The sequence below is a fragment of the Psittacula echo genome (assembly GCF_963264785.1).
Source record: "Psittacula echo genome assembly, chromosome: 4".
NCBI lineage: Eukaryota > Metazoa > Chordata > Aves > Psittaciformes > Psittacidae > Psittacula > Psittacula echo.
In genome coordinates this window covers 13,333,208-13,477,386 of record NC_137738.1, presented here as the reverse complement: position 1 = coordinate 13,477,386, position 144,179 = coordinate 13,333,208, and the positions used below count along the sequence as shown (strand labels likewise).

The window sequence follows — 144,179 nt, the reverse complement described above, 5'->3', positions numbered from 1 at the left end:
CTAAACTAAATATCAAGTACGTGTGAGATTCAATACCTAATAACTTGGTTTTGTCCAAAAAAATACCTGTGTACATTTACCTTTGGTCAACAATTGGTTTTATCCAAACCAATGGCTGCAAGGCCATGACCAGTTACAAAGATGCTTCCTGTTATGAGAAGTTAACATGATCTGGTTATTTGTTGTAAAAAGGACATCATCTCCATCATTTTAATTCAAGGCATGCTTGTGACTTTCTGATTAACTAATAATTACAGAATTGAATTTGATTTATTTATTTTTCACCACTTCAGGGCTCATGAAAGTTGGAGCTCATGATTTGGATGAGCTTCAGAATTTAAAGTGAATTCTTTAAAGAGTACATGGATATTTATACATGTGTGCATTACACATTAGCAATGTCTGCAGCATAGCTATGAGCCCTGCTAAGAAATATAGCCAGATCTTTGGGAGGTATTATGTCTTTGGAGCTATACCAGTGTACAGCAACTGTGGGTGGAGGCCAAAGAATCCAGTGACCTCTGAAATGAATCTGGTAATGGTAACACAACTTGTGCTGCAACAAACCTTATTAAAAATAAACAAACAACCTCCTTGCCAGGTGCTGTTTGAAGCTGGAATGTTTTATCCATCTCAGCAGAGGCCAAAGACTGAATGAACTAAAACCTAATTCATAAATACAGGCTTTTAAAGTGTAGGCTGTGAAGCACCAGGATAGAAGAGACAGGGAAACTTCAGCTTGTGAGCAATGACAGGATGAGCTTCCAGAATTTCCTCTCAATTTGATAAAACTTTCACATCTGTGAATCAAGCAGCAATGGAATTTAATTCACACATGGATATGGAGGGAAAAAGGCAATTTAGCGGGATGGTTTTGCTGTTTGAACAAAGTAAGACAAAGAGCCATTAGTCCAGAATGTTGAAAGCTTCCCATAAATGACCCTTTCCATTCTTCATCCCAATTTAACTCTGGGCTGAAGCTGTGAAGCTGCATGGGAATATTTTATAAACTTAGCTGAGAGCATGATGTAGCTTTATATACATATTTATGCAGAACATCTTGTAGCGCTAAAATGACTTAGATACTAGTAATGCATCAGCTATGTAAGCAAATGTGGCTGCAGCTCTGTTTCAGTTAATAGCTGGCACAAACTTGATGCTGTCTTTGGGACAAAGGAATGTTGGCCAGGCCATCAGAAGGAGCATTATTCCCCAGCCTATTTCTAAAGGATTGATGAATTCCCAGCCTCCTTCTCGATGCTGGCAGCACAAGGGAAGGCAGGACCTGAATCACAGACTTGTCAGGAAGCCTACAGTGCAGGCTGCTGCAGGTTTTCACCCTGGCTATAGGCATTCCCACCTTCTGCCCCAACAAGCTTTAGGTATATGCTTAGTTATATGTATATTATTATATTAGTTATATGGATATATAACTAAATGTTACCTCATCTAGTTCCTGCCTAACAGCATTTTATAAACACTCCTTAATTTTACCTTTTAAGTACTTTTCAAGCAATAATGACAACTGTTGAAATGTTTGTGTTCCCATCTGAACGTGTGGACCACATCTTCGGTTTAGTGATGCTGCTAATCCAAAGCTTTCATTTTGTCAGCAGATTTGTAGCTGTACTCTTGCTTTATAATGAGAAATTTTGGATCATCTCTCTCCAGGGAAGAAAACCACAAGAGTTGTAGTTTCTGCAGTAGAAAAAAAACCTGGCTGAATTAACAATAATGCCACAAGATGGTGCTGGCCATTTTCTTGACAAAGGTCCTTGAAACTTCTAAGTTTGTTTCTCAAGAATCTTAGCTTTGTATTTGCTCTAACTAAACCTCTCCCCAGTTGAAGTTTACTCTGAGTCTGTGCTCACTCATTGCATGGGGATATCCAAATTGGCTGGCATTTGACCAGGGTTTCTGTCTTATACTCTTCTTAAAACATCATTGGTGTTGCTTTACAGCTGTGCATCTCAGATGATTTCAACCCAGAACAGCAAAGCTTTGACCCTACTATACAAAAGCTCTGCAGATTAACATTGTTTCCCAAGATGCTCTGTCAGTCACAGCAACCCAAGATGGTGACCTGACATGAAGAGGAAAAAATCATACAAGCAGAAGCTACACAATTTCATTCAATTCAATAAAAACTCTAGGAAAAAAGATCTCTTGGAAAAGAGATTAACTGCCTCTTCTGGGTTATAAAACACTCTTGAGCAAAAAGATCTGGTCATTACATTTTTTTCCACTAATGTCTCTCTAAAATTAATTTTTCAGCATTGTGAGGTTTTATGAACCATTTCTGACATTTCCAGGCCATGGCTGATAATTCTGTTAATGTTTCCTGAAGAAAAGTTTAGGAAAAATACAGAGAACATTGAAAAGTTTAGGTCAGATTCTCAGTGAGATCAATGGACCTACGAAGATTTACAGCTACTGCAGATTAGTCCTTTAAGTATAAAAACCATTTCATTCATGCCGTTATGAACATGATGGAGTTTGGATTTGGATCCTGAAAACAAATGCCCGGTATTTGATAATGGGAAGCACCCAAATCTGGTATTCAAATATCCTGAAGTCTGGAAGTGTTTACGTTCCCATCTGAGCTTGAGGAGCACATCCTATCTTTAATTTGTGCGTCTGTGCTCCACAGGATTTGCAGTCTCCTTTCCCACAGACAATACCTCCTACAGTCTCTTTTTCCAGCTGCACTGCTGACTTTGTAACCAGTCAACCCAGAACAACACATCAGACACAGACTTCTAATATTCATATAATTCATCAGCTGCATCTCTCCACTTGTTTATTTTCTTTACTGCTCAAGATGAGTGGTTTCAGTGGCAACAAGAGGAATGTGTCCAGCTCCCCTTTGCCTCCAGTTTGGAACATGGTACTCATCTACAGTCCTACACCTCTTCTGCTAGCACAGTTTTAGACCTCTTCAGTGTAATCTCCAAACTGCATGCCCTCCACAAAGGCATATGATGAAAGCAGAAAGGGTGGGACTTACTTTTATAGTCAGCATTGCTCCCAGACCTGTGCTAGCAATGCTGTGAAAGAGGAAAGGTTTAAATCTACTAGTCAACATTCACATAAAATATTGACCTTATTTTCTATATGTAAAATTAGAATGGTTTGTATTTATGAATAAAATTGTATATGGTGATCTCACTGTGCTTTAATAAGAATACATTATTTTCTCAGATTGAAAGATAGAGAAATTAGGACACAGAAAGTTCAAGAGAATCATAGAAAATTAACTGAGTCAAATGTCACATCTAAATTCCTGGATTCCTAATTGCCTGTCCCTTCCTTTTACAATTTACACACACTACATTATATCAAATGAGAATTACTTAGCATTTAAAAGACACAATCAACTGAAATATCAGCAGCTCACAGAGCAGTAATTCTGGGTCTGCTTTTAAATACAACTATCCAAATATTTTGCCATAGCTTCTCATTATTGATTTATTACTGCTTGGTCATTTTGCAGCAATTAATGTGACATTTTTGTTTTTAAAACCCCTATTATATTAATCAGTTAGAGTTATTACGACAAATGCTGATAATAATACAACAGTTTTTAAAATGTCATTATGGAAAATACTGTATTTTCCTAGGCATTTTATGCATGCATTGCAGGGTACGAGGCTGGCTTTCTTTCCTTTACCCTTCAGTGTGGCTGACAGTTTTTAGTCAAAAGAATTCTGTGTTTTTCTAAGCACATTCGAGTCTGGAACATTACTTGGGTTCTTAATGGGAGCGAAAAGCTTGGTGTTTGTGTAATATCTTCTGTTCCAACTCTCTGGTTCCTGGAAAAGGTGGTGGAATATTCGTACTCCACACCCTACGTGAATGATACTGTAGCCTTCTGACAAGTGTAAATTACAGAATAAAATCTGCATTCAAAGTCATTCATAGTCCTCTCACTGTCTGTCACTGCTGGTACACCTGCTTAGTTTGGGATTCCCTTGCTCTACCGGAGTCTAAGAAGACCTTAATGAAAATGAAACTCATGATTTAAAGCTTTGATCCTCTCACTAGTCTCTCCATTACATCACCCTTTCAACAACCTAGCCAAAGTCAATGGGAGGGGAAAAAGACATAGGATTTTGCATTGCAAAATGCTACTTAATTTATCATGACACTTGTTAGAATGTTGTTATTATTACGATACTTCCTAAACAGACATGACTGTAAGTAATGAAATGATGAAGAGCTAACACTTTGAAACTTCCTGCCTTGTCCTTGGGTTGTTTAGAAATATGGAGAAGACATGTTGTTTTGTGGTTTCCATGGGAATGACCAAACTAGCCACCATCCTGCTTGCCATGGCCCATGCCATCAGGCAAGGGAGGGCCAAGAGATGCAAAAAGAGACTTGCGTTTAGAGGTTGATTCTCTGTTGCCCTCAAATGTTTGGGTTGCTTACACCTATGCACATTTTGTGCTTCCCTGACAAATATAGGCAGGATATAGAGTCATTTCTGCTGCTGTACTTGGTGATTAGCATGATACTTACTTGGCTTGTTGTCCTGGTGCAGTTGTTTATGCACCTCTCTTGGGTAAAGCAGCTTATGAGTTTGCTCATTATGTACCATTCAGATGGAGCATACTCTGTGGAAAAGCATAGTAAGTACAAGGTTTGGATCTATAAGGCAACTTTCACAGAACTTTTGGTTAGAAACTGTCCCTAATTATATGGAACTATGGCTGAGGCTGTATAAATTCTGATGTGTGTGTATTAAAGGTGTAAGGGTAATACTTCATACTGCTGGGGGTATTATTGTTATTTCATATAGTGCACACCACCATAATACTGACTTAAAATTTGGCTTAGCAGGGTGTAATACATGACTTGGAGCAGTCATTGAAAACTCTTTGTGAATACTGTGGCAAAGGCTAATGTAAATAAAGGAAGATCAAAGTAAACTTTGAAGTAGGAATGGAGCCTGACATAGCCTTGCAAGACATACTGTAGTTAGGCATAACCCAACAAACTGGAAATATTTCATTTTCAATTTCCTGTCCAAGATACCAGCCTTAAGACTTACTTTTTCATTATTATTATACATTTTGGTTCTCACTGCTATTAGGTATAAGCTGTGCTGGCAACTTACAAGCTTTCCATAAAGATACAGACTATATTTCCTTTCTTGTAGACATTGTTGATAGCATTTTATCATACAGTAGAACAGTACAGTCTAGCAGCCCCACTAGAACATGACAAGTGCTGTCAGTGCCCCCACAAAACCACCATGCAGTAGAGAGCTCAGTGAAGGCCCAAGAGAGGGTGTTGGAATATAAGTGCATCAGTATACTTGGCAGTCTCCTTTCATCCACCTCCATTTTCCCATTTTCCTCTTTGTGTAGAATCTCTCACACAAGCTACAGTGCTGGAAGCAGCTGTGCCAAGTCCTATTTTCCAGACCTTTCGAATATAATTAGAACAGGCTTATCTCATGGTTACAGCCATATATGTCTGTACAGGCTCTTGAGGGAAGCAGCAGCTTTCACTCATAACCACACAGGTCTTAACAATTCTCCATCTCAAATGCTGGAGGCTCCATGGGGCTTTTTCCCTGCCTTTCATCCCACAGAAGAAGGTGAATGAGCTTCAGCTGCAAAAAAATCTGCATCGACTGCAAGTCCACTACATCTCTTACAGTCTCACACCTAAGGGCCATCAGATTTCCCATTAAAGTGTTTTCTCACTAACGTGCAATGCAGCTAGTCGACCACTGGGCTATAGCAATGAGCCAGAGAGAAAGCAGAATCACTCTTGGTGAGTTGTGTCTACTGGAGGCAAGCCTTAGCAAGCAACTCCAGATCCTAACATCCAGAGCCCTTGTGCATTCACATCCTTCAGGGTAATGGACATCTTTTATTGCTGCATGATAGACAAAATTTAAGTGACTTTGATTTATTGCTTGGCAAGCTGTTAATAATGACTTCTGATCATTATCTCTTCTGCATGGAGAGCGCTGGCTACACTCCCCTCCTTTGGTGGTGTGAAAGTGGCAGAGATGTCCCGTTCTCTTCATTCTTGGAATCCCTGAAGGACATAGTGCTGGGCATGGCTGCTCTGTACTGAGCCAGGCGACAAACTGCGGTCTAGCAGCCACTTACCTGCAGCCCTCCTGGCTGCCCTCCCAGCTGAGAGCAGAAGCAACAAGGTAACAGAAAACTCTTTTACATTCTCACATCACTCGGCTGCAGCCAGCAAAACAGCTGGAAATACAGATTTCCATTTTGAATAGCTCTTGAATGTAATGTGAGGACAATCACCATGAGAAAAGCTACGGGTCTAAGTGATGCCCAATAGATCAGCTATAGCATTTCCAAGCAGACCTAGCCCCTTGTGGAGATCAAAGTAAATCCCAGAGTATTTTATTCTCGCTATAATCCTAAATAACAACAAATCTGGATCCACTGTATAATATTTAATTACTCCTCCCTTACTTTTTGTCTTCCCTGTGTCAAAGAACATCATAAGCTTTAACAGACAAGCACTCAGAAATAAGGAAATACTCAAACGCTGGCTGTTCTGTTCATGTGGAGGAGTGGCTATCCCCTAACATGCCATGTACCACTAACTAGATGAAATTGCATTGCCTGCTGTCTTCTAGAGAAAGAAACTGTGTCCAACTGAGCAGTGTCAGGGCCTGCACTCAAAATGCTGATTGCTAGGTCAGTGTTTTCATTATTACAGGTTCTTGGTGGAAACATAAACCACGAGAGCTCAGAGCTCCCATGCTTTGTACAGCTCAGCAGAATGTAGACTATTCAGTTTGGATGTATTTTATGAACACTGAGCTTTCACTTCACGCAGAGATAGCTTTTGACATTGTTGGCACTTAAGTAACAATTACAGCCCCTGTTATCCAGTGTATTCAAAAAAAAAAAAAAAAAGAAAAGCCTTTTCTTTTTTTCTTTTTCAAAGGCATCTCCTTTTGCAGTGTGAGGTGTTTCTGTATCATCTCTCTGCCTTAAGGGGTGTGGTGTATCACTGCTCGTAGGAAATCAGGCTCTGGGGATGCAGCTGTGTTGCCAGAAAGTCTGCACACTATAGACGTATCTTTTGTGAGTTGCCAGTAAGTTGTGGCTGTGACTATACCCTTAAGGGTTCCCAAAAGATTTTGGAATGTAGGTGTATCTCTGTGCTTCCAGAAAGCTTGTGGCTGTGGATGCCTTTGTCTATAGGGCTGAAAAGTTGTGGGCTGCTGATATACCAGTATGTGCTATAATAAAGCCTATGTGCAGTAGGTGCATCCCTCGCTCCTGCTAGAGGCCTTCAGGCTATTCCAGAGCCATTTGTCTCCACAGCATTTGAGACACACGCTGCTCTATATGCCCTAGCACATCTGCATCGTAATAAAGTTTTAGGCGTGATAAAACATTTGTGCCAAATTACTCACTCTATTAACATATGCACCATCCCTCTCAGGAGCTCAAGATGATTTAAAATCGCTAATTAAGCTTCCTACACCAGAAATGAGTGAGGATTATGATGCCCATTTTACAGATGCATGTTTCCATGTTCCCTGGAAGCCTGGTGGTGTACATAAAACCCCCATGTACCTATTTTGGGTCCCTAGCTAGCTCTTAACCAGATATAATGCTAATCTGGACAGCAGCTGAACCTAGCACTCTGCAGCAAGTAAAAAATCTTGAAGCTGAGGGCAAAGGGAGCTTAGCTGTCATCTATACAGCATGCATAGAAAATACCACATGCATTCATCCTCCTGCTTTCAGGAACTGCAACTTTTGATTCAAGGACAACCTCAATAGCTCTTTCTGCATAGCCTGAGCATCTCAGCAGACCCAACTACCAACTTCATATGACTTTGATGCACAGTACTATGTGCATTCTCAACCAAGTGAATTATCCTGCAGGACACTGTGCAAATACATAGAAGGTTGCCATCCAAATCTTTCTATCTGTGCCTGCTGTAGATTTTCCCCTGAACAGTTAATGGGATCTAAGTATGCAGTCTAGACAATGCTTTCCCTTTTTTTTTTGTTTCTCAGGCTAACAAGAAGACAGTGTGAAAAGATGCTGAACCCAGATAGATGTATAACAGACTAGAATTTTCAGAAGATTATGGGGATTCCACTTTTTACGTTCACTTATTAGGTTCCACATTGGTTTGTCCTCTGCATGGAAAGAAATACTGATCTGTAAGAAATGGAAAGAAATACTGTTACATTCAGTAGTAACATAAAGCTGACTGTACTTTTCTGCTGAATACTCAAAAAAATTATAGACCCTGATATGTGTTTAGCCAAGAAATGCATCTGATCATGTGCCCAGATGAAAAATCAGGCTCCAAATACCCATCTGGATTCAGAAATGAACTCAGCACCTCAGGCTCATCCCCAATGGAAAGAATGACACACACAAACGTGACTTCATGGTCATAAGGCCTTGAAAATGTACATCCAAATTGTTTGCAACAATATACATTTGATCAGTTTTTGGAAGCCGTTAAAAATAAACAGCCAAATGATGCAGCAGTGGAGAGTGTCTGCAGGGAAAAGGTGCTTTGTGCCAGTAAGTTGAGGATGTTACCCTTGGCTCAGAAGTCTGCATTATATTTTGGCCATACACTCAGACTTGAATCATGCGGATCCTGCAAAGATGTAAGAGAAGCAGAAGATGTTGCTTGCTTCCTTAAGCTCAACTCCCACATTTTAAAAGCTGTATTGAATGTTACACACAGCATATGCTTTTCTACCTGTTTTTCTTCCCTTGCAATTAATATAGAAAAGCAGCCCTAGAATTGGGTGAATATTGCAAGAAGTTTTTGCATAAACATTTCCTGGTTTGAACGCTTAAGTGAAGATGCTCCAGGCATAGCTGTTAAGTGTGCAACTGCACTAAACCTGACAAGCTGGTGAAGCCCAGGAGGTGGTTGTTGAAGAAAAAGTGAGCAATGATTTTGGTATTACTCATGATGAGTGCGGGCTCTACTTCATTTCCACCACCAAAGGTCCAGATAAACTCTGCTATCCCACTGGTTAGCTTTTCTTTGAATGGATTTCTACCCATTTTGTATTTCCACTTTGGAAGGGCTCCAGTAAATGTATTTACTGGTACATGATAACAATGGCATTGTATGGAAATATCGCAAAAGGATTTGTCAAAGACTTGAGGTTTGTATTGCTGCCTCGAGGATTTACATTGTAAAGGTATTTCCAAGAGCAGCCTTCCTCCCGCAAGACAGCAGAGTGATACTTTGTGAGCTGTGTGTCGCAAAGGCAGCAAACCTCCCAGTGAGCCATGGATACTCCTCATCTTGCACGGACACGTGTTCAGCCCAATGGAGGGGACCCTCAGCTCCACCTTCAGTTACTTTAACAAACAAGTCTACTTCTACCTCCCTGAACCTATGGAGGAAAGCTGACACCAGTCCCAGACATGTTCCAGCTCTCTCCTGAGGCTGCTGTGTATGACCTGCCACTTGGGCTGAGGGCCAAGATAACAGGTAAATGCCAGATCTTAATGCTATTTCCTCAGGCAACAAGCAGTCAGTACAGAGTAAAATGGGTTGAGAAGGCTGGGGCTGAACTGGAAGTGGTTTGGAGATTTTTTTGACCCACAGAATAGGCAAGATTCTCTAAAAAGGGATAAGGACTTAGTATCAGGCAGGAAACTATTTCACCACTATTCCAATTCACCCATGGGACATGGTAAGGAATAACACGGGGAGAGGACTGGGGAGGAAATAGCTTGGAGGATCCTGTGTGTCTTCCAGGCAGGAAACACCACCAGGTGATGGCTGGAGAAGCTTGGACTCACTCTTCCTTCCCAGACCTGCTGCTCCATCTGTTCTGGCAGTTTCCAAGCACTGTCAGTGACATATCGGTTCTCGCAGCTGTGTTGGTGGTGCATGAATCCTTCTCCTTAGAATATTTCTAATCAGCTACAATTTTGATGTGCTGCCAATATTTTATGTGTCAGCAATTCCTCCAGGAGTGAGGAAATAGTAAGTTTTCAATCATTTCTATTGTGGCAATACCTGAAGAGAAATTCAGAGAAGAAAACTAAGGTACTTTTTTGTGCTGATCACTTTCTTCCTGTCAGATTTCAAAGCATGAGGCAAATAATAAAGATGTTGGAGCTTCTCGGAAGTGGAAGGAACCTTTCATCACATGTAGTCTTAGCCCAGCAGCAGGGATCACAGGGATCGCTGTAAAGCTGGCAGGTAAATTTGGCCCGTGTGGATGAAACAGAATAATAGAAGGTGATGAAGGAAACTCAGCTCTAGGTAAACAAAATAAAGACGCAAAGCCCTCAAAGTAAAACCCCCTTTTGTGAGAAGAATCATCTCTTACAATGGTGATCTTAATCTTCTCCTCCTCCTGTCCCGGGAAGGTGTCTGTGGCAAGACCTGAGGAGCTGCTCTATTTCTGTGACACCCTCCTGCCTGCAGATAAAGTTCACGAGGAGCTGAGAGTGCATCAGAATTTTATTAGCAATTTTCTATTGCATCATACCAGACAACCACCAACATGAAAACTAACGTTAGCTGAGCTGGTGTGACACAGGGTTTGTTCTAACTGAAAAGTATGTCTAAACCAATTCCATCAACACTTTTTGTCGTGTATGAGACATATAATGATTAATGTGGAGAGTCTTCATCAAGAAGGGCCATTCCACACCCTCATCCACGTATTATCAATTCCCACCTATAGAAAACATGTCTGGGCAAGACTCAACTATATTTGCTCGGTGAGATGTTTTCTCAGGAAAATAATGAGATTATTCATCCAGAGATTAGGGAGCTTGATTTAACCTCTCCTTTGAAGGACAGACTCTATAATGACACAATGCTCTCCTGGCAATACCACACAGCTATATTTTCCATGTTGGACTCAGACCTGATCCTCCTGACTCAGGTATATGGGTTGTACCCACTGCTTTCCATTGGGAAGGATAGGATGTGTAATAACTTCTAAAGACTGCATAAAATAGAGTCCTGGGCTTTTAAAAAATATATTTAATTGATTATTATTTTTTCCTTAAACTGAATAATTAGGCATAATCACCACTGCAGATGCATGAAAACACTTCTTACCAGGAAATAAGCTGTATGTTGTAGAAATGCTTCAGTATTACAGCTGGTTGCTATTCATTTGTTTCTTCTACTCTTCCAATGATGCTGATGTAGTTCAAGCATTTTCATCTGGACAAAGGTTTCAGTTTTTGATGGCTAGTTCACTGAAGCTCCTATTGCGTGTTTGTAAATTCTGGTTTAGACATGTATAAACATTTGTTTCCTGGATGCATCAGTTAACTCTGCCCAAGCTGTAGCATGGAGATATTTTTACAGCGAGAAGATAGCTATTTTCACATGATGTGATGTTTATTTTGACAATTCTCCTTGTGCTCTTCCCCAGCTCCTCACTCGAGGGCACCTTCACTACTGTTTGCTGCACAGGTGATTGATGTCCAAACACAAAAAGCAGGGCAGTAAGCTTTCATTTTAAACCCCATCTAAGGACAGATGGAATTTTATAGAAGCAAGCACAGATTTGTTAACTTTTTTCTCCCCTTAATTGACTATAATTTGTCATTTTGTTTGTTTGTTTGTTGAGGATTGTTACTCGAGAACAGCAAACGAATAAAATGCAGTATGTTTGGAAGCAGAATGACTGCCAATGAGATAAAACAAAAAAAGGGCTGCAATGAATCAGTCATCTGATGTTCACAGGAAAAATGTGGGATGTACAGTAGGAAGGGAAAGTATAGAATAGAAAGAGTTGCTGCAGCATGCCCTGTTCTCCTGCTGTGCCTGTGTTACTGGAAGATGGAGGTTGGATCTTAACCAGCATGGCTGTTCCTATGTAAGAAAGAAGCTGCTTCGTGAGTATTTCACAGTAGGAAAGGGAACAGGAGAGTTCACAGCTTCCATCGAGGGCATCACCGGAAGAAAATGTCGAGAAAGAAAAAATACAGATTACCTCTGGGTATTTTTATGCATGGCATGGGTTGACGGAGAGCAGAAAACCTTGCAGAAAGCCAAGTGAAAGTCATTAGTGACTGTTACAATGGGGAGACTGTAGGGCAGGAAGAAAAATGTATTCTTTTTTAATTACACTGTAGACTTTTTCCCGTGGGTTCTCCCTTGGTTGGAGTATTAATGCTTCATACTTAATTAGCTCTTCCCTCCTTCAAAGCAATTTTATGATATTAATTAATACAGCATCGTTAACCTATTAATCCTGCCAACTGGCTTGAGGTATTGCACAAATGGTTAAAAACAATCAGCAACTGAAACAGAGCCATAATTTATCAAGGCTTTTTTAACTTGAAATAGGCTGCTCAGCCCTATAAACTCAGCGACTCCAGGATCCCTGTCTGTGGGAGATCTGACGCAGGAATGCTAAAGGCCATGTAGAAATGCAGGTCCTGAACCTGAGATACTGTCTCAGGTAAAGCCTTATGTCCTGATCCAAGATGCCTTTTTAAGTCATACTTAGCTCTCAGGATGTGAAATGTCTCATGGAAATTGAAAGAATTAAGAAGTAAGTGGTGCATCGAAACCCCAGTGATGGTGAATCCCTGCTGTCAAGATTCATTTTGGAGGAAGTTCACATGGATGTGGAGCTACAGCATCCAGGCCACTTAGGCTGGCAGATGCCAAGATGCTTTCAGATTTTTGAAACCAACCTGCACAGGTCATTATAAATGGCTTCAGGGAAGATGTAGGAGACGGTATAGCAGGAGGAAGAGTTGGTTTCGAGACAAGCAGTAATTTAATGTTCTGCAGAGGGTCATCTGTAAAATACAGAGTACTGAGGTCAAAGTTATCGCTTGTACAAGCTGTACTCAACTTAACCATGTACTTAACATGGTACTACAGATTGGCACCTCATGAGCTGCTATTTACTCTTTTTAAAAGAAATAGAGAAAGGTGAATAAAGTGAATATAAATAAAAGGGCATAGAGGCCTGGTGGAGAGCAGAGTGGGGCCAGCACAGAACTTGAGACTGCCACAGAAAGGTCAGAGGAGTTAGCTCTAATGGCTGGATGCATGGGCTGGGCACACCCTGCAATCACACCCCCCGGCTGACAGTGAACAAAAGATCAAAAGCTCTCTGGAAGCTTTTGACCATGCACACACAAGAGCAAAGCTCTCCTTTTAAAACAAAGCCCAGGAGAAAGGGATAGCTGTGGCCATTGCATCAGCATGTTTTCATCACACAAAATTGGAGGCACACTCCTACCCCACTGAATGTTACCTGCCATCTTACAGAAATGTGGGGGAAGTCTCCCTCCTGTAAAGAAGGGACCAATCCTTCACCATCTACTGAAGTTCCCAGATATATTTTATATATGAGGCAAACTCAGAGTTCTCCCTTCTTAATCCTTCCTTCCTCCCAGGTGAGGATAAACCACAGAAAACGTGGCAGTTACTTGGATGGGTCAGTTCCAGGTGGAATTTTATTTGGAAGAAAAGCACGATTTTGACAGAATACAGGCAGCATTATTTCTTGTAGTATTAGGCAATCAACTGTAATGCATTGCAGCCCAGCTTTAACAGAGAAGCTTCACAGTCATATTATAAACAGGAACATTAGCAGTTTTATCATCTTGTTCCAGGTAATCATCTTGTTCCATATAATTATTAGCTTTCGCTTCTTGGATGAAGTAATCTTTGCAAATCTGTTCCTATTTAATTAGCCACATTCCCTACTGACTGCCACAGGCATCTCCTGTGCAGGTGTAGTCTTGAAGCTGTAAACTCATTTTCAGAAGCGATTCCAAGAAGGAGCTGCTCAGGCTGGAATTTGCAGCAGAAACCCTCTTCTGAATCGGTCTTACCATTTAAGACAAGATGATCTGCTCCAAGGGTGTGTAACAAGCTCAGTTCTGAGCAGGCAGCCAATCAAGCAATGAGACCTGGTCAGAGGTAGGTTTTCTTACTGCTGCTTTGTGCTCAGTGCTTAGAAAGCTTGGTCCTAGCTTCCACTGAAGTTACTTGGAGTTTAGGTGTACTTAGCATCATCCAAAAGTAGGTCCTAATTAACTGATCAAAAGGCAGGACTCCAAATGAATAATGGCCTGGGGATGGGCTTTGTATTCCCACTGACTGAGGTGTAAGTCCTGCAATTATATACACATGTTCATACCCTGCCCTTGGTTCATGATGTTCAGCTCCACACAGTCCCAAGCTTTAATGCCAAAAGGATGTGCATTAAAGCTGACAGCAGCATGTGGCCACTCCCAGGATTTCAGTCTGCTTCCTGACTGGCTGGGGATATTTTTTAGGGAAAGGATGGTGGCAGCTGTGATTGTCATGGAAAGAATTGGCCAGGGAAATGAATAAAAGGGAAAAAACCTGGTGCTTTTATATTCCACTATAAACTACAAATCAGTCTCTAAGTACCTCCGTCACACTACAAGGTAGGGCAAGATCAAAACAGGGTGATTGTGCTGTAGACTTTTTGGCTAATGGCAGCAAAGAAAGAAAGTTTCCAGCCTTCTTTCATTTACAAACCACAACTATGTCAACCTGCCTAGGACACAAAGACTACACAAGTTTACAACATCTCCATTAGAAAGCAAAAAAAAGGCATATACTGAGTTCTACTAGCCATGGTAATCCAGTAGTCTCCAGAGTTCAATGAAGTGAGGGACTTTGAGGAGGGAAAAAGGAAGAGAAATGCTCTAATAAGGCCAAACCCCTTGGGGAAATCCTGCTGGTGATGGCGGTCTCCCAGCATCAAACACCTTCTCCAGGAGTTTTCCATTTGTTACAACTGTGCCTACACTGGAGCATCCATATCTTGCTTTTAGAAAGAGGAAAGTTCAATATTTAACTGCCACACCTGAATTTTAGATGATGTCTGACTTAAAGAAAGTAATTGTCATCTTCTAAGAAATACAAATCGTTTTAAAAAACTAAGGTTGGAACTTCCAAAAGAGCCAATGAGGTGTTTGCCTCAGAGCACAGACTTCAGAGAATCAGAAACTACCCGTTTTAACTGTTCAGTTTATCTGGTAAGTTTTAAAAAATACACCTCTGTAGTCTTGTCTTGGAGTTTCACATGGGGCTTTGGAAATCAGCTCCCAGCTTCTCTCTCCTGGTACAGCTCTTTTAGGAGCACGCATTTCCCCTGACATTGGTCCAGCTTTTTCTCTCCATAGTGTTACACTATGTGCTTTGGGTAGTGGCAAATTTAGCTCTAATCTTTTTGTCTCCAGAAGCAGATGATTTTATCTAGGTGCTGTAAGAAGAGACTTTGGGGATCCTCTGGAAGGGAGAGACTGGTAGGTCCAATTCTGCTATGTGTTCACAGTTAGAATGAATAGCCTAAGGTAAAGGGAATCCTCCTCTGCTCCAGAAGGTTTATTCCCCTGGCCCCAGGCCATAGCAATAAAGAAGTCCTTTGAAATTATTCCCCAGTCCACAATAACCTTTGTAAATTCCACATCAGGAAGGGATTTGGCAGAGTTATAGCCACTGGTGTCGCCATTATTCTAGTTTTGACCCTCATCCAAAGCATGTTTGTATTGCAGAAGACAGAGTGAATTTTCCCTGAATGCCTGTGCACAGCATGGATGGGGAAAGCTGTGAAGGGTCTCTGTCACCTCTTTGCTCTCTCTCCTCCTTGCTGCTGCGCTGGGCTGGGTAACTGTAAGGGTAAAAGCCAGTCTTCTTGTGATGGTATCATAATTATTAGTAGCACTGGATGATATTCCAAAATTACATCAAGCTGACTACAACATATAATAAGTTATTAAGAGGATTAAACTGAATTTAAACTGTTTCTCACGGTCAATATCCATTGCCTGTGTACTGGCATCTGAAACTGAGGAGAGGAGTCATTGTCAGTCAGAGACTTTCATTTCAACTGAAGGAATTTCACAGATGCAAAGCCACCAGTTTCAGGAGGGATGCTCTTGGTTTGAATGAGTCTAAAAGGGATGAGAAGCAGGCTCCTAATATCTATATATTAACCTTTTGCTTGGCTACTCACCACTGTTCCTTATCCCTGCCATAAAGACATTTATGCTGATGTGATTTCTAGATGTAGTTAAATGGTGGCTTACTTAAGGGATTTTGTTGGGGGGTAATTGATACTGTATTGCTCTGTGCCTGCAGTTGGTGTAACTGAAGGCTCAGTAGGGCCCTATTCTACTCTTTCTACATACTGTCTTTGATATACACCTCATAGTGTCTGAGCACTTCAAAAGCACTCAGGGTTTCAGCCTCACACTGGCCTTGTGCAATGGATGATATCCCATTTTACAGGGGATTACATATTCACACTGCCAATCTTTAAGCTTCTAGCTTGGCACATAGGAGCCTTAGGCTCCTTATAGAGTCGGTTAAGTCTCCAGCCACCTAAATTAGGTATTCTGAATTATCACAAAGAGATTAAACCCCTGACTTTCAAGCATGGCTTCTAATTAGGGGATATGCCATTTCTGATTGTTTTGGGAGAATCCTGACTTTGATTTACACATGGTAAAAACTGCAGGTCCCATAGACTTCATATGGAGTTGGAGGCATTAAAGGCCAGGCCTCCAACTGGGCAAACAAAACCAATCACAACAAAAATCATAAGTCAGCTATGAAACAAGCCCTACAGCCTTCTGCAAAGGAGGGTTGGCATAACTTGTAGGGGATTGTTCCCCTACATTTTGAGCCCAAATGCCTTAACAACACTACTTTTTCCTCTTAATGAGAGAAGTTACGGGAAAGTCTAGAAGCTATGGGTCAAGCGAAGGGTTTCATATGGTTTTTTTAAGCAATTATGCAAACCTCAGGAGAAGAACGTATGGCAGATATGGACAAGTACTTGTTTGTCTGGAAGGTTACTGGCTTTTTAAAAAAGGACAAAATCATTTATTGTTTGTCTTCTTCCTACATATATATCACTTGTTTGTAACAGCAAAGTTATGAATAAGCATGTTATTTCTCAATCTGTAATTGCTGATTTTTTTTTTGTAAATGTACTTGTGGTTGCCCTGTCTGTCTCTAAGAAGTGCAGAGTTTTATTGATCCTTATGGAGTTGTTAACTATGTAGCACTGATTTAGTCTTTTACTTTATTTTTCCTCCTTTTTTCTTTATATTTTAATATTAATATTGTTCATATTTTCACTTGCTTTCCCAGTAGATCTGCCTGCCTGCTTAACATTCCATTCTGCCTTGCATACGGTGAAATATATTTCTCAAATATGATAAGCTACAAAATGTGCTGCATCATGCGAGTAATGTACCTCACATATATTCACTGCATATACTTGATGCACCAAGCATCAAGCACTGCTGGAAACTTGCACAGTCTAAAAGGAATTTCTTATAATGAAATAATGAGCAGAAAGTTAAATTTTAAGGCTATGATCTGACTTGTGTACTCGGAATGCAAGGAGAACTGAGCCCTGACTGGCAATGCAAGTGAAAAACCGTCAAAAGTGAGAAAGTAAAAGCTATGCAATGTGCTGGGACAAAATGAAGTTGAGAAAATTGATCTTTTATTTTTTTGTCCTATTCTCTTCCAGTTACTTTATTCTCCCAGTTACTGTATTCTCAGACATTGCTATAAAGAATGGAAGGATAAAAATAGACAGAATCATGGCATTTTCTTAAGACGCAGAATTACTAATGGAAAGCAAAATAATAATGTTCATATTAAGCTGTATGAAGCACCTCTTGACATAAACCAAAAACAAAACCAGTGGGGAATTCTGAAGTTGCCAGCCTGAAATACTTGATATTGTATTAACAAAAGCCTTTTGAAAAGACTTGTACAAATCCTCAGTAAGTCCCTGTATCTTAGGTAATCCAGAGTTGGCTAACTGAATGATAAAAATGCAAACTTTCATATTTGGGGTTAAAGATTAAAAAAATCTCCCAATGAGCCTCAAGTTTTCTTGTGAATCTGGTCCAACTTCCTAAATCTCTCCGCTTCCTGACCAAGCAGAAAACTACATGGGTTATGAGTCCAGGGACAGAAGATGTCACAAGCACTAAATCAGTAGGTTTATTCTCTGTATTATCTGCCTTCAAAGAAATAATTTTAAACTGAGTTGTCCTTTCTCTCTCCCTTTCCTTCTTTTTGATGTTGAAAAGCAGCCTGAGAAAATTCAGCCTCTAAATATTGCCTTGCTTTCTTTTCACCTTATATAATCCGGGTGAGGGACTTTTTACAAGGGCATATAGTGACAGGATAAGGGGTAAGAGGTTTAAACTGACAGAGGGGAGGTTTAGATTAGACGTTAGGAAGAAATTCTTCCCTGTGAGGGTGCTGAGGCACTGGCACAGGGTGCCCAGAGAAGCTGTGGCTGCCCCATCCCTGACAGTGTCCAAGGCCAGGTTGGATGGGGCTTGGAGCAACCGGCTCTAGTGGAAGGTGTCCCTGCCCATGGCAGGGGATTGGAATTGAATGGGCTTTAAGGTCCTCTCCAACCCAAATCATCTATGATTCTGATCCAGTTCTGGGTCTCCACTGGTTTTGCATGAGCATTTGTTGGCATCCTTGAAGAATGTGTATCAATAATTCTCATGCACTGGTTAAAATCACAATGACGAGGTGAAGGGAAAGACATGCTCAGTGCTAGATAGCTTTGTGACAGAGGCTTCCTTCCTCCAGCATGTTAATTAATCTAAAATTCAACCAGTTAAGTGCTTTTTAGGAGAATAAATGAATGGAAACACAGAGCCATCATTCCCTCACTCCTTGTAAGCTAGCACCACTGACTGAATGCTGATGTCATGCCATCAAATGATGTAAGAGTAAGTACAATCAGTCAGCTTGTTTATTCTGGGGCTACATCTAGGCCTGAGTTAGGACAGAAAGAGAGCACATTATGTGTATACACAAATCACAAAGAATTGAAAAGAAAGAGAATAAACCTATCTTTTCATGTTTGTTTTTTATTTCTACATGACAGGTCATTTTCAGCTGTTACTCCGTGAGCGGCACAGTAACCTGTACTGCATGCTCACCTTCAGATGGATTTGGACATTCTGAAGAAGGCTGTGCTGCTTGTGTCTGTCACCACTTGTTGGTGTAACTTTTTAATTAAAAACTGACAAGACCAAGAAGACTGACTATGCAGTTGTCAGTGATTGATTTACAAGAAGTTTCTTGAAAGATCTCTGTGTATGGGGGTTCTTTGTTATTCAAAAAGCACGCAAGCCACGGACATGTTCTCAGAATCTGAGAAGGTATTAGTCATGACAGAGCAAGAATATTTATTTGAAGTGCTCAGGAAATTTGGCACGATAGGTCCCATTTTAAAATCAATCCATTTTCTCAGCCTTGGGGGCACAAAGTGAGGTGCAGAGGAGATATCTGACATCATCCTGTTGTCTGACAAATCAGATGACTAGAAATGTTGTTCGAACAAAACATTGGGATGGGCAAATGATTCATAGCACTATCCAGGGAATGATCTATGTGGAGTCTCTGGAATGTAAAGTCAGTCAGTAGTATTTTTAAGAGACTGACATGTTGCTCACCTCTAGCAGTAACTGCTTATATTTATGTATTTGTTTTAATTTCTTCTGTTAAAATTGACTGCACGATGCTGTTGGAAGAGGTCAACAACACTTGAAAATGATGTTTTTATGGTACATATTTCTGTGGTGGTTTGCTCAGCTTCCTACTTAACCTCTTCCACTGTATTAATCATCTGGCCAAGGATAATTGCTGCAATATTTTTTGTTCCCATACGTCTATATGCTCATCAGATTACTTCGTCATAATCAGAGTTCATTTTTGCAGAAGGGATTGAAATGTCCCCTTTATGGAAACTAAAATGAAATTAGGTGTTCCTTTGTACTGGTATACTATTGCTTCCAGCTTGAGAATGCAAAGCAGGCCCCTGTTGTAGACAAGGTTGGATGACATGGTGGTAGAAACCTCATTATCAGCCCACGCCACATTCCCTGTAACTTACACAGTGGAGCTGTATCACTGGTTTTAAGGGAAAGTGTAATGTATGCAGGTCGTTTGTGATTTGAACAAAACAGCAAAGTTTTGCCTTTTGGATTGGAATAGATGCATGATTGCATTGCTTTAAGTCTTCAGAAAACATTGTGCATGTGAATAGCTGTATATAAGACTACAGAATCTGTCTTTTCACACAGAGGCAGGGACCAAGTTAGTAGAAACATGCTAATATTCAGTCTGAAGAAATCAGAACTAGTTGATTGGACTAGATGATCTTTTGAGGTCGCTTCCAATCTCTAGCATACTGTGATACTGTGATACTGTGACTATAAAATTTCAGCGTGTAGCTAGTGACTGTCACAAGCAGTGAAATGAAATGATAGACTACAGGCCTGAAATGGTTCTAAGGAGCACAGCTGAATGATCTCATGATATCTTACAGCATGAAATCAATTTTCAGAGGTAAAATGAGATCTAACAGAGCAGCAAGCAGATGTGTCGTGCAAGGTTTGTAAGTCATACCATCAGGAATGACTTAGCAAAAGAAATCAAATCTTAAGGGTCTTGAAGAATTTCCACACTTAGAACCACATCCTCCATACCTTTACATCCTACAACTGTTGCTACAGCTCAGTCACTGCCACCTCACAGCAAGCAGCCCCATGGTGTGTAAGTGTTGGCACTGTGGTTAGGGCTGGTACTTTCCAAGCTTCCCAGGCTAGGTTTAAATTAGGAGCAAGAGGATGTGGGGTCAGCACTTCATATAGGGCTAGTTTTGGGGACTCCGGGTTGGAATATTATGTGTGAATTTGCTATTATTTGGTATTTTAAAGAAGAGTAACTATCAGCACTGTAGCAGCTATGCCATGGTGTGCTTTTTCTGAGAAAGAGAAGGTTTTACTGGCGCTGACACAGACCTCTGCAGTTTCTCTCAAAAGAACCACCAGAACGCAGACACCTTTAGTGAACACTTTCAAGACAAATAGGCAAAAACAAATGCACTGCACTTGCCACTCTACCAAGGCAGAGCTAGAGAGCTCCAGGTGAATTACCGAAGGACAAGCTGGACCACCTTTTTCCAAGTGTTGGAGGCAGAGACCCTAAATTTTATGTGGTGGTTATCTATTCAAAAAGCACCCAAGGCTGCAGCGCAGGCACAGCCAAACAAACAGCATGAAACCCACTGCAAGCTCCTTTGATCTTGTGTATGCATTGTGATTCTATCAGGAGATTTATGAGAGCAGCCAGCAACACTGCAAAAACAACAGGACTGAAGATTGCACAAGAGGCCAGCACAGAGAAGAACACTGAAGCCACTGGGCCACCCTCACAACAAAAGTCCTTTCTCTTGCACAAGACCCTTGCAAGGGTTTTTCTGATTCCTGTACAAAGAGAACAGGGGGTACAACAGAACTGCTAACCTGCTGGCTGATTTAATCTATTTACATGAGCCAACACAGCCCCCCCAGCTAATTGCCCCCTCTTTTGACATATTCAAAGCATCTCATTTTCGCTACATGAAGACCTACAGCAAGTGAAAGCAATTTGGATTACACTTTACTGCCTTGTCTGGACACTTGAGTGTGAATTAGAGATGGGGTAGTGTTAAGGGAGTTATGCTGCATTTAGCATGAGGACTGATATTAAGAAAGTATAATTTAAAATCCCTTACTATTTTTTAATTCTGCCTTAGACTTTTTGATGCCACAGCTCCCTCAAAGCTGTAAGTAGTGCACACAGACGGATGGCCAACATGTAGTTCAGAAAGAAAAAGGAGCAAGAGAGGGATCTGTTCCAGCAACTACTGGATCTAATCCAACAGAAGGCCCTAACACACTTCCCAGAGGATCCTCAGAGGACCGAAATGGAGCTCATTGCCCTGAAAAGAGCACTGACACAGGCACTGCAGGGGAGGAATGTCATGAATTAACTTCTTTTGTGATCAGCTCTAACGACTGCATCCCAGAGTACTGCACTCTGGAGAAGATACACCATTCAGGGGTAACTGGAGGGCCCTCCCGCAGCATGCAGTGTGCAGTACCACTCCCAGAAGATGGATGAGAACAAATGCATTACCTATATTGGTTATTCTTAACCTGTGGTTTACAGATCTCCAGCACTTTTCCAGTGGAAGTCCTGCTTTGTATTGAATTAATTTACACCATCTGCTTGCTTTGTTACTTACTTACCTAACTACCAAAAGGTCAGTTCACCAGGGGCTTGTTAGTCCATAAACAATGTGCTACTTACATTTTTACATTTATTTTATGTTATTTATTGCAAAATAAACTTATTCTGATAGCATTCAGAGTGGTGCTGCACAAAGCAGAGCTGTTGCAGAGAAGTGCTCTGCTGAAGTTCTTGCTCAGTTTCTTCATAATCAATACCTAGAGAAGAAGCAGGGACATTAATTTCCAGGCCCCCAGCCCATATGCTTCATGGTGGTCATCCTATAGGGTACCACCAGAGAAATCACTGGGTGCAGAATGAAGCAGCAGGCCATCACATCAGGGGTTGTCTTCCCACAACACCACGCCATTGAGTCAAACAAGCTACGTCAACGCAGTGGTCAACAAGGAGGATATTATAAATCATCATGGCTTGGGTATACTTAGGTGCCACATAATTTAAGGAGGCTTGAGCAAAATAACAAGACACAAAATCTAAGTGTAAATGCATAATCATCAGGGAAAATAATGTGATCTTAGTTCTACAGAGGTGACCTCTGCCTTGTGCACTTCCAGAGCAGACTATAAGCCAACCTAGCAGTTATCCTGCAAACCATCCTCCCATTAGAAAGAACCGTAGAATCACAGAATGGCTAGGGTTGGAATATACATTAAGCTGTAGCCCATGGAAAATGTTTTGGGAGTCTTTTGGCTGAGATCCAGCCTGGACTCAGCCGAGCACCTGTGGGAGTGCTGGGCTCCTCATTGCAAGCATTGTCTTTGGGCTGACAGCATCACAGCTGTGAAAAAGGACACCGAGGAGCCTTGGCAGAACACTCCACATTACTCAGTTGGTGCAAAATATTGGTGTAACATATGATAGGCCCATGGCAGGGGGGTTGGAACTAGATGATCTTAAGGTCCTTTCCAACCCTAACTATTCTATGATTCTATGATGTTTTGGATAACTGAGTTATCACTAAAACTCTATAAATGTGATGATATTCCTCCACTGCCTGGGGCTCACAGAAACATCTGTTTATCAGATATGAATGCAAGGGGCTGCTGGATCACACTCCAGGATTTTTTCATGCTGTCCTACTAGAGGCTGCCTTAAGAAAAACAGAAATTGAAAAGGAAATTCCTGAATAAAGGCAAAAAGTTCATACCATATATGGCTAGGAATATTTGAGGAAGACATCCTGATTTAAAAAAAAAAAAAGATTATAGCTATATATAAGATTATTGCCAATTTGTTCTGATGAACACTTTTGGCACATCTCATTTGATGGTGTCCAGTACTCCTCAAGCACTTAAAAGAACTTATGCAGAGACAATTAAAACAGATGGAATCTGTCTTGTGACTCCACTGGGATTTGGAATTAAAGTGCCAGAATGTTATCAGTGTTTTATCACTTTATGCACTTCCTAGTGGTCTTTCTGTCTCTTGGATTTGAAGATCACACCCCTTGAATAGATCACAGGAAATCCAGGCAGGGAAACCTTTATAAATATATAGTAAGGCAAATGGATAGATCCAGTAGAATAAAAGCATAATAAGATGATATAATTACTGTATGGTCAGAATCAGAGTTCTGTTTTTGTAGTTGACCTTTAAACTGCAAGAGGTGACATTCTTGCCCCACTGAAACCAGTGGGATTTGTGCCATTGACTTCAAGACAGCTAGGATTTTAACTCATTTATTTAGCTATGAAAACAAGCCAAAATCCCAAATCTTCCTTGAACTCTGACTAACTGGAAATCCAGTTTCAAACTTCAGAGCCCATGTTCAGCTCTGTATGTAACAGACTCAAAGCAGAGGCTGCCATCTTGAGAAATACATCCGTAAGTGACCTAGTCACACTGACAACTTTGGGGAAAAGAAAATCACAGGCAAAAAAATCTGGTTTTCATGTTGGTCTTGCTACTGCAGCTAACTGTTTGATTCAGTGTGCCTTTCCAGCTCCCTCCAATCCAAATGTCTTTTCCCCCTTTTTCTTGAAGGAAAGCATTTGTAGCACCAAAACCTATTGCTAAAAATTTGCCTGTTAATGTCCTGAACTAATCAAGAGATTTTTACTAGCAAAAAGGAAAAGATGATTTATGACCATATTTAGAAGATAATCAGGTTCACAATAATTTGTATGGTATATGGGAGTTCCCTGTGGAGAATTTTCTCATGTCTGAGTCCCATTTAATAGAAGAAAGAAATTTCTTTGTTGATGACTCTGTAACACAGAGGAACTTGGGGTTCAAAGACCACATTTATAATATGATATGCGTGACTATTTGCAAGTGTAATAGCCAATTGTACATAAAGAAAGGGCTGTGTTTCCTCATCAGAAGTATACAATAAAGTAATGACACACAGAGTATGTGCCCACTGGCTGCAAATTCCTTTCTAGAGGGAATCTGGAAGGACCCTGGTTTCTGGAAGAAATCCCGAAGTGCAATAATTAGTAGGCTTAATAATTTCATAGTCCTCTCTCTGTTTCATCATTTATCTGTATTCTCATGTCCACATTCATTGTATATTGATCTCAGCGGACTTCAAACTCAAATGAAGAGCTGAGAGTAGTAGAATGAGACACTACTACAGGGAACTGAGGAAAAAATATGCTGCAGTCAGAAATTAATGATGGATCTGGGAGCTTGCCTTCCTCTATTTCCTTCTCCTGTATCCTATACAAGGGACATTTTACATCTCCCTTGAGCAGACATTAACAGCATGGAGAATCTCTGCCTCAGAGTAAACCACTATGTGGAAAAATAAGTCAGAGCTGGCTTGGAAGACGGTCAAAGTGGTAGAAGGCAGCTGCACACTGCACAAACTTGTCCATCTTTCTAAGTGACCACCCGCAGAAGCGACAGTACAAGGAGCCATCTGAAAGTTGGGGTGCATCCTGGATATGTTCCTGGCTGAGAATATTGAAAAATACAGACAACTAGGGAGGAGAAGATTTGCAGAAGGCTCTTTGCCTGATTTGCTGATCAAAGTTAGGAAACCTTGTCATAGTCAGGGCCCAACAGCAACATCCTGAAAACATTTAAGAACAATATATTTCCGTTAAATTTACAACATGTTTTAAGACAGCTATCCACACTCTGTTGCCCATCAGCAGCATGAGAATATCAATATCCTTTCCCACACGCACAAGAGTAAAGACAACTTTCACCTAATGTCAGCCCTTCAGTTTTTTAGCAGTCATATGTTTCTGTTTAGTCTTCCTCTGGATTTTGTTAAAAACACAGTGGCGCAAGTGCTCCACTAAATATTTATCCTGTACTATACATTTTGATAAAGTATTTTGCAAACAGGGAAACACAAGTGAGATTTTAATGAAAGGACAAAGCTATATCCTAGATCATTTACCTGGATCAAGAAGAAATGTCACGCTGCATGTGTATGTGTTACCATGAGATAACACACGCCTTCTGGGAATTAGGAAACACTTTGCCTTGCTCATGCCTTCAGCAGACTGGTGGGAATTATCTCATGGTAATAAGTAACCAAAATGTCCAATTCCTACAACAAAAAAGCAAAGAGAAAATAAACAATAACTTCATTGTTATGAAAGATCACATTCCTTCCCACTGACAAAAATGTTAGTAGTTGAAAATGCCTTGGGAATGTAGCTGAATTAACTATATGCCTGCACCTAGTGTATCTACTGCGTGCAGTTTATTATGCATACAGGTATAAACATACATTGATAGGTACTATTTCCAGATGTGAATAGACACTTGAAAAAAAAGGTTATGCCTATACTTAATAAATTATGCCCATATATTTAACTTTATAACTGCTTTATAACATGAGTTACCCTTTAATTAGAATTTGGAATTGCTTTGAACATGTGGCACTATTGCACCTTTTTCAATGCTGTAAATGTTAATGCTGCAAGAGGAAAATAGAACTTTTACTACAAGGATTTATGTACAGGTTCATAACTCAGTTTCAGAAATGAAACGTCTGACTAATTTTGAAAATAATCAAATAGGCATATTTTAAAGGATTATATCAACTGAATTGTTTCTATAAATGGCAATTAGGTGGGGTTTTTTTCACACTTTTAGAAAGAAGCAGCTTAAATTCCAGCGAAGAATATCTTTTGATCCCCAAATTTCTTGGTTTATAAGTACTTGGTATTGAACCTTCTCTTGATTGGAGCAAACTGCAGGATTATGACACATCATGATGCGCTTCCCTGCATACTTAAGTTTTGAGCTTACTGTGGACTTATATGCCTGAAATGTGGCACAGACAGGAAGGCACATGGCTGTCTCATTATTTTTGTCATCTCAGGGCAAAATTCCACCATTCTCAGCCTTGGGTTGTTTAGGAATTTGGTAGAAGCCAAAAAAAAAAAAAAAAATGAAAAGAAGAAAAGATAAAAGTAAAGGAGGATGTTAATATTTGACTTCAGGATTAGGAGGATTTTATGTTAATTATTGATTTGTGTCCTTTAATGTATGTATGTGATGTGTTCCTTGAGAATGACAGGATAGCTATAGATTACTAACAACCTTTCCCTAGACTAACATTAAGCAAAATATTAACAACAAAAATTGCATTCCTTTAGTCTTCTTATTGGTAAGAGATCAAAGAACAAATTTGCAGCTCCATAAACATGGGCCTCAAGACACATTCCTCATAGCAAGGTGCAGGAATCAGCCTCATTTTCCATTTGCAGGATCTAGCCTTTGGTGCTGGTTATTATTTGATAAAGGACTAACAGAAACATATTGCAGCCAGTGGCTCGCTCATGAACTATGCGTTAGGATGATTGCTTAGAATACCAGCTGCCTATAGTTCGGTCTGACTTGTCAGATGGTGAAGAGAAGGATGGGATAGGATGGGATAGGATGGGATGGGATGGGGTGGGATGGGATAGGATGGGATGGGATGGGATGGGATGGGATGGGATGAAGAAGGTTTGGAAAGCTACTGCTAGGTGATGGTACCAGTAGCTGTGCTATTAGGAGGTAGGGATCAGCCACTCAGGCTTGGACAACCCATCCTGCCTGTGCCCTCCCTGTCAGCCTGCCCCTCTCCCAGGGATGCCTGCTGCTGTGGGCCTCTCCTAAAGCTCCCCAGTTGCAGGGGATATGATAACTGTCATGAGAAAGGTGCCCAGGTGCCATGGTAAAAGGCTATATAAGTACCAGAGATATGATCATATTCTTTTTCATCTTGTGAAGGAATTCCCATATTCACTGATGACATTGTTCTGAATCTGTATTAAGGGCTCAATCAGTACATTTCTCTAGCCATTCATTAGTGTTTTTCTTAATGCTGGTCACAATAAATGACTCTACAGTGAGTATATGATTGTAAAACATTAGTCAACTTTGTCAGACCAGCTTCCCTAAATGGAACAAGCATTTTCTTGGCTTTGTTCCTTGGTATTCCATTCTCGCTCTGCTATTTGCTATGCCCATTTAGTGCATAATTTGAATTTTAGACTGCTCTTCCATTTCTCCTCCACATCTTGGCATGCTACGTACTGGTAATAATAGTAACCAAGATCCATATTCTAAGCTTGTTAACAGAAGAATAAATCTGAAGCTTCTGTGTTGGCTTTACCAGAGGTGTAGAGAGCTTGCAAGGACCATGATCTTAACACTGAGGTTGCATATATGCATGGCTTTTAGCACAGATCATGTTGTAACATCAAGGCTTTTGTTTGTATGAATCCTTAAACAAACTAGGCTCCTGATCTCTCTCACAGTATTAAAAAAAAGGAGTCTTATAAATAATAAGTACTTGTAGTTATGTAACTTGCACATGTAATTAGTAACACAATTTCAATGAAAGTGGAACCTATCACCATTCACTATTTTGATAGTATTACTATGCATTAACATTTGCTTTGGCCCATAAGATGGGTCACATGAAGAACTGTCTGCATTAACAATGATGAGGACCAGATTGTCTGTTGTCTAGCCCCAGTGGGGTCAACAAAGAGGAGCTGTCTTACAGCCCCAAGGATTATGTCCTTGGCAGCTCCACCATGAGCCTCACTGAGAGTCAGATCTACTTCCTAGTGTGTATTCTCTAGGAGGTAAATAAAATGAATAGCTAACTAGGAATGAAAATTAGGGAAAGAAAGAATACTGCCACAAATGTGTTGCTCACTTTCAGTGATTCAAGTTTACTGTTTGTGCTACATCAAAACAAATCTTTGCAATTACATTTTTCTTGGGGGAAGGGAGGTGTTTTTTTTTTCTGAACTCCTACACCCTGGTTAAAAGCTTAAAGGAGGCTGAGTTGTGCAAGGCTGTGTTGAGACTGATTAGGCAGGAAAGCACGCTGTGACACTCCCATCTGTGTGAAAGAAGAATAGACCAGCTCCTGAAGTTCGTCCTTGCCAGATCCTGATCTTCCTCCCACTTGCTCATGTCAGCAGCCCTGACGCAGGAGCAGGAGGCGCATCCAGTCCTTACTCAGCAGCAACTGCTATGGAAATCAGAGGGAAGGGTGCATGCTCAGCTGCTTTTTATCCATCAGGATTTGAACTACTGTGAGTTCTGCTTCTAGTAAGATCTCAATAAAAACTGACCAGAAGGCCTTAAGTTTTGATCTGGTAGGTTTTCAATGTATTTCTACAGGGCAAATATTGGCAATAGAGGAGCAGTGCCAAAAGTAAGGCTCAAGATACAAATCTAACCTGAAAATGTTGTATATATATTTCAGTCTTGCAACTGAAATACACTTCAGCGTCCTCAAAGATAGACTTGAAAACCATACTAGAAAATGTTTTGGTACTCCGGTGAGATCTTCTGACCCATATTTCATTGCAACTATATCAGATCTCTGTAAAAAATGGAACTATTATCTTAAGTAAACTTACTAAACTTATTCTTAGATAGCTTTTTAGTGTTCCTAAAAGATGCTGGACTTTACAGTCTTTTAGCTATATATACTTAATTCTATCATCACCATCACCAACATTGCTTAGCTGAGTTTTGCATAGGTTATCCCAGAATAACAACTGGCATTTTCTTCTACCCCTGTAAGTGCTGGCATTCTCACAGAGAATTTTCACTGGCTCTAAACTAAGTTGATGAGTTACAGAGAGGAAAAACTTTTCCTCTAGCAGCAGGAGCATACCAGGCGTCAGATAGGAACAACCGGCCACGATTAACCCCTGACAGATCTGAGCAGAGACCTAGAGATCAGAAGCAGCATATCACCTAACACTGTGAAATACAAACATAATCCATAACCTTTATTCAATAGTGTTGTGTTTCATCCCACTGCAGATACGTCGATAACATGCTGTGGGCAAAGATAAAAACACCATGTCTAATACTATGCATTTATATAATGCATAATAATGCTTAGCATACGTATAGCACTGTTCATCCTCAAAACACTTCAAAGCATTTAAGCCTAATAAAAGCTGTGACGTAGATAAACATGTTGCTTCTATTTAATTTTATTATTATTATTTTATTTTTTAATGTATACTTTTCCACTAAAACTTATGTGTAAGTGCATCACATCAAGGAACGATAGATCTATGGCCAAATTCTGATCAAATTACTTTGGTGAAACTATTAATTATCTTTGAAGCCAATGGAAAACTTCCAGCAGTATAACCAAAATCGGAATCCGGATCCTATTCCTACATGCCATGAAGCTGAGCTGTTACTGAATAGCTTGGTACATCTAAAAATAAACACTTTGGTTTATTTTTAGCTCATTCTGGAAATTGGGTTGACATTGTTTCTTACTTCTCCGGCTAACTTAAAAAGTAAAATCCGACAACATGCTTCTTTTCTTGGTTGCTGTGTTCTACCTGTTTCCAGGCACTCTCCTTCCACAAGCTTGCAAAGCACAGTGATGTGGTTTTGCAAGGCAACGGTACTGGTGGCAGACTACAGCCCTGTGTGGTCATTTATCACATCTCAGGGGTGGCCAGGTAACTCAGAGTAAGGTCCTCTTTCCTCTCCCTGTGCCTGACTTTGGATGTTAAGTTTTGTGTAGTCATTTACTCAATGCAAAGTAAACACTGCTGCCTATCATTCTCATCCGGTTGTTTTATACCCGCTTAGGACTCTTTTAAAAGAGATCTCTAGAATCCATCATCTTTTAAATCCACCACTGAAGCTATTGCAGCCAAGGTTATTGCCAGCTCCGCGGCTGTTACAGGAGGTCCAGATGGCCTTTCTTTGTTCCTGATAACCTCAGAGAAGGTGGGAGGGATTTCAGCTTAGTTTTCAGTCTGCTGTAAGACCTGGTCAGTTCAACTCACGGCAGTAAGCAGTTATTAGCCATTTTGCTCTGCATGGAATTTCTGGACACGATAAAATTTCCTTTCTTTTGTGGGACTAGTATGTTCATTTGAACAGGCCATTGTGGTTTAACTGTTAAGAAGTCCAGGAATGCCTGTGTCAGTTCTTCCGTTCCAACATTTTATTCTATCCTGTCATTTTGTCAATTATCTTTGAGGTTATTCTGCCAGTTCAGTGCAGTCAGCAGAAAACAAAACAGGAAGACTGCTTTTTTTTTTGGGGGGGGGAGGTGGTGAGGTGGGGGAAAAGTACCCAACATCCCAAGCCATTTTAAGCCTCTAAAGTCGTAGAATGACTCAGTAAAATATGAAACCCAGTGCACTCAACAAGGTATCTTAACCAAGTTAGATACTCTAAAAATATGAAATAAAAGTTGTCTTAAATAAGTTAAAAAAATATTCACTCACAGGGACACACACATGCTTAAATATTGCAGTTGAGAGTTTAGCTCAAATCTTTCTTTCCTTGGCTACATTAAAATAGGGTAAAGACTACTAGAACTGACCCCGGAGGATTACATAGGGTCTCTGTGACAGTTAAAAACTTTCCTGAAACAGAATCATATATTGGATTAATGCATATCAAACCCTGAAATTATTCCTGGATCAAAAGCTGTTCTAGTTTGAATAGGAATATGCAATGCTGCTGCAGGATAGCTTTGCACCTTTCTGCATCAACAAACTCTTGTTGTGCTACTGGGGAATATACATCTTTGGAGAAAACAGATCCTGCCAGGGACAGCAGCTCCATTTAGCAGAGTTTCTGTTTCCACAGAAACCACACCACTGAAGTCTGCAGAGGGCAGATGTGGAGTGAGAACATCTGTGACCACTTAGGTTAATTGCCTTTTCCAACTCTTCCCCCACTTCTGAGCTCTGATGGCCCTCTGAAGATCAATGGCAGATCATCAGGCATCTTGTTGCAGGCTTTCTGCCATCCTGCCCCATCTCCTGGGGTTATCTAAAGCTGGTTTTAAATCTGTATCCAGAGAGTCCCAAAGGACTACTTATGGAGAGTCTGCTGTCTCCTTTGTCCCTGTCTTCCTCTCTGTTCCTGAACAGACCATTTAGTCCCTCTGCTCCTCAGATCTACAGCTGAGCAACACCTAGGGAAGCTTCCCAACTTCACAGTCCTACTGCAGTGGTGCATTATGTCTTTTGTGATAGCTCAGATTCAGCTGTGATAGGAATCATGTAAGTGCGTGCTTTAGATAGCTATTTTACTCTTTAACATGCTTTCATAATGAATAAATATTTTCAGATAAAAGGGACACCAAGATATTGCATTATGTTACAGATATTTCCAATGTGCTACACTCTGTTTTCATTGTTATTACTCTGATACATAATTTCATCTAAGAAAGTTATTATTTCAAAAAAAATGAGTATCAAAAAGGATATTGTCAGTGCTGATGCATGAAAATGATTCAAGCCTTACCTTCTCTGCCAAAATACTTAAGCTAAACTCAAGCTACTTGTTTTTTAAAAACAAGTTTGAAACCCCTATCGAAAGCCACAACAGTCAAAAAAAAAGACTGCAGCAAATGAAAACTAGGGCTGAAATTCATGCAGTTGCCATTGCCCCAGGTTTCATTGTGGTTCTACCTCAGTGCTATAGTGGCTTGCTAGTTTCCTTTTTGAAACTCTTCAGATGTGGGAAGAAGTTGGCTGTGGCTGTAGAGACTGGGGGCATCAAAAGAAAGATGAGATATCAAAGCTGAAGGAAACAATCAAAACTAGTTATTTTTAGCCATGATTATTAAGAGCCAGTACAGAGATCTTTGGCAATGTAAGACCAATTTATAGCACCCTTCTGGTTTTCTTCAGGCCATTAGAGGCATGCCCAGGGACAGAAAAAATGTCCTTACTAGCTTCTTCAGACCACTGGCAACCCACGTTTTAGAAGTGTCTTCCTTCTGCCAAACAGATTCGCTGATACCATTTTAGAGGCCTTGGGGATGTGTGAGAAAGCTCTGTAACTAAGGAGTTGTACTATGATTTTACTATCCTCCTCCCAGAGATCCAGGCTGATCAGTGACAAATGCTGCTTTATTGACTGTTTTCATATGAAGTTACATGGACTTTCTTACAGCAGGTCTTCATAGTGGCATCGAAGTTACAGAAATCTTCAGTTACCCAGAAAATGTGAAGACAAACTTAACTACATTTAGGGCCAGTTTTCAGTACAACTCATCTTGAGACAAATTCTGGCCTCTTAAATGTATTGATAACAGTATAAAATATATGATAACAGTAGTCACAAGAGGTATGCGTTCTTATTAAAATAAATAAATAAAAAAAGAAGCTCATTTCTTTAGAGGTTTAATGTATTTGAGGCAAATTATACATTATTGATATTTTCACCAAGACTGTACTTCCAAATGATTCTTACGGCAAAATCAGAATCTTGACTGTAACTAATACATATTTACAAAGTCTACATAGTCCAAGAGTACATATTCAGAGTACATGTAATTTTGTCCTGTGTCCCCCATGAAAGTAAATAATTCATGGAGCCCTGTATCTGTACTTTGTGATGACTTCAGGAGTCCTTAATACTACTGCAGTATTACTATATGCAGCTGCAGGTATATTATTTTTATTCACTTGCCAGGTCTTTTGTTTCATTTTCCACAATATAGTATATTCCTTGTGCAATGAAACTCATTAAAGACCAAGATTTTGCTCTATTTTATTCACATTTCAGTGCTCATCTACTCCTGCATTATTTCTAAACCTCTCACCCTTTCGCTGTTCAGAATTAGATTTGAAAATTGTGGGAAAAGTTTTTGTTCAATTTAGTGTCTGAAATCGCTAATACAGTTGTGGATGGGATTCACTTACTGTTAAGGTGGTGGAACATCCACTCTTCAGAGCTGAAGTTCATGCCAGTCATTAAGTTAACTACAGACCATCTGAGGTGGGTCCAGAAGGAGTGTTGGAGCTGGGAAGCCAACCTTCTGCCAGCCAGGAGAGACTGGGGTTTCTGTGCCTGTGCTCGGCTGGCTGTGCTGCTCCCATCCAGCACATCCTTGCAAACAAAAAGGAAAGCGGGCCTAAGCACCAGACAGCTGGCTTCGTGGAGGAGGCGCATGGGCTTGGCTTCTGCAAGGCACAAAGCAACAAGTATGTTCTGTGTTATGGGAAGCTGCAGCTGACTCAGTGCTGGAGCTTCCCTTTGGAGGGACAAGTGCCTACAGAGTTGACTGACACCTTAGTTTCCTCACTAAACGAAGTTGTCTAGTCATAAATAAACATGTCAATTCTGGCAAGAATGCAGAGAATGAGTGCATTTCAGAATAATAATGCTGTATGAGCTCAAGTCTTGTGCTTTGCATCCTCTCTTTCTGCCTCAACAACCAGCCAGGAACAAAACAACCAGGCACTTGCCCAGGCTTGAGAAGAGGCCTGTGCAGGTTTCTCAGAGCTCAGAGTAAAACATCACAACTACTACCCAGAGCTGACTGTTGACATGAATCTGTTCTTTTCACTTCTGATGTGATGAGCCAAGGCTTCCTCTAGCCCCTTAAAACAGGGATCTCAAGCAAAACACTTGTTTCTGTTTTGTCTCTTTGGAGAGCAGCTAGGGGACAATGGGACCATCTTTGTGGTCACTTTCTAGTCCATACATCTCGTCGGTCATTGTGCCTGCAGTTTCTCACTCAGGGGAGATGAGAGGCTGGTGGTAATAACCAAACACAATTAAACCAAGCTATTAAATGAATGAGTGACCTTATTAACATGAAAGAAGATCATAACAGTAACAACCATGGCCAAAACAACTGCAAAACAGATCTTTAGATAACAAGAATTACTACATTACTCTGTTTTAAATTTCATGATGAACAAACATTTTCCTATGAATTAGTGACCACAACACATCCATATCTAAGGCAGGAAGTCTTCCTAGGCTTTCCCTTGGTCAGTGGTGCCATTAAACACATTTAGAAGACATTTGAGTCTCCTTATCCAAACACATGCGCATACACAGATCCATCCCGCAACGGGCTTGTGTCAGCAGGAGTTTTCACCAAGCAAGGGTTGCAGTGAGGCCCCAGGCAGAGCCCTAGACACAGCCTTGGTCTTATTTGGGATAAAAGTGAATGCACTTTGATGAGCTAAGCAACCAAACTGGGTGAATATCCAGTTTAGAATCACAGAATCAACTAGGTTGAAAAAGACCTTTAAGATGACCAAGTCTACTCCAGGACTGCCAAGCCCATCTAAACCATGTCACTGAGGGCAAAGGGATCTCCCCTCAAGATCTCCCCTTATGGCTGCCGCTCATGATATCCACTCACATCCATCTCTCACCTGCTCCTCACAGTGGCCCACACTGAATAGCTGCCGCCTCTACCCCCCATGGCCACCCCTCACATCCCATGGCTGCCCCCCCTTTCCCCTAATGATTTTCCCTCATGGCTGCCCTTCCTCTCCCCTCATGATCTCTGCTCACAATGGCCCCTCACCCCTCATTGACGCTCTTCCTCTCTTCTCACAATCTCCTCTCATGGCTGCCCCTTCTTTCCCCTCACAATCTCCCCTCATGGCCCCCCTTCATCTTGCCTCACAACACCCCCTCACAGCCACCCCTCCTTTTCCTCCATGATCTTCCCTCATGGCTGCCCTTCCTCTCCCCTCATGATCTCCTCTCATGACTGACTTTCAACCCTCATGGTCTCCCCTCATGGCCACCACTCCTTTCCCCTCATGATCTTCCCTCATGCCGCCCCTCCTCTTTTGTCATGATCTCCCCTCATGGCCACCCTTCTTTCCACTCACGATCTCCCTTCATGTTCACCTCTCCTTTCCCCCCATGATCTTCCCTCATGGATGCCCTTCCTCTCCCCTCACAAGCTCCCCTTATGGCCACCCCTCCTTTCACCTCACAATCTCCCCTCATGACTGCTCCTTGTTTTCGCTCATGATCTTCCCTCATGTCTGCCCCTCCTCTCCTCTCAGGATCTTCCCTCATGGATGCCCTTCCTCTCCCCTCACGATCTCCCCTCTTGACAGCCCCTCACCCCTCATGGCCATCCCTCCTATCTCATCCTGATCTTCCCTCATGGATGTTCCTCCTCTCCCCACATGATCTTCCCTCACGGCTGCCCTTCCTCTTCCTTTATGATCTCCTCTTACAATCACCCTTCACCCCTCATGGTCTCCCCTCATGGTCTCCCCTCATGGTCACCCCTCTTTTCCCCTCACAATCTTCCCTCATGGCTGCCCGTCCTCTCCATGATCTCCCCTCACCCCTGAAGGCCATACGTCCTCTCCCCTCACGGCTTCCCCTTCTTTCCCCTCATGATCTCCTCTCATGACCGCCCTTCACTTCTCATGGCCACACGTCATCTCCCCTCATGGTGGTCAACAAACTAGTTATGGCTAGACCATAGCTGTTCACCCCGAGTAAACAAATCTTGGGTTACTTTATTTCCAGGAAAATGAAGGCCCCTGAAGATTCCCTTGCAGTCAGTAACGCCAGGTCTGTGAGGAGAGGGCTGGGTCCTTGCAAGGACTTGGGAGGCTTTGTGCTGAGGACTCGCTGGGAACTTCTGTCATTCCAGCCACACAAATCATGCACTCTCAGAGCAACACGATGCTGAATGCGCAAAGAGCGAGTCCAGTCACACTGCTTGTACAACATGGGGATGTTCTCTGCCTGTGCCTGCACCAGCTACAGAGGAAGAGCTGTTTTCCCAAACAGCTGGAAAACTCCACTGTCAGGGGCACTAACGCAGAGCTAGCTCAGCCAGAACTAAATACACTCTAGCTCATTTACCTATAAATATACCTATAAATATAGGTGCATACATACATATTACCTATAAATATAGGTAATAATAACAGCCTATGCCCTTTCACAAGCACATGCAATCCATCATAGTACTTTCCATGAGGAAGGTCTTTCAGAACAATGACTGTGTTCACAGCATTTATGGTGTTTATAGCCTCAGCTACAAAACCCCATCAATGTACTGCAATGGAAATTCAGGCACATTGTTTTTGTTGCGGTTTGGTGGAGGGAAGGTTGTTTTTTTATTATTACTTTTAGAATTTGGAGGGGGGTTAATGTCATGTAAACACCAGTAACATCTCAAAGACAAAAAATGCCTGTATGGTTCTAATTTTAAGTACATGAGGTCATTGGTTAAGCATTTGAGTACTGTGTGCGGGTTGGACCTAAGCGGGTAGATGCATCGCAGTTTTGCTGATCCCGTTTCAGCTTCAAAGCGGGTAAAGCAGGCTGGCTCAGGCACACCAATGATTTACACAGACGCTGACACAGGGGTTTAGGAGCCTCCAGAAAGTCTGTGACTTGTGAACTCGGAGCTGTGCCGGAGGCGGGTACAGCCGCCCCACCGCCCTTCCTAAGGCCGACCCCTGGTAATGGACAGTCTCCGTGACGAGCCCCTCGCCAAGCTGCACCGGACACCAGCACCCCTGTGGGCCTGGTCCCGCACCCCTCACGCTGGGGGCTCCGCAGGGATCTGAGCCCCGAGCTCCGCTGGCCTTCTCCCCGGGCACCGTATCGCCCCGTCTCCTCTTTCTCCTTCACGAACCAGCACACCTGCCCCGACCCGAATCCTCTCGGACCCGCGCCCGGCGCGCCCTCCCGGCCAGTCCCGATCCTGGCTGTGCCCGACGCGGCACCACCCGCCACAGCTCCCACGGCGGGAGAGACAGTGGTGCCGGCAGAAGTCACCCGCCCTCCCGTGTTTGCCGCTCCCGCCCGCACGGCCCGGCGCTTCCTGCGGCGAGGGGCGGTGGAGCCTGGCCGGCGGGGCCGGGCCCAGCGAGGCGGGGCGGGGGCAGGGAGGACAAGGGGAGGGGAGAGACGGGGCAGGGGGCGCGGGGTAGCGGCGGTAGGAGGAGGAGTCGGTGTCGCCGCCGGATGCTGCGAGGAGGTGTCGCGGCCCCCCTGCGCTGCCGGCCGCTCACCTGAGCGGGCAGGAGGAGGAGGAGCCGTCGGCCGAGCTGCGCGAAGCCTGGCGGCGGCGAGGCGGGCGAGAGCGCAGAGGGTCGGCAGGGCGGGTGAGACCATGGCGCCGGGCGCCTAGCGGGGCCGGCAGCGCGGCAGGAGGCTCGCGTCCCGCCGTGTGCTCCCGGGCGCCGGCGGGAGCAGCCGGCGGCCTCCGCCGCGGCCTAAAGAGAGCGGGCGGCCTTCCTCTCAGCGCGCCGGGCGCGGCGCCGCGGCCCACAAGATGTCCACTCGGACGCCGCTGCCCACCGTCAACGAGCGGGACACGGAGAACGTGAGTGTCGGGCCGGGCCTTACCCCGCCGCGCCCCTTCCCCCGCCCGACGCGCCCTCCGCAGCCGCCTCTCCCCGGCACCTGGCGGAGGCCCGGCCCTGCCTGTCCTGTCCTGCCGCCCAGGCCGGGTGCCCGGGGGGTGGGAGGGCCGCAGCCGTCCCCTCGCCTGGCGGGCCGGGCGCTCCGCAGCGCCGGGCCGGCTCCACCGCCTGCCCGCGCCTTAGGCTCCTCCATGCGGCGCTGCCGGGGCGGGTCCGGCGCGCTGGGATCCACGTCGCCCCAGCCCGACCGCGGCCCCGGGCCTCCTGCAGGGTCGGCGGGAAGCCCCCGTTCCGCACCGAGACTGGGCAATCTTTTCCAGGCGTTGTTGGGCTGGGCCGGGCTGCCCTTATATGTACTTTGCGACTGTAAGCGCACACAGGCGATTTGCTTCGGTGCCTCTCCGCGGAGAGGCCTGTGGCCCCGCGGGCTGTATGCCGGGCTCCGCTGCCTTCACTCGTCCCCCACTGCGTGTACCCCTACACCGGGGCCGGGGTTCCCACTGGTGCGCTTCCTAACTGCCTGGCGCTCGGTCCTGTCTCGCCTTCTGAGATTCAACCGTACTTATCCTTTGTTTGATTTGCACCTCGAAGGTGGTCCCCAGTGTAGCTGTTGCGGTACTCCTTCCTCTGTTCTGCTTTGTGTTGCAGTTGAGAGAGGCTGTTGTCGTGTCCTTGGTACCTCCCGGGCTGATTGTATCTTCCTTTGTGCACTGTTTAAACATATTTGCGCTCTTCCTCTGCTCCGCCCGGACTTCATGTAGCAGAAGCATAGGGTTGTGGTGGTCTTCCAGCAGAAAATAACCAGCCTTGGTTATGATAGGCAGTGTACCTGCGAAATCTTAAAATCCTGGACCATGTTTGGTCCTGTCCATTGGTGGTGATTATTTAAATAGGCAGTAGTATGGGAGGTGTGAAACTTCCATCTTAGCAGAGGAGACCAATATTAAAGAGGTATGTTTGGAATGTGGGCTAGATATCATTAGTTACATTCGAGAAGGTGACAGAAGGTGCAAGAGTCGTACAAAATTTACTGCATGCAGTCACACCCAACTTTGACTTGAGTGGAAAGTGATCAGTAAGAAACGAAGGAAGGTGGCCTGGTGGGTTGAAATTGGTTGAAGAAGATGCTTGCTTGTATTGCATCAATGTGTAGAGGTCCTGGCCCACAGTAGGAGCTAATAATGTTTGTTATTGTTACTGTGCAAGCCAAAGCAGCAGTGTCTGCTAAATAGGTTATTGAATTATGTGAAGTGAAAAGTGAATATGAGAAGAGGGTTTGGAAGACAAAGGTAACAGAAATGAGATAATATAGTTAAAGAAGTGAAACCCTAGCTTCCTGTCTTGTTATAATGAGCTTTTTAGTATCAGTTGCTCAGTGGAAGCTGAATTGACATAGCAGTATCAGCCTGGTTACTAGTTAAAGCAAGTAAATGCATTTGGTCTGTCCTTACACTTCATGGACTGATGAGTCCTGTATTACTGTCAGAATGAAAGCAAGTCCTTGAGATTAAAATGAAAGTTTAGATTTAATTAAAAGACAAAGTGAGTTTGAGACTCATGAGTCTCCATTTTAATGTATATAGGAATGTAGATGAGAGAGAGATGACAGGAAGAAATATTCATGCATCTATCCAGTAATATAGTACATAAGATTTGCAAGGTACATTTACACAAGGCAAATGGAAATCATTCCCAAATGCCATCAACTTCTATAGAATAAAAACTCCAATTAAAGTGAGTAGTTGATTTAGAAAATAATATGCTACATTTGAATATTCTATTTTGACACCTAGAGATGAGTAAGGAGTATTTTTTTATTGTTATTATTTCAGAGAGTGCATTATCAACCTGCCCCCTAAACCAGCAAACCAGGTTCGTACAACAGACTACAACACATATCAACATACTCAGAATTGCACATTTGCTCCTGAAAATCTTGGTATAAGTCTGTAACCTAACACTAAGGACTATAATCCTCCAGTGGGATAAACAGTAAAAAGCTGTTCGGGAGTAAGTTCCCAAATCTGCACAAAATAATCCAAGTGCTGTTGTTAGTATAGCATCAGCTGGGGTTTGGAGCAGTGACCTCAGGGAGGTTGTTGCTTCTGCCCGTTAGGGAGCCTCAGGAATTCCTCTTTGCTACCCGTGATCTCCCTTACGTAAGACCTTTTGCTGAAGTGGCACTTGTGGGATGGAGGAGGAGGTCTGTTGCTGACTTCCAAACAGCAGCATTCTGTGATTTAAAATGGATTGTGTCAGACTGAGGTGAGACTCTTCATTTACTTTGCATGTGCTTCCTCCTGCTCGTAGGCACTAATGAACTAGAGAAGTGTTTATGCCGATGGGTCTTGATGCACAAAGTTTAGCTAGTAAATGTCAGTGACTGAGGTGGTAAGAAGTTGCAGCTAAAGGAAAGAGTGAGCAGTTAAAGAGCAGCATGAGTGGTTTTGACCTGGTAAATAACTTCGTCTTTGTAGTGCATATTTCCAGTTCCTGAGTACATATATTAGCGAAGCTCTCATGAGTTCTGCAGCTAATGGTGATCTTCAAGATCTCCATCTTGTACGCATGGCCATCTCAGCAATGTAGCTTCATTGTGTGTCTCTCAAGGGACAGACTGTATCTCTATATGCTGAAGAGAGCTGATTGATGGTTCTGAGTACAAACCTACATATATGTCCAGCTGTGGTTTGCATGTGGTGTGAGGCATGAAATCACAGGGAAATACCCTCCCAGTGCCACCCCCTGTCTCTTGGCTGCTGCTTTTGGTGCTCTTTAAAGTACAAAAGAAATAAAATGTCAATGTATGCTTTTCTCAGTGAGTATGCAAGTGTGTGTTCTTTCATTTGGAAAAAATAAGATATAATAATTGGATATAGCCCCTATCATAAGAATATATGTTTCTCGAGGAATTATGGGAGTTCTTGAAAGGATGGGTGAAAACTGTGCATATTTCCATAATTCTTTGTGCCTTTTATCCCACAGCACGCTTTGAAAATGGTCTAGAAAGGAATTAAGATCATGCAGCAGATTACTTGATAAGGTCTTACCAGAAAGCTGGTGTGAAAGGCCCAGGGACCACCAAGGGACAAGCAACAGGTGGAGGGAAGCAGTGAAACAGTCTATGTGTGTGGAACAGACAGGTCTGGTTACGGCAATTCACACCCTCTTTGTGTCTTTTACTCTTTGCTGTTATTTACATCTCCTGGTGCTATGTTTAACCTCTCTAGCAGATGTCTATCAGTATTTTCATTTGGGAATTTTTTTCTCTTTCATAAAAGCTATGCTTAAAGAAACAAAATAGAGTATGAGTGTCAAACACTCCTATTGAATGGTTTATTGGGAAACTTGGTGAAATTAATGGGTGGAAGCAGTATGACAAAGATTATTTTCATGCCTGTTACCTGATTTCATTTTTTCAAGAGAGAGATAAGAGTAGTATTCAAAATACTAATTTTCCTGTGTTTTGATTTTGCACAAGTAACTATTAACAGCTTTCTCTTGATACATTTTACATAGGTTGTGGTAGGTAATGTTTCGTTGCATTCAAACACTTGCTAGTTAGTGGTTTGGTTTAGTTTGGGTGAACTGAGCTTTCCATCTCTGCCTAAGCTGGAGGAGGAGAGGGACAGGAATCAAAAGTTTTGAGCTAGAGTAGCTTCTTTGTTTTCATTGAGTTGATACTCATTGAGGAAAGATGGGCTTTTGTATTTTTGCCCTTTATATTGTATTGGTTTGTATCAAGTCATTAAACTGGGGAATGATTTTCCTGAATTAAGGCAAAAGAAAATATGTCAGGAATGTGTTCTCTTAAGTGTTTTTTGGGAGCTGTGTATAAGAAAAGACTCATTCAGTGATCAGCTGTGTACTAGTTACTTTAATAAAATTAATAAAAATGATAATGCTGTAGTTTTGCTTTTTCTGATATGAGGCTCTCCGAGTCTACCATCAGAATACTTCTACAGGAAGTGCAACTTAATCTTTTGAAAGGTATTACTATTATTTGTGAAGGTATTATTATTTATGTTGCAGTGTCACACGTAGCTAAACTTTAAGGTATTATTTTGCTTTGTACTTTTCAGACACATTGAATTTTACTAATTGTGCTGGAGAGATCTTGCATGTCTCCAGTGGAAGAAGGAACAAACAAGGCAGGAGTGCCAGTAGGTAACACTGGCCAGAGTCTAGGAGGAATGTGGGAATTGTGGTTTGCCTTAACTTAACTAGTGCCATATGAAAATGATGAAGAGATGTCATGGCAGAGGGATTTTTAAGGAAGGACAATGCAGAGACCTATGCTTGTGGGATTTGCTTCATTATCATACAAATAATTATAATTTTGACATGTACACCCATTTTCAGGTTAGTGAAGGAAGGCTGATGTCTGATGCCATCCAAAGCTTTCTGAGGGAGAGGCTACTAGGCAGCTGCATTTCAAAGAGGAAAATAACCCAACAGGGCAGGAGATAAGAGAATGGTCAGGTTGGGATAATAATGATTATACCAAATTTTTTTTCTTTTTTTTTTTCTTTTTTTTTTTTTCCTCCCTTCTGGATTTGCTTTTGCACATTAAGAACACATGGTTTTGATTTGGACAGAGGGGCGTGGGAGAAAGTATCTGACAAGAATTCTTTCGTTCAGTGCCTTAAGCAGAAGAATGGCCTAGTTTCCAAGCCTTATGGGTTCAAGAGTACAGCTGTATCTTTCTTATCCACAGGAGATGGGCTTTAGCAAAGTGGAGAATGCCTGTGTTTTCTTCCTTGTAAGATCATTTTCTTTGGTCATGAATAACACCATGAGGTCATAGGGGTTTTTGGAGTGGTAAGGGCAGGGTATGTTCTCCTAATCTTATTTTGAAGGCTTGTGTTTTTTCTATGCAAACTTTTTTTGTCGTTTGGTTTGTTTCCATTCAAGTCTTGAGCAAGCTCCTATGTTGTAGGGAAAAACACGTTTAGCCAGAGCATTATGCAGAGAGACAGCAAGGTTCCTTTTGTCATGAATTATATTATCCATTTTGAAGCCTTTGTGTGAATCTGAGAGTTGTGGGACAGGTGATCTAGATGTTTAGTTTCATTTTCCTTTCATAAAGAGAAGTATTTTGGAACGAATGAGGGCAAAATGTAGCTTCATGGTTCAATGTTCTTTTTACGCATCATAAAAGAGTATATAGTGTTAAAAGTTCAGGATGAATTAATGCAGTTTGATTGTACTACTTGTTTCACACTTCATGGGGTTTTTCAGGTTCACAGGTAAACATCAAGTTGGATTGTTTGTGGTTGGTGTTCTGAAAACTGCACTTACATGGTCAGTGGAGTTAAACGCTGAACTAGAACAAAGACATTATGTTCCATGAAGCCTTGTTCTCAGTGGGCTCTACTGTTATAGGGTCACGAGGACTTACTGTTTATAATAGTATAGCTCCATTTTCAAACTCTGCGCTTGAAATTTTCTAATCCTCACTAAAGGCAGGATTTTTTCCCCCATGGCACCTGATTATATTTGGAAATTAGTGTTTCTACTGTAATTGTGGTAAGTTTTTATCATCACAATTGCTGTTGTTCAGCAGACAGACCTCCTGCTAACTTCTAATCGATACCAGTAGTTTTAACACAGAAAAAGTAGTGACTTTATTTTTCTTTTAAGTGCAAGTACAGTGATTTCTATAAAATTAAGTTCTCCATCAGTGATTTGTATTTGCACTTGCAGAGGTTTTTTTCTTGTTCTCAGAATATAGTATGGACCTAGCCTTAATAGCTTACTGATGTTAAACACTTTTCCAGTAGAGCAGATTCATTGACAAACTATTGTATAAGGAGAGATGATTTTACTATTAATGTGGAGCTAGAAAACACTGATCCAGCTAAAGCCCTGAGACAGATTTCTTACTAATTGGCCTACTAACAGCTTGTGAGCTTGAGCTTTCCAAACACTGTGCTATTGGAAAGAAAGCACTTCAGCATCTCAGTTTAGATACTGTCTTTTAGTAGCTTCAACCTTTCTTTTTAAATATACCTTTATGCTCTGTGCTGCCTTACAGAATAGATATACTACTTGTAAGTTAAGCAACTTACAAGTGGTAAGTTACTTGCATGACATGTTTCAAACTTAGCTTGTTTGTGTTCTGGTCATGACATGATCTGTTAGATTTTTTTGTTGTTGGAAACACAATGCTTGCTTTTTGTGTGGGTGCTTTTTTTGTTGTTGTTAGTTGTTTTTTTAGTCTTTCTGGAATTTCAGAATCACCAAACAACATTTTTTTTTTTTATGACTTCACCATTTTTTCTCGGTCTTCATTCTTGAATGTTTACTCCCCTCTAGGTAGTGGTAAATTAAGAATAAATATTCTCTGCAGTCAAATGTTTCTGAAAACAAGTATGAAACCAGGAAAATACCATTGAAACATTCACATCATTCAGTGTAATGAATTATAATGCAACTGAATCTATTTTAATAATTAGCTCTTTCTCCACATCGACTACCAAGCCTGTTTGTTAACATGTTTCTACTTTTCTTACATTCAGAATTAATTCATAAGTGTGTGTGTTCTTTCTGCTTATTGCTAAACTGAGCTTTAAATTGAGCCAGTTGAATTTCAGCTGAGAGAGATTATTTCTCCTTTTTTGTTTTTGTTTTTCTGTGAATAACATAGTGAAACAGTAAAATCAAAGGGTTGCTGAGATCTGAAGGACAGTTTAAGACTTCATAGCTGTACGTGATGATTCAGTTTAGACAGTTTTGCTGAGCATCCTATTGAATCTAATGTTAAAAATCCAAGATGGTCCTTGTTCTTAAGGCAGTTTTCCATGTGCTTGTTTCATCTTATTTTTGTCTGAGTAGTGACCAGGCACACGATAGCTATCATAGTAAGATAGTGTAAAACAGAAGCATTGAAAAGTACTCTCTGAGCTTACCATAATCCTGCATCTTTTGGGACTGAGATGGCAGCTGTAAAAAAAGTTCAGTTGTTTGGGTTTGTTTGGGATTTTTTTCAGATGTCAGGGATTTCTGTATGCTTTTAAGGAAAACACCAACTTATGCAGAAAGACCTATGTTCACAGTTGTAGTAGGGCATCTGCACAGTTAAATTCAGCTGGGCTACAATTAACCTTTATGGCAGTGAACTGAATGTGCTCATAGAGCAGTGCCATGGCTTAGGCTGCAGTGATTGGTCAGCAGAGTGTATTTATGTAAAACCCAAAAGTGCAGGTTGTCTGTGTGTCTGTATAGAACGGAGAATCATTATGTTATTTGAAAATTCTTCATCTTATCAAGACAGCTGATAGACAGTCACTTTACATCACTTAAATCATTGTGGAAGGTAGACTTTCTTCTGCTGGAACGAATGCAGTGTCTGCATGTTTCTTAGTTCTCGTATTCTGTGTTGTTGTGTATGGATGCAGGAAAATAATTTTCCTTTTATCTTGCTGTTCCTATGTTTGTGGGACACTTTAGGTGTAGGCTGTGAGTGTCACCTTGAGAAGTGGTCTGCACTCCACTTGTTTAGTTACCATTAACATGACTTAAGATCAAGATGACTTTTGTAAAGACTCCTGAGATTTAAGTGCTCAGAACCAAGGACTCATGGCTCTTTGTCTGCAAACTATTTCAAGTTTGCAACATTTTATAAAAATGTAAGATACGTTATCAAAACCTACGTTCATAATAGAGTAATATAATGTGGTTTTTTTTTGGGAAAAAAGATTATTTTTCTTCACACTTGCATTCTTCAAAAGACTGGCAATATCAGAAAGAGGACTCGGTTACAGTAAGCTTTAGCCAGTTTCGTTCTCGTAATTTCCAAGCTGCGTACCAAATCTAAAGAAGCACTTGCAAAAAAACCCAGCAATCCTAGAAGAGCAGTAAAACAGTCTTTAAATTGTTCAGTTATTTTGAATGCCTGGTGAGCGTAATCCCTGATAGGTGTTCATAGTCCTAATGATTTCTCAGGTAAGGATTGATAAACATAGTTAATTTATACTGAGGAGAGAATAAAACACATTCATGACTTCAGATCAGTGTCTGCGTTGTTCACCATGACCCTAGTAGGGTAATAACCTTGTTTTATGTTTAAACATGTGGCCTGTAGAATTCACAGAAGTAGGAGAATGTTAATCAGAGCAGAGAATGATATCCAAACTTATATATTTGAATTTGGTAAGAACCTTTGTTCTGTTGTGTTGCACAATGTGTTTTAGACATACGTATCTGCAATGTAGATAGCTTGAATAATAAGACACAACTTTATTTCACCTCTGATGAAAGCACTTGTGTAGTAAGTACATTGATGTTCACATAGCTGAACATACAGAGTTACTGGATAGCCTATGGCAGTCTTTTGCAAGAGCAGATACTGATAATATTAGTGGTAACAAAGTCTAATTGGTTTTGTATTATAAAGTAATAGTAGCACATGATAACTTTTAAAATCTCAAGCAGAGACAAAATTAGGCAAGGTTGTTAGAGAGAAGTGATATCTTTCATTAGCCAGATGTGGTTGAAGAAAATAGATTAGATTTGGGTAGATTAGGCCCTAGCAGGGCTTGCTGTAAAGGCTTCTGCCCCAGGCTAACCTTGTGGTAAAACCTGTAGTGCCTCTGCTCCACTGTACTTCTGGAGGAGGACCCACGCCTTACTCATGATGCAGTAAAACACGCACCATCTTGTAAATGGAGACCCAGCCTTAGTCACTATGATAGAGTGCTATTTTCAGCTCTCTTGGAAGCTTTTCTCCTGACTTCCTCCTGTCCCCACTGTGGGTTTTTATCTTTTCCATCTCAACCCAATACTTAAGAAGAAAGTAGAAGAAAAATAACGTAAAACATCTTCTACTTGTCTCCAAGCACTCCCCTTTTTCAGAGGGGAAGTGGTCATTTATTTGTAATCTTAAAGGTCATCACAGACCATTTTTTCTTATTTAGTCCCTTGAATATTTGACTAATTTCATTTTAAACCTGGTGATAGTCTGTAACCTGCCATCACAGCAGCTTATTCCTTACATGCTTCCCAATATCTGTCTCTCTGAGGTTCCATTTACCCACATTCAGTAAGTTGCTGGCCGTTTAATATGCCTAATTTACTATCTTATCACACCCTTGCCCCCATCACCTTGTTTTCTCACATTTTGCTTTCTAATGTGCTTTCGTGCTTGAGCTGGGGAACTTGTTGCCAACTTACTTACACTTCTCACTCTTTCTGGGATCTTTTCCAGTTTTGCTCATTTAATGACGTAAGCAAAACCAATACAAAGCTTTACTAGAACTACATAGCTGTTGCTCCTGCTTATCCTTCAAGTAATATTCTTCTGTATGAATCCCAAGGAGCATTTTAGTATGGGAATAATCTGGACTGGGACTGAAGAAATGCTTTGCTATGGGTGGGTTGGTGGGAGTTTTTTCTGGTTTTGGGGCTTTTATTGAAATTATTAGCAAAAAGGACTACTACAACTTTAAACACTCACCAGTCAGATTTAGTTTTCCTCACTCTGCATTGCCTTCCCTCCCCCCTAGTAAAGTTACTGTACTTTCTTCTCTCAGATAACAACCGAGAGTAAGCAAAGCTTTATAATGACTACTTAGAAAGAACATGCAATTTTATAATATTCTTTGTAGAGAGAGATATTCTTCATAAACTCAGTAGATACATGAGAAATGTAATGCGTGAGAATTGCTGAGTTAGGGAAGCAAAGTGTAGGGCATACTGCAGTACGTGTAGCAGCAGTGTAAATTACTTGTGCTTAAAGAGTAAATATCTGGAATTCCTTTTCAAGAGTGCATGCTTGACTTCAGTTGTATATGAGTACCTTTCTAATTCTTAGGTGCTTCTGTCATTACTTAAAATAAGCAGAGGCACAGCTCAAAAATTCAGAGAATCTCATGCATTAAGAAGAGTCTGATTTCTGCCTTCTTACCTTCGCTTGTTAAATGCTACGTTGAGCTCTTACAGAGGATATGGTTGTTTTCCACAAATGCATTACGCATGTAATGTATTTACTCATATCTCTATTCCAGATAATATTATCGATTGAAGGTAATAGAATTGTTTAAAGCATTTGGGGTTTTTATTTGGTAATTTTTCCAACAGTAATCAGATTTCTTCCCCCTTGCAATTATTACAGCAAGGACTGTATAGCAGAGAATGTCATTACTTGGTGAACGACTGAAGTAGTATTTTCTCCTTAAGATTAGACTCTAGGAAGAATAACAATTGTAATCATTCAATACAATGAGATGTATACAGAAAATATTAATACTACTGTCTCTGAGTAGTCTTTACTGGGCATACGTGTGTATAACAGCTTTTCAGATTTGCTTTTCTTAATTTGATATTAATTTAACAAGGCTGGCTGCTTTTTAAAGTTCTTTCTTCCAGTGATGGATGTAAGATGCACATGAACAAAGAAAATTTATGAAAGCACTTCACAATGAAACTCTTGCTCCATCTACTGCATAGTCCAGAGAAATCTTATCTACATGAAGTTGGTATGAGCAGTAAGGGTCGATGTAATATAGATGCTGGAATTAGTCAGTGGAAAACATAATTATTGTTAGAGGATATATGCCTGCAGCAGTGTTCCTAAACAGGCAAAGGGAAATCTAATCCTCAACCTCTTGTAAAGCAAAGCAGACTGATAAACTGCATTTAAAGGTCCTTCTTTATTTTAAGAAAGCTATTCTTGCTTATCCAGTAATTGCAGAAGGATAATGCTCATATCAAAATAAAATTCGATGTTTTCTAAATGCTACAAGATAAAACCTTGATTATTATTATAATTTCTGCCATTGTTGGGTGGTTGGCTGCGGGGTTTTGTGTGACCTTTTGTAAAACTTTATATTTTGGTATTGTGCACAAGCTTTTTCACATTAAATTCACATTTTTTTACACATCAAATCCATTTCCTAGTGGTGCGTAATATTTTGTTTCAATAGAATTCATTTCAAAGTCAGTGGTGTCAAGCCTTCTTGGGCTAGCAGGGAAGTAAAAGTGTTAGAAAATGAATAGATTCTTTGTTAGCTGCTTGGTGAAACAAGAAACAAAAAAGATGCAATAGCTTTTGTACCCTGGGATTGGAAGGGTTCTAGTAAATTTGGTAAATTAAGGAGGAAGATTACAGCTGGAGACTGTGATAATTCAGGAATCACAACAATTGCAGAAGGGGATGTGTGATTATCTCCCCTACAGTGCTGTGGCTTTCCTCATCTCTTAAGAGGCAAGGAGCTTCTTAGGGCTGTGAGAGACAGGCTAATGGTTGAGAGAACATAACATTGCTATCTGACCCACCCTAAGACTTGGAATAATTCAGTAATATCCATTTGAAATCTGTATAAGGATGACTTTTCTTTAAGTTTTTCTGGATGTATTCCCAGTTGCTGATAGGGAGATTGATAGTCCCTGTCACCTGCTGACAGCGTCCCATGACTTCTGTAATTTCCTGACTCTCACTTCCTTTAGGCTAAATCAAATTAATTCCTGTTTTAATATGAGATAGTGACTGATTAGGTAAGCCACCACAGTTGGGGATTTCCAGACTGTAAGGCTTGTTGCTGTATTGATGTCTAGCTCACGACAGAGCCAGGAGTTGCCACTGGTAATAGTGGGCACCATTGCTGCTACTGGTTATTTGATGTAGATCACCATCTAGATAAAGAAGTCTAGAAGTGCTTGACTTTGACAGCTTGCAGTACTGTCTAAAGGCCATAGCTGGAGGTCTGGGATTCCTCACCCACTGACTGTCAAGGGTGCAAGAGAGAAAGATTCTTTGGCTTGTATCCTTAAGTTTCACCTACAGATATATATATACATGTATTGCTTCTTCCACATTTTCTTACCTTTTTACTTTAATGGGATAGGTAAATCCAGCATCTGTTGTTTTTAATATTTTCTTTGCATCCTGTGATGTTTTCTCTTTCCCTTCTGTTGCTGACTTACGTAACATGGGCTATTCAATTTACATTCATTCTTTTTCTGTGCTTGGCTTTTACATCTCAGCTATAATCACACCTGAGTTCTGTTTACAGTTTGAATTCAGTACACTGACAGGTATCTCTGGTGTATGTGTGATTGTCAGTATTCATTATCTACCATATTACTTTGTCTGCCACTTTAAAGGATATAAAGAAATGCGTTCTTTTTTATTAGATGTATTAATGCAAAATCCGTGAGGAATACTGCTGCTGTTTGCTTTTTCTTCTTCTATTTGGTTTCCTAGTTGCATATATTTCTGAAGTGCTAGATTATGGTAGTTTGTGATCATAAATAATTGAAGCCCAAAGGTTAAAATAGGTGGCTGCATGAGTTTAGAAACAAGGGTCCTCAAGGAGATTGAGCTCTGTGTAGAGCGTACTCTTTGATCATAAGATACAAGCTGGTCCAAGGGACGTGCAGTGTTTGCACAGCTTAAAGTTAAGCATAAATCTGTGCAAGGCTGGGGAATACATTTGCTAAGTTGAAATGTGGTGTAGCATTATCCACATAAAGGTAAATAGTTACTACAGCCCAACTGAGGGCATTTTATTTGATCTGTTAATTAACACATGAAAAACAGGGCAGAGAGCACTCAGCAAAAGACTGTCTTCATTTTGCTTTGCGTTTTTTATTTGCGTTCAGTGTCCCACTACACCCGCTGGCTTGGATACATTGTCATAATCATCCTCTGTGTGTAAAACATGGTTGATAGTTTCAGAACACCAGCTAAGTTTAGTGGTGTCCTTGTAACCTTATGTGCAGCTCCTACCAGGAGATCAGACTCTGCCAGACTGTTCTGGATAAACAAAACCGTTGTAACTGAATGCTGCTTGAGTGCAGGCTCATTGCTAAAGGTGTCCTACGCTGTCGAAGGTGCTTCTTGCTCTTAGGAAAGTGGCCAAAATACATGTTACTACTCAAAGTCAACCTTTGTATCAATGCTTATGAAAAGTAATGTCTGCAGAATGCGGCGTCTGATGGTATCCTGGCTTAAATATTAAAACTGCATCTCCTTGGCAAATGTGTTCCAGTAAACACTCTGCACTTCTAAGGCAAGACTTGTTAATGAAATCAGAAGGCCTTGCTGCAGATACGTGTATCAGAAAATGTTATTAAGCCTCAAAGTTGAAGAAAGTAAGCTAGTATGCTTCAGTGCAAGAGGCCATGAAGTTGCTGTCCAGGTCAGGAGGGATTCCCTGCCACTCCCTGAGGACTGCAGCTGCTGTGGAAGGGTAGGAGATAAGCCTTGTGAATCTGCTGTAGGTCTGTGCAATTTTTCCCTCTTCTAATTCTCAAAATTACCTGGTTGCCCATTGTATTGTAGGAAGGGAAATATTAGATGAATCTCCATACCCCTTAGACTTCCAAGTTCCTTAAAAGGTACATGTCAAAAGAATATTGGAAAATCCTGCTGAATATTGGGTAACTTCATTTGAAATGTAACTTGACGTGATCCTCAGGCATCCCGGAGTCCTGTGGTACCCTACAGTTTTTTTTCTAGGACATGTATGTATCAATTAGTATGTATTGCTATCAGCTTGGATATTTTAATTGGTCATCTCATCACTTTTTAGAAGCGGGCTTTACTTCAGGAAGTTAATAAGACCTTGAGGTAAAATAGTCTTCAAGTAAGATGGTGATCTGTCTTGATGGATTCATCATTGGATCCATTGGATAAATCCAGTAATGGGGATGCTAAGGCTTCAGAAACACTGGTAGAAGACTAACTTACTTTTCTCTTCTATGTAGCATGAATGTTAAGGGTGCTTTGCTTATGCATGTCACTTCTTTAAGCTCATGTTACATGCTCCGTCTCACACACCAAGTGCAGGGAAACAATACAAATAAGCAAATCTGCTTATTTGTTTGTGGGATTTCTTTTTTTATTTGTTTTAGTTGGTTTGTTTTGGTTTCATTTGATTTTTTTTTTTTTCCTCCGTTGTTTGCTTTTTTTTTTTTTTTTTTTTTTTAACCTTGTTTGGAATGGGAATAAGTATCTCCCAGCTGCAGTTTCACCACTGGTGTTAACATGGAGCTGATGTGGCCCCCTCTTCCCAAGGATGGATATTCCCCTTCTTGCATCTGCACTGATGCTTGGGATGCTGGGGGTACATGTACTTGCGGAGCTCGCAGTTACCCTGGCAGGAGAGTTGCTGGGTTTTGCCTGGTGTGGCTTCCTGTGTTGGCTCTCTGTCCTGCTGCCTCAGTGATAGTGTGGTTGTGACATGGTGCAGGCATGTAAACAGCGTTGGATCAGCTTTAGCAGCCATTATGCCACTTGTGGACACTTCTGGAGTTGTTTTAGATATGCTGTGGGCAAGGAAGAAATTCAGGTTTCATAAACTTGGAGAGAAAGAATGAGTTGGGGTTCAGAGCCTGGTCCAAATTAGCTGCTGTATGCTTGCTTTCTGTGGGAGAAAACTCATCTGGCCCAGAAGATGGGTTGTTTGATCCTGAGTGTCAGAGACAATTAGGTATCTAATGTGGTCATTCTTCTGAAATAAACCTTGCGTCTTGCTGCTGTTCTCATCTGGAGGCAAGCTTCAGGTTTCCAAACTGTAGTCTCCAGGCTACATAAACAGCCTTTTTCCCTCAGTTTTGAAGTTTGATATTAAACCAGTTTCCACTTCCTGTACTACTGCAAATGTTTGAGAAGCTCCATGTGCTTGATCCTGAACCCGTATGTTGTTTCTTGTCTCTCTTCTCCTGCCTTTCATCAGGCCAGTTGAAAAATGACCTGGCTGCATCAGTTGTAAGTGCAATAAAAACTCCTGCCAGTTTCCTTTTGCCAGAAGTTTCGCTTTCTGGGTGTGTTCCTGTTCTTGTTTGGTTGGTTCTCTTAATGATCAACATCAGCATTTCATTGTCTTTTTGTTTTACTGAGGGGTTTTGAGCAAACTGTGAGTGCCCTGGCATTCAGCAGCAGTACCCCGTAGCTGCCTGCATCTCTGGGTGCAGGGTTAAACTGATCACATCCTAAGGAAAGTGCAAGAAATGTAGAAAGAACTCTGTCTGCAGGAAGGGTCTCTCTCTGTTTAAATATGTCCAGGAGACTGCAGCAGTAATTGCCTTTCTCCTTCCTTCCCCTTCCCATAAGTGCTTTTCTTCAAAAACATGGGTTGTGTTAGATTTCATGGGTGAGGGACATTAACCGTTTTACTTTGACAAGATAGGAAATTTTGCTTGATGGGGCTGACTGTAGCTTCTAGTACTACACCAAATTACAAATAAAAATGAGTAAATATAAGAGGATTTCAGGAAAAAAACTCTTTCCCCCACTTCCCTGGCTTCTACCTGTGGTTTACAGCAGTAGCTTTTAGCTGGCTTGTCTTTAATTCTCACTGGGGCGCTGGGGAGGGCTCAGTTTTGCCATAGCAATTAATGGTATAGGCCGACTGTCCTAAATTAGCCCTGGAAAATGTTGTTTGTGTGTTTGAGATGAGTCAGGAAGGAAAGTGCCAGGTTGGAATAACTGTGCCAGTTCTCAGTGAAGCGGAACAAAGGCAGGAAGGTCCTGTTCTGCTGCACCTGCACGCCTGGCTGGGCCCAGGGCTTCAGGCCCAGGGAGAGGAGGAAGCATGTTGGCTGAGTGCAGGTTACAAGACCTGATTTAATGCTATGAAGGTATTTGTTGTTCTGAAGTGTTTTGGCTGACTTCTCAGAGGAGGACCAGTGCAATTATTATATTTTAATCCTTTAAATAAAAAGAGTCTGTGACTCCATGTAACAACGAACTCCACCCTTCCCATATGAGGTTACTGCTGTGTTAGAAAAGAAGAGAAACTGGGAGCAAGCTTACTATAACATGGGCAGGATTTATGACAAGTTAGTGTCACCGTATGAAGATTACAAGTATTGTGAACCTTGTGTATGAACTTCTGAAGCTCAGCTGTGTGTGGCATTGTGCTGGTCATGGGCTCTGTTTTCTATCTTAGATTGCTGCAAGCATGGAGCTGTAAACATCACATCCTGTGTAGTTTGTGATTAGAAAAACAATTCTGTCTTGAAGTTGGCAAACTTCTTTCTGCTATGTCTCACAAAGCTGTGTTGAGCACTTAAAAACAAACAAAAAACCCCAAACAAAACAAAAAACCCCACCAAAACTTTTAAGGGGCTTAGGAACTATAGTAACAAGCACAGGATAAGATTTATTCAGTGCTCAGCATAACTTTAACTGTCACCAACATATGTATGCTTTTAAAAGGCATCTTTGTTGTAAATTGACATTAAGGGGTTATATTTCACCTTGCAATAGAAATGGTTCCCTGTTGGCTTTGAAGTTGGTTTTTTGAAACACAAAATATTACAGTTGGAAAGAAGAGAAAGGAATAGAAAAAAAGAGCAAGCGGAAGTTATTGTGTTTAGTGTCTCACTTAATATCTATTGAACTCCATGCTTATAGTTTGGCTTTTTCAAGTTGTTTTTTTTTTTTCAGAGTTATAGGATCAGTTAATGAAATGTTCCCATATGCTTGACTGAGGCCAGCTGTATACAAAATCATTTTTTCTTATTGCTGACAGCTTCAAGCTCTTTAAAAGTCCATGGCTGGAATTTCTACATATTATGTAAATCTGATACAAACTAAAAGATGCACGTGTATGTGTTTGATTCTTTTCTTTTGCACTTCTGGAAAGCGTCTGTGATCAGGCTCAAACTATGGCTACATGTTCCAGACAAATGTCCCAGATTTGTCCGATTCTCTTCTGTCTGTGCCATTTATTGACCTTAGTATCTGATTTAAAAATCGCTATATACTTTTTTTCTCCCCCTCACTGTGTGTGTTTATTGGGTTTTTTTGATCAGAGTCCTGCGTATAATCCTGTTGCAGTGGAGTAGGTTGATTGCTTTGGGTTTGGGATTTATTTTTCTGAATGACACAGTTTCTCTCATGCATTCCCAATCTAGTATACATTTCATAATTTCTTATCAACAGTTAAAAGAATCAGGGCGTATACATTTAGTCTTAATTGTCGTGTCTCCCCCCAGCACTTTTTCATGTGTCTGAGATACAAAAAATCAGAGTAGATAATGCTCTTTTAATGTTCTGATTGAGATCAGAGGTGCTTTAGTAAGTGTAGTATGATGCAACAAGGTACATGTGGCCGGAATGAGCTGTGGTTTTGTGCAGATGGGAGGTTTACCTGGAAGAGGGGTGAATCCCCTTCTGCACAGGCGGATGGATCAGGTACTATCATCTCATGCAGTTCAGAGTTACACCATGCTTCATACCTGTAAATCTGGACCTCTGAGTGCTCTTGATGTATGATGTAGAAGAAGCTGATATGAATGTTTTTGTTAGTTTCTACCTTGAAGTTTACCAAGATCTTTCTTCTTGTTTAGTTTTAGTTTAATTGTTACATTAGCAAAAGACTTGCTTGTGGTGGCTTACTAGAAGCAAGAGAGCAAGCAGTTGCAGAGGGCAATCAGTTAAAACATGAAAACATCCAGGACTTTACTTCTCTTTCTTCCTTTTCCTTCCCCTGAATTCTGAATCAAAGCTGTTGTAGATGAGCTTTTTAGAAAGACAATCTTCTAAAGCCGTCAGACTCCCTCTGTCTGGCATAGCTATTTTGATTACCTTGCAGAATATGACAGCTGTTGCAAATGCTCGTGTGTATTGCACATGCTTGAAAATGTTGGGAGTTATGAATGTAAAAATTGCTTGGAAGAAATTTAAGTTCAGAACAGGAGATAATAGAGGAAGTGTGGTGATGTGCCTTTCTAGCACAGTGTGTGCATACTTTGCTTCCATGGACTGGCTATACCAAGGAATTTGCCTTGCAGTAATTCAAGAAGGGGAAAATTCAGGACGAAGATGTTTGTTTAATCGAGTGTGGTGTATTTGCAGGCAGATCGATGTGTGGAAGTTATCTATTACTCAGAAAGACCATAGAGGCCATCAGTTTTACTTGATTGAGAAAGGACTGTGGTTTGGTGGCCAGAATAGTTCTGGGAGCATTTTAAGAGTAAGCTGTAAGAGCAGTTTATATATTTGATGATGTAAGTTTATAGTGTATAATCTGTGAGAATACTACTCCAGTGGCAAGCTGAGTGGCTAAAGGATGCTGAATAAGCAGAGTAATGGAGTACATACTTTGTATCTACTTGGTGGGGTTAGTTCTTTGGTGCTTCCTCAGAGGTAATGTGTCTGGGCATCGGGTCATCTTGCTTTTGCAAAGCTGCCTTGGGTAAACATGGAAAACGATAGCTTCGAGCCTTGGAGAAGCAGTGGATCAAGTTAACTCTTGCAATTTTAGTACCTTTGGCTTTGTTATAACTCTAATGGAATGTGTCAGAAACAAACCTAGTTAGGCGTAAGAAGTGTTAATTGAGCTCTTTTCAGTATCAATCTTAAGTTGAATGGTAAAGTTACTTTTCTGAGGTGTCAGAAAAGGTGGTGGATTCTGTTTTGTGTGGATTTTTCCTGTTGTATTGGGTTTTATTTTTTAAATACCTGATTAATATGTAGAATATTAAATGGCTGTTCTAATACACCGTTTCAGCCCTAAACATTTGTTACTGCTGCACCTTTATTGTTTAAAATTGCATTTTATATTAAGAAACATATAACTTTTTTGTACTGATTTCCAGACATTTTATTTAACACTGACATAAACTGAACATACAGCAATGGTGTATGTGATGTACTAGTAAGGTAGTGTTTTCTGCTGAAAAAAGATAGAGAAATACTGGAATCCCTAACTAAAATCCCATGTGGTTAGCTGGAATTGTTTGAGATGACAGTGAGCTCCAGGGAGAGCAGTGGTTTTTACAGCCTGCTTTTTTCCAGCACCCTGTAAAACTTCTCAGATTTTAGAGATTGTTCTTCTGCAATGGCGTAATCAAATAGCCACATAGTAGCTGATGTATAATGAATGAACCTATTGTAATGGACCAGAAAGATCTTTAAACTATGTAGCCTGTCTTTCTAGACAATGTGGATATTACGTGCTTCTGTGGAATTCAGCTTTAGCATTGTTTGGAAATCGTCTCTGAGATACCATTATTTGACTGACCTTTGTTGTTGTTGTTGTTGTTTTCCAACATCTTAACCTTGATATGTTTCGATGTTGTCGAATGCTTATTTCTAGAAGTTGCTGAGTTTCTAGTTTGAATTCCTCTGTACTTTCCAACAATAGCAAGCTGTTGATGTGCAAAAGAAGGCCGATTGCAAGACTTAAGAAGAATAATTTGAATTTCATGCAGTTATGTTCAAATACAGAAGTTTGTGAGCCATATATATGTATATAAACTAAGAAACTTGACCTTTTTTATGCATGTTTTCTGTCATCCTTGGGCATAGCTGAGGAGAATGGTTGACTCTAAAGATAAGCTAAGAGAGAATAATAAAGAAACTGTCCAGAGGGGCTTAGTTTTTCTGTCACAGGAAGGCCAAAATCATCATGACCATGAACTTTGTTACTTTCCCCACAGACACACACTTCAGATTTGTTTCTGCATTATATTGTCATTTATGCTTTCAATAACAATAGCTATAGCTGCTTTCCTTGTTAAATCTGCGTTAAAATTATCTCTCCTGTGAAGCCACCATACGTTTTGCCTGGGGCATTGGTTTTGCTTGGCTATCCAACTGTTTATCTAAAAGATCCCTTTGAGCTGGAAGTAGGCTAATCCTGTGAAGCATATGAAATTGGCAATTGATACTGGGGTTTCTAATGCTTCTGGTAGGCATTATAATTCAAGTAGTGAAAACCTAATTATGTGCATAAACAGGCTCAAAGTCTTCCAAAACTTGCTTGTGTAGCAAAGTACTGTAGCTCTGGACAGGTTCTAGGTACAACTAATATTCGTTACTGGCACCATATAAATACTGATCTGGCGGGTGCTGTAGGATCACAGACTGGTTTGGGGTGGGAGGAACCTTAAAGCTCATCTAGTTCCAACCCTCTGCCATAGGCAGGGACACCTTCCACTAGACCAAGTTGCTCCAAGCCCCATCCAACCTGGCCTTGAACACTGCCAGGGATGGGGCAGCCACAGCTTCTCTGGGCACCCTGTGCCAGTGCCTCAGCACCCTCATAGTGGAGAACTTCTTCTTAATGTCTAATCTAAATCTCACATAAATTTCTTAGGCAAGATTTTTTTGGGCTGTGGTTTATCACATGTAGGACTAATTTTGAAATAATATTTCAAAGCCTCTTTGCCTGGCTCTATCCTTCTGATCCTCTCTTTCCAAGACCAGAAAAGTATTTTAATTATGTGCTTCTAAAGGATAAATATTACTGCTAGTGTGTTACTTCATGGTTGAATAAATTTGTCTGATACACAGAATCTAAACATGGTTTAGATTGCTTGGTTCTGGGGTAGCTTGCAAAACAGTTTAGAAGTGGGGTAAAGTAGTATTTTGCAGAGAGACTCTGGTAATGAAAAGACAAACAGAGAATTATCTTTAGGACCATTCTCCTGGCTGTAGTGAATAATTAATAATGCTTTAGGTGATGTAAGCAGAGCTGTGCTGCATTTGGGAAGAACATTCTGGTTGTGGTATACTCCTTGTTTTTTCCGGTTCTGTGGCAGCTGTTTGCTAGTTTTTCCAATTCTGCTAGTGCTTATGTCCTGAAATAGTCCCTCTGAGGCAAGTGGAATTATCTGTGAGCAATGGTGTTTACAGGAGGGGATTGACTTTAGCGTATAATAAAAACACACTGGAGCTAGAAGCACTCTTTACATTTTGCTTGTAGAAGAAAACGATTATTTGCATGAGGGATGATGGATGAAATCAGCATAGACCCACATTAGATTTGGTATTGGAAGAAACCAAGTAAAGCCTCCCACTGCCTTCTGACTTCTTTCAGCTTAATGTCAAAGATCTAGAAACCTTTGGTCTGTAAAGAAAGTCTCAGAGCTCTAAAGGTACAGGTTCAAAGATACAGGTTCCCACTTCTTGACTGAAGCAGTGAATAGTGAGAAAATATTGAGGTGTCTTTTGAGTTTTGTTGATGCTTTCCGCTTAGGGGGAGCTGGGTGAATTAGGAGTAAGCATGCTTTTCTGTTCTTGAAACCTAAAGGCATGTTGTTGTTGAAACCTGAAAACTGGTCTGCAAAGACCTTGTTTCTACCTACAGTATTTGCCTGCCTTAAAATCCTTACCTTAAGAGAGCAGAGGCTGAATTTTACCTGTTACATTTGTACCCAGTAAGTTAGAAAACAATTTGAAATACTGAAACACTTAACACCCATTTGACATTTTCTGTTACTTTGGTTTCTCCTTGGAACACTTTCAAGCCCCATCTGTATGTTGCCCCTTAGATACTTGGAAGTTAAAGGGTACAGAAGCCCTGCAGATTTCAGTGACTAACACTTAATGTGGGATGATGTGTTGGTATGCATTAAAAATAACGTCCTTTTAGTTCTTCAGACTTTTTAAGATTTAAAATTATATTTATGAGATATCATGGAGTTTTTTAAGAATGGATTATTATTTTTAACCAAAGATGTAGAATGTTCGTTATTTGAATGAGAACTTCCTTGCCTTACAGAAAGATGCAGACAGGTTTGGGGAGCAAAGCTTACTTGAATAAATACTTCTGTCATAATGTTATTTGAAGAAAGTTAAGAATAAAATAATTGGGTGAAATCTTATTTCCAAATATGCCAAAGTACAAATATTTAGTTTGTTTTGAGAAGACTAAATTTGGTTAGGATTAGTCAAGTTTGTAATATAGTAGTGTAGTGTGTAGTTTGGCACAGTTTCATATTAAAGTCTGTAATGGTTTCTTGATTACTACCTAGGTGTTTCTAGTTTTATTCTGGGGGCTGGTGAAAATCTGTCTGTAGGCCTTTCCTGAGATATAGTCCAAAGGCAGCACATTCTGCTTAGGCTGCATCCAAAGTTATCATATATATATTATAAAAGTAAACAAATTACTCCCCTCTACACCTTTCTGCGCTTTTAGTCTATTTTGCTGCAACTGTCTAAAATCCAAGTAGCTAAATTCCAAACTATTTTATCTGCCTTTCAGCATACATCGGTGGATGGATACACTGAACCACACGTCCAGCCTATCAAGTCAAGTAGCAGACAAAACATCCCCAGGTGTAGAAACTCCATTACATCTACCAATGAAGAGCATCCTCACATTGGAAATTATCGCTTACTGAAAACAATAGGAAAAGGAAATTTTGCCAAAGTGAAACTGGCCAGGCATGTGCTTACTGGAAGAGAGGTAAGCCTTTCAAGAAAAAAGGGCTAAACATGTTTTTTATGTTCTCTTTGGCTATCTTTATAGGTATTTCTGCCATTCTTTTACCTTTCTCTTCCGAATAGAAAAAGCTTTTTTTTTATTTTTTTTTTTTTTTCATCATAAAGGAAGATGCAGAGGGGCTGTTTCAGGGTATAGAAAAAATTACCTGAGGTGTCCAAGTCTTCTCCCTCTAACCTTTCACCTCTCTTTGTAAAATGTAACTTCTTGATGAAGAGATCAAAAAGCTTGTGCTTCAAGGAGTATTTTGGGGTTGGGAGGGGGTCTGTTCAACCCCAAACCAAAACCAAAGAGAAATCTGTTGATAGATAGATTTCATTCATATTGATCTATCTATTGATAGATAGATCAATCTTTGTTATTGACATATATTGGTAGACAGATCTTGTGTTTGGAGGACCTGGTTTTGCAGTGGACAAGATAACATTGTTCTGTCCAAACACTAACAGAAGTATAACACTTGATTCCTTGGTGGTACCGTATTGTGGCAAAGTTCTGAGCTCCTGCTGATAAATCTTCATAGGTGATGTAATGCATAAAAGCAGACATATACGCGTGTCTTACAGGTATATCTATGATTTTGCTCGCAAAGGCGCAATATATTTTTGTGCAAACATTTTTCTGAGTTTAATAATTTGTTTTGTTTTGTTTTTCCCCCAGGTTGCTGTGAAAATAATAGATAAAACCCAGCTAAATCCTACTAGTCTGCAAAAGGTAAGAATATACCATAACATCTGAAATTCTATGAACAGTTGAACTGTGATCTTTTGTGTATTTGACAAAAATATTTGGTCCATTTGTCTTGCTAAACAAACATCTTTGTGTACGTATGACCTTGGGAAACAGTCTTTGCTATAAGGTGTGTGGGCAAGTTGTCTAAGGGCAGTTACTCTGTGTGTTTCCTATCTAAGCATTGCTTCTTTGTTCTTCCTTCCTCCTTCAGCTTTATTCTTTGCTGACAGTAAATTTTGTATCTAATTAGGTACACAAGTAGTTTGTCTACCTAATAAACCAAGACGTAATGCTGTAAATGAGTTTTTTCTTTGTTTTTTCTGTGATATAGTAATTGTGTATAGAATTGCCAGAATGACTGAACATAATCGGAACATTCTTGCTTGTTTGTGCCTGTAGACAGAAATTCAGAAGTCCTTCGTAACTGTTGTGATAAGTGTTTTAACAAAACCCTGTGTGCTTTGGGTTGCTAGTATTTGAGCTAGTGAAGAGGGACCCACAGAAGCAGTACATGACAGAGCATAGTGGGGAAATCATGTGCTGTTCACATAGCTTGTTTCCTACCTAGCTTGGTATTTACACTAGGAGAGCTGTGTGAGTTTGTCTTGTTGTTGAGCAATGAGAGGGTAAAAATGTTAAAATATTCTGGAAAACTAAGCATGAAAAACTTAACTTCTGGGATAATTGCTGTAATGACAAGTAAGTTGTATGTCACACAATAATATTGAATAATAAATCATTCCAGGTATAAATGAAACTTTCATAGCCTATAAAAGATGATGTCGCACTACACAAAATACTTTTGTGGTAGGATATTGCTGCTGTTACTTGGTTGTTGAGTGGGAAGCTGATAGCAAGAGAAACATTTTTAGGTCTAGTTAGAAGCAGCTTATAGCAGAACTAAGTTAAATTTAGTGATTTAACCACAATTCCATTCTTCAGTAACTTCTAAAAATATTTATCCCATCTTCTGTTTACACTGGAAAGTGTGAAGTTTTCCTTTGTAGCATCTTGCTTGAAATTGATTGTAGAAAAAAAGTAGGTTTTGTTTTGAAGCTCTAAATGTCTTCAGCTTTGCAATTTTCTGAGAATTTTGAGTGAGTATTGATTCCCTGAAAGCTTTTAAGTAAGCTTAAGCACAGCTTTTGCACAGTCACTCAAGCAACTGTTGGTTTTTAAAGCAAATAAGGGTGGGAGGGTGGTTTATCAGCATGGTTAGATTTACTTCTGTTTCAGGCCTTCAATCACTATTGATTATTATAAATCAAACAAGACAAGTATGACATCATCTTAGGTACAGGGTTATTCACAAAAGCATCCCCTTTCCTTTTACTGTAGTATAAAGGATAGCAAGAGCAAGTAATTGCTACTGACCTAATTAAGTAAAATGATGTGGGGCATCGTAGCTTCTCATGTACCATTCTGTTTTGTAAACAGAAATATTTAAGCACATACTTAGGTTGCTGACAGTATTATATAAGCTGGGTCTGTAGTTAGTCATGAGTATGAAAGCAGAGCAAGTCTTCAGTTTGTTCTTAGCCATTCTCCAGTGTTCTTTATGGCATATAGGATGGTGTCATGGTTTAGCCCCAGATGACAATTAAGCACCATGCAGCTGCTCACTCGCTCCCTCCGGCAGGATGGGGGAGAGAATCAGAAGAGTAAAAGTGGGAACTCATGGGTTGAGATAAAGACAATTTAGTGGGTAAAACAAAGCAAAACAAGGAATTCATTCACCATTTCGTATTGGCAGGCAGGTATTGAGCCAACTCCAGGAAAGCAGGGCTGTATCACGCTTTACGGTTACTTGGGGAGCCAAACGCCATCACTCTGAATGTCCTCCCTGCCTCTTTCTTCCCCCAGCTTTATATGCTGAGAATAGTGCCATATTGTCTGGGATATCCTTTGGGTCAGTTGAGGTCAGCTGTCGCAGCTGTGTCCCTTCCAGCTCCTTGTTCACCTCCAGCCTACTCGCTGGTGGGGTGGTGTGAGAGGCAGAATCAGCCTTGATTCTGTGTAAGCACTGCTCAGCAGCAACTAAAACATCCCTGTGTTATCAACACTGTTTTCAGCACAAACCCAAAACACAGCACCATGCCAGCTACTGTGAAGAAAGCTAACTATCCCAGCCAAAACTAGCACATATGGACAGGGTACTTCACAGATATAGTTACTCTAATTTAAACCATTAAATGTCAGGAGATGATTGCACAAGTAAGCTGACATTGTGGATTTTTAATTCCACATCCTTGTACCTGCAGTGTGTTAGTCTGAAGTTACTTCTTGCTTCAGAACCTCTGCCTTCTTAAATAGATAAACAATGTTGAATTAAAGGCACTGCCTTTGTTTTCAATTTGTTCAGTATGTAGTTCCCATCTTACTGGGTTAGCACCTGTTTAGAAGACAGAGCTGGCTTTTTTATGAACTTGCTGTCTTGATAGTAACATATTGTACTGACTTAGCTTTTCCACTGTCATGATTGTAATTTATTCCCAAATATAAGTATTTGGGTTTCATCATAACTATAGAGTTTATATCAAAATAGCTGTTCTATTTTCTGCATGTCTGCTACATCTTCTTGTACTGGCTCAACTTAGGGAGGTTTCTGAAATAGCCTTCTGTTGCTCTTCTGCAAACTGCTAATGGAGCAGAAGGGGCTTTTTTCTTAATAGGCTTGATTAGCAAATGGCAGTTCAGATTTTCCCTTTTTAAGGGTCAGCATGCTTCGTTTTATTATTTAAACAGATCTAAAGCCTCAAACTTGGGTTCTTTCTTTCCTTAACAACAGAAGATGGGAAACAATTTCAGTACATTACCTACTGAAAGCTATGCTTTTTTAAAACATCCATTCTCAGTAATGATTTAGAAACTAGAGAAGCATTCCAGCACATCTTTCAAAGCAAGAAAAAGCCTTGGTTAACTGAAGGTTTTTTTAGTTTGAGTGTAGTGACTTAAAATAGTGCATCTTCAATGTAGATGTCAGCCTGACAGCAAGTAGAAGTGTTAGCAATGGAAGATCTTTGTACTTGCTGCAGCTTGCCCTGAAAAATGAAACTGGAAAAGCAGGATTCAAGTTTTCAAGCACTGTGCCTTTTCCATGTGTACAAGTTATACGAATTGAGTATGGTGCTGGCTGTCCTCTGTTATGAGTGAAGCTATTGATGCTACAACCCTTTTACAAAAAGGAGATGCTTGTCCAGGAGCTTTGCTGAATGGTAGCACATTGTTAAGAATGGAGAGCAGCCCTATAGATGTGGGGTGGGTTATGGAGCAGGAAGTCAGGGAGTACTTACACCTTCTGAGAGAGCAGTACCCTGCTGCTCAAGAAAGTAGAGGTGTGCATGAAACCTGAATTATATTCTTGTATAATCCTGCAGCTTGCCTCATCACGAAAGCAGAACTAAGCTCTCTGATGTGTCTAGATTTCTATAAAATTAATAAACTTGGCTTTGTAGGAAAGAACTATGGTCTTGTTGCTTTAATACATCTATTCTTTTGCATATAGAGGTATCCTGGGTGTTACTGAAGGGTGTAGTGGCTATTGTTTAAAGGTATCTCTATTTGTTAAATACATAGTTATTGACATAAATAGTGTTAATGACCAACATGCTTCTGCAAAGGGAAAGGGGAGGGCTGGGTATTTATCCCAAAGTAGTGCTTCACAGAATGCAAATCTGAATGTAAAAACAATGTACTGAAATACTGGAATACTGTTAATGCTTTTATTCAAGTGTCATCCAGTTGTCAGAGATTTTCTAGATTGTTTCTCTCATATTTATAGTGGTCTATATTTTAATTCTGCTTATGAGAGAAAATTGGATGAGGGAACATTGGCATCTTCTTAATTTGTATAAATGCACATTTACACTGGACCAAGTAAAATCCTGGATATACACCAGGACTCCAGAGAACAGTTCATTTGCCCCATTTCCATCCCACTCCCCCCTGCTGTTTTGAGCATCTGTATTGAAAAAAGAGTCCCTGCTCTTTCCTCTTTGAGAGCCCCTTACACATCCCCTTGGGCCACATGGGCCATCAGCTATACAAGGTGTAATGGGGCTTGTTTATGGTCTGTATGCAGTGCTTTCCATAATTTCACTTTTCAGCCTTTCAAACAAATTTCTTTCTTCCTGGGTTGGAAGTATCTGTCATGCCAAGCAGCTTTCACAAAGCTGCTTGTCTTAATTACGTCACGGTATATTGAAATACGTTAGTTATATCTGCCTAATTTGCAAGATGCCTACTCCTGAATTGCTTCTAAAAAAGGTCTGAAAACATCAGTTTCCAGGTGTATAACTGCTGGAACTTGTCAGAGCTGATAAAAACTGCAAAATACAAACTCTCAGAGTAAAATGGATCTCCCCATGAAGAAGACAGCCTTGTGTGCTGTAGTTTCAGTAGTAGGCAGGCAGTTGGGAGAGGAGTTTTCCAGGGAATACAACCACTTAAAGTTTTTAATCTTTTCTCTGAGCAAGCCATTTAGTTAGCAGGTACCTGCAGGGAGGTTCCAAGATTTCAACTATTCCTTCAGTTCTTACTCTGCTGATTTCTCTCCCTGCTCTCGTGTTTGCAGGGAGGCTGTTGCCATCCTGACTGTAAAATAAACCTGCCAGTTTCCCTTCATCTTATGCTTGACACTATTTGTGTGGATGAGCATCACCTTAGAGCACTTAATCTGCTTTGGCCTTGCCCAGTTCTTGCTCTAAGCATGCAAATGCATTTCAACCAAGATTAAAAGTGCCTTTAAGTCAAAATCCCCAAACAAACTAAGAAGCCCACCACAGAGCCACTGATCAGCAAGAAAATACCCAATTTGACCTTGTGACTTTGCCTTCATCTAGAATTTGCCTTCAAATAGCTGCTTGCTTTCAAAAGGTTGAGACTATTTACTCCCTGCGGACTAACTAGTCATGGTGGCTCATACCTGGACTATATACTGCTTGTATATGAACACACGCTTCAGTTTTCTGAAAAATGCCTATTCAACAGGATATATAATACAAGATGTTGTTAAAAAACGTACTGGTGTGAATATAGGATAAACCTAAGCCCACACTTTGTATCTTAGTGATGTCTTTTATTCAAAACCAGGGCAACTAGGTGTTTCATTTCATATAACAAAGTATCTGCATGAAGCTAGAGGTCTTGAGGAAAATAGACTTTTTGTCCTTTTCCTAGTACGCTTTTTCCTTTATGTAAAAAAAAAAAAATAAAAATTACATACTATGTGGAACAGAATTCATGCCACTGAAATAAATTCAGATCTTAAACCAATTAATCAGCTTTGAAATCCTGTAAGAGTATTGCATAGAACAATTCCCATCCCGCTTCTTTTTTTACAATTACTGTGTGATTCCCATTACATGTAAAATTATTTCTTTGATCTTTTTTCTAGATCGGAAATTATTTTATTTATAGCAGTCTATATTTTAATTCTGCTTATGAAGACATGTTTTCATTGCTGTAACTTTTATACCAGCATTAATACTGTTAAGTTATGAAATATCTTTCTGACATTCTGGCAGGAATTGTTGTTTTCCATATACCTGCTTCGAGGCTCTCCTGAAGCTGTACCCTTGCTTGGTTTAGGTTTATTAGCTTCTGACTAATTAATACTGATTTAGCTGGGAAATGTGTTCTTGTGCAGCAAATTCAGTTATAAAACCAAAAAATGCACAAAGAACAGTCTGGTAGGATGTATTTTCATGGGAATAACTGACTTCATGAGGAAACAAGAATATTTGCCAAAGTTTAATTCTAGTATTTTAATTCATAGTATTACATACCCATGTGTTACATTTTAAACACAAGCAAACTGCATCATACTGATCATGTTGTCAGAGGAATGTTTTTATAGTCCTTGCTTCCTTCTAAAATTGTTTAAATGGCAACTGTAAAGCAAGTGGATTGTAACTAGCTTGAAATACTTAATGTCAATATAGAACTGCAATAATATTGATCAAAAGCTGAATTTCAAAAAGATGTTGCCCTTTAGAATAAATGTAGAATTTTACAAATGTTATGACTAAATAGCTTTGTCTAAGCAAAAGAATTTCAATTTCTCTTAACTTGTAGCCTCAGCCATCATAAAATAGAAACTGTGAAGTGCTGCTCTTTGAGGAGGTGTCCGGTCTGTGGCTTGCCTCGTAATACCCTTTTGCAAAGGTAGCATCTGAACAAATGGGACTCATTTTGAAAATGGAGGCAGAGGTGTCCTCTGAGACATCAGAGAAGCAAAACAGCAACAACACACTTCTGCACTGAGCCAAGTTGCTCTATAAGGAGGTCTGTACTGCTAAGACACCTCCAAAACGTCTTCAGCATTACGCTGAAGCCAGTGAGCTTTTCTTCATTTCAACATCCTACTGCAATCCAATGCAGTACTAAGCATGCAGCACAGAAAATAGAATTGACAGTAGGGTTATGCTGTTCACTTGAAGTAAAACAGTGCAAACATCAGTATTGACAGCCTTAAGTACAGAGTAATGGAATTGTATAGTCATTTTGGATTCCTTCTTTCTTTTGACCCCCTAGGTCAGTCTTGCTTCACCTCTTATTTAATCAGTAAACTCATGAAATTTAAGAGCTAAGACCTCATTTCTGGTTAAAAAATGTCATCAACCCACTGTTGCCTAAAGTGTGTACAGGTAGGGATGTAAGTTTGTCCTGTTGTTTTCAATTATGTGACTCAAGATTATAAAGCAATCATAAACCTTCAGGCCTTGCCAGGGGGAGAAAGAGGACATTGGTGTTTATGACCCAGTGTAAAATCTGGTAGTTGGGAGAAAAGAACTCACCTGTTTCTCCTCTGTGGAGCAGCAGGACTGGGGAAAGTCAGGATTCATGGTATCTAATTCCATTTCAACATCTGTGTGTTCAACTTTCCTGTAGTTCCAACTACACCTTGTATTTGCACCCGCTGTTACGTATGTATTCAGAGTAGTTAGGTGAGCTGGCCAGTCACCAAAGAAAATAGAACAAAGAGACAACAAAAAGTTGTGTGAATAATCTGTTAGTTTTGGTCAATGCTGAAACTCCAGAAGGGGCTATAAAACTTACCTATGTCTGTTTGTATAAAGCCTAAAATTTAGTCTGGTTTTGATATGTAGTTGGTAGTGGCTATTTTCATATAGTGTATAAGATATAGATTATGTTTTCTGGAGTTCACTGTGCTATATTCATATTTTATGCTAATGCTAGTTTCTGTGGTTTATGCTGCTCCTTTTTTGGCAGCTAACATTGCGTATCTTGTGTAACTTCTCTCTAATAAACACACTCCTAAGAAAATTGTCTTGCTTCCGTGACAGTTGTTTCGAGAAGTACGAATAATGAAGATACTGAATCATCCCAATATTGGTAGGTGCCTTGCATTTCTGCAAACTTTTTTCTATTGTACTGTTTACATTTTACTCTCTTTGGCTTTATTTGAATATACTTTACTGCTATGCTGTTAAACTTTTTTGAGATAATAGGACAGTGAGCATTCAGTAAATGCGTCATTGTCTCACCTCCTTTACTCACTCTGCTTGAAACAAGAGTGGTGCTCTGAGGAGAGAAACTGCTCAGTCCAGGAAAGCCTTAACATAGGAGATGCTGAGTGCTCACACTGGTCTGTTGAGGATCCCAGCTCCTGTTTTCTGTTGAAATTATTCTTGAGGCCAAAAAGCATGAATTTTTTTAAGTGAAAGTAGCAAAACTCCATTAGCTCAGTCTAGGAGAGACTCCTGCTGACTAATATTTCCATAAAATTGGAATTACAAAGTATGTAATTTTCCCTTTCTGCTTTAGTTCTTTCACGTACCCCACAGCTTCAGGGCCCTACTTTGTGATGACAATTCTTCTGGCTGAGGAGGGCTGGACAGTCTTGTTCCAGAGACAGTTAATGGTCCTGAATCGGCCAGAGGGCTTGTTGCATACAAGGTATGGACGAGGTGTACAAGTTATTACATGCTAGGCACTCCCTCTCATCCCTTAAATTGTTTGTTGCTTTTCCAGCATTCTTAGCTTCTGCTGGTTTTTGTTTTCTTGGGGGTGGTGGGGAGGGTGTGTTTGTTTTAAATGAATGGTTACTATTACAATCTGAGGAAAGTCTTTCAGACCTAGTATTTCTGGTATCCACTTGGTCAGAATCTCAAATTTCTAACTGGGAGCAGTTTACGAGCGAAACAGGGAAGGTTTGTATGATCTTAAAGACGCCCATGTCAAATTGAACACTAATTTCAGCATGAACTCGTTTGTACAGTGTGCATAAACTTCTCAGAAAATTGTGAATTAATATGCTTTGTTATCAACTGTGATTTAGAAATTAATTCTGCTTTTTCCCCCCCCTCAAAAGAATGCTAACCTAAAGGATATAAAGCTTTACTATGGTTTAGTGTTATCACTGGCCATAAATTATACTCACTTCATGAGTATAATTTTTTGTTTGTGCTGTGCTTTTGCTCCCTGCTGCAATCTCTCTCTCATTCATTTTTCTTGCAGTAAAATTATTTGAAGTTATTGAAACTGAAAAGACATTGTATTTGGTAATGGAATATGCCAGTGGGGGTAAGTGGATTCTTAATTCTGCTTTAAGGATAAACTGAAATATGGAAAGCCATGTCGGTTGCATGCCTAGAAATGATATAAAAACTTCATGGTTAATGGGTTATTCTAATCTGGCCTTCACAGCACTCCTAACAGACCTCTCAGGGCAGACTTTCTTGCTTGCATCACGTTCTGTAAAGTAACCTGTTAGGTTTGTGTTTAAGGGTAGTCACCATTCTGAGGCTTCTGCTGGAATTTCAAGCGATAACCTGGTGCTGAATATGGCGAAAACTTGACTCTATCTGCTATATTTAGGCAAGCATTGCTGCCTTGTATGATCTTGAAAACGTGTGCCAAAGCGCTTGGAGAGGGGGAGGTCCAGGGATAGGAATAAGCAACACAGGAAGGAGAGCAGCAGGATTGTAAAGAGTGAGAGGGATAATGGGTGCCTGCTTGAGAAGCTGCTTAGCAGCTGAATGGGAATGTTTGAATGTGGGAAGGGAATCCAGCATACGATGACCAGCTAGGAAAGGCTGCTTAACAGACAGTGCAAAGATTAGGATCTGAAAGGCATTTGAGCAGCTTTATTAGAGAGCAGGAAGGGAAAACCAGAAGTAATATAGATAGTGTTAAGTGAAACCACTAGAGATATGCAAAACAAATCTGATACATAAGAAGCTGCCTATTTCTCAGCGTCTTATATGCATTATGAATAATTTTTATTATTTAAAGTCTCTGGTTTGTTTCATGATGGTTCTTTAAGTAAATTTATTTTTAAATTTGAAGAAGCCTTAGTATGAAGGGTTCAATTTTTATATTTCTTGACTATTGATGTCTGGAAAGTGAAATTCAGTTCAAACAGTCAAAGGGTATTTTTTCCTGGCTGCTTCTATTTCCTTTCCCTTCAAGAAGCAGGTGTGTGGGATGTTGTTTTCAAGCATGATTTGATTGTGCATGACAGTCAAAAATAAAACCTGTGCAGTAGAACTGATGTTTTGTCCATGTTGTGGTTAGGAGAAGTGTTCGACTACCTAGTTGCACATGGAAGAATGAAAGAGAAAGAGGCTCGTGCAAAATTCAGGCAGGTATGAAATTAAAATTCACTCTCTCTTTTGTTTCTATCTATGGTATTTTTGGATAGACATGAATGTGAGCCTACTTCTTTTACTTTAAAAGAATATTCGTTGTTGTGATAATGTTTATTAAAGCTGGAGTGGAAAAAAATCCCCAAAGAGAAAAGTATCTGCTTCCTACGTACTGTCTAAAAATAGTAAGACTGTTTTGCATTCTTTTTTAGTGGATGTTCCTAAGAGCCCCATTTTTTGTTGTGAGTCATTTGAGGGTTGTGATCCTTTTCTGAATATGTTAGAATTTAACAGATGTTCTATCTAGAGATGTTGATATGATGACATGTATTGCTTTGTCATGTCATACCGTTTTCTAGCAGGTTTTTATACTGTTATTACAAGCTTTCTCATCTTTTTTTCTTACCCTGTTTTTGGTGATTTTATTGTGAAAAGCTTTGATTAGATTAAAATTTGGAATTTTTCATAATGAAGGTATATAATTAACATGTAAAGACACTGCTTTTAATTTGCTGTTTCAGACTTGGGTTTTGTCATATATATGTGAAAGATACATATGGACATGTTGAGTGAACTGTTCTGTTAGGGATGAATTGCAGAGCTATGCTGCAGATATTTCAGAAGATAAAATCTGAGTTGGTGCATCTGGCTATTGGGTTGGGGGGGTGGAATAATTTCCTTTTATAGTTACTGCTATTGGGAGATCTGCATTTAAAATAGATGTTTCTCCTATTACCTCAAGGAATATGTATTAAACTTTTTCTTTAATAAGAAAATGAGCTGCTTTTAGGAACTTTTTAGGTTTAGTGTTTGAGCTTTAATGAAACTTACATGAATATGTTCTAAAATTAAAGCTTTGTATATTAATATGTTCTGCTGAGTCATATCAGAAGCCAAAATTATATACTAGATTATATACAAATGCTGAGATGGAAATTAAGTATTTCACTGATCATCTTGGTGTTTCAGATTGTGTCTGCTGTGCAGTACTGTCATCAGAAGTGCATAGTTCATCGTGATCTTAAGGTAGGCTGTTACTTTTCATTTTGCTGGTTGACAGTCTAGAGTTATTTTCATTCTATATACTTGGCCTTGCCACTGTGAATGCCTCAAACATGTGAATGAGGTAAATATCACTTTTTCTCTATTTTCTGAAGCACAAAAATAATGTAGCTTGCCTGTTGGAACAGGGGAGAGACAAGAATAGAATGTGTTACTTTCATTCCAGTTTTAGCTTTAAGGAAAAGACATGCTTTCCAAAGAGTTATACCTGCTGGCCTGCAGATGCGTACACACTGAAGCTGCAGAAGTTCAGTGATACCTGTCAGCACTGAAACATTTTCAGTTAAAATATATTGCATAAACGTATAAGCATATATATAAAACAATCTCATCTTAGTGATTCATAAGGAATATGTTCGGGTTTTAATCCATTTGAACTTCTGTTTTATACTCTCATGTCTTATCAGACAGAAAAATAAATCTAAACAGAAATTAGTTGAGCTTCTTTTTTTTTTTTTTTTTTTGATGCTTTCTTGTATTCTGTCTGAATAAACGTCCTAGACCATGTTAAAGAGTTCAGCAATTACTGGTACAACCTAAGCCTTCAGTATGAAGTTGTCTTCATGCCAAGTTTAGATATCACGGGACTTGGACACAGTATCTTCACCTGTTTAAAAGTTGGCTAGTGCTCTTTGTATGCTTACAAAGAAAACACTGATGTAGTTTCTTTTTTACTAAGGTATCTGAAATGTTGAATAAGCTGAACTTTAATAATTCTTAAGTGTTTGTTTTACCAATATCTTTTGTCTTCAGGGGTTTGTTGGTTTTTTTTTTTTTTTGCTAGTATCTTTTGTATTAACTTCCTTATAATACACTGCAGCATGCTGTTGACCTCTTTCTCACAAATCTGTTCCCTAATACCTGTCGATCTGCCAGCTTCTATATGTGCATATGGTACTGGATAAGACATCTTTTTCTGCTGAGTCCTCCCTGCCCCAGGACCATTGTCATCTGATGATGGAGGTGCCGAGCCAGCACTCTGAAGTAGAATGCAAGGAAGGAAAAGGCTGGATCTCATTGAAATCTTGATACAAAAAAATTCCTCCCCGTCTTGCATGATGGTTTGGAGCCTGTGAATGTTTTGTCAGGCTCCCTGGGGCTTACAGCAGCCACTGTTGAGCTTTCCAGAAGGCTGCACCCTTTTCCAGATGGGACCCATTGGCTTGGCTGGACAAGCCGCTTTCAGTGGTTGACTCAGCCCTATAGTTTGCTGGGAGTAGGGAGCCAGCCATCTCCTTGTGATTATCTGGCACTGGCTTGCTCAGCCCAGCTGTAGTATTGAGTCCTACTGCATTGACCCCTGTGATTAGTTACCATTCTACATCTCACTCTTTCTCCCAAAGCCCATCACAGCCTCCACCTAACATTCATTTCTTAGTTCCATAGGATGCATACAGCTCACTGCATTGCTCACAGGACTATCCAAAACTGCTTTGCGGGGTTTATGCAGGATCCCTTTCACCATCTGTCACAAGTACTCTGCTGCTGATCTCCTTCCTATTTGCGAGACAGGCAGGCAGGCTTCAAAATAATTTCTTTGCCTTTCTCTCTCTGACTTCCCTTTGATGGAGTTATGCTAGACTCATTTGAAAAGTTCAGTGTTAGGTGTGATTGAGAGCCAGTCAATGAAAAATACATTCCCCAAAGAAAAAAGAGATAAATGCATGGCTTTGAGGAGGTGTTCTCACTTTGTCTTTTCTTTTCAAACGTTATGTGTCATCTCTGTCTCACTTAAAACTCTTCTCATGGAGCTGCAGAGGAGGAAGAAGCAAGTTTAGAGTTGCATCTGAATTTTCATCTGCTTCTGTTGACTTTCACCGTAGTACCAGCATGCTGACCAATAGACATTGTTAGCACTGCAAGGCAGAGATTTTTGCTAAGTCTTTTTGGCTTTGATAACAGAAAGGATAAACTCTATCAAATGTAAGTTACTAAACTAGGAAGACATACAAAAAAATACGCAAGTTTGTCCAGAAGAGGGGGGAGTGCAAGGCGTATGGATGCTTAAACCATCTCCTTTTCATTTTCTGTGTTTATAAACAGCTTGCATAGAAATGGCTATAACCAATTCCAGCTTTGCTCGTCTGGTGATGCACAAACTTTATCTTACTTTTTCAGTGACTTAATACTTTTTGCTCTGAACGTGTAACAAACAAGAGCATAGTCTTTCTATTTGGCATGTTAAGAAAGGATGGGTTTTGATGTTTTTGAAGTGAGGAACCTAAAAGCATAGGGTGCTTGGTAGCAGAGTACTGTTGAACTAGAAGGACTATTGTAATTGCAGAGCAGCTGCGCTGACAGTAATGTTTTCACCACAAGGAAAATGAAGTCTTTGTTCAGTAATGTAGAAGGATGTCAAATCTGGAAAATAGATACCTCTGTGAGTCTGTCTGCAGGCACATCAGCTGGAACCAGCTGAGATTACAGGTCATGAATTGGGAAAATAAAATATTTTCTGGGGTAGTTAATTTATATAAGCAAGCTATATTTTACTCCTGGTAAAGGCTAAATTCTGTTGTGCAACTTTGGCTTGATATCCTGGTTATTGTTTCCTGTTCTGTTCACTGAATGCAAGTGAAATTACTAAACACAAAACCAACAGACAAACCAACCCAAACAAAATCATGTTTACCCTAACAAATTGATTGCTGCTTCTCTTCATCCTGAACTTTTCTGAGCATAGCAGTTGATGAGAGATGTTTGTGTTTGCTATAAAACTGATGTTTGGCAATTAGTTGAATGCTGTGCTCTGGCTGATGTCTGTCCTCCTTTTGAGAAAGGATTCCTGCACTGCTCAGTGCTGCTAATGTGCAGATCAGGCACTGGGACCCAGTTAGATGAGCAAACATTGCCCAGTTCTGCTGCACTCGTTGCTTAGCATCCTTGCATTTTGAGAATGCACTGTATGGGGTGTTTTTCAGTAATGTATTCTTATTTATCTAATCTTGCTCTTTTAATTTTCTGACATAGCTGTGATACTAAGTATAAGGTATTTTTTATTGACTCTCCAGGTTCCTGAGTACTTGCATCTATGTATATGTGATGCATTGCACTTACCTGATGATTGCTGCACAGGCATGAATATTCTTAGCTGTATAAAACATGTATTTTTTTCATACGCAATGTAATTCTTGAGTGTTAAACACCTTTGGTGGTGGCATTACTAAAGAAAGCACCAGTAATAAAGGGGAGAGAATTTTTTGGTACAGAATGCTGAGATACAGTGCATAGCTTGAAGTATGTCATCGTGTGAGCAGAACAGATCTTCTTTTGAAGCCTTAAATCCCTTCTAGCATTTACCCCACCGAGATGGTAAATGATGTCTGGGATTAGACTTACGCTTCTTAGCGTCAAAAGGTGGCATGAACCTGTCAAAAGTTGAAACTGCTGTCCTGAGATGTCTGGATATTTCAGTCTAAACCTGAACTGAGTTGGTTCTTCCAGACAAGAAAATCTTCACAGCTGATTCACTAGCTGACTTTCTATTCTGTTTAGCTGCTTTAATGGTAATATTTCTTTGAGTAAACATCGTTGATTTCCAGTCTTTGTAATGTATTCAAGGGAGATTTGTTTCTTTTATTCTGCAAGAAAGAAAAAGATGTTGAACTACTTAAAAACAAATATTTGCATTTATTGATAAATACTACTCTGTAATATATTGATCTTATTCTGATACGTGAATTGTTCTTTTCCTCTCATTTTTCTCTTAGGCAGAAAACCTTCTACTTGATGCAGACATGAACATTAAAATTGCAGACTTTGGTTTTAGTAATGAATTTACAGTTGGTAATAAACTGGACACGTTTTGTGGAAGCCCGCCTTATGCAGCTCCAGAACTTTTCCAAGGAAAGAAATATGATGGTCCTGAAGTGGATGTGTGGAGCCTTGGGGTGATTTTGTACACACTAGTAAGCGGATCGTTGCCATTTGATGGTCAGAATCTAAAGGTACAGTTGCAGTATGAAAGCTTGGCTTTCAATCTCCTTAAATCTTGTGTGTGATTAGTAGGCTCACCTTTTAAAACTCTATTTTAAAGGAACTGAGGGAGCGAGTGCTGAGGGGGAAGTACCGCATCCCATTCTATATGTCCACAGACTGTGAAAATCTGCTTAAGAAGCTACTAGTACTGAATCCAATAAAACGAGGCAGCTTGGAAGTAAGTAATCTCATCTTGGGGAAAAAAAGGGGGCTCAGATTAAGAAAGAATAAAATACAGTAATTGCTTAAGACTGTTTTTCACAATAGGTACTTTCTTTGCATTTTAAGGACCCAAAAATTTTGTTTAAAAAAGAGTGAGAGAGGAAATGTCCCCAAAACATCTTGAAAATATACAGTGTTAATGGATGAAAATCTAACCTTAATTGCAACCAATTAAAGACTATAACTGAAGAGTATTTCAAAATGCAAACTGCTCCCACTTGTTTCAGTCGGGTAATGGAGGTAGTTCAAAATGGGGGCAAGCAGGACAAGAGTGTAAATATTTTATTCTTGGGAGTTTTTCAGAAGACCAAAACCAGCAGCAGGCAGTTCCATCAGCCATTTTGACTTAATTTACCATATCCAGCATGATTTTTTAAAAGGGATAGATAAAAGAGTAACTGTGATTGAAAACTATGTGGGTGTTTTTGTTTGTTTTAGTGCCATAATACAGACAAACACTTAAGAATACAATGAATGATAAGTTAGTGATTGCCAGTAATTTCTGTGCAGCCTTTTCTTTCCCCCTTCTGGTACTTCTGTTGCTGAGTAGCCAGAAAATTAACATGTATTAATACTGTGTCCCTCAGCTAAAAGCTGTTTTGAGGATTTCTGCTGAGTTATGATTTTGGGTGGTGGTGGTAGTAAATTAGGCTTTGTAATATGGCTACAAGGTTCAGTGTTTTTAAGGAGCTCTTTCATTCAAGATTGCTATACTGGCATGCACTTACTGGATAACTCTGGAGCTGCTGTTTAGCAAATATTTTGTGTAGCGTTCACTCTAAATGCTGTCCTGTTCTGTTTTGTGAATTGTTTAACCAAGATAGACTCTTGAAAATACCATCTACTTAGCACAGAGATGAAAGTGGAGTGGAAGATAAATAGAATGGTTTTAAAGTAGTATTTGTGAGTTAATCACCAGTGATTTCATTTTGTCTTTCTCTGCCTGCTTGTGCAGCAGTGGATGGTGTTCCAGAGAATAAATCCCATTTAAGTAGTTTTTTGTTTGTAATGGCATGACTTACACTTTCTGATATGGATGCTACCTGGGTTAAGGTAGCAAACATTTAATGAGCTGTGTCTGCATACAACTTGATCTCAAGGTGATGCTGGTTTGTGTCTTGTTATAAATAACTGTAGCTTTAGTAAAACCTGTGCTGAAGAGAATAGTGAATGGTGGCTTCTTTATTGATACTCATTAATTATTATGTATTTACTACTGTCTAGAGGACATAATGATAAAAGCGTAGTGACTTGAAGATGGTGAAAGATTGTGCTTTTCTGTGTCATGTTTTAAGGTTTAGGAAAAACATTTTATTGAACTTTCCTCTGGATTTTGAGTGGTTTCTCTTGAGATCTAATTTCGCTTTCATTCTAGATACTGTAGTGTTATCCAGTTCTCCTAAAATTCCTTCCTCTCCCTAGAGAGATATGTTGGATAGCTGTCTTGCTGGAAGAGCGTAGTCTGACTATACGGAAGGGAGCAAGAAAATGTTATTGTGTGACAGGGGGTCTCGAGCTATGGATCAGTACCAAAATACTGATGATAACGGGTATTGATCAGTTTGCTAATCTGAGGGAGAGAGACATCACAAATGCTCTTAAAATATGGATGTTCCTGAAACCACACGTATGTTGATTTAGAAAGCCGTGGTTTGTACTTTGGAAAGAAATTACTATTTCTTCTGTTTCTAAAAATACATATTTATTATGCAAGCGCATATTTACTGGTAGATTCTAAAAGTGGAAAGACAGTCTCATCTTAGGTGGGAGGGTTTTTGTCTGTGCTTTGTCTTTTAATTATTTGTTCAGTCCCAGCCATCCACCCGCTCAGTTCCCATGCATGTTTTTCCCTCACCATTCAATAGAATGTTTGTCAGTGACATGAGCATCAAAGCTGAGGCTGACACGGGATCAGCACCATATGGGTTAGGCTTAGCACTTTTCCTCTGGTAAGGACCAGGCAAGTGTTTATTGAAATGGTTCATCTAGACATGTTCATGGTTGCAGCAGAGAGAAAACATTTTAGAAGCAAGAGAATGTTCTTGTAAAATCTTCACAGGAAGAGATGGGAAAAACGCATTGTCAGAAAATGTGGGATTTCTCTTAACTGTCAGGATTTCAAAGAATTCATTCTCCTCCCAGTCTTCAGTTCTTTCAAAGCAACACTGTGCAATTCCCACAGAGCAGATTTATGCTTACAAAGAGTAATAAAACAAATAATTTTGAGACAGACATGTCTTGAGCCAGATTATGTTTAAATTGTTTTCCTGAAAGTTGAGGGAAACCTCATCAGTAATACCTAATTGGTTGAAAACTCGGTTTTTAAGAAATACAGTTTGGGTCAGATCTTCACCTTGACCAAGACTGCTGCTCTTGAATCAGCCGAATGAAAGCACAGCGAACTTACACAGGTTTAGTACTGATCCTGGAACTGAATCATTTGTGTCACTTCAAAATGCTTGAGTTTAAAAGCCTGTTTTAAGAGTTGTACAATAACTCAATGTGCCTATGAGATCATGTATTTAAAAGATAGAAGCTAGCAGAAGTTTACGTATTTAACAAATGGAAAACCTAGAGCAGGCTACATTGAACTGATCCACCTACTGAAGAGACAGGAAAAACCGTAAGTGGGAATTTTTGGGTTTGCCTGTTCAAGAAGGATTGAGAAACGGAAATAGGATTTGAGCAGTGTGATTTGTGTCATCCAAACACATTATTATGCTTAAACTTTACATTTAATTAACAGTGTCTTTAAAAAAAAAATGTAATTGCAGATACCACATACTATTCTTTGGGGAGTCTATCATGTTACTGCAAGGCTACAAATACATAACCAAACGCTATTGCAAAAGAAGCTCGTGCTCTCTATGCCAGAGGTACAATAAAGCAATACATGTACACAATCCCTTCCCTTTTATCTCCCGCTTCAAAAGCCAAAAAATCAATCCTGTGGCAGAACTTTGAACAAATCTGTAAGTCTTACTGTCAGCCAAATGTTAACTGGCCCAAGTACAGAGTTCTGTATTGTTCTTGTAAGGATACAGCTATTTGTGCCTGTAATTTGGCAGCAGCACTACATACAAAGAATCTGGTTATATCAATGGAAACTTGAGTCTTTTGCTCTTTGTGAGAAATAACTTAATTCTGTATTTGCAAAGCATATTTGGAGCTTGTGGGAAACTTGATTTGTTTCACTTTCCTGTCAACCTAGTGAGCAATATTAGAGAATGTCCCTAAAGAGGCGTGTGTGCCTGTTGCTGTAGGAAGGAGACTGATTTTAGCTGTTTTGTATCTGTAAGGAGAGATTGCAGTGGTGGTTAGGATTCCAGCTGATCAGTCTGGCAGGCTTATAAACAAATCCAAGCTACAGCAGAGGAAATTTTCCAAAGAACGCAGAAGGAAATATCTGCACGGCACAGAGAGAGTTAAGAGGCATTTCTCGCTTCTGCCAAACTGTGGACATATTTAGGTCAAGTGTAGGGAGAAAGATCCATAGAATAAAGTGACCAGTTGGCATCACAATCTTGAAATGAAAGACTGTAGGAAGCATTGACATGCTCCTGAAATATTCCATAGTTTCTAAACACTTCCTTTGTTATTATTTGAAGGAGTTACTTATTGTGATACAGTTGATATTGTAGTAACATCTAGGGATTTTAACCAGGATTAGAGCATGAGTGTCAGGCACTCAGCAAGGTGAGATTCAGAGATGGTGGAAGTGAAGGGTACAAATGGAAATTTTTTGTGTGATGAACTGCAGGTTCTTTCCTCTTGGTAGTTTTTCTGGTATTTTGAGTGGGTAGGTATTGTAAAGGATAAATAATAGGGGAGGTGAACTAATGGAGACTAAAGGATGTGGAAGATAAAAGAAGAAACTGTAAGATGGGGAGGAGAAAGGTGTGAGTAAAAGAGCAGAATTCTGTTCATTATGAATTTTAAGGGTTGTTTTCCCCCAGACCAGCTCGCCCAGATTTCCCTAGGCATGGGTAAATGGCATATTGACATAAAGTTCATTTCTTTCCCTAGCAAATTATGAAGGATCGGTGGATGAATGTTGGCCATGAAGAAGAAGAACTAAAGCCATATACTGAGCCTGAACCAGATTTTAATGACACTAAGAGAATAGGTAAGACTTTTACAAGGATGTTGCATCTGATGTATGTAGGCAATTTTATCTTGTAGATCCGACTAAGCTCTTACCAAATTTGGCATGCAATCTCATCCTACAAGTAAAGTGTTTTTATTTAAATGAGAAATTTCATTACAGTGCCCTCCTTATAACTACTGTTGTGACTTCCTAGAGCTGGCATAAATCTACAAGCATAGCAAAAGACAAATAAGATTACAGAATTCAGCATGCAGAAGGAAATGAGCAACAGTTTTTATCTGGCATGGTCAGAGAAAGATGCTATGTTGTTCCTGTAGCTGTTTATAGTTTCTATTTGCCAGTGTTGTCATTGAATAACATTTCATGTTGAATAACATTGAACTCTGTTGAATAGCATAGTTGAGAGTTTTCAAAAAGAGCATAATGATGAAAGGAGGGGAGTTGCAGTCTTTTTGATTTTGCTCAGCAGAGATGATGCTGGTTGAGTTGAATCCCAGTTAAGTGTTAAGTTATAAGGGGGTTTGCTACTTTCATTGTTATTTAGTTGTCAGGAAACCCAAGCACTTATTCTGATAAGGCATCTAGTTCTTCTTACTTTTAGACATAATGGTCACAATGGGCTTTTCAAGAGAAGAAATCCATGAATCTTTAGTAAACCAAAAGTACGATGAAGTCATGGCTACTTACCTACTTCTAGGTAGAAAACCACCTGAAGTAAGTGCTACCTAATTTATATCTGCTTTTGCCTTTATATCTGGCTGAATTGAATATTCTGGTGTTTAATGTTTTACTAAACTATTTTGCAACATCTTCAGTTAAAAAAATTGATTGATAACTTGATAATGTCTTTCCCTTTTCATATATTCTTGGATATGTTGTTAGTTCCCATATGAAGAAATAGACTGAATATAGTATCTTCGCATTTGCTTGTAAATCTGTTGAATTGCTTTGTTAAAAAGCTAGCTGTTAATCTGAAGTGGCATGACTTCTAAGTGCTGAGCCTTCTTCCTGTCATGTGCATTTACAGTTAAAATCTGAAATAGTTACTTTCACTAGAGCAATTATTCCTCAAGCTTCTAAGATGTAACATCATTTATTTCTCAGAAATGAGCCTTTCTCACTTATACTATTTTATAGTGTATTTTATTATTTAATAAATAACTGCATGATAGCCGTTAATATATTTGTAATAGGAAATATTTTGACTGTTTTGGAACTAGAGGGATCTTTTAGGACCATAGGGATTTTCATGAAATCAAATCAAGACCAAGGCTTTCTTTTTGAAGGAAATTTTTTCCTGCTGCTTCATTAGCCTTCCTTCATTTCCAAGACCGTGTAGATCCGCTATGTGCATCGTTGAGTGCATTTTCCCACAACATCTCTGAACCAGAATTCCCTTGTGATGGCAGAGAATGGAGGGAATCTGTCTAACATGATTTTGACTTAAACTGCTTCAAAGAGGATATTTGTCTTTTCCACTGCTTGCTCTTACAACTTAGGCTTCTTAGATACCAACAAACCAGTGGCTGAATTATATGCCTTCTAAAGATGTGTTGAAGGACTGTAAGGAATCCTTGAATCAGTAGTACTTTCTTTTTTAGCACTTCTGACTCACTCTGCATTTTGAAATTGTTCTGAAGCTAGAAATATGTTTTAAGCTTAAAAAAAGAGTTGAGGGAGCCACTCTTTCTTTGGCTTAGGTTTTAAAATAGCACAGTTTTGTAACTGTGGAATCTGCTAATTTTATTTTCAGCATTCATTAACTTCTTAGCTTTAGCTCTGTTTTTAAAGCACGTTACACAGAGTCACAGAATGGTTGGGGTCGGAAGGGACTTCTGGAGATCATGCAGTCTAACCCCCCTGCTAAAGCAGGTTTAACTATTAAACACACATGAAGTGGTAAAATTCATCTTGAAGAAAATTAAACTCTGGGTACAGTTTTACCTCTTCACTTCAAAATGCTCTAAAAGTACCAGCAATGTTGAGTTCATGCTTTGAAAAACTTTTTCTTCTAGTTTGAAGGAGGTGAGTCCTTGACAAGCAGCAACTTGGGTCAAAGGTCTCGTCCTAGCAGTGACCTCAACAACAGTTCTGTGCAGTCTCCTGCTCACCTGAAGGTCCAACGGAGTATATCAACTAACCAGAAACAACGACGTTTCAGTGATCATGGTGGGGATGACATTCCAACAAGTAAAGTAACATACACAATTAAAGTCTGAATGTGCAGTGTTTTGTGAACCTAGCAGGTCCACCACTCTGTGCATTTGTTGTGTATCTCATTGTGCTCCACTGTGATGCTTTTATTTGTATGAGTGCTTCTGTCATAATTCTGGGTCAATGTCACTTAGAGAGTTAATGTTTTAAACTTGTTACTTGCTTTATTCACTAAATAAGAGCTTGAGGATGTTTTGTGTTGAGGACGTAATGGCAAAATATTGGTCTGGAATACAGTCAGAAGCAGTAACCCATTATGTTTATCAGTGCATTTGGAGCTGGCTTCAAATTGTTTCCAAGAGACAACAATTTTACCAATTATTTAGGAAATATTTTCTGGTGAAAGTGGTTACATCAAAAAGGAGTGCACATTAAAACATTAACTAAAAAGGTGATTTTTTTTTTTTTTTTTCCCCCTCTCGCCCCCTGAGAGAACTATTAAATTGCAGGAAATATTTCTAAAATGCTAAAAATTTCCCTTTTCTCTTGCCTTAATTTACATTATTATTTCTATTTTTACCATTTTCCCTCTGCGGTAGTTTGTTGTGGTTACTTTTTTGGGGAAAAAAGGAGAATTGTGAGGATCATCAGCTAATGTGATTTTATTTCAAGGGAATGTAAAATTCTACAGATGGAGAATTTGTCTCAAAGCATTTTAAAGAATGGTAAGGGGGAAAGAATTGTAATTTTCCAAGCATAAACATGTTTTTAAACAAAATAGTTCTAGGGTTTTCAGGGGGAAAGGACCTTCTATGGTGTTTAAAGTTAGAATTAAAGTACTCTTCTAGATTTTACATCTTGATGTGAAATGGGAACTAATTCTGAACTGCAAAGAGAGGGAGAGGGTAGGTAAAAAGAACTTAATCTGACAAACCTCAATTGAATAGGTTGATATATGTGCTGAGTTTGCAGTCATAGTTGTTCAAATGCTTTTTTGGGCTCAGGGAATTACATTTGGACTATTTTGGCCAGGAAAAATGCAATGATTATTTTTAGGTATTTATTAATTCTGTTTTTATTTGGCAGTTGGTCCCTCAATTCCTCCTGCTGTGTCATACACGAAAAGAGCTCAGGCAAATAGTGTGGAAAGTGAACAGAAGGAAGACTGGGACAAGGATGTCTCACGCAAACTTAGCAGCACTACAGTGGGTTCCAAAGGAGAAATGGCTGCAAGTCCACTTGTGGGTCCAGAAAGAAAGAAATCTACTGTTCCCAGTGTGAGTGTTCACGCTTTTGGCTTGTTATATTTATTTTTCCCTATTTAAACAAAATCCACAGCATAAGGTTACTATAGACATAATGGTTACTGAATAAGCCACTAAGTCTATTTCTGGTAACTTTTGCTGGCAGACAGAAATAGACAGGCTTCAGTGGATGTCTTTAAAATAAACTTTTCCCTTCCCCCACAACTTTACTTTTTCTAACACTAATGTAAGAGTAAGCACTAGGATGTCTGCACTTGGGTAAGCTGAAGATCTGTCAAGACAAATAGTGGATATTTAGGGAAAGAACATAAGAACAGTGCCAATATGGAGTGCTCTTTTGGTGGTTTCTAAAGCTTGTGTATCTACGAGGAAGCCAAGGGAATTCCTGAATCAGAGATTTCATCTGAATAATCCTACGTAATATCCCTCATAAACGTTTTTGCTGTGAATTTGCTTAGTTTTCTGAAACCACTCTCTTTGGACTTCACAAATAAGGTGGAGTGGAGGGAAACAACCTACTTTTCCCCTGGTGTGTGTGCCTGTTGATGTTTTGAATTACAACCTGTTTCTTATAATAAGAAATGATTTATTTTCTAGTTCTTTTATTACAACATCCTTCACAGCTTTGTAAACCAGTATCATGTTACTGCCTCAGACATCTTTGTTCCAAATAGGAGGGTCTGTTTCTCCTAATGTGAAAGCATCTACTTTGTGGAAATTCATGGGCAGTAGTATCAGTGTTTAGGCTATACAATGGAAAAATATTGTGTAATGTTTAATCAGCTACTTAGGAGCAAGAGTTCATGTGGGGAAAAAAAGAAGGAATTGTAAATTAAGATTCAAGTACACTTTATGCTATTTAGGAGGCACACTGTATTAAATACAAAAATTCTGGCCATCTTTTAGCACAGGCAGCAAGAATTCGCATTGTCCTTTGGGATTCTACATGCTGGCTCCCATCTTGGATACTCTGGGGAGATCAGATGCATTTCTGCAGGAATTTTCTTTAAACAAAGTAGATGCTGAAGTTCATGTAGCTCTTGCTGTTCTACAGGCTGTGTTTGCAGTGCATCTGCAGATGCTTTAAACATTTTTTTCAAATTTAAAATAAATTGTTTATCCCCACAAAGAGACTTTGAAATTATGGCCGTGAGGATTATATGCAGGAACTTTGTGACTTCTAAGATTAGATTTCATATCTGAGCCTTCCCAAAACTACGTTGCCCCAGAGCTGATTACAGTCATGTATGGTACAAGCTGATATATCAAAAGCATTTCTCTGCTTTCTCAGAACTAATTAAATGGAATATCTTTGCTATTAAGAATAAGAAACTAATTTACTTGCTAATGGCAAGTTCAGTATTTGTGTTTTGAGGGCTTAGTAAGAAGCTTTGTGATGGGCAAGATTAAGGAATAGTGGTGTCTGATACTGCAACAGTAGTTAAGGTTGAGCAGCTTACAAAAAATCTAAATTTGCTTTTTAAAACTCAGATGTTTATAATGAACAAAGTGAATTTAATATGGATAATTTTAAAATACTTCTGTGTAACTTTAAGGGTGATGTTAGGGAAGGTAGGATTTCTTATAAACAAGTTTGTCACCTCCAGTCATACTAGTCCAGCTTGCAAGAGTTTAATTCCAAAACCAGGTAAGTGCAGTTGTTAATCTTCCTTACACATTGGCCTTGAAACAGTTTATTCAGTAGTCTCTGGGGGGTGATACTAATGCTACAAATCTGTAGATGAGGGAGACCTAAACACACAGTAAATCTTGCAGAGTTCATGATGCCCTACAGTTCCTGAATTTAGAGTATTTGAAATCTTGCCAGCATGTATCAGTATGTTAGGTTAGTACTTTGCAAACCTCTCTCAGCCGAAGTTCAATATGTACTGTATTAAAAACAGAATTGTGCATCGTGTACTGCAAGTAAGTCTTCAGCAGCTAATTTGTGCATGGCAGAGGAGGAGGAGAATGTTGGTATTCTATGAAGTATGTGCAAACTGAAATCAGTAACAAGGAAAGTTCCATCAGTATTTTTTGTTCTGTTTATTTGGTTTTATTTTTATTGTTGCTACAAGACACATCTGGCATTATCTGCGTAATAATTTCTGGGTTGACAGACACAGATTAAGAATATTTTCTTTTTGTTCTCTTGAAACCTCTTTCGACAGAAGGCAAACTGTAAGGCTGGAGCCTTAGCAACTTAATCTGCACAGGGAAGCCTTTCAACCAGCCAGATAGATGTGTTCTCTAGGATTCCAGTTTGTTCCATTGATCCCAGAGACAAATAACTTAGTAAGACAGTATGTGGGAATTGATAATAATACTTAGGAAAGCAAGTGTCAGCAAATTGAAGTTTTTCTATGTTTTATTTTAGTGTACTCTCAATGGTACAGTAATGAGATGGTGAATAAGCTATTGGAAAAGATAGCTGATATAAATTATTTGTTTCAATAGATTAGGCTAGTACATTTGAAGACATTAAGAATATGCGTAAATGGATGAAACTCTTTTTGTTTTCAATTCTGACATTTCTGTACAACATAGTATACACTAGAAGAAGATATTTAGTTTAATTTTTGTCTTAATTTTCTTCTAGAGTAATGTATTTTCTGGTAGTGGAATGACAAGGAGGAACACTTACGTTTGTGAACGTTCTTCAGATCGCTATTCTGCAATACAGAATGGGAAGGACAACAGGTATTCTTCAACTTTTATTACTTACTAATTTGGGTACAAGAGCTGAGGCACAGAGAAGCAGGTAATGCAATTAGTGAATACCATTACGAAGCATGGTGTGAAATACATTAAGTCCAACTGTACCTTTTCATCTTGTCTTCCACCACAATTTCTATGTTTGTAATGAAATTTATAAGTAAATGTATAGATTTGCCTTTGTCTCTTTTTATGGATCCACATTTATTACCAATGTTTGTCTTACAATAGTGAGTAAAGTAACTGCTTACAACCAAATAGACAGCTCTGTTATGGAGAACTTCGTTGGATCACCCCAACAGTGGAGCCTGATCCCTTTCCATTTCTTCTAGTAATCAAAGTTAAAATTGTTAAGACTTGTCAATTCTATACGGTACAATTTTTTGGCCTAAAATAATAGAGATGGTAACCAAGATGGTAAAATAATAGAGATGGTAACCAAGTTGTATGTGTATTTGGGATGATAATTACACTGTTTATATGTTTTGTTAAATATTGTAGTATTTAACGCTGCACAATTACTGAGGTTTTTGAGATACATCCTTTGTTCATCCTTGGTGTTAGTTAAACCCTGTACCTGACTGCAAAATAAACATTGGCTTTACTGGGGAGTAATGCAAACTGGATGTTTTTTAGTTTGAATCATTAGGTCTTACTCTGATTTTTGTTTTGGTGTTAGCTACTTAAATAACAAAGGGTAAAATGAATCAGAAAATCCCTAGCATGAAATAACACCATCTAGTAAATTAGTTTAGTTTTGTTTTCTGTCTTGGTGTTTGAATTTTTGAATTATGCATTTAATTTTGAAAATAGCAAGAGTATAGGGCTGTTGAACTATAGTAAAACGAGCTATGGAACATGTGAAGTAGAGCTATTCAGAGTGCTATAAGGAGGTACATTAAAAAGACTGATTTTCAATATTTAATTAATTTCAAATTATTGGGTGCTCTCAAAAGCAACTTTCCAAAATTCTGACTATAGATAAAAATATTTGAACAAAGTTTTCAACAATCCTTTTTTTTAAAGAAATAAGAACATATTTTTTAGCATTAAAATTTCTACTTAAATAATTTTTCTGGTCTCACAAAAATGAATACAGGTTTTCCTGCAACAGGTTTAATACCAAAAACATAATGAGAAGGGATTTTATTTCAAAAGTTTCTAATTTTTTAAATTTATATTTAATTTTTTTTCTATAGCTTTGAAAAGACAAACAACTCTTAATCCCTGTTCCTTTCATAAGTACAATGAGTATGTTCAGCTTTTTGAGCAGATTCTGAAAAATGAAGGATTTTTGAGTTGTATACTTGCCTTTCCTGTAATACATTGTGGTGGTATTTGGTGTAGCTGAAAATCTTGTGTAATTGGCTTACTCACACTAAATCTTTACCTCTTTGCTACAGATATTACTTAGCTTTGGGACTGTTGTTGCTAATACATTATTAAAGCAAATTTTTTTATGCTTGTGGAGACAAAGCTGTAGTTTGACTTCTGTATTAAAAAGTCATTTGACTTTTATATTAAAAATTAATAAGATGATAGTTTTACTGCTACTTTCGTCTCTTCCTTGCCACTTAGGCAAAGCAGGGTAGAGAGACTGTATTTTGGCTCATCCTAGCAGTGGTTGAGATAGTCCAGGGGAGAAGTACAACTTGATCCTTTGAAAATACACTCACTACCAAGTGATAATGTGACAGCAGTTCCAAATGTTTCAAGTTCTAGGTGTTTGAGTTTTAACTGAAAATAAGGGTATTCATTTCACAAAAGGAGACTCTATTTAATCAATCTATTTAAGGCTTTTGCAAATTTCTTTTTTCAGATTTTTTTTACTATTTCCATGTATTCTTTGTGGTATTTCTTCATTACTTTGAATAATGTGTGTGTAACCTTTAATCTTGGGAGGAGTGAAAAGGCCTGATTTAACATATACAGTGATGTGATTTGTGGATGAACATAATTTTCTCAGAATTCTATATTCTTTACTTAAGCTGACTATGGCAGCCAGGTCACTGAGTCTTCTGGTTATTTAAATAGCACTAAAAGAAGAAATTAATTGGTATTTTCCCTGTTTACTATGGTGTTATACTCTAACCTTTCTTTTCCCTTTTCATTTTTCCGTCCCTCCTGCCTTGCTGCCATGATAAAAGCCTGACAGAAATGTCTGCGAGTAGCACATCTTCCGCAGGCTCTGCAGTAGCTTCTGCTGTATCAACACGGCCTCGGCATCAAAAGTCTATGTCTGCCTCTGGTCATCCTATAAAAGTTACACTGCCAACCATCAAGGATGGCACTGAAGCTTACAGACCAAGGTAATAAATTGATTACTATTTCTTTAATGCTGTGCACTTCAAAAATGCTGTTGTTCAGTCCATGATCTACTTTGATTGCAGTCTATTCAAAACTGTCATTTTGCATTCTGTCTCAAAACACCAGGTTACTCAAGTAGTGTGGGCATTACAAACAATTTAAGCCTGATTTTGTTCATAACAATATATGAAAATAATTATATTATTTTCATATATAAATATATATAAAATAACATAATAATAAATTATTATGTTATTGTATAAACATAATAATTTATATTATATAAACATAATAATAAAATAATGTATAAATAATATCTTGTTATTTTATATATAATTATATATAATTTCAGCTAAGGGAGCTGATCTTCAGCTAAGGGAGTGGCGTAATGCCACTTACAATGAACTGCCTGCCTCACCATCACATGAAACCGGTGCTTTTGCACATGCTAGAAGAGGGACATCAACTGGTATTATAAGCAATATATAATTATATATAAAATAACAATATATTCAAACAATATGTTTGAATATAGTTAAAGAAGTCCCTTGACTGCCTCCCTCTGGATGCTTCTGGGAAACTTAAATAGTTAAACATTTAACTAATTTAGACACAGGCCACCATAAAATTCATGTGAGACACCGAAATTTTAACCTTTTGGTTTTGTAGATTGCTAGGCTCATTTCTGTCTTAAAAGCACTGTAGTATAGTTACTGTTAATTGCTCAAATAGCTTTATGCGTTTATTTGTGCCAGATGATTACTTCTTAAGAAGTATCTGTTAAGCTTTTGGAGTGCTTGTGTGTTAAAGGTTTTGATGAATGTAGTTTTCAGGAAGAGGGCTGGAAACATATGCAGATCTTACTACAGACTTTTCTACCTTTTCCCTTTGTCATATTATCTGTGTGTATTTTTTAACTGTTCTTAATACTTGAGACAATTCGATTTTACAATTAATGTGTATCTTGATTATTTCTAAGTATGAACCATAAAGGCAAATAAGTAGCAGAATCAGATTTAAAGAAAAAGGAACCAAGAGCAGGGTTTTTTTCCTATCTTTGAGAAATGGTTGTCATGTAGGAGGGTTTCTAGCACAGTCTTTCTCTTTATTTATGTTTCTGTTTTCCCAGCAGTGCAACTCAAAGAGTGCCTGCTGCTTCCCCATCTGCTCATAGTATTAGCACTGCCACTCCAGACCGAACCCGCTTTCCTCGGGGGAGTTCAAGTCGAAGCACTTTCCATGGTGAGCAGCTAAGGGAGCGGCGTAATGCCACTTACAATGGACCGCCTGCCTCACCATCACATGAAACCGGTGCTTTTGCACATGCTAGAAGAGGGACATCAACTGGTATTATAAGCAAGATAACTTCCAAGTTTGTTCGCAGGTTAGTACCTCGATTTTTAAGAGAAAGAAAAGAAAAGCCCAGCTTATATAGGGCCATATCTGCAAAGTCATTGAAAATGTCCAGTTTAAGTCTGAAGTAGATGTACATTTAGTCAGAATGCTGCTTGGTTTGTGTGTTCCTTTCAGAACCTGCCTTGTTTTACTTCTCTGTGTGTATTGTAACCATTATGTTTGACCAGTTATTCTGCTGCTTTATCTGCAAGGAGCAAAAGAATGCTTCTCAAAAGCATTTTTGCTCATGCTTTACAGCTAAAATACAGAGATGCTACAATTAAGTTAAAATGAAATGAACTTAAATACTGAAAGCAGTGACTTAAAAATGAGTCATTATTTAATGTTAACAATATTTTAACTGGATGCAGTTTGTTGCAAGGGCTGTATTTACAACTATTTCATTGCCATGCTTAGAGGGAAGGAGGTATTAACAAATTATTTCAGGGACTTCTAAAATATGTGAGTAAATGAGAAGTGTAGAAGTGGGCAGAAGTCTGGATGTCTGGAAATACTAATATTTCAGTATCATGCAGCCTCTCATATCATGTTACCAGCTTCTTCAAAAGCAAGTTCAGGATTCTGAAAGAAGAAAACCCACACACCCTGGACCTGCGGTCATTCCCGTGATGATGCTAACAGTAATAATATTGTAAGAAGTGCTGAGAAGGATTTTCAAATACATAGTTTAATATTAAGTGACTGTTGACTTTGCAGTCCCAATAGCTTTCCCAAAATGGGATTTAATTTTCAGTTTGCCCCTTTCTAACAGTGATTTACATATAATTCTTAAGCCTACTTATGGATGTATCCATATGCATTATTGTCAGTTTTGCAACAGAACTATGTCTTGTAAACCTGTCTTTTCTTTGCAGAATTATGCTGTTATGTACTGAATTGTCATTTGTCTCTGTGTGTATATATATATAATATATAGATATAAAAATTCAAACCTAGGTTAAGATAGTAGTTGCAAATTTGTAAGTAAGAGTTGCGTAAGGTGATACTACAAGGGAAAAGAAGAGAGAAAGTTAGAAATTCAGTGTTTTCCTTATGAAATGGATTTAACCTAGTGAGCACCTAGTGCCTCACTGTATGTTTAAGCAATACCTCTTATGATGAACTAAAAAGAAAACCAAAAAAAAGTATGTGAATTATTTTCTTTTTTCAGAAACCTGAAGATACAGGACTATGATCCTCCATTATTGGTATCTCTAGCACTTTACCTGACGGGGGGGACAGGGGGGAAGAATTTGTTCTGCAGTTTAAAACAAGAAACAAAAGTTACAGCAAAATTAGTCTCTGTGTTGTCAGGATACATTTGTTAATAGAAGAAAGGTATTTTCTGTTGCTTACCTAACCAATTTCAAGAGCACAGGCTGGTTTTTTGCATTACAGCTCATTGTTATTTGCAAGGAATGGTATCCTGAATTGTTTTGACAAGTCGGATCAAAGAATTAATATTTTCATTATGTTATACTGCAATGTTAAAATAATACTGTAAACTGTGTATTTAGAATTAACATATTGTAAATTGATGTTTTAAAGTTATCTTTACTATAGAACATTTTATACAATTTCCTATTATGCCTTATACTGCTAAAAATGTATTTTCCTATAATGAAGGCCTTGTAAGGGCTTTGTTTGGTTTGCTGGTGGTGGTGGAGGGTTTGGTGTTTTGTTGTGGTTTCATTTCTGTAAACTGGGGGTTGTTTGAGACTTTGGATGGAGGTTCGGGAGTTGCTGTTCTTTTACTTGGATCACATAACTGCATGCGTGCTAACTTGTGTTAATGTGCTGCTCAGGAAATAATGGTTTAAAGCATACTTTGAATAGAAGGTGTCATGAAAGACTTTTATTATCTTTTGGCAAAGGTTAAATGCCTTTTCTGGTAAGTATATAAAATAAATCCGTAGTGAGAATGCTTAATGAATAGGGCATTGATGTATTTTGCATCAATAGTTTATGTCAAATGATGCTTCTCTGATGTTATTTACTAAGTATTTGTGTTTTGAAGGTATTAAATTAGTAGCTGAAATTGTGTTCTAAAATGTTTGTACAGCAGCACTGGGAACATACCTAGGTGGCTTACACACTCTGTTTTTCAAGTTGATTCAGACTAAAAGGGCATAGTACAGAACAGTTCCTTTTTACAGTTCTAATTCACCAAAATGAGGGAAAAAAAAAATACGTGTTTAACCTCAAGCTCACCAGTAATCTTACCAAAGCCAATGTAACAGCTGATTTGCTTAAAGATAAGCAGATGTCGAAGTAAACTTTCTGAACTGGGCGCCAAACATTTGATCTCACAAACTCTTAGGCACGTCTTACCTTTAATTATTTGAGTGTGCCTAAGCAAGGGCACCTCCCTGTGCTCTCAGGACTGAGGTGTAAAGGCTCGGCCAGAAGGGTGCAGAGTGGAGCCCGCCCGCCCCCCCCACCTTGATTCTGTGTGCTTGCTGGAATTACATGTGGCCATTGCTCGCTGTCTGCAGTAGGTTAAGAATAACGTGTTGATATTCCCATCCGTTTAAAAAATAGATAAATAAACCATTACATGTCAGAGCTGCAAGAGGTGAAGGTGTCATAAAGGGAAGTTAAAATTACAGCTGTGGGAAAAATACTATTAAACAATGTTAGGCTTGACATTATTATACTGATTTTTCTCTTTTTTTGATCAGTAGCTATTTAACATTGTTCTAGATGTAGGTTTTCTTAACTTTTATTTTTCACCTTTATCATTGAATCTCAACCTTAACTTTGTTTTGAGGGATCCAAGTGAAGGCGAAGCCAGTGGCAGAACTGACACCTCAAGGTGAGGAGCCACTATTAATACTTCGCTCCTGGGTCTTTCGCATCAAGGTTTAAGTGATTTCTTCAAGAGTTTTAATCAGGATGTAAAACAGAATAGTGTTTAATTAATCTGCATTTCAAAAATGGTTTTTATTTATGGGGGGAGGGGGTTTTGGTGAGGGCCTTTATCCCTTGCGAAGTATTTAATATAAAACTTTTATTTAAGTATATACCTGTGAATAATAAAGCCCCCTGTAGGAGTTAACAAATTATTTAGGCACTTAAAATCATGTTTTGGCTTATAAATATTTAATGGTGTTTACTTTTGGTTTCAGTGGAAAATATAGTATACTTTGTGTCTCTGTGTGTGTATATATTTAATATTGCATTTTTACTGTAGTTTGCATACTGCATTCATTATTAAAGCTGCTGTTAACCAGAAGTAAACACCTTTAGTCCCTATGAAATGAATGTCACTTCACATTGAGAAATAAGTGACATTCAGAGACAAAAAGGGTGGTGACTGCCAAGTACTGAATTTGTATGGCAGCCACTGTACACAAATCTGTATCTGCTTTCTTAGTACTAAAGCATTCCTTCATGTGCTCATTTTCCAGTATATCTGCTCTTTTGCCATATTTCAGCATTTGGTTCTGCATTTTTGGTGTGCTTAGCACAATGCATAACTTTTTATTTTGATGCTCTCTAATGAACAGGCATTGTAGTTTGCATCCTAAACTTATGGGAAGTATCGACTTAGATGTCAAAACAGAAAGCCTTTATTTAAACAACAAAAAAAGGCAGCACATTCTTAACAGGATTCATTGTGTAATGCACAATACATTTTATTTACGTTAGCCCTTTTCAAGTCAAAGTTTATTAGCTGTCAAATTCTTGATGTGGAAAGAGAAAAAGATTAATCAAATGTTCAAATGAAGTGTGAAATTGCTTTCAGCTCTTGCTTTCATTCTCTAGCTTCCTCTACCTTTTGTCATCCTACAGTGTCTGTTTTGGGCTAAAAGTCTTTGGGATCTTCTCCCTGCCATGCTCTATCGCTTAACACTGATGTGGTTTCTTGGGGATCACACTGAAAGTCAAATTAAAAATGCTTGTTTTGACTCCTCTCTGAATAGTGACGGTTTGTAGACTATCAAAATGAGAACAGCACCTTTCCCCAGTGACGGATGGGGGGCGTCAGGCATCTGAAGTACCTGGAACAAGAACAGAAACAGTTGGCTGTTACTTTTAAATAATTAGTGCTGTTTCTCCAAATGCTTTCTGCAATTGAATAAATAAAAGAAGCGTCAGAGCAAGAACATTGGTTGGAAATTAATCCTTTGAAATTTTGTCCATGTCATTGTGTTAGCAAAATTACTTCGTGTCTATATGTCACTGTTTCTTCCATGAAAAAGCCACAGGCTGCGTCCTCAACTGCTTGACAAGCAACCTGTTTACAACCAAATTACAGCAAAAAATTTTGCTTAATCTGCTAAAATAAAGCACATTGTTGTAAAAATATTTTTACAGAGAGAGAGGTCAAAAATACATAATAAATGCAAAAAGGAGGAAAAGGAAGAAAAGAGGGGAGGGAATTAACTGAACTCTTGTGAATCGCAGGGTGGGATTTCTTCCTCTGCTGCTTTTACAGTATGATTTCTGCTTCAGGATTGTCTCTCTCAACTTCAGTTCTGTCGGTGTATGGCATGCTCCAGATCATGAAATCAGCAGAACTTCAGTCATGCTTTTACATAGATTCCACTTTCTTTGGAGCAGTATGGAGTAACATGTGTCCGCTGCAGTTACCATTGCACATGTCATCAGAACGTTTTAGAGCAGGGGTTTTCAAGCTTGCTTTGCTTGTGTGCCACCACTGGGAGCTGCTTCAGTGCTACTCATTACTGGTAGCAGCTTTCAGTGCTGCACTGCAGCACACGTGCGTGCAGGAGATTGTGCACGACTGTTCTGACAGCGTCCGGTCCATCAAAAATTTTGAATTGGCTTGTGTGGGACTGTGTGGCAATGGCAGCTTAGAAACCCCTGTTCAAGAACTGTATTTCTCTATCTCTTGGTTCTACGGCTTTTATTCTTGACTGTTCCATATGTCACTTCTTCCAGGAGTGCTTCTGGGGAGCCAAAAGACAGAGAGAAGGAGGATAGCAAGGATTCCAAGCCACGCTCCTTGCGGTTCACGTGGAGTATGAAGACCACTAGTTCTATGGACCCTAACGATATGATGAGAGAGATTCGGAAAGTGTTAGATGCTAATAACTGTGATTACGAACAAAAAGAGAGGTTTTTGCTCTTCTGTGTTCACGGTGATGCACGACAAGATAGCCTTGTTCAGTGGGAGATGGAAGTCTGCAAACTGCCGCGGTTGTCACTCAATGGAGTTCGCTTCAAAAGAATATCTGGGACTTCTATCGCATTTAAGAACATTGCATCCAAGATAGCGAACGAGCTTAAGCTGTAAAGAGAACCTACATTTTTTGGGATCAGGGAAGATTCATACATGATCTACATTTTGAATGTACTGGTTACGCCTAATGTGATTGGCCTGTGAAACTCCCCATGTAGAAATTGCCCTTATTGCAATAAGGTTATACATAGTTATTCAGAATTGTAAAGTTAAATCCAGTATGACCTATATTAAATAACTGTAGCTAAAGAAGTTATGTTCACATGTACAGGTAAGTATATAGAGCATTCTGTTCATTTTATGTTCATAGAGTTGTATAATAAAAAGATGACTGCTTAAATTCAGATCTTGTATAGTTGTCTAGATTTCTGCACAGAAATGTATGTTTGATGCTTTGAGTTGGAAAAGTTCTTCCCTTTCATTTACTTTTTTGGTGGTTTTTATAAGTCTTACCTCTGTCATGCGTTTTTTAAACAACTTCTGTCCTGAGTCAGATGCACAAAAATAGTTTTGACAACTGTAGCATGACCATTTTTAATTATTTAAAGATTGTTCATGATGTGAACCGAAAGCTGATTAATAACCAGCTTTTGTTCTACACAAGACTGTTCCTGCTTATCTTAGGCTCTTATTACCCTTGTTATCGGGTGGTGTTTAGTTGAAAAACAAAATTACAAACATGTTTACAGTGTTGGCACTTACAGTTAAAATCCTTTGTTCTGCCTTGGGCCAGCTCAGAGCTGTGGGGGAACAGAAACCAAGTGTAAGTGATGTTATGTCTGCAAGTTACAGTGCTTACTCCCATGTCCCATCAGCCAGTGTAGCACCACAATGGAGAACCATAATGATTTATTTGAATCTCATGGTGTAAAGTATCACTTGTTTTTCGCTGCCTTCAGAATACTATAAATTCCATTTTATGGAAATATATTAATATTGGGACTGTTTAATAGCACAAGATAATCTGAAGTGTTGACCAATTGTTTCAGTTAATAATACCACCTCAGGAATTAGCTTGGCTTTTGGAACATGTGCCCCCCCCCCCCCCCCCCCAAAGAGTACATGCAATTCCACAGGATATTTTACAGCTAAACATACATTGTTTATAATGATAAATTGTTGATTTATGCTTTCGTGGTTGTACAGTTTGTTCCCATGTAACCTGTTTGTGTTTAATATTTTACCAGATTTCTTGTATTTATTCCACATCATTATGCCTGTAATGTGCAGCTTTGTGATTAGGCACTTGCCTATGGAAAAGAAGAAAAAAAAGAAAACCCCACACATTTTTTTCCTTCATAATTAATGATTATAAACTATGTAAAACCACTAGTACTGGTACATTTTAATACTTGTTATTTTGTACTGAATTAACCATAGAGGTTGGTTGTGCAATGTTATTTAATGTCGTAATTACTGTAATATCAAGATAAGGGCCCCATCTGCACACTCTTGTGAAGAATAGAAAGTTCATTAAGAAACTGTCACTTTAAAATAATAAAAACTTAAAAAAAAAATAAATAAAAAAAATAAAACCCTGTGGTAAACTCTGTAACCCTAAGTTAGAAGGCTGTAAGTGTAGTAAATGTGCCATTCTCTAATGGCTTCTTGACGGAGATGGACTTTACATGCTGTACTGTGATGTAGCTTTCCTATGTAACGGTTATGTTCTGAAATGGACGTGTATTGTTGCCTTAGAAAAAGGGTGGTGTTTGGAAAGAAAGAACTGTAGCCCCTTTTTCTTTTTTTATCTGATGTTCATTGAAACAAAATCTGATGCAAGTCATCTTGATTCACTGGTGCACTCTATTAAAACTTACTTGAACAGTTCTCATACTAAACTACTTGTTGGTTGCCCTTTATAAAAGCGCAGTGATTACTACAGGTAGCAAAACAGGCTGAAGGGCTACAGGCTTCGTCTTCAACACTGAATTCAGGGTTAGTGTTGCATTGGTTCTGGGGTCCTGCAATGTGGTTTAGTAACTGAGTGGGGAAGGCAGGGTCAGGGGTCCATGAATCATAGGATGGTTTCAGTTGGAAAGGACCTTAAGATCATCCAGTTCCAACCGCCTGCCATGGGCAGGGATGCCTTGCACTAAACCCTGTCACCCAATACTCCATCCCATGTTCAGTTGTCTTTGAAAATACACCACTGTTAACCCAAGATCATGTATAAACTTAAGTCATGAAACAAAACCGTCTGCCTTTTCAGAAGGTTCAATGAAAAAAATATAGGTCATGCTGTGAGGGTAGATTAAGGGCTCAGAATGGCTTCCTGAGCCGTGGTTTTACCCAGCTGACTCTGCCCTAGATTGGCACTGGGTTTCAGTGCTTCATGTAACCAGAGATGTGTTCATACTCCCCAAAACACAGGTACCATTTCCAGAGGATGGAGGTTGTGTTTCAGTTCAGCACTCATATGAAACATGATACCTGAAGTGCTAGTTTAATGGCATTATTTCCAGTAATGGCAAACTGTGTGACCTTCCCTGATTCCCCAGCCCTGCTGCCCTTCTGCCTTCCATTGTTGGAAGACAAGCTCTGAATGTTATGCTCTCTGGAGCAGATACACCAAGTGCTTCAGCATGAGCATGAGTTGTGAAAGGTGTAGCTGCACCCAGATGCACCATTTGGCTTCTCAAACCTCCTGTTCCTGGCAGGAATAAGATCAGAAGATCCAAGAAAGATACTTTTTCAGGACTGGCGGGTTTATTGGCAAGTAGAGCACACTTGGTATAGAAATCAGTGGGATATTGCTGAATCCTCAATGCCTGGGGTGTTCTTGGGTCCCTCAATAACAGTCTTGTTAGGTATTTGTTATGTCTAAGTCACTCTATGGGTAAGAGTGGGATGAGACCATTTGGATCCAAATGCAGTTTGACTGCCACGTGGGAGGGGATCAGTGTGCCATTTAACAGTGTGGCTTTAACTTACCAAAGCTGAAAGACAGTTAAAACACCACGTCATGTTCCACAGCTCCAGGGAGGGGAGGGGATGTCTTGGATCTACAGAGGGCTTATGTAGTTGGTTGTAATTCCTTGGCAGCATTTCTAGGGAGCGTTTGGGGGTCAGCAGTTAGACTAGTGCATGATTCCGCTGCTTTGGGTTGGGTTTTTGCTTCATTTCTTTATTTAGAGTATACAGACAGTTCCAAACTAAGTAAATTGGAGCGCATGAAAAGGCACTCCAGTGCCAAAAGTAATGAAAAACATTAACGTGTATGTAAGTCAATGGAAGGACTATAAACATTCACTCCTTTGAATCAAGTGGTGTCGTTAATGCTGGAGTATTCCAGTGGTGGTTAAATTTCATGAGCTGTCGGACATGAGCCTTTTGATACCCAGCATCATGCATGTGAGAGGTACTTGGTACAAACCCAGTCTGTGGAGAAAGAGCTGCCCTTCGCGAGAAGACAGATTATCTTTCACTATCTCTATGCTTCTTGCTTAGGGACAAAGCATACATTCAGTAATGGGTCTATAAATAGGAAACCTTGACCTAAACTCTTTTCAAAGCCCCACAAAAAGAGTTTACCATTTTTCAAGGTAGCTTGAGGCTGTAATTGGCAAAATTCAGCATTAAACAGCTGATACTTTATTTCTTGATACTGCTACTTAATCAGCATCAAGCAATTACTTCATCCCTCAAACTATCTTGGAAAGTGGCACATTAAAATCTACAGCAGCATATCGGAACAGGCAAAATGGAACTCCTGCACCATGCCGTTACTGTTAAAATAGGTGTTTGGGACAGGACTTCTGGTGTCACTTCTGTTTCACTGTCTCTGCAGTGTTTAGGACATCCCTGCAAGCTTGACAAAGGCAAGCTCAGCATCTGGCTCCTTGAGTTGGGGAAGAGAACTGGGTAGCTCAGAGACAGGCACCAGAGCCCAGAGGAAGAACAAGCTCCAAGGGCCATGCATGGTAGGAGTCTGTTTGGGACCAGTTATCCTGTCCTGGGTTTAGGTCTCCGCCTCAGCCTTTTGGAAATACACATTAAAAACCTGGTGATGGTAACAGGAGTGGTGATGTGTTTAGTACGAAACAGGGGAAGGGACAGAGCACTTTTCACAATAGTGACAGACCTGAGACTTGTCTCATATCCCCATCCTTCAGAGGACTGGCCAGATTCTCCCTCACACAGCTTTCTGGCTGGAGCTGTGATGATGGTGATCTCCATCCTTGGGGCCAATGACTTAACTGGTGCAGGATTCACTTGCTGAATGTGAAGGGCGGATCCTGGAGAGACATGGATTCAAGGCTTTGTTCCTCGATAGGGAAAATATTTAGGGAGGTTTAGGCTGGAAATGAGGAACAATTCCTTCCCCAAAGGGTGCTCAGGCATTGGAACAGGCTGCCCAGGCAGTGCTGGAGTCACAGCCCCTGGAAATGCTCACACACTGTGTAGACGAGGCTCCCAGTGACATGGGTTAGTGGCGGCCTCGGCAGTGCTGTGGAACAGTTGAACTCAATGATCTCAAAGGCCTTTTCCAACCCAGCTGATTCTATGATTCTAAAATCCACAGTAAAAGATCAGTCTGTTCCCTTGGTGCATCTGAAGCGTTTGTATTAATAAATACACCGCCTGGCTTAATAAATCACATCCTCCCTATACAATTTTGCTATTTGTGGTACACCCCAACTACACAAACACCGCACGGGAAGCTCAGCAGTTCAACTGCAGCCCGTCCATGTGCAGGGGCCGTCCGCCTGCCCCACATGTGGGCACAACACTTCCCCTTGAGAAGGCAGCCCTGGGTCCGCGCTTCCCCCGCCGTCGATCGCGGCGGGTCCCAGGTTACCGGTATCCACGGGCACTGCAGGGGTTTGCTCGCCTCTTCCACAGCCGTCCCGCCCCGGGGAGGGGGCAGCGGCCGCCTCCGGCCACACCTGCGGCGGGGGAAGCGCTGGGCGCAGACGGGGCGGCAGTAGCGGCAGCACCATGACGGTGGGAGCGCGGCTGGGTGACAAAGCGCGGAGCCGCTTCTCCCGCCGGGGCACCGGCGACGACCAGGTCAGCATCCTGCCCGGTGGCGAGGAGGAGGAGGAGGCGGCGGGGAGCAGCGCGGCGGCCCCTGAGGAGGAGGAGAAGGAAGAAGGCGCTGGCCGCAGGAAGGTGCGCTTCGCCCTCCTGCCCGATTCCTACGAGCCGCTGCGGCCGCCGCGGGCCCCCGGCAAGGGGCACTACGGGAAGCGGCTCAAGAAGTACGGCAAGGTGAGGGCAGAGCGGCGGGCCGGGGCCGGGCGGGCGGGCGGTACGGAGTCTTGTCCTTCAGGCGTTTCAGGTGCCGGTGTTTAGCGCTGAGGCGGGTGTCAGCCCGCTCCTGGTCTTGCTCTTGTTGGGGAGGGCAGGACTTCGGCCCCCGCCAGGTTCAAAGAGGAGGAAATCTGCCGTTTCGCGCTCAAAACGGCACTAAGCCGATCCATGTGACGGGTATTTTGCCTTTGTCCTGTATTTCCTTCGGCGTCACTGTTCTGACACCATCCCATAAAACTTCCAAGTTATTTGGCCTGCTTTCTTAAGGGACTGAAAGACAGGGTACTACCACCCCGCCAGTACATGCATTTGCCGTTTTACCTTCTACGTGTCCCCTGAAAATCACTAGCATGGGTTAAAAGAAAAAAGCAACATGTTTTTCATTGTGTAACAGCTATTTTGGGTCAGAATTGTTCTTTTGCTTTCCTGTGGGACAGTCAGAAGTCTGGCAGCCTGGTGGTTTACAGCTTTTTGGCCCCTGAAAGGCGGGTGCCTTTGATTGCTAAAATGACATTTGGAAGAATTCGGTGATTTTTCTCTCATTTTTGATGATTTTTTCTCTCCTCTTCGATATAGCTCAGGTATGTTTTGGGTGTTTGTAGCAAAAAATAATGTCTGTGTTAGCAGGAAAAACCTGTCTGGTGTCGGGAATCTTTTCCTATCGGAGAGATCACAGCTGTCAGTACGAGACGTGACTTTCTGCTGCATTCCTTAAGGAAATGATGATTTTGGTAAAGATATGCCAGCTATGTCTGACATGCAGAAAAGGCCAGAAAGCTCACCAAAGGTACTGCTACAGTTGACAGCACAGTCATGAGCTGCTCCACTGTTTCCTAAAGAGGAACATAGTATTTCCTTCTTTCATGATGGATTTGATACTTCAAGTTTCCTACACAGTGATTCTCATGTCACACACACAGTGCAGTTCTTGGACACTGCGTGTTCCTTTTCATATCACTCACACGACATCCCCAATGGAAAGGTTGGCCTGTTTGGCTTTGGCAGTGAAGACCAACACGTGAAGGTGAGCTGCTCACAGTGCAGAGCCTTAAAGCTCATCCAGTTCCAACCCCTTGCCATGGGCAGGGACACCTTCCACTAGACCAGGTTGCTCCAAGCCCCGACCAGCCTGACCTTGAACACTGCCAGCGATGGGGCAGCCACAGCTCCTCTGGGCAACCTGTGCCAGCGCCTCAGCACCCTCACAGGGAAGAATCCTAAGAATATAATAGATATAGACTGGATTTCACCAATTTAAAAGAATGTCCTCTGTTTCAATGTTTTCCATATTACAGGGGATGATTTTGATCTAGTCCCACTCAACCATAAAGGGTTACTATGCTGATAGTCCTCCCAAACTAACCACATTGTATTAATTCCCTGTCATGACCAACTGTGTGAGCACAAACAAGAGTGAAATTAGAATTAGATTAAGTTTTTAGTTTAAATAATCTGTAGCAAGTTCTCTCTAATGCAGTATACAGGTGAGTTCTTAAATGTGTATAGGTGTGAAAGTAGCTCAAAACATTCTCATTTTGACCAAAAATAGAGTCTTTTTGACAAAAAGCAAAGAGAGTCCAAAGCAGGAATTCTCCTGACCTTGTTCTAGTGGAAGGTGTCCTTGCCCATGGCAGGGGGTTGGAACTGGATGAGCTTTAAGGTCCCTTCCAATCCAAACCAGTCTGGGATTCTGTGAAATTCCCATAGAAGTATTCTCAGTGTTTTACTGCCTTCTCGTTCAGCACCAGTTTTAACAGCCTATGTGCTCACATACTTAGCACATGTGTGTGTGGGAAACACATACCCCTATAAACTAGGTGTGAATTTCAGCTAATTTTATTCTTGACTAGAAGCCCACGATGAAGCCTGGCTTCCTGTGGAGGCTGCATCCGCTCGGTTACACTGTGCTCTGTGGGTGTGTATTCCTATATAAAAATAGATGGTGAATGTTGTTCTGTGCTCAAGCCCTCATTAGCTGTGGGAGAAGTTGATTTTCTGGGTCAGAATGACTTTATGTGAAGGTATTTCCTCTAATTTCTGGGGGGTTTATCCCCTTTCTCTCCACAGAACGTCGGCAAAGCTCTGCAGAAGGGATGCCGCTACTTGGTGGTCGGCCTGCAAGGATTAGCATCGGCTTATTCTGCTCCCTTTGGAGTGGCAGCTCAAGTGGCATCCTTCGTCCGCTAGTGCAGCGCCATCAGTGAGGACATGAGGCCACTTAGGGTTAAATCTGAGCCCTGCATCTGAGAAACCTCTTGGACAAATAGCCCCAGCCTCTCCGCCAGCCCTGGGGAGACCCAGGACTGAGTGCTGTTCTCTGCAAATACGGCATTAAATCAGATCAGGTCAAAGAAATACAAGGATTAGGAAATAATCTTCCACTAATGGAGCTGAAGTTTGTTTTCAGACGGAGCTGGTGTTCTAAAGCTTTGTGCTGTGTGTGGAAGGGAGCCAAGGACGGGGGGAAAAGCAAGTAGGTGAGGGAAAGAGAAATGAAGGAAAATAGAGGATGGGGAGGTAGAGATCAGAGTGTGGCTGGTGAGAGGGATTGTCAAAGCAGTGGAGGAAGCAGATAACAAGGGGTCAGGAAAAGGTAGTCTTTAGTTTTCTGAGGTTGTTTTGTTGGGTTAAGATTATGGGTATATTAAAAATGTACTTGGATATAAATGGACTGTGGTCTGAGACACGGAGAGCTTTGCTGCATCACGACCGTTGATTTCAAACACGGGACATCATGAGCCGTTAAATGTTAAGACTGATCTAAAAATCCAGAAAGGAAATGAGATGTGTTTGTTTTCTGATTCAGGGGCATTAAAGGTTCTCTGTGATTGGTGTTTTAAGCTTTTCCTCTGCTGCTGTGAAATCTGAATGTGTTTTTTTTACTGAGAGCAGTTTGTATCTGACATACCTGATTCTGGAAGCTGGGGCACAAGAACACTCAGTTTCTGTGGTGTTCACCAGGAAAAAAACCCCAGATTATCAGGTGTATCTGAAAAGAACTGCATGCAGCCTTTGGTATAAGAATGTACAACCATTCTGTGTCAGAATGGGGCCAAAAATCCTGCCAGCTCCTTCTTCATTTTTATGTGTGGATGTTGTAGCCAGAGGATGCCAACAGCAGATGGCTCAGCTCAGTGGTGCAATGAAGAACCTCCAGGGATATAAACCCTGTATATGATTGTACTGATGACATGGGAACAATGGGGTTTGTGGGCCTTCAGAATTCTGTGGGGTTTGGGGTTTTGGGGTATTTTTTCTATCAGTCTTTTGTGGTAGCAGTCAGTGATTTTCCTGCTAGAACTTTCTGTGTGTTACAGATCTTTCTATAATATAAGTATAGTTTTGATACTGGTTTTGTAATCAAGGAGTTGACTTATATGGTAAAAAGTGCTGCTCATTTGCTTTCTTCGCCTTTTTTGAATGAAGGGGTTTGCACATCTCAGCAGATCACGCTGTATCGCTTTTAAGTGTCACAAATGAAAACGAAGTTGATATTTTTAATGCTGTAAGTGCACTGTAAATAAAAAAGTGTAATCGATGCTGTGTGTTTACCTTCACACATAAGTCAGCACAGAGAGGAGGAGTTTCCCAGCAGCAAGGGGAAGCTGCAGTGTAAACTTCCCCCTGTTGTTCTGCCCTCAGCCTTGGCTCTCTGCTAGGACATGGTTGTAGCTCAGGGCACAGGGAATGCCAGGAAAGGCAAGGTGTGGAGATGAGGATCTAACGTTGCACAAATTGGGGTAGGAATAGCCACAAAGAGATTTCATTCACTGATGTATACCTTTAGCTGTTTCTCTTGAACTTCTTCGTAGGGAGCAGCCTTCCAGTATCTGAAGGGGTCCTACAAGGATGCCAGAGAGGGACTCTTCATCAGGGACTGTAGCAACAGGACAAGGGGTGATGGGTTAAAACTTAAAACAGGGGAAGTTTAGATTGGATATAAGGAAGAAGTTCTTTACTGTGAGGGTGGTGAGGCACTGGTGCAGGCTGCCCAGAGAAGTGGTGAATGCTCCATCCTTGGCAGTGTTCAAGGCCAGGTTGGACAGAGCCTTGGATGACATGGTCTGGTGTGAGGTGTCCCTGCCCATGGCAGGGGGTTGGAACTGAATAATCTTCAGGTCCTTTCCAACCCAAACCAGTCTGTGATTCCATGATTCTATGGCAGACCTGTCTTGATGTGCCCCACCAGCATGGCAGAGGGTATTGATAACAGCTGGGTGTTTTGCAGTAGGAACAGAGCTGTACTACCACCCATGTGCCACAACGGCCTGCATTGTTTAGGATTAACTTCAAATTTCATTGCATCACTCTCTGTTTTACAGCCTGAATCATTAGAGCTCCTTTTTTCAGTTACTAAAGCAATGCAGGGAGGGTTTGTGTTTCAATTTTTCCTGCGTGAAATGAGTGTCCCATCTATTCGACTGTGTGTCCTGTGAATAGAAAGGCTGCTCCCTTATTGCAACACCAGGGGTCCAACCCATTAATGCAAGGACTTTCCACCAAAGGTAAACATGAACTTTAGCTTGTGAACCATTAGCACAATGGTTACCACTGACTTTTGCCTGCTGACCTATGGTCTCTGCTTACCTGGTGCAATGTTAAGGGAATAACCTGGCTGCCGTCCATACAGAACCTGAGTGGTACAGAAATGGTGTTTCTGTGTGAGCCTGAGAAAAGCTTCATGTATATGGATGAGGCAGCTTCTGCTGAATGGTGTTTCTAAAATGGACCAAAAATAAAGAAAGAGGACAGAGAAAGAAAAAGCAAGCAAGTATCCTCCTGTGCTGTTGCTATAAACACCTGGTGATTCATGCAGCTTATTTTCCTACCTCAGAATGAACTGAGGCTACCAATTAGTGCTGCTTATCAGCTCTCCCTGGGCAGTGGTCCACTTCTCAGCTGGTGAGGCCAAGCCTTGGCTAGGGGGTTTGCTACTCATCACCAGCCCAGCTCACACAGCAGTGTTGAGAGGATCTGAAGCTGAGGGGTGAGGTCCAGCAGGGTGGATGGCAGAGTGCTGTGGTTTCTGTCAATCACGGCAGTGTCCCTGCTGTGCCGGCTTGGGTGTAGCTACAACACAGACACGTGGGACAGGGCAGATCCTGCAGTGCTGTTGCCAAACGTTGTCAAGGGGATATAAGAGATGATGAAGTATTCCCTGAGTAACTCAGCATTGGGAGGCAGGTCATGCTGCTCAGTCAGTGAGACGTGGGAACCTCCACCTGCAGCAGAGCAGTTGGGAGTGACTTGGAGGAGAGCAAGTGATGGGGAGCCTGGGCTCAGGGTACCCCTGAAAGTGTGTCAAGGCAGGAAGGCAGACTGGGATTAACTCTTGGCTTCTGCAAGGGCTTTACATGCTCTTGGCAGGCTGGCCTTGGAGGAGGATCCCAGCAAGAAGAGCTTTCAACCCATGGGAACAGGCAGGCTCTTTTGTTGAAATGGGCTTGTCTGCAGTTTATCTTCTGGTTCCTCTGAGGAACAAAACAGCCCTCTTATACACAAAGGTAGGATGTGGTGGATATTACAGAACAGAAGGTACATAGGGAAGATCTGACTTAACGTTTGACCTGAGGGAAATATGTTCCTCCTTTCAGGCACTTGCTTGGCACCACCACCAATCACTTCACTTTGCATGATTTTTAGTGGTGTGCTACTGTGCTGTCTGGTTCCCTTCAGATTTCTGCCCACCTTTCACTGTGCTCTATAACAAACAGCAGGTTAAATACGCTTGGGCAGCTGAATACGTGCAGAATGGCAAGAGGTAGTAAATTCATCCAAGCTGCTCCCAGGAATGAGCTCCACTAACCCAACAGCCCGGCAAGTTTATAGAATCATAGAATGGTTTTGGTTGGAAAGGACCTTAAGATCATCCAGTTCCAACCCCCCTGCCATGGGCAGGGACACCTCACACTAAACCATGTCACCCAAGGCCTCATCCAACCTGGCCTTGAACACCATCAATGATGGAGCACTCACAACCTCCCTGGGCAACCCATTCCAGTGCCTCACCACCCTAACAGTAAAGAATTTCTTCCTTATATCCAATTTAACTTCCCCCGTTTAAGTTTGAACCCATTACCCCTTGTCCTGTCACTACAGTCCCTGATGAATAGTCCATCCCCAGTGTCCCTATAGCCCCCCTTCAGATACTGGAAGGCTGCTATGAGGTCTCCACGCAGCCTTCTCTTCTCCAGGCTGAACAGCCCCAACTTTCTCAGCCTGTCTTCATACGGGAGGTGCTCCAGTCCCCTGATCATCCTCGTGGCCCTCCTCTGGACTTGTTCCAACAGTTCCATGTCCTTTTTATGTTGAGGACACCAGAACTGCACACAATGCTCCAAGTGAGGTCTCACAAGAGCAGAGTAGAGGGGCCGGATCACCTCCTTCGACCTGCTGGTCACACTCCTTTTGATGCAGCCCAGGATACAGTTGGCTTTCTGGGCTGCGAGCTCAAGCTGAAGCTGGCTCATGTTCATTTTCTCATTGACCAACACCCCCAAGTCCTTCTCCGCAGGGCTGCTCTGAAGACTCCATCCAACCTGGCCTTGAACACTGCCAGTCACTTTTAAATCCCTGGCTATTCCTAGTGCCTGCTCAGTGAGTCACAACGCTGAATTAAGTTTATTTCTGCTGGTTTTGCCACAGCACTTAATTGCAGCTCAGGCTTACCATAGGCTCTGAGGAAATGGCAGAGGTCTCACAGCTATTGTCCTTTGTCCTGCAACATTAGCAGCAAGGAAGTTCTCTTGCACAGCTTCCTTTTGAAGCTCTGTAACTGAGGAAAGCCGCACCACACCACATTGCTTTGCTGCTTCCAGTGCCAGGCCAAGGCTCACTTCAAGCATGGATCATAGAATCATAGCATATTTAGGGTTGGAAAGGACCATCAGTTCCAAGCCTCTGCTATGGACAGGGGTGACCTTTCTGTCCTCTGCCTGTCTGCACGACTGGCAAGGAGGCAGCTTCTGTGTTGGGGTGCTGTAAAACCAGTTGTCTCCTTTTCTGTACCATGGGTTCCTTGTTAGGTGGCCATGGGTTTTCTTCTGAGAAAAAAAAAGGTCCTGAAGTGTGTACCAAGCTACTGCAGTACCTGCACAGGGTATGCTTTGGAAATCCTTTGTCTTCAAGGACCAGTAAGGAGCCTAAAGAGCTTGGAGACTAATGGAGATAATTAAATGAAAAGCAAGTAAAGGAATAAAATTCACCCCTTCATTATCCTTGTAGGAAGTAGTATAAGGCTGCCGGGCCTGTTTTAAGGTGAAGTCTAGAGTGAGCTCAGAGAGGGTGATGCTCCTTCCTGAACCATCACCTACTAGGAAAAGCTCAGGGCTCTGCGCTTGTTCAACTGAAGGAGGGAAGGCTTAGGAGGGTCTTGACAGCAGCTTTTCAATACCTAATAGTGGGATCCTGCTCCTGCTATAAGCAGAAAGTTTGTATTTACCCACTCTATGGAGATGTAAAGACTGATGTCCTCAACCTTGCTAAAAGCACAGATGCTAAGAATTTTAAAGCTTTGCTTCTGGTAACAAGGAGCGACTTGCAAAAATGGCACAAACTGCCTGCTTGGCCCTCAGCGAAGTTCCTGCTGCATTGCACTATGCGGGCTGAAAGGCAATCGTCCTTTAGTGCCATCTCCTGGGAAAAAATCAGATTCCCAGCTTCGGTGTTGTGCCTCATCTCCTGCAGGGATTTCCTGCCCTCCCCTAGGCTGGCCTCCTGGTTTGTGCAGACCCATATTCAGGATGTTGGCTCCCAGCCTGGTAATGTGTATCTATATTCCAGTGTTTTCCACCCAGTTGAATCCTGACCCTCCTGCATGCAATTGTTTCAAGTGTAAAGCCATAGGAATGTTGCTTTTGTGGTGGTGTGGATATTTTTTGCCTCCCTACCTAAAAATGCATTATACTTTGCCCTGAGATTCTTGCTGTGCATTAAAAGCATTCATTAAGGATGCTTCATGGGAGAGAAAGGAATGAGCCATGGCCACTTTTCCACTGGAGAGATCATAACTGCTTCAGACAGCATGCGTAATTCCTAATGGAGGAGGCACAGAGGTGGCCCGACTGGAATGACGTCTCCCAGAAGCCAGGAGTTGCCTTGGACCCCAGCTCCAGTGCGCTGCATGTACTTGACTCCTCGTGCTTTCTGTATTTCCCTATTTCTGCTGCTCATAAAGGAATCGTTGCTCCTTCTTTCCTGGGATGCTAAGCTAGCACCAGATTGCTTTTTCAGCTGTATTTGAATGAGAGCAGGGACATTCCTGTCTTTGGTGAATGCCATCCTCTCCCATGATGGCTGCTAAACCACAGCTGCAGAAATGTGTTAATTCTTGTGCTGCAGAAGAAAGGCACTGCTCCCCAGTAAAGCCTCTACTTTTGGCCTTACCTACTTTCGCAGATGACAATGCAGCTCTACCCTGACTACTCAGACTCCTGAAGCTGCCTGATGGATATTATATTCACCCAGAGAACCACAGTTACAGAACATGGGGAGAACTTATAATGTAATTAGCTTGCACTAATTAATACCAGCCTGAATATCTGCCTGGAACAACCATTTCTGTATTGTCCTGGTGAGTTTAGAGAGACTGAAGTTGAACATTTGACTGGAGGAAAAGGACAATTTTCAATTCATCTTCGTATATGACTTGACAGTCAACAAAGCAGCCAACAGCCTGCCTGGCTTTTACATATTTATGATTCTCTGAGTAGAAAAAGCCTCACAAAAAAAAAGGATCCCTTTATCTCATTGCTGTGGCTCCATTATAAGGCATCTATCATTAATGATATTAGTCTATTTTTAATTCTATCATCACCAATTATTCACCTGAGATATTTCACTGAGCTCATTTCTAGTGCATGACTCACTGAACTCTGATTTCCTTGAAGATTTTAAGAGGAAACAGCAATGCTTTTATCACCCCTTCCTCTCTACGAATGAACCTCTTGAATTTGTCAGTTCATAATTTGGAAGAGGATATAATTTCTCTGTATGAGTGGATGTAATATAATTTTTATCCTATCTTGTTGAAATCAGCACGTTGAAACTGCATACTCAGCCATGTCATCCCCCTCATCCCTGCCTTTTGCTGAGTTATCATAGAGTCACTGGAAAAACAACTGCACATCCCTGGAAAAGGGCATTTAACCCTATTCCTTCATTGAGACAAGCCCAGCCTACATTAGCTCCATTCAAACACCCTGTCACTTAATCTAGGTCAGCATTTTGCTGTATTTATCACTGGGAATTTGTAATGTCCATCCAGATCTCCCCCTCAGTATGGTACTTTATGCTTTTCTCAGGGTCAGCACTGTGCACATACTGAAGACCTACAAGTTCCCCAGTCACTTGTCTTTTTTTTTAGTGGAAGCAAGTAAAATCCTTCATCTCTTTCCTCATTATTCATGCTCATCCTCTGATTGAGCCGCTGCTAGAAGGGAGTCTAGATTTGCCTCTAGAAGAACCATCTCCCTCTGCATCTGAAGGCAGATATGTCATTACATTTTCCCTTGTGTTCCAGCTGCAAGTTTGCCATGTGGATGCTTCTGAGCTGACACTGTGTTTTCCCAACATATGCCAGCATTGCCTGCTTTCATAACTGACACAGCCCAGCCCCAGCTTGCTGTGGGATTGGCACTGTGAGTCCTTCATATGACCAGACACATTATAAGGAGCCTGGGGCTAGAACTGAGTGTGGAGAATTTTAGCTGTATTCAGTATTTCAGTGTTATGAAGTTATAAGTGATTGAACACAGTCATTTCTCTTTAAAAATGCTGGTTTGCCATGTACAGCAAATACAGTTCTGTCACACAAGAGGCTGTTTGGATGGTAACAATAGCAGTGCCTATGTTTTGTCTGAATGGCTCCATTCATGTTGCTGTACAGCAGGAGCTGGTGGCTCTTAGGTAAGCAGAGGTGTGCCTGGGATGGAGGACTAAGCAAACCTGTTGGTCAAGCTATTTACTGGAGGCTTCTTGACAGGTGCCTGGTGTATGGGTGAAGGGGGCTCTCCTCAAAGGCTTAGACTTGAAGCGTTAACCCATCAACCGTATTCTCTCTGAAGCTATTTATAATCTTATGTTCCTTGTATCACAGCAGGAAAGGAGAGATTATGCAGATGCTGTCGCCTTCTGTTATTCCTCTTTAAGCTCCTTCTCACCATAGCCTCCAAGAAGAGTTAGGACTGAATGTAAGAGCTGCTTTTTGGTGCTGGTCTGAACAAATTCCCCTTAGTCTCCAGGTTGGTAGATTTAGGGAATGAAAGTGCAAGGTTCTTCTTGGATTTAGAATTATTTTTTTCTCTAAAATAATATCCAATCATTAGAAAAGGTGACTTATTTCTGAATTCTGTTAACAAGTCCTTCAAATGGAAAGAATCTGATTTTGTACACCATTATGCTGCCCATAATATGTAGTTAGGGAGCAGCTGTAGCTATTCGCACCACCATCACACTATATAGGTCCATAATTCTTCAGAGTCTCATGCTGGTAAAGAATATATGCACTCCAGACCTATTTTCTCTGGCACCTAAAGGGGAGCAAGCAGTAAATCACCTAACATTTTTCATGTTATTCCAAATCCCATCATTTCGATGCCTCATAAAGTTTGGAGGGCAAAAGCTTTCTGCATTCCGTGATTTGCATAGTGGAGAATACTACCAGTGCTCAAGAAATCACAGGAGATAGCTACTCAGTTTTCCCTTAAGCTTGTGAAAATAAGCATCAATGTTTGTCAGCAAAGCCCAGGCTTTGTTAAAACTTTGTGACCAACATTTGCTTTTATCGTTAGACTCTAAATTCAGCATGTGGTTTTGTGTTTTTATCCCTTTAGTACTTATGTTAATTTGATTCATGCTTGCAAGCACTGCTTATCAGGCAGTGCTTATTAATTAAACACTGCAGTTTTGTTGAACATTTGCTAATACATGAGGGGCCTGGTTCTCCTTACAGCATTTTCGTGCTCCTGTGGGTGCAGTTGCACATTAAAGATCTCTGCGTGATCTCAATTCAATTACAAAACACTGACCCCATGTTAAATGAGAAGGTGGCATGTGATGGATTCAGGCTCACTGCTACTAGGAGCAGGGAGAGCCCACACGTGGGGAGATCACCTCTATCAGAGATACCCCTCAAGTCTTCCCTGCACTGGTCCCATCTCAAGCACACCAGTTCTGCCTCATTTCAGACTGGCCATTTAGGGTTACAAGGAGGGGAGGGCTGTATTGGTGAATGGAGCAGGATATCTGCAGTGTTCGGCACAACTCTGCATCCTCCTGGGAGTCCTGGCGGGCTTACAGGGACCTGTGATCTTGAGGCCGCAACAGCGTGACTGAGCAAGATGGGAAAGAAGCAGCCTTTGGAAGATCCCTATGCTATACACACCAGACAGGTAACTATCTTACGAAAACCCATTTTGCTCAATAGCCTAAGAAGGGGTTTTGAATGATCTGGAAGGTGAGCAGTGGCAGACTATCACTGCATGTGCCTCCCTCACAGTCCAACAGCAGCACTAGACTCTGCTGATCAACAGCTAATCTCCCAAATTAACTGGGCTTGTTCCAGGACCAAACACAAAATAGACACAAGTCCTGCTTATCCTTAGTGCTGTGGCCTACTGTAGAAGAGAAAGGTCTCAGAAACCATGACTGGCATTAGGGCATGATTTAAACAGCAAAGTGGTAAACAAGATGGCTCCTGCCCTTTCCCAAAGCTGATAGAAGCAGGCAAAGATATCAGCAACAGAATCAGGTTTATTTCCTTCCTCTGTGCCCCTGTGCTCAGGCAGAAGATGTCTGTCTCTTTGGCACTGTTTGCTTCACACTTTCATGCCCACAATCATATCATGGACCTTCTGGTTGAGGGCTCCTCCATGGACTCCCTTCTTGCCCATGAGGAAGATCAGGACTCTGGGGGTCTTGCCAATACAGATGGATCTGCTGTCATTGCCTTTGCTTCTGACATCCATCACATTGTCTTCATCCACCAGCAGGTTGTCACGAATTACACTGCACTTTTTGCCAGCTATGGTGATTCCCGTTAGCAGGAACATCTTCCGATCCTGGCCTGTGATGAAGCCCACTTCTTGAGGGGAGATGGCGGCAAGGAGTCCTCCTGGCTTGGCTGCCCAAACGCACTTGTTGTCAGAAAGGCTCACGACAGCCACATCCTCAACGATCCTGTCCACCAGGATGCTGTTGATATATTGCTTCCAGTAATCCATTGTGACTCTGAAATGAAATCGTGACTCGTGCTCTCCGAAATGAAATGCCCAGTGCCGAGCTTCCCTGTCTTTTGCCTGCTGGGACTTTGGTCTTGCCACACTGATCCTAAAAACTTTGAGTTAATGAGTTTGGCCTTCAGCTCCTTGCAAGCCTGAATAGGGGAGCTGGGGAGGACCAAGAGCCAATGCTCCTCCTGCTTTGCCTGTGAGGACAGACCTGTGACAACGGTGGCGTTGGCCACTCCAGCCTGTGTTGTGATGTCACATCATAGAACTGGGGGAAGCGAAGGCTCCAGGGAGACCTTAGAGCAGCTTCTACTGTCTAAAGGGGACCTACAAGAAATCTGCAGAGGGACTTTTTACAAGGAGAGATAGGACAAGAGGGAATGAGTTTAAAGTGACAGATGGGAGATTTAGACTTGCTATTAGGCAGAAGTTCTTCCCTGTGAGGGTGCTGAGGCACTGGCACAGGTTGCCCAGAGAAGCTGTGGCTGCCCCATCCCTGGCAGTGTTCAAGGCCAGGTTGGATGGGGCTTGGAGAAACCTGGTCTAGTGGGAGGACTGGCCTGGATGATCTTGAAAAGTCCCTTCCAACCCAAACCCTTCTGTGGTTCTATGCTTCTACAATACTTGCCTCACTGCAGGGTGTCCCACAAAGTGACTTCCCCAAGACCCTGCTGACAAGAGGGAAGCTCTCAGAGGCAGTCTCACAAGGTTGGCACCAGGCAGCTGGCATGGGCATCCCAAGGCATCCAAATGGGAATGGGATCCCCCCTCCCAACCTCGGGTGCTGCCATTTGCTGCCTTCCCCTTGGCTCTTCACCTCCAGCTATGTGTTTCCCCCTTCTTATCCAAGTCAAACCAAGGGGCTGAATTTCACATACTCATGTATTTTCACACAGTTCATACTTTTTCTGTAACATCACTTCTAATAAAAGCCCAAATATTAGAAGAAAAGCATTTGCTGCCTGTATTTTGGCAAGCTGGATGCTAACAGCATGCACTTTATTTTTCACACTGTGATCACACTCTCTTCCACCAAGAAGAAAGGGCTCCTGGAGTGAGTCCAGGGGAGGCCAGAGAGATGCTTTGAGGACTGGAGCACCTCTGCTCTGCAGACAGGCTGAGAGAGATGGGCTTGTTCAGCCTGGAGAAGGCTCCAGGGAGACCTTAGAGCAACTTCTAGTGCCTAAGGCAAGAAAGAGAGGTGCTTTTTAAAAAGACATATAGTGACAGGACAAGGGGGAATGGGTTTAAGCCAAAAGAGGGTAGATTCGGTGTTTGGAAGGAATTCTGAGGGTGGCGAGGCGCTGGCACAGGTTGCCCAGAGAAGCTGTGGCTGCCCCATCCCCGGCAGTGTTCAAGTCCAGCTTGGACGCGGCTTGGAGCAACCTGCTCTAGTGGGAGGTGCGCCTGCCCCTGGCAGGAGGTTGGAACTGGATGAGCTTTAACGTCCCTTCCTACCCAAACCAGTCTGTGAGTCGACTCCACCAAAGGCCCTCCCCCGCCGAGGCCCAGGGGGCAGCCGGGCGCGGTCTCAGCACGGTCCGTTATGCGCCGGGAGCGACAAACCCGGAGGTGGGCGGCTGCCGGCCTACGGCCCGCCCCTGGCCCCGGCCCCCTGGGGCTGAGCGCCGCAGCCGCTGGGGTCTGGACGCCATGAGCGGGGCGCGGAGCGCTATGGGCTTGTCTGTGCGGGCACCGCGGCCGGGCTGGCTGTGGGGGGCTGCGGCGGCGCTGCTGGGGCTGAGCGCCCTGGTCGGGGCATGGCGCTGGGTCGGTGGGCTGAGGCGAGCGGCAGGGCGCCGCCGGCGCCTGCAGCGGGTAGGGACGGTGCTGAGCATTTTCGTGTACCCGGTGAAGTCGTGCCGGGGGTTGGCGGTGCGGGCGGCGCAGGTGACGCCGATGGGGCTGCAGAGCGGCGAGCTGCGGGACAGGTACGGCGCGGGCTGGGCCTCTCCGAGACCCTGCTGCGGGGATCGGCTCTGCCCCGCGTCTCTCAGATGGTTCCTTTAAGGCCTACAAAGAGGCACTTGCGGTGCCCGGCTGCGGGAATTCCTTTTGCCTAGTGTCGGCCTTTAACGTTGTTGGATGCGTTTCTGTCCCTCCTTTTTTGTCTTTTGTTTCTGTCACGCCGCAGGTTTTGGCTTGTGACCAAGGAGGATGGGCACATGGTTACAGCTCGGCAGGAGCCCCGGCTCGTCCTCATTTCTGTCAGCTCTGAGGATGGACACTTGATTTTGGAGGCACCAGAAATGAAGAAGCTGTGCTTGCCTATGAAGCTGCCCAGGAAAAACCGCGTGATGAACTGCAGGTACTCGAGAAGGGTTTTTTTTTACTCTTTTCTGTCGAAGTGCTGCCTCTCGCTTGGGTGCTTTGCTGTTCAAGACTGTGTGGTGGTTTGTATTTTCTTAATGCAGAAATTGGAGGGTGAAAGTTCAGTGCTTCTTTTCTGTGTTTGGGGGCCTGTCTTCCCTATCTGCATAACAGAGACTTTAGAGCAGGGCCTTAACTGAAAGGACAAGGGACACTGAAAGAGGGTAGGTTTAGATTAGACATAAGGAGAAGTTGTTCCCTGTGTGAGTGCTGAGGCGCTGGCACAGGGTGCCCAGAGAAGCTGTGGCTGCATGATCCTTGGCAGTGTTCAAGGCCAGGTTGGGCGGGGTTTAGAGCAACCTGATCTAGTGGAGGGATTGGACTAGATGACCTTTAAAGGCCCTTTCCAACCCAAACCATTCTGTGAAATTCTCTGCCATGTGTTATGCAGGAGGCCAGGATTGTTTGTCACAACAAAAGATCTTGTTTTAATCTTCTAAACGCTGGTGAAAACAAATCTTGGGAAAAGCTGCAACAATATGCAGAGACCATACCTATACATCTGCCAAGTGAACTGTGGTCTTTAGGCTTCATAGAACGTCATGTTTACTCATTTGTGTTTACCTCTAGTGTTTTCATTTTTGCTCTGGTAGGTAGTTGCATCTCAGAGCCTCAGTCATGCATGTTGGTATTTCTTGGTCACCACTAGTATATGCATCAGCATTTTTGGATACACGCTGGCTGTTTGGAATTGGTGAAATGTCACAGTTTAGATTCCCTCACCCCTACCAGTAAGCATTTAACCAGGGTGCCTAAATTGAAAACCTGGTTGCTGGAGGCTCACTCCGTGTTCATGGGGGAAAGACTGGCATGCCCAGAGAGCAAATCATTCCCTGTAGGTGCTACTTTAAAGGGGTTTCAGGTGAACGGGTTACAAACACAGTCATTCAGCTGTGTGCCTAAAGGTTTGTTGTATGAATGCAGGCCTGGTTATTCTATCCATGTATTGAAAGCCATGCTGAAAAATGGCCAGGAGGAAGCATAAAACATTTTCTCTTCTAAAATATCTGTTTAGTAATTGTAAATGGTGTTGATTCCTACAAGGATACTTGTGTTTTTCCTTTGTATAGCAGAGAAAGAAAGGCTAGCTTTTGGCATAAATCTATTGCTGTGGAAACCCTTGAGCAGCATAGCTTTGTATCTCTGTTTACACAAGCCAGGTGCAAGTTACACATGATTGCATTTCACATGGAGAAATAGGATGGTCTTCCAAAACTCTGTAATGCTTATATGTTAGCCAATGACACATACACTACAAAACCATGCTGGTTTCAGTGTGTTATTTTTCTAAAACTTGTGCCATTAGAAAAATACTTAAATAGACTTAAGTATGTTTCAGCAATGACAAATTATCTTGGATTTTCCAGTTTCAGATCTCAGCGATTTGTTTTTCTCTTTGTTATTGTTTCTTTAATAAACTATTGCATTCTCTGGTTTTAAACTTGTTGGAATTTGGGAATGCAAATAAGCAAAAGTTAAATGCATGCAGTTGGACTTTAAAATTTACCAAGTTGTGTGGTGTTTGGGGGTGGTGTCATAGGCTGTGAAATTAGCGATGCATGTAGTTAAACATTGCCTTGTACTTCATAACCAGAGGGCTACAGAAACCCTGAGGAAGAATCCTGAGGTTTGCCATTTGTCAGCACAAGGCTGGTTCTTTCTGATCCATTCAGCCATTCATATGAATGAGGTTTGGGAATAGTACTATATTCCAGCAAATGAAGATTTGGCTTTTGCTCCTGGATTCTTCCCTTCCAGCTTGTGAGTAGGAGCACAGTATGCTCTGCTGGCAAGGCTCTCTGCACAGGCTTGTATTTATTCTGCCACTGGGCAGGCAAGATGCCTTCAGATTCATGCTGGCTTGCGCCTGGTGCTGTGAAGGTAAGGCAGTGCAGTAGTGCATCTGGCTGCAAAGGCTGTGCTAATCTTTAAAACTGGTAAATCCAGTTGCAGATTTTACATGGGTATTTAAGAATCCTGTGTTTGGGGAAGTGTAGGACTTCCTAGTGTAAGGAAGTATAGGACTGAAGCCATTGTGTAGGCAAAGTTTCTATCTGATCAAATGTTAGAGGGTTTCTGTAATTCCTCTGGTTATTAAGCCTCATGTTCTTCATTTATACCCTTTGTCAGTATGTGTTGCAATACTTACATTGCATGTTCTAGTCCCATGGATCCCTATACCACTGACTGTTCAGGATACATCTGCCTCGTGGGTAGAAAACAGTGAATTGGAAGCTGTTAGACTCCCCACCTCCATTGTCTTTCGAACCAGAAGGCAACAGAAACTGAGAGAATGGAGGGAAGAGAAGGGCAGCTGAACGTGGTGTGGGGCAATGTTTAATCCCAGCCTGTGTCACAGTTGATACAGGGATCCCAGTAAACAGAACAGGGATATTGCTGGCAGCACACTAATGATTCATCTCTTCCCCAGATGAATAAAGGAGGGGTCCTAGGAGCTGGGCTCAGCCAACTGCCTGGGCATCTCTATGCTTTAAGCTGGCCAGAGCATGACTGCAAAGGTAGAGGGAACTGCAGTGCATTTGGGTCAAAATCGCTACTTTGAAGAGGGTAATTAAAACTGTTCTTGGCTAGTTGAAGTTTATTGAAAGGTTGGGTTGAAGTTTACCTTTTCTTGCCAGGGAAGTGTTTCCTGTATAAACTTGTTTGTATTCTGATGCCAGTGGTCTTTTACGCCCCGTGGACTTTGCTTCTATTATAAATCTTAAAATCTCTTTTAAGATACTGAGCTGTTCTCTATGCCAAGTTTCAGCTTTAGAGTTTCACAGCTTTGTCTGAAATTTTTACAGCACTAAAATCTGAAGGAAAGCTTCCTTAATAGTCGGATATTTACAATTAATAACACTTAGAAATGTCCATGACAGTAACAAACCACATCCTTTGAAACTGTCATTCATTTTCTGAAATTAGTTACCTTTCAGCTGATTTCTGGATAGAAATCTTTTGGTGTTGCAGTGATGTGCATATGCAAGAGTAGACCCATGCTGATTTGTCTTCTGACTCTTCAGGGTGTTTGGACTGGATATCCAAGGCAGGGACTGTGGAGATGAAGTGGCTCAGTGGATCACCACTTTCCTGAATTCAGAGCCATATCGCCTGGTGCACTTTGAGCCCTCCATGGTGCCAAGAAAGTCAAAAGACATAATAAATCTTTTCCGAACCACAGATGAGGTAAATGACTGTCTCTTTATCAGATATACTTTCTTTTAATCATTTCCCACGCACACACCAAATCCTGCCATTCCAGCATTGGTGACTGAGCCCTGTTTATCAAGGTATGTAGTCATGTAGTTAAACCACGTGAATGTTCTGCTTTTCTGTGATGGGATGGCTTGCTTAAATTTTACTTTAAATCTGTTCCAAGCTATTGACCATTCACAGCTAAAGAGTATGATACTGATATTTGGAGAGGAACTCTTGCGTTGCAGAATAGCGTTCCTTTTGTGCTTCAGTTAATAGAAATAAAGGTAAGTTTTTAAAGATGTTTTGATGGTGCAGTCTGTGTTGCATAGAAAACCTCCATTCCCTATCTGTTATTAGGTCATGGAGTGTACTGAGTTGTGTTGCCTCATATTTTCTTTTAAGAAACATTGCTTAACCCAGGGATCTATAGCTGTGGGCTTAGAATTAAAATCCAAAGAAGGTTACAGAGGTTTCATTCACTGGGAAGAGGCTTGAAGGTGTGATGTTGGAGAAAGTTAAAGCGGGTAGGGAAAGGAGATACTGTGCACAGTCATCCTCATATCACTGGAGGCACTGATGCCCTTCTTCTTGTTTGAACAATGCTCTCACATGAAGGTGGTTTGAAATGTACCTGATGAATGTAAGCTTTTTAAGGAAATGATGAGAACCTTGCCTTACTGATGTGGTGGTGTTATCAACAGGGCAGTGATTTTGCTTGTTGTTGCAGAGAGAGAAGATACATTCAGTTATGGACTTTTATAGATGTGCATTTATTATGTAAATAATAAATATATGTAACATAATGTAAATGCACTGAGACCAACGCAGAAGTCTAGCTTTTGGCAAAACGGATGTCAGATTAGGAGGGATGACATTCAGGAATCCTAGCATGAAGAGAGGGCAGAATTGTTTATATAGTTATTTCAACACTCATCTTCTTGTGGTTGTAAAGGCATAGACAAGGAGTAGGGAAGGATAATGTAAGAGTAAGACAGGAGAAGGCCTAAAACTCTTACTACATTTTCCTTTTATTTTTCTGTGGAACTAGCGTATGTTAGAGTTTTCTTTTCGTTCATTTATTTATTTATAAATAAGCATTTATTTATAGTATTTATTATATTATATAATATATATTTATATATTATATAGTATCTTTATGTCTATATAACTTATTGTATTTTATTATTAAACATTCATTTATTTATTTATAAGTAAATATACATTTATTTATTTTGTTCATTTGCCTTGTTTGCTAAAATGTCAGATCTCCTACTTACAAAGTTAAACTGACAAATGGACAGTTGCAACATAGTGTTGCTGTTCTGTAATGCAAGCTCCTTGTGTTGTGAGAACATAGATTCATTATATATTCAGCAGGTCCCTAAATGTCTTAAGCACCTTTCATAACTTGCCATAACATGTTTTATTGATATATTCAGTTCTGTCTGTAATACCCAGAATACATGTCTGGGACATGCATATGGTAGTATTTTGTGAGAAGTTGTGGTAGCTTATATAATTTTGGTTTAATTGTGTAAGTAGAAGTTTAATTTTACAATTTGAGCAAATGCAGATTGCCATGGTTTCTGAAGTAGGAAAGGGTGTGTTATTTTACTTACTAACCTGCTTCCAGGAAAATTTAAAACCTGAATGCAGCAGCCGAGCAGTCAGGCTAGTATGTGGCCACTGGTTCCAACATACCTGTCTTTTTGCCATTCAGTAACTTTCCTTCCATGCTCTTTCAGCAGCCTTAGAGCCTTGAGATTTCTTTGTGTTTGTTTCTGTAGGTTGCCTATCCTGACTGTAGCCCAGTCTTGGTCCTCTCAGAAGCTTCATTGGAAGATTTAAATGCCAAGCTGGAGAAGAAAGTGAAGATACAGAACTTCAGGCCAAATATTTTTGTGACGGATTGCAGTGCTTTTGAGGAGGTAAAATAACTGTCTTAATTATCTTTTGAAGGCTTGCCTGTGTTTCTTGGTAACTCTATTTCCTTGTGTCTACAAAGAGGAGGAAAGCTGCTATTCTGTGATTTTTAACAGCTGGATTCAGAGAGAGACAGTTCTGCTCACATTAGTGTTTGTGAAACATTGAGGGAGGAGACAGGTCTGCGAGCACTTATTTACCTTAGCAAAGTATAAAATAAGTGTGTTTAAATGACAGGCTTGCTACTGAAAGCTCATCTTTAAGTGTAAATCAGGGAAAGCTGCGCATGCTGTAACTGATCAATTAACGATACAGATGAACAATTAGTAAACTAACAACAGTGTGGTGTTTTATAGCACAGTGTTTCCTTGGCACGGGAGGAAAACTGACCCTTGCAGTGCTGGGGTCTGTCACTGCATCTCTGACAATGTTCTGGTAGTTCAAAAAACGCTATCTAGGAAGGTATCTGGTGGTGAAGTGAATGGGGAATGGTGGTGTTTACATGTTTTTGTGTTGTGTTACTGTTCTTTCAAAGAATTTGCTCTGGATAGATCTGATTATTTCCCAAATCTAAGAAGTTCCTAAAGTGGGAATGGGCTTTTGTCTTCCAAGAGGGATTGTAATAGGAAGCTTGTGTAGATGAGCAGTGAAAACTTACTTCACTTACTAAAAATTTCCTTTCTGCAAAATTGGTGACTTGCTAGAGTTCAGTAGATCAAATTATCACACATACAATAAGAATAAGTTTGCTTTAGGTTCAGACAAGTGCACACTGCAGAACAGGATCTATTACTTGTATATCCTTCTTTCCAGATATAATTAATAGTAGGCCCTTACCTTGGTGGTGAGTGCAATGACCACTGGGTTTTCATTAAAATAGTACCATAATACAGTGTACTTATTTTGAAGGCACAAGTGAAGGTGATCACCTGGAATGGTACTGTTTCTTCTAGGAATGATTGTGCCCCTTCTTGAAAAATGGTTGCATGTGGATATGTCTAATCTGTGCATAATCTTTACCTTCCCCCAGGACACCTGGGAGGATGTTCTTATTGGCGATGTGGAAATGAAAGGGACAGTGTGTTGTGCCAGGTAAACATTTGAAACTGTTTTCTTATATAGATGTATGGAGATTTATGGTAAGAAGCCATTATTGATTTGGTGCTGTCTGTCATTGCAGGTGTATTTTAACAACTGTTAACCCGGACACTGGGGTGTTGGACAGGAAGGAGCCCTTGGAAACATTGAAAAGGTTGTAAAAATGCTTCTTAAGCTGTGGGAGTAGATTTAGGCTAGATCCCAACAGATGTTAGACTAGTGTTTTAAAAGTATGTGTGGACATAACACTGCAGTGTAAAGGTATATGTGTATTGGCTTCCATTCTGCATTCTGCAGTTCTTTATGGTAAGAAAATTCAGGAAGTTCTCTCTTCTTTCTTGCAAACTTTACATTCCCTGTCTCTTTCATCTGTACTAGGGTAAATACTGGGGTAACAGGTATTTAAGTTATTTAAAGATATAACTTTGCAACACTGGCATCTCTTTTTATAAAGCCTTTTGTATGTGTGTTACACACAGATGTGTGAAGACAGTCAGACTTCTTTTTTCTCCACTTGAACTGCTTGGTTCTCTTAATCATAATACTCACTTAGTTTTAGTCTAGTATGGTGACCAAAACAGGGCATCACTGTTCATATGTCTTCTGTGTCATCACTGGTATTTCGATGTTCAGACTTCTTTGATTCTAAAGAAGTGCTTTCTCTCTGCAGTTACCGCTTATGTGATCCATCTGAGCGACACATCTACAAATCCAGCCCTCTCTTTGGGAGATACTTTGCTGTTGACAAAACTGGAACAATTCAAGTTGGAGACCCTGTGTACAAGATGGTCTAGTAATAAGGAAGACTTCAAACAGAAGATACCTTTTCACTTTGATGTGCAAATGGGTTTTCCATGAACACAATCACCAACATAACTTTTTCTTACTTTGTGCAGTATTTTTCATGCTATGTTCATTTGTAAGGTGCAGGGAAGTCTTTGAGGCTATGAAATGCCAGTCATTTCAGATCATGTAATCTACTAATACGCCTGTAGCAACCACATCTTTAATTCTTCTGGAGGCTGTGGTAGGAGGCTGTGGTAGAAGGCTGTGATCCAAGGCTGACTTCACAGCACTACTGTGAGTCACACCCCCTACAATTTTATGTCAAACCCAATATTGGAATCCAAAACACAAGGGCTTTGCATCGTGTGTTAGATATATTCAGTGCCTACAAAGAACCACAAAAACAGTCATACCAAGTGTGAAGTAAATATGTTGGTCACAGAACTGCCTTTACAGGTAAACATGGAGTGCAGATGGCGAGGCTCTGTCTTAGATTCCACCCTGCTTTGCTTCTAATCATCTTACCTTGTCTGTGTTTGGAGGTACTTCTTTTGCAATGTTTCTTATCCTGCAATCATTTCCTGAAGGTTGTTACTGTCTCTTGAGGTTGAAGCAAGATCAGAAGGAGAAGGACTGGGAGCTGACTAAGTGCTACTGTAGTCTAGAGGTGGGAACACCTGTTAACAGTGTGTAAGACTATGGCTTTGTTTAGTTTATGATCTCTGCTTGATAGAGTTTGAACCAGCAGGTTTTTCTCTTGTGAAGCATACAGTAGCACCAAAGCTGTGGAGTAGTGATGCATTTGCTAATGTTTCAGTATGTTGTGTTTTAAGCCCAGCCAGTAACTCATAACCACACAGCTGCTGGCTCAGTCCTCGCCGCTTTCTTCCCCAGCTCCTGAAGAGATGGGGAGGAGAATCAAAAGAATGTAACTCCCACATGTTAAGAACAGTCCAGTAACTAAGGTATAACACAAACCTACTACTGCTACCACCAATAATAATGATAAGGGAATTAACAAGGGAAGAAAATACAACTGCTCACCACCTGCTGACTGATACCCAGCCCGACTTGAGCAGCGATCTGGGCCTTCTGGGTGACTCCCTGCAGTTTCTGTACTGGACGTGACATGCTGTGGGATGGAATACCTCTTTGGCTAGTCTGGGTCAGGTGTCCTGTGTCTGGTTCCTCCCAGATTCTTGTGCCCCTCTGCCCTGGCAGAGCATGAGACTGAAAAGTTGTTGATCAGGGTATTACTTAACAACAACTCAAAACATCGGTGTGTTATCAGCATTCTTTTCAGGTTAAACTGAAAGCAGCACTTCACCAGCTACCAAGAAGGAGAAAAATGACTGCTACAGCTGACCCCAGGACACAGTAGAACTTCCAGTCTGACTAAAAGAATTAGGTGTCTTATGGACTTTATGCACATTGGAGAAGAAGAAAAGCTGTTGGGAGTGATCCAGTTCCGAGCCTGTCCCATTCAAGTTGATGTCCAGGCTGATATTTTAGGGCTCTGTGTTCATGTGTAGCTCCTGTCTGGCTCAGTGAATCTGTTACTACAGTAACTTAGGCTGTTAAGCAGATGTGTGGGAAGCTGCAGTTTTAGACTGAGCATGCTAATGTCCAGTAAGGATGCATTTAGATCTGTGGTTGCTCCCCACCCCTGAACTTAACCAAAATGTCTGCTATTTGCAGGAAGCTGATAATTATATTTTCTGCTATATTTTATACTGTATAAAGCAGGGGAGGAAGCTAGTTGGGTTATGGCAGTAGTCTCTTTTCTTTAAATCTTAAAAAAGTGGATTCCAAGACACAAGCCAGCCATCTTTCAAATGCTGCTCTGCATGTTGCTTTGTTGTGGGTTACTAAATCTAGAAAGAGTGTTGAACTAGCCAAAAAGAGGAATATAATTAAGTGCGAAGAAGGACGAATATGACCCAGTGTGGCTTTTAGAGTCTTTCTTGCCTGTGTGAATATGAAATCAAAATTTTGCTGCATGTTCACAACTCAGACCTGTAAGATAATGAAGATCTGTTGTGGCTTTTAGCGAATTCAGATGGATGTATGTGGCAAGACGTGTCTGAAGCAGACACATGGGGAAGGCAGTTTTCTGTTACTTGTGAACTCAGGGTTGCTCTGAATAACATTTTGTTAGCAGAGTGCTATGTAAGTACTAAGTTTTGCTGTGAGAGGTAAGTGCCCAGTTTGGACTGCATGTTGTGTGTTTGTGTATTGTTATGCCTGACGCAGCAGAGAGAAAGCATCTTTTGAAAAGGAAAATAATCTTGAGATTCACTCTTAAAAAGCTTATGTTGACGATCCTCAATATTAGAAGCTGAAATCTTGTGGAATTCCTAATGGTATTATTAAGCAAAGATAGCCTGCTGGCCTGCCAAAGCAATTAGTTAAGTGTGTGTCTCTTCGTTAAATCAAAGAAGTGGAAGGAAAGAGAGCTGAACTTTTGCCTCTAGCCTGACATAATTTTTCAATGCTCTTTTAGCACCTCATAGATTTTATGTAACATAAAGTGTGTGGTATAGATCACGTTGCCTGTCGTTAGATTATCATCTATTGGGCTAATTTGGAAACGCCGTTGTCTTTCCCCTGAGAATCTGCATCTACATTCCCGTTAAGAAAATGCTACAGATCTAAAATGGTGATCCCTGTAGAAGTCCCTTAGAAGATTATGGCTTGAATCCTAAAACAGGTGTGTGTCTGAGTACAACACATCTCATGAATGTCACTTAAATATGTGGAAGGAAGTGGAGAGCATAACTTTACAGACCTTTTAATACAAGTATCTTCATATGAATGTTGAGCTGCTGTAACTGTAGGAATTGTATTTGATCTTGTTAAAGCCATTTATGAAATGGACTGAAAACATGTCAATCGTATAACACTGGTTTTTAAATTGTGTACTTAAAAACATTAATTGCTTTTGTAACTCTAGAGGAAGCAAACAAAAAGTAGAAACTTCTGTTGAATCTAAACTCTTGTATGATGTCATCTTTGTCAGTCTTCTTTTTCCTTTGTTTTCTGTTTCTGCATTTAACTTCTGCTGTGGTTTCCAGGACCTCATATATTAGTGATGACTATTCTTTTAATCTTACCTCTAAGTTCAGGAAGATAGGCAGTTGATCAGAGGAGGCCATATGCATAAGAAGGCAGAACCATCAGATGTAAGTGATCTTCAGGCTCAATTTTACAACCTTTATGTCCTTATGATCCTAGATGATGACAAAGATGTTTACAGAGTGTCTTCTGTTTTTCCACACACCAATGAAAATAGGACAAAATGGATTTGAAACTGGGAAGTTTAGTACACTCAGGGTCAATACAATAGAGACATCTTTCACATCTCTTAAATATAAAGCCAAAACCTTTTTTTACAGCACTTAACTGCACCAACACAATTCTTGCAGATGACATTGTGAGAGAACAACAGTCCTTGCAGGCAGACACTTCCGAATTTCCAGGTTGTTTAAGATCTGGTGGGCACACCTTCAGCCAAGTCTGCCCCTCTCCCCGAAAAAACCCCAGCCAAAACCAGCCAAACAAAAAAAAAACCCCAGCAAAGATCCATCCTTCTGCATCTGAAGGAGCAAAAAAAAGTCTTCCAAGAGCATTGCTCCACTTCTTCATAAGAAGAAAAGAGATTCCTGGCCCTCGTCACTACACATGGCAAAGGTTTCTAAAAGGGCTGCCACAGGGTGTTCATTTCTGGTCTATTTTGGCACCTTAAATTGCCTTACTCTCATTTGAGATCTATTAGAAATTGCCTGTGCTGGGCAGTGGCAAGGCTAACTACCCCTCAAAAGTCTTGGTTTCTTTTGAAGAGAAGGTTCTTAAAAAATAATGGAGGTATCAAAACCATATGTGTATTTATTGGTCTTCAGTGAACACTGAAGAAAAATGGCAGCATTCATACTTCATAAAGGTTCCTATTTTTACATATTCTACATAGCTAGCCATGTTAATGGTAATAATCTCTACTTAGAATATCACTGTTACTAGTAAGCTTGCATTTTACTTGGAAAAGTACGTGAAGTCAGTAAGGTTTTCAGACGCTGGGACTCTTCTGAGACAAATCTGCTCACGGAACAGGACACTACTTGGATTCTGGAGCCAGATTCTTCACTTGTATTTACTTTCCTGGTGGGGGACGAGGATATTCACCTATAGATGTACCTCTAATTTTGTCCATTTTTATTTATCGGTGTTCCCTTTCAAGTATCTTGAAACAGGGCCATGCCTGTCTGCTATTAGAGCTGCTTCCTGGGCAGTGCATGGAGAAGATGCCCTCAGTAGAAATGGGATTGCTGAATGCTGCTATGTGACTGCATCATGTTGTGGGGATTCATAGTACTTACTGATCAGTGCTGGTGAAGCAAAGGTTAATACCTCTTGGCTTCTCAGCTGTTAAATGCTTATTTAGGATTGTTATAATCAGGATGTTGGCGGTCAAGCCTCAGCAAGGGAGATAGGACTGAACGTGTGAAGGTGGACATTATTTGCCACAGCTGAGACTGGTATGAAGCAAACAGCTGAGGAGGTGCCCATCTGCAATGAAGGGAAGGATGATGTCAGTGTGGCAAGTGGCAGTTTGGAAGGGTTGGAAGGGAAAAGATGATGAGTGAGACTGGTGTGTGCCAGAGCTGGAGTCACAAGAGATGGGGCTGTGGATCAAGGCAGGTAACTGGATGGTTATGGATTTTCAAGGTGTTTCTGTGCAGATGGATTGAGAATGAGCCTTAGTTTTGGGATAGCATCAACTCCCAGTACTGATCACAGACACTTGTACCCTGGCCTGGGAAATGCCATGCTTCCCAATGGGCAATGGCTCATCACGTTGACTTCAGGAAATCAAAACACAAGTCATTGTAGCCTGAGATAAACAGCAGGTAGACACTATCCTTTACCTGTGCAGACCACACACACAGGAAAGCTGTGGTACACCATTGTGAAGAGTTTGGGTGGGACCCTTTCTCATTTTACTGACCCTACATAAAGCTAAAGCATCTCCCCTTTGCTCTTGGGCCATTAGGCACCTAGCTGACTGAAATTTCACTCTTCTCCAGGATCATCACTGTAGAGAATTGTATCTCCTCTGGTGCACAAAATTGCTCTGTTTATCACTGCTTGTTTACTGACTGACCTCGCTTTCTTTAGGGGCTAGGTAATAAGCACAGTAAAACAATTATCGTGCTCACTGATGCGCTAACCCCCACAGCCTCTTTGCTTTTAAACTCCACAACCCAGCTACATTCACTGTTAATTGAGGTTTGCCTTCAAAGAGAGATAATGAAGGACAATTCTTCAGTCATAGCAGGCATGATTATATGCACTGATTCATGGACAGTTATTTTTGACAGACCTACCTACATTACCTTTGCCTAAGTGAAAAATCTCTTTATTTTGTCAAGAAAAGCATAGGGCTGAAATAAACCAGCAGGGTCACAGAGTGTAGCCTTCTCTAGCTGCAGAAAACAAAGCAGCAGACATTAAATTCAGGCTTGCTAGGACTTCTGTGGTACTGCTGAGAGCCTGGCTCAGTTTATCTTCTGGACTCAGCATGGCCTTGTGGAATCTGTCTTGAAAGCAGTGGTGGCAGTGCTGAAGTTGGCGTTGTGCATCCATGAAGGGGTAAGCAATGTATGTACTTATTTAAGATCGCCAACAAGAGCAAAGTCCATCTGCTTTCTTTAGTTTGAACATGCAGCTGCACCCAAGGGAAAGCAGGCAGTGCAGCAAACAAGTGAAAGCTGCTGGAGTAAATAAGATTAGCGTGCTTTTCCTCTTCTTTAAAGTTCTGCTGCACTTACCAGCCATAGAGAAACCCCAGATGCAGATGGCATGGCCAAATATTCCCCTAGCATGGGGAGCAGTAAGCTCCTGTACCAGAGAGATTAGAGGTTCCAGGGTGTCTGAAGCACTCTGCTTCTAAAGCCTACTTGAAACTGCAGTGCTGCTGGAAATATTCTGGAGCCATGGTATGCGTGGCCATGGCTGAGAGCTGTTGCACCCCAAATGCAGCCACAGGCAGGGTGCGTGTGAGGCAGGTCCACTTTGGATGCTATGAGTACAGCAGGTTTCCTCCAGAGGGGTAGGAGGCTAAACTCCAAATGTTCTCTGAGCTAAGAAGGGGCAGCCTGATACACCGCTCTTCCCACAGTCCCTCATTTCCATGCAAAGCTTTAGTTACCTGAGTGCGTAATTCACTGCCATTAAAGTGTTTTCTTTCATGTGCTGTTCAAGAGGGCAACAGAAAATTATCACTTCTTTATCTGCACAGGTATGCTAAAATAGGATTTCATTTAACTTAAAAAATAACCCAAAAAACCAACCCCCACCCCCCAAAAAAAACCCAAACAAAATAGACCAACAACCAAACCCCTAAAACCAACCAAAAGTGGGGTTTTGTCTATGATGAAAAATGAAAAAGATTCCCAACACCACAGCTCCAAGCAGTAGAAAAGCCGTATTGTTAATGAACAAGTGGAGTCCTTTAGTTAGTATGCTTAATCATGATAGAGCCATCTACCAGCATCTCTACTAAAACTGTGCTTTCCTGAAAAGCCCTGTCAAGTTCAGCATCCTTACAAGAGCCTTGGAATGCCAGTGCTTCTGTTGCATTCCTCTGACCTTTCTGGAACCCAAATATAGCTGTTCCTACCCCACTGAACTTTTAAGTACGTTTGATGCCAGCTACATTTGAAGACAATATTTAAAGCCATTGGTTAGCATCAGAGATGGTTCCTGCGCTCCCCAGTCCCCCGGGATTGTTTGCCCTTTCTAAATGGAGTAGGTTTGGATAAAGTATGTAGTTTTGGCATGCGCATTATGAAGGAGATGCTATTTAATATATCCTCCATTAATTCAAGTAGGAGAGGTTGGTGTATCTTATCTATTCATCTAGATGGAGCTGTCAAAGTGGATTTAGAGCTGGGTTTGAAGACATCAGGGTATGTAAATTTAAGAGGGAGAAACATGCCCACGATGAGTCTGAATACAGCTACGCCTATACCAAGCTTATTTATTATTCAGAAAAAAATTGGTACTGGATTTTTTATAATAGACTTCAGATAATGCCACAGAATCATACAACATGAATGTGGTTTATTTATTGTTGAATGTATAAGAAATCAACCTCTGTTTCAAAATGGTGTGGTTTTGTCAGGCTCCTTTGCCCCAAACAAATCTCTGAAGGCATCTCAAGTGGGCAAAATAATCAGCTCTGACCGTTTTATTTTAATTCCTGATTACTTACTTTTTCCCATGAGAAAATGTTTTTGAATGACATGTTTAGCTTGTGTAAGCAAATGGAAGCTCCATTCCTCCGAAATGTGAGGGTTTCTTGGCTTGCTATTCTTGTTTTGTGCTCACCACAACCTGTGATAGATGTATGTATAGAGTTTTTTGGTTTCTTTCCTGGCAGGTTTCCACCAAATGGAGGCATCACTTTTGGTACATCCTCTGGACTAAAAGTCTCCTGGCATCAGTGAAATAAAGCAAGAGGGTATGTAGTGCCCTATCCTGGATGAAGTTGTGATAACTAGCTTTCAAAGCTTTAAAATTTGGGGTTTGTTCATTGGTTGGGGTTTTTCCTTCTTTTTTCTTTCATATGGTTTTCCTTTTCGTCAGAAGTTCAGTATTTTTGACATCATTCTAAAAGATGAATCCTTTTGATGAATTATATCGAATGGAAGAAATCACTTTTCATATGTTACAGGAAATAGAGGCACTTCCACTAAAGTTTGGAAAAGCACTAGGGAAATCCCTGCTCTCAGCACCAGGATGCTGTGGCTCAGTCCCAGACACCAACCTACTTCTCAATGCTGCCCACCAGTGCCATGCCTGCTGTGTGCAAAGGAGGTGGCACCAGCCAGTCCCTCTTGGTTACCCGAGCTCTTGAAAACAACGAATGCTGTTTCTGCAGCCAAATGGTGGAGCAGGAGACTTCTGAGTTAGAGGCAGGAGTCACTTGTACAATACTCCACGAGGGCTTGCAGCACCTCAGGCATGTGAATTCAGCTCCTGGCAGGCTTAGAAACCCCAAAGGGAACAGCTAATCGTCCTTCTCTGAGAGGAGCAGCAGAGTAAAACAGGAGAGGTGAAATGCTCTGATGATGACAGAAAGTGGCAGCTGTGGGAGAGAGGGCCAGGAGGAGCCTGTGTGCACCATGCACAGCGAGCCTGCAGCATCCAGAGGGCTTCTCTGTGAGGTGTCCCATCTTACTAACCTTACTGCAGCCCAAGCACTCTGTCCTCATTAATAGATGGGATTTAAGGAGACCCATATGTGCACCAGCCCTCCCTCTGTGTTTAGCTGAGTGGCAGAGCTCATCCACGTAGGACACTGGGAAAAACCTTTCTGTGTAGCAAAGAGAGAGGAGAAGCTGGACTGGATTGTGCAGGCACTAGGAGAAGCTTTGATAATGAAGATTTTCAAAGACAAGTTGGACAAACCCTGCCCAGAAATAACCTCGTAGGTGATCCTGCCTTACAGCAGGGATTAATTTGGATGATTTATCACAGTTCTTTCCATCCCCTTTTTCTTTGTTTTTGTTTATTGGGGTTTCTTTTTGCATTGCTGCTTTAGTCTGTAAAGATGTGTAAGCGCAGCACCTACAGTAGCTATGTCCTTTCCCAGTGCTGCTGGCAGCATAGACATGTTATGACCTTCCTCTTCCCTGCTCATGAAAACATGTTAGCCTGTGCTGATGCACTCTCCCAAATAGAAGTGGTCTTTGGGGCATGTAAGTAAAAAGTATGTGTAGGTATAGCACAGGAGGCATGGACGGGTGTTTAAGTCATTGTCCCTATGGGTTCAGCCACTTAAATAACAGAGCAGGCATTTTAAGTCATTAAAAACAAATACTAATTTCTGCCTGTGCTGGAATAAATAAGTTTGGATAGAAAACTCTGTACAGAGAACAGACTGACTAAAAATGATTTAGATTGTTATTGAACACTCCTTGCACCTTCTGGAATAAACAAAGCAGACCAAACAAACCGACCCAGGACATGCGTAATCTGTGGACACAATGAAAAGCTGAATTAGCTTTGCATACCCAGAGGGCACAACAAACCTGCATGGCTTCCCTTAAGTTTTCATTCATGCTTGTCAAAACTCACAGCACAATATGGTACATTTTCACTCTCGGTTTCCAATGGAAATTGCTTTTAGAGTGACTCATTCCTTATTTGTGTTCTTTTTGTGGTTCCTGACATATTCCACATTTCAGTAGCTCGTCATGTGAATATACGAAGATTTAAAGGTTGGCATTTTTGGCTGTCTTCTTTGAACTGTTAAGGGTTTATAAGTCCTAAGAAGCCATATATCCAGCATCTCCAAGAGTGAGACCTGAAACTGAAGAACCATTTTGCCAGAATAAAGTGAGTAGGATTTGATTTGAGATCTCAGTGTGTTACAGCTGAACTTTGCCTTTCTCCTTTCCTCAAGATGTTTGTGCTGCACAATACTGCAGGGATTTGTGCTGTTGGTTTTTCAGAGCTCTGGGGTTTTTATTGTGTGAGATATTCAGCTTGATAAACTTTCCACACAGGAGCATCTCTGTTTTCCTTACTGCTATTTATATACAAAAATGCAGCATTGGAAACAGCACTTTTGCTGCAGGAGTTGTTTCAGCAGAAGTCCACATCCAAGAAGTCCTGATGTGGTGTGCTGCTGTCTACCTTCTCCCTGGATGTCTGTGTGGGTAAGCACAAACTGTGTCTATAAGGGACTTAGGACAAATAAACTGAACTCTGCCCATTTTCCACCATCTTACAAACCCCATGAACTTCTCCCAGATAAAAGGATTCAGCATGATCTCTCTAGCCTGTCTTAGGGCTATGCATGAACTTTAAGCTCCCATAAATATAACAAAGTGTAGGCTTCCAGGAAAGGGAATCATTAATTTGAGGGACTGATGTCCTTTGCTGCATCCAGGAGGACAGGTCCAAATGAGGATTCTTCAGTCTTGCCTGGAGAAGTTTTGCCATTTGGCCACACTGGGTCCTAAATCTGTGCTAGTTCTCCAGTTGTCATCAAACTACTTTCCTACCCCTATCCTTTTCCAGACGTTCAAGAAGAAAAGCTGCATTTTACTCTTGCTGTCAGCTGTTTGACAGTGCTGCTGCTTTCTAAATAAATACAAAAGTTAAGATCTTAAATCACTGATACAGTATAAATACACTTTTAAACCACATTTGAATAGAGTTGCTGCTGCTCACCTGTCAGGGCTCTTACTGGAGCCTGGATCTCCCTTGGCTGAATGTTTCAAGGAGCTTGCTTTGCTCCCCCATACTTTTCAAGTGTTTTGGTATTTCTGGAAATGCAACTCTTATGGCTGGGTTCTCGGAGAGATCTCCCTCCTCCATGTGCTGCTTGTGGTCTGTCCACAAACACATCACTGGTTGTTTTACGGCTGAACTGCCTGCCCTTTAGCAGCAGAAGTTTTACTGTTGTTTTCAATAGAAGGAGGATCAGACCTTTAACAGTTTAAGGTTTTATGTGCTTTCCTTATTTTAGAGCATCTCGTTACACATTTTTCCTAGGGTTCAATGAGTGAATTGAGTTTGGTGGAAGAAGCCACCCTTTCTAGGCAACCTCTAGACTTACAGATTGTCCCAGATATACTCCTCTGCTCCTTGCAAATCCAGAAAGCAGCCAGCAATTTTGGTACCAAGTGAGGGATTTCTGATGATGAGCTGGGAGAGACAGCAGAGCTTTGTATATCCACAGGCATTGCAAACACATTATACTTCAGTATATCCTGTCCTCTTGTTCCTGGGGGAAGAGAAGTGCCAGCTAAAAACTCTGCTTTAGAAAGAGTGTTTCTGATTTTCTGATGGTGAATTTAACTTTTACTGGTGCTTGAGGTACAACTTCAATTATCCTTCTCTGAATCATCTTAAGCTGGTTTCATTTCCAGTGATCTTAAGGTATCAGCAGCTTGGAGATGCACTTTGGTCAGAGATGCCTTCCAGAAAACTTCCCACCAACTGCAGGGTTCAGCAGAAGAGTCTGGAGTTCGCATGGCCAAACCACCCCCAAGAGATGCCTCTGTCTTTCCCCTGACTATGAAGAAAGCAAAGACAATCTCATACATGAAGTTGGGTGAGGGGAATCCAAGCTCCCACTTACAAACAGAGCAAGGGCATGTATTTTCAGCTATCTGAAAATACTTCTTTTCTGAATCCATATTTCTGAGATAACTACTGTGTCCCTTTCTGATTTGGTTTTTACATTGCATAGGCCTCTGGAAAAATACTATCTATATAGACTTGCCAAGCTTTATTCTTTCCTCTCATGTCACCAGGTGATATATTGGTGTTTGATCTTCAGGGTTTTTTTACAGCATGAGTTTACTCCTACTGAAACAACAGTCCTGAAATGAATATTAGTTATATTTTAGACCATATGTTTTATCTGATTGGCAGACTAATGAGACAGAAGGAATATGACAAGGAAAGCAGTAGTTTACTGTACTTTTCCTGCAGACCAATGCAACTAGAGTTGTTAAGCACAGCTTTACCACAATTGGGTTGGATGGGATAGTTTTGCTTTCTTTTCTGTGCAATTATAGCTTAGACAATGGCACAAAATATTATTAGCCAGCAGAAGGAATGCTATAAAGGGGCTGTGGCAAGTCACTTAGTCATGAGCATAAAATCATAGAGTGGTTTGGGTTGGAAGGGACCTTAAAGATCCGTATTGCAATAATCTTTATTCATTTGCCTTCCCCCCGACCTGTCTGCTATCCCTGTGCTAATATGTCCTTGTGGTTTTACTTCATCTTCGCTCACCGATGCTCATGTGGTTGTTCCTTGCCTTTGCCCTCTTTCCTAACAGAATCATAGAATCAGCTAGGTTGGAAAAGGCCTTTAAGATCATCAAGTCCTACCATTACCCCAGGATGAGCTACGTACCTGGTGATGGACAATCCCTGCTCAGGCTCCCACTGACTTCAACAAGACCTTGTTTTCACCTGCTTTTCCTAGAGGCACAGATACTCAGGCAAGTACTAAGGTGACAGAGAGTAAGTGCCACAGTGCTGGGCTCTGCTGCCCTCCAAGCTGTGCAGAGCAGCCCCTTGGGCAGGACCTGGCAAGCAGCGGAGCTTGCTGCATCTCTGTGCCAATGCCAAGAGGAGATGCACCCTCCTGCAGCCTGCTTTAAACCCTAAAGCAGTGAATGTGGCTCTGTCTATGAGCATGACTGCGTGCAGGAGAAAGGAGGGAAGAGGCAGCATGATTTAGCAACAAGGTATTTAAACAAGCAATTCTGTGTCAGCATTGTGATTCTGCTAGAGTGATTATAAGATCAGCCCTTATCAAAAAAAAAAACCCTACTTTAAGAAAGGAATTCAAAATCAGGCTTCATGCTGAGGCCATGGATTTAGGATATCTCAGAGTCAGGAACCAGCACACAGCATGGTAGTGGGTGTCAGGACTGGTTTCCAAATGCAGAGTGTGTTGGAGCAGCAGCTCTCTGCCACTCTTCCTGATATGCCATGGATAGTCAACCCTGTCTCAAACTGGGCTGCTGGAAAAGAGCAGTCACAATACCAGGGAAGGTTTAATAGTCTGTGACAAAAATAAGCATGGTAAGGTGGAAGAAATCAGACGATGGGGATTTTATTTACATTACTCCCAGTTAGCAGTGTGAGGCAAAGAAAGAGAAGGCAGCAACTTCACCTTCACATTAGTGTAGTGTTATTTGTTTCCTTTAACTTATTAGAATCATATAGAAATAATGTTGTCCAGTCATTAATACCACTGAAAATTAATTCATATATGGAATTGATTTTTCAACTAACTGCATAAAATGGTATAATATCTGTTGCAGATAGGACTGGAATTCAGATACTCAAAATGTGGAGACTCTTTTGACCTTTTGTGACTAATAGCTCTCACATTTTACTCACGCGTGCTTCATTCTTAGATCTGAATAAGCAGCTCAGACCTTGTGCAAATGAAGAGTGTTCCCAGTAAATGTGTATATTTACAGTGCATTTCATGTGTAAGAGCTCCAACCAACTGAAGTACTAAACTTGTTTAAATCAGTTTTGGGTTTTTTGAAAGGAGTCTAGATACACATGACTTTGTGTTATGGATTTTCACTCCTGGTCTTTATGTTGTATGTATCCCTAAACACATGTATGCAGCCACAAAAAACCCCAACCCTGAAACAAACCACGATTTTTAGGAGACAGTCACACACTTGAAAGAGGAGGTGACTGAATTAGAGGTATGTCTATCCAAAGCAACATTGACTAGATTCCTTCCCCACAGACTTTTGTATTAGATGGGTAAGTATCTTGAAAAGTAGCCCATGGTAATAGCGATAAATGTACTGAAAGGGTAGTGATGCACATTTTATCCATCTATTTTCTGGCTGTAGCATGATGGGAATTGGGATTTCCCTGTTATCCTGACTTTCCCCTTTGCAGTGGCTAATGCAGAAGAGCTGATACTCTAGTTGGCTTTTTGTTTTGTTAATGGTTATCTCTTCATTTTTCAGTTAGTGAAAGTAGACAGGTGGGATTTTACCTATAGGCAGCCTATAACTCACAGGACTGGTGTAATCATTTAGAGGAGAGTAGTGGAGTGAAACAGATGAGACTTTTGTTTAGACAGGGATTCTGTTCCTAGCCCTGCCCAAAGTGACCCTGCACAGCCTTTCCAAGCCTCCTATATTTTATCTCTGGCATGGGTGGATTGATACTTGCTTTCCCCATAAAGTAGGAAGATGGAGCTGTGCTTAGGAATAAACTATCTGAAGTGTCAGTATCATTAGGTGTAATCAGGGAAAGAAGCACTCCTGGGTCCCCTCCAAGCCTTTCCCGGGCTAGCGAGGCACTTTAGCAATCCCAGCTGCTCTTCCAGTAAGTGCTAGGGTTTGCTGGGTTTATTCAGTTGTTTTTATAAATGATGGAGGAGCCACAGAAATGTGCATAGGATGGGTAGGTAAAGTCTGTTTAGAAGAAAAAGCATATGAAAAGCAAGATTCCTAGTTTTTCAGTGAGTGGATTTCACACAGTACCACACCACCTTTCTCAGTCCACCCTGCTGGACTCTCTTCTTGCCAGAATCTGAATTCTTACTACAAACCCTAGAAATATAAGAGGCTTTTTAAATAATTTAGGTTGGAAAAGACCTTTAAGATCATCGAGTCCAACCATAACGTATGTTGTTAAAACAGTGCAGTTTTTACTGCTCCTATTTCTGGAAGTAGATGCTGATCAATGTAAAGGGTGAAATGTTTCCCAAAGCATGTACACATTTGCATTTAATCTGAAAAAAGAAAACAAAATTAAACTGAGGCTGATTGATCAAGGTAAATATCATATGGTTAAGGTAGGCGGTTTGATTTACTAGCAATTTTGAAAGACCAGAATCTCCATAATCACTTCTTTTTGGTACTACAGATGGCATCCAGAGAATCTAGCCTGAACACACCAGGAATGTCGGAATGAAAGGTTTTACTATTTCAGGTTTTTATCAGTTCTGTTTCATCTAGAAATATTAATGGAGTTCAGATGTAATTCGGTGGAGTCCCATGTATAAACATTTCTCTGCTGTCTGCATTTATCCTAAGCTTTAATGTTCCTCATCAGTTTAGCATGTAGAGGAAACTATTTCAGACAAGATAATTTTTAGCTCCGCTCAACTCTTTTTATGTGCTTGCTTTTGCATTTGATTGCTCTGTGTTTACGTCCAGATTTTCTCAGATCCTTTTGTATGGCAGTTTTCCCTGGTTTGGATGTGTCTTTCAAACCAAAAAAGGCAAAAGAACCTACATTAAAGAGAGTTGAAGGTGTGATGTTTAAACCTCTTTAAATCTTACCCGTTTGTGGTTGGAAAACATTCCAGTGTAGTGACATTGCTAGAGTCTAGGATAAACAATCACTACACAATGAGAACAATGAGATTAATTAGGAGATTAATTATATGTTTTAATGCAACTAAAATGTGTATATGTATGCTCAATACACCACATACTGGTAAGCTTATTTGGGATTTCATGTACTGCATTTTGAGCAAAAGTGAGATTTTGGTTGCTTGAACATAATTTCCCTGCCCTGGTCTCCTATTTTATCATCACCCTAGCCCTGGGTCTTTGATATTCTAACACCTGCTTGGTCTCAGGTTGAGCCCAGTTATTAGTCCGTATCGTTGCTAATTTAAATCAAAATACAGATTGCTTAGAGAGAAATTAAGCAATCTTTTCAGCCTCTGAGCACAGCCCCCTGGGACAGCCAAGGACAGCTGTAAAGTTCTTCTTTTTAAGAAGTTCTGGTTAATGTCAGCTGAGAAAGCTCTCAGTAAACAAATGAATAATTGATTGCTCAGCTTTCACATAGCTACTGCGTTTCTGGGCTCACATGACTCATTTGTGAACCATTCCTGTCATCCTAATGCCATAACATTGGAGAAATGATGATTGTTTCTTGGAGGATTCTTCTGTGGACATAGTTGCCAAGACCAAAGCTGTAATGGTTTGTTATTATGACCTTTGTTATTCCATTAGGCTCAATAGCTTTAAAAAAAATGATGTGTGCATACTTTAGGAAAGTTTTTACCCTTTACATTGACCTGACATCATAGTTTATGCTACAAAATGTATTAATGACAAAGCAGTGTTTTCATGTCAGGAGGACAAATTTTAACAGCTATAATCTGCCCTTAGTCATCATAAATACAAATGTATTGGTAAAACAGACCTTGTTAATGCAGCCAAGACAAATGCTGGACCATATTTCAAATCAATTGAAGCACTGGTCTGTACACACTACAATATTTTTGTGTAGCTTCAAATACATTATAGTCAAACCGCTGTTAACGTTTGTTTTCCAGTGGGTGTTGTAGAACAGTAATGACCCATCAGATACAAACAATCTAGGTCATTTTCCTCGATTATTTAAAGAAGTGTAAATGTCTTTGAGGATATGGAAGGGCATAGGGAGCATTCCATTAATATTGTTTTGATGGGTTTTTAATACTCGGAAAGTCAACAGTACAAAACCTTGTGAGCATGAAAGTGCTTGCAAATTGCTTCCATACAGTAAACAGTTTAATTTGCAATAAGTTCTGTGCATTATAGTTAACTGAAGTACCATATTCAGTACCTCCTATTTTCAATTGCTCTAGCACTTCAAAGCTGATAGGCTGTCTCCAATTGCTCCTTTCTGGTTCTGCTTCCATAAATTCATTAACAGTATGCAAAAGGCTCTCATAGCTATGTGCATTTGCTCTCTTCCTCCGCTTGCACCCTTTCTTGGGTACACAGGTCTCTCAGGATGCAGAATGGGGCCCTAGGAAAAGCTATGAAGCAAAAAGACTACCTGCTTTCTCCCAGCTCCCGTTCTTTTTTCTACCTAGCATCTGAAGAGCTCTTGTTGCATGGATAGACCTGCTCTAAGAGGTCCTGTGGAAATGTGTGAGAAACTCTTCGTCTGGAGTTTCTTTCTGGAGGAAAACTGCCTGTCATTGTACTTATCTCTAACACCAGCATGCTTCCAACACAATTGAGTCTCTCTTTGTGGAGGCTTTGCTGTAAGGCATTTAGGCAGAGAAAGGAAATAATGAACTTTCAGAACTCTCTCATAGATTGGCAAGGAAGCAGAATTGAGGCAAATCTGAGTATTTGTGTCTGGAGTTGGAGCAAAGGGAAGTTTCTTCACTGTGCTTGCAGGAGATGTTGAGCTCACCAAAGAGATGGTTACAGGAGAAATACATCAGAAGGTCTCACTCCTGTTAATGTTACTGAATAAATGTCTGTATCACTTAAAATGACACTGCAGCAAGGCAGGTTTGAGAATACTTGTCCTGTCCAGGATGTAAGCTGAGGAACAGGTATTTACTGCTACAAAAAGTGATGAGGAATTCTTAATGTTGGGGAGCAAGAAGAAACTTAGGTCACAGTATCTCTGCAAGGAGAAAACTTCCAGTGCGTGTTGTTATCCCATGCAAATGGGTAAGAGCATATTCAGAGACTCATCTTTCTGGTTTTAGACCTAAATCATTCTGGAAAACAGTATGTGTCTTAGGAATCCTGGATGCAAAATGATCGTGCTTCTGCTTGGTGCTGTTTAACTGCTGAATTAATCAAGTACAGTTGCTTAAGGCCCTGAAGGGAAGGATGTAATAAATCTTGGGAGTATTTGTTCTGGTTTATGGCTGGGAGAAGCTGCATAACATTTAATCAGACGTTATAAACATTTGCAGTGGCACATTTTCCTTACTCTGGGCATTGTGGCATGAGTCTTGAGAAACTAACGAGGTTCTATCCTGAAGGCTGGATGCGTTTCTTCTTCGACAATTGGCATTGCTTTGCAAGGGGTGGCGTTGGGCCGGGTTGCTGAGCTGTACGCCCTGCGCCGTCGGGTAGAGGGCAGTCGGATACTGCAGACGGTGCTGGGATCCCGGCTCCGGGCTGAGCTTACTGCCTGCTTCCTGGCTCCCCCGTTCCCAAGTAAACTTTCACTTCATCGGAGAGACAGAGATTGATTCATTGTACCTGGGCCCTGATGCTCCTCCGCAGTTGGACAAATAGCTGTTGGTATGTGGAGCTTCTCCTTCGTGCTGCGAGCAGGAACTAGAGAGACATGTAGCAACCAGCTGGAAAAGAATCGTCCTACCTCAATTATGAGTTGAAATGGAGCTGCCTGGAGTTGTTTTCCTCACCTCAGTGGGAACTGCCCCAGCACACTGTGCCGAGCAGAGTGTGTGCTGTTCTCATGCGCACAGCACATCCTGCCCTCTGGGACCTCGGTCGCTGGAAGCCATGCAAGGAGGCAGATCCTCTTTCCCCAGGAAAGATGTGTGCCTGCCCTCCAGCAAAGAGATCTTTGTCCCTGCATCAGGGAACAGTGAGCTGAGGAGTTCTTGTCTTCTTATTTGCAAGTACCTAAACAAGCTGTTTTGCACCGTGCTTGCTCACTGCATGCATTGCTTGAACCCTTCAAGGCTGCTTAGGACCTTAACCGTGTAAATGGTGTCAACCTGGATGAGGGACCAAGGCTGGACCCCTCTTGTTGCAGGGAGGGAAGGGTAAGATGAAGTGTCTGCTCCTTCTCCTCCAGCCAGTGAAGGGTGAAGAGCTGCTGCTTCTGCCCCAGCCTCCCTCTGCAGCAGTCGCTTGCTGACTTGCTGGGTGAAGCAGACAGAAGGGCTGTGATTATTGCATTGCCCTTGTAGTCCACTGCCTTGGACCTGGTGCCAAGAGCTGCTGGTAGCTGGTGCTCTGAGGTCAATGCCAGAACCATGCTGCTCCTCAAGGAATACCAAGCCCCCTGTGGTACGAGGTTTTCTCCTTGCTGAGATGTTTGAGAGCCTCTGGATGTTGGAAGGATGCAGCTGCTTGAATTGCTTAAAGGGGTCACTTGTGAAATGGATGTAAAACCTGTGTTTCAGAATTCAAGCTTTTATTGTTCTATTAGTTTAAAGGAAGGTAGAAGATGAAAAGCAACCAGGTTTTTGTGGTTGGGAAGAAGCCGGTGATCCCAGTATAAATCAGTGTGTTGTCAGAAGTCTGAGCCTGCAGACAGCCTGAAAGGAGAAGTGAGCTGCCCTGTTTACCTCAGGGCTATTTAAAAAACATCAGTGCTGTCCCTTGGCTTACTGCTGAAAGGTGTAGCCATTACTTCAAGCATTTTGGTATTCCATGGCCACGTTCTTGGCTACAAGGTGTATGGTGGGCTGGGCAACCAGAGAAAAGCATCTGCTGTCGAGCCTGACATCTGCCTCATCTCCTTGGACTGCAAGCATGGGACCCATGGGATTGCCTTGCCTGTACCAACATCAGATCTGGTCCCAGTGGTTTTGCATGTGCTGGGCCATCTCACCCAGCTTCTGCAGACTCCCCAGACCTTCGCAGGAGCTGCTTCACACTCACTGGGCTTTGTATCAACAAATAAAGCATCCATGCTTTAAAAATGCAGCTGAAAGCATAAACGATGCAGGACAGAGCTGCATGTGGGGGCTCTTCTGCCTCACATCTTGCAGTGACTGCAGTGTACAGCACATCCCCAGAGCTGCACAGTGCAGGAGGAGCCTGCCACAAGAGCCTTGCAAACACCCTGGCCAGCCAGCCGGCTGTTTCCCAGCTGGAGCTGGAATCTCATTAGGAAAGTGCTCCCTGCTGAGGGGCTTTTACTCATCAGAGTGATATTTGTGTCATGTTTTCTATTGGGTTGGTGAGAGCATGGTTCATGACCATCTGAATGTGCTTGGGCAGTGGAGGGAATGTCCCCTCTATGGCAGCAGTGGCTGAGCAGGAGCTGCAATATGCCAAAATGCCTGAGTTTGTCTATTGCAGCCTCACATCCAAACAAATACATCCCCAACCCTGGTGCCGGCAGTGCCGGGGATGCTGCTGGTGCCCATGGGCTTCCATCTCTCTGCTGCCCTGTGCCTGCCCTGGCATCTGGACTGCCTGGACCACGCGTGTGCATCTCATGCATGGTGCCTGGGTTGTAAGAGCTCAGCACTGCCCTGGTTTTGTTTGCAACAGCTGTGGAGAGCACAAGGCCACACCACAAAGTATAATCATTTTTTTATTAGAACAATTTCCTGGGAAGCCTTTTTTTTTTCTCTTTTTTTTACCTTATTTTCCCCCCTCTTTTTCCTTCTGTAATGTTGCTTCAGGTTTTAAGAGGGGAAGGAAAATAACAGTCTAGAGAAAATAGATCGGTGGGACCATGTTGTATAACACTAGAACAAAGGGGCATTCAACGAAATTAGAAGGTGGCAAATTCAAAACAGATCAGAGGAAGTACTTTTATATGTGTGTCCAGACTGAGAAGCTCCCTGCCACAGGAGACAGCGATGCCAGCAATGCAGTGAGTTTTGGAAAGGGCTGACGTTTGGATGGGCAGCATGAACACTGAGACCTACTGAAGTTGAGAGAGGGTGCATTGTATTAGTTGGGTAGAAATACTAAGTTTTCAGGCAAAAGATGAGTTCTGATTATCACAGTCTGGATCTGAAGTGGGGCAGGTTACCTCAGCACCTAGTGGGGCTCCAGGAGCAGATCTGAGCATCCCTGAGACAAAACAGTGATGCCAAAGAGAGCCTGCGACAGCACCAAAGTATGAGCACAGGTCCCCTGAGTGTTAGCCATGAGGCCACCCTCCCTCTCACAGCCAGGCTCTGGCTTTCAGAGGTGTTCATATGGACAAGGCGAGCAGGGCTTGGCCACAAACACTCTGGACTTGCCTTTGGTGAGGAGTCATAATCGTGTGCCAAGAAACTTGGGGTTTACTCCTCTGCTTCAATGTTGCTATAAAAATAAATCTCTTTGGAGATATTCATAATAGTTAATGGAAGTCTTGAATAGAGGGGTTTTTTTTTTCCCTCCTACTGACCTAATAAAATGTATTGCTTTTTCTCCCAGGTATTTTTATGTTAGCAGGCAGTGGCTGCTGGTGAAGGAGAACCCTTTCTAAGTGCTATGAAATTACTCTGGATGGAGACCCTCTCGCCAGCCACTGACCTCAGGCCCAAGCAAAGCTGAAATGTAATGCTTGTCCTGTTGGTCACCATCCTGGGCCAGGAAATGCAGCAATGTGTTTGGATCAGGGAACAGCAGCGTTCTCCCCTTATAATTGTCTGATTTATTGTATGTCTGTTAAAACAATACTTTTGGACTCATTTTTAGATTTGCTTTAAGAAAAGGGAGAAAATGAAGGTGGATGGTATGGAACTGGCGCTCCGGGCTTGACAGGCATAGCACAGAAACCAGTCCCCACAGACCTGATGCTAAAAGTCACACTGAACGTCTGGGTCCAGGGCTCCTGGCAGATCATTTTTCCATCTGCTTGGGAAAGTCACCACCGCACTCTCCCAACAGCTGACGTGGGGATGCAGCCAAAGCTTCCTTCCGGCCGCCTGCGCCGTCAAGGGCTGCGGGTGCCTGCCACCATCGGGATCAAATGTTGTCAAAACCCCCTCAAAAATACCCACAGGTGCAAGAAAGGGAAAGAAACCGTTTTCCTACCTGCTGAGGTGCATCACTGCAGTGGTGGCAGTGAGGCAAGGGGCTGAGTGAGCTCAGCCCTGCTCAGGATATCTCCACAGAGCATGTGGTGTCCAAACGTGCGGCTGCAGCACCAGGAGGGCATGAGGGCTGGAAAGATGATATTCACCGCAGGGATATGCAGCAGCAGTAATGGAATAAGGATTTTCTGTGCCTTAGTGCTGATGTGCTTCACCTATCACAGGCTCAAATCCAAACAAAGAAAATCCTGGCTCTGGTGAAGCAGCAAACAGAAGCTGCCTCTTCCTTCTGCTCTGCAGAAGGCAAAGGAAGTTATCTATTACCTGATCCAAGCTAAGGCTTAAAGTACTAAGAATCTTTGCATTATCCCCATTTTAACTCTTGCAGAAAGCCCACCCTTTCTTCTCCAGCAGCTAATTTGTGCATGTGGCATGTTTTCTTTGGAAATGACTCACGCGATGCTGGATTTTGATTATCGTTCTCTGCAGCCTGCCAGGTTTTGTGCTCTTTTCTAAGTGCCCTGCACTTAAACAGCTTGTCCTGGCTGCCGTGCTATTGTTCTGCACACATGTGCTATTGCTGCCGGACTGTTTGTCTTTTGATTCCATGTGGCTTGAAGATTAAGCCTCAATGAGCAGCACTGTTAAGTTCACATGAGTTTTCCTCATCTCTCTGCCTGGCAGGTGACTTTGGCATCGTGCTCTATGGGGCTACGTATGCACTTGGGAAGTTCACAGGGTTCTAAGCTCTCCTTTCCTGGCGAATGATCTGTAAACACACTCTCAAAGCCAAGCAGTTGATTTCCCTGTTGTCCTCAGAGCCACACGCTGAGGATCAGCTGTGTGCCACATTTTCTTCCCCCTTCAGAATAACGGGAGATTTCAAGGGGGTGAATTGTCATCCATTGTTGGATATCAGTTCTGTCGGTTTTCCTTCTCCGCCGAAAACAGCCGACAGGAAAGTAATTACAGGAGCAGATGTGACTTGTGACGTAAATGTTACTTCTGGCCTTTTTTTCCTTTAAGTAATCCAACAAGGTGATTCCAAAGCAGCAGTGAGACGCATGGGCCTGTAGAGGTCATTTCAAGCTTTTCCTTGACTCAGACAGGTCCAAAGACAATTTAAAATACCTTAAAAGACACATTTTCAAATGAAATTACCAAGTAAGTCACGTTTTCAGAGCAGCTTCAATATGTGCACCCTGCGTAACTGCCTGCATGAATCCCTTCTCCCTATCCGCTGGCTTACTGATGTCTGTCCTCAGCAAGATACTGAAGTGTAATTACTTTAGAGTAATAAATCAGTGAGTATTTTTACATTTCTCTTAAAGACAAGTTAATTCCATAGTCTTGACATAAAGCTGAATTAAACTATTTACATCTTTGAAATCACCTTGTTTTCAGGATGTCATGTAATTTGTTCTCAATCAGATGCAGCTGTAACAGACTTGAATTCCTAATGAACTCACCTGGCAACATCTACCCAAAGCTCCCATGGAAAATGGATGCAACGGCTGTTACTGAGTGGTGGACTATTGGCCAGCAGTGGGATCAGGAGTAACAGGTACACATCTCATGTGGGGTCTGGTATCAGTGCACATCCCAGTATCAGAGAGAGCACGCCTATGGCTCACCTTGTCTCTGCACAGCATCCTGGGGCCCCTCTCCCTGCCTGCAGACAGTAGTA

At 41.1% G+C, this 144,179-nt stretch overlaps 4 protein-coding genes across 10 annotated transcripts; 3 read left to right on the top strand and 1 right to left on the bottom strand.

The window, feature by feature from the left end:
• Positions 1-37,566: 37,566 nt before the first annotated feature.
• MARK1 (microtubule affinity regulating kinase 1) lies at positions 37,567-95,109 on the top strand. 7 transcript variants are annotated; one of them, XM_080616315.1, is made up of 18 exons: positions 37,567-37,640; positions 59,625-59,828; positions 60,525-60,578; positions 67,904-67,952; positions 69,078-69,143; positions 70,137-70,207; positions 71,177-71,233; positions 74,980-75,216; positions 75,306-75,425; positions 79,496-79,595; positions 80,179-80,291; positions 81,593-81,746; positions 82,818-83,008; positions 85,596-85,696; positions 87,859-88,020; positions 89,151-89,402; positions 92,184-92,228; positions 94,322-95,109. In XM_080616315.1, exons 1-18 carry the CDS (start codon positions 37,590-37,592, stop codon positions 94,674-94,676), a joined length of 2,382 nt encoding a protein of 793 aa, XP_080472441.1. In that variant the 5' UTR covers positions 37,567-37,589; the 3' UTR covers positions 94,677-95,109. The 7 variants fall into 7 exon arrangements, 6 of the variants coding, with proteins under 6 accessions (XP_080472441.1, XP_080472439.1, XP_080472440.1 ...); XM_080616313.1 differs by having other exon boundaries at positions 89,148-89,402; XM_080616314.1 differs by having other exon boundaries at positions 81,593-81,767.
• A 4,454-nt stretch (positions 95,110-99,563) lies between these two features.
• Positions 99,564-102,065, top strand: LOC308220348 (required for drug-induced death protein 1; the record flags this gene model as incomplete). The annotated part of the gene is made up of 2 exons (XM_080616256.1): positions 99,564-99,836; positions 101,946-102,065. The coding sequence occupies 2 exons, from the start codon at positions 99,564-99,566 to the stop codon at positions 102,063-102,065; spliced, it is 393 nt and encodes a 130-aa protein (XP_080472382.1).
• A 9,629-nt stretch (positions 102,066-111,694) lies between these two features.
• On the bottom strand, positions 111,695-112,099 carry PFN3 (profilin 3; the record flags this gene model as incomplete). Its single annotated transcript, XM_080615012.1, has 1 exon — positions 111,695-112,099. One exon carries the CDS (start codon positions 112,097-112,099, stop codon positions 111,695-111,697), a length of 405 nt encoding a protein of 134 aa, XP_080471138.1.
• A 1,659-nt stretch (positions 112,100-113,758) lies between these two features.
• On the top strand, positions 113,759-121,623 carry LOC308219536 (mitochondrial amidoxime reducing component 2-like; the record flags this gene model as incomplete). The annotated part of the gene is made up of 7 exons (XM_080614671.1): positions 113,759-114,036; positions 114,240-114,413; positions 117,502-117,664; positions 119,464-119,604; positions 120,630-120,691; positions 120,780-120,851; positions 121,368-121,623. 7 exons carry the CDS (start codon positions 113,759-113,761, stop codon positions 121,489-121,491), a joined length of 1,014 nt encoding a protein of 337 aa, XP_080470797.1. The 3' UTR covers positions 121,492-121,623.
• Positions 121,624-144,179: the final 22,556 nt, after the last annotated feature.

Bases quoted from the DNA above. Each gene is read 5' to 3' on its own strand.
- MARK1 (XM_080616312.1), top strand. From the start codon at position 37,590: ATGTCCACTCGGACGCCGCTGCCCACCGTCAACGAGCGGGACACGGAG. The intron at 71,234-74,979 runs GTAGGCTGTTAC...TTTTTCTCTTAG, and splicing joins TAGTTCATCGTGATCTTAAG to GCAGAAAACCTTCTACTTGA. The intron at 80,292-81,592 runs GTAAGTGCTACC...TTTTTCTTCTAG, and splicing joins TAGGTAGAAAACCACCTGAA to TTTGAAGGAGGTGAGTCCTT.